Source organism: Actinia tenebrosa, unplaced genomic scaffold, assembly GCF_029948245.1.
Source record: "Actinia tenebrosa isolate PJP-AT-01 unplaced genomic scaffold, QUT_ActTen_1.0 PGA_scaffold7__59_contigs__length_16204524, whole genome shotgun sequence".
Lineage (NCBI taxonomy): Eukaryota > Metazoa > Cnidaria > Anthozoa > Actiniaria > Actiniidae > Actinia > Actinia tenebrosa.
In genome coordinates, this window is record NW_028292584.1 from 10,846,894 (window position 1) to 10,947,907 (window position 101,014).

The following is a 101,014-nucleotide window of genomic DNA, read 5'->3' on the forward strand; positions in this document are numbered from 1 at the left end:
AGTAGTAGTAGTAATATTTGTAAATGTTTCTATGGTTTTTGTTCGGTTATTTTGAGCACATCTCATTAGGCACCGTGCAAGTAGGACGCAGACATCACCTGAGAAGCCACTGTCATAGTACCACACCTTGTCAAAAAAAATCGATTTCTTACAATGTTTAAGCCAAATAATAAAACGTGGGCACCGTGGGCACCGTGGACACCGTGCTAGTAGGACTCAGACATCACCCGGGAATCCAATGTCGTCGTACCACACTGGTCAAAAACACTTAAAACTTGCACTATTATTTTTAAAAATACGCGAAAATGGAGGCTTATTTCATAAAGGTTTCGGGTTGGAAGCAAAATACTCCTATATTAACGTCTACACAGGCGATAATTAGGAAATAATTTTAAAATATATTCAGAGATAGATAGTGCACATTTCATGTAATATTGATGCGCCAAGATAATGAAATTAATGATTTTTATAGAACTGTCTCAACCACCCTTAATCACGAAACCAACCTCTCCTGATGAGAGTCGGCGTTTATCGTATATACGCAAGAAATAATAATAAATAATAGTTTACTCTATGACGAAAACGACCAGAAACTTTTAAGGGAATAGACGACTTGCACTAACTGGTCACGTGACCCTACTTCCCTTAAAACGAGCAGTCAGTGTGTGAAAACGAACTTAAGAAATGAAAAGAGCAGCTCAACATTAGTAAGAGGGCGAAATTTCAGCTCATAATGTTGACTATAGGATAAATGGCATTAAATATAAAATCGAATATTTATAAGGATTTATATGGGGAAATATTCTGGATGGCAAAAATTTAAAAAATGCCATTTTTCCTGTTTCGCTTGTTATGAGCTAAAACTCCGCCACCCTACTAATATCGAGGTACTCTTTTTATTCCTGATGTTCATTTTGACACAGCTGCTCGTTTTAAGGGATGTAGGGTCACGTGACCTGCTAGTGCAAACGTTTAAAATTATATAACCATGATCTGGTAAATACAAATTTGCAATTAGGAGTTCTGATGCTATATTTGGAGATATGAGTTTGGTTTGGCCGTTTTTCTCACATATTCTTCAAACTTATCGCTGGTCTTTCTGACTTTCAGAGGAGATTTAATGAATCTTTCAATCAAACATTTGGGTTATCTGACTTTGATTTAGTTTTGGGATTTTTTGAAGCAAAAGAACTATGAGGTGATTTTCTGGGGGTGGGAGAGGAATTATCGAGAAAATGAGTATTATTATATTACTCTTTCCAAGATATTTTCGCTGCTAAAACTCGGTCTAGCGAAGAACAGAAGACAAAGGAAAGGTAGCCTCCTTTGCAGCCGTTCTTAGGGTCATCACGAACGTAAGAACGTCAACGTTTCCCACGTTGCGTGACGACCCTAAGAACGTCTGCAAAGGAGGCTAAAGGAAAGGTAGATGGAAAAAATTCCCGAATTTTCCAAAATATTTTCGAAAAAGCAATTTATTGTTAAGCACAATCATCACTCTCTGAAGGGCCTTTCCCATCACACGCACTACCTATACCACTACGGAAGGAAGGAAGGAAGGAAGAAAGGAAGGAAGGAAGGAAGGAAGGAAGGAAGGAAGGAAGAAGAAGAAACAGAAGAAAGAAAGAAAGAAAAGAAAAGAAAGAAAGAAGAAAGAAAGAAGAATAAAATAAAGAATAATAAAGATCAAAAAGACGATACTAAGAAAGAAACCGACAAGCCAAACTAATAGTACACCTACAACGAAACTAACGCAAGCATAACCCAACTCCAGACAGAAACCATTGTTCCTGTCACGTCCTCCTCCTCCCCTCACTTCCTTCTTTCCTTCTCCCTTCCTTTATTCCTTCTCTTTTTTCTTTCTCTGATTCTTCTTCTTGTCTTTTTCGTTTCTGCTCTAAGATGATGAAAAAATGAACACTGACAATTTATTTTTTTATCATCGTAGAATCATTGTATACATTCAGATACATTCATTTTTATGAATCGTAGTAAGTTCAGTTTGACCCGCTTTCACATACTACCACTTCACTCACAATTCTATGATTACAACTCGCAACACACGTCAATTTATACAAAGGAAGGAAAACCGGTAAACCTGGTGAAAAAACTCTTCTTGAAATTTTTTATGGTTTGAAAATGTGCTTTCAGAAAAATTTAAATTTCTATACAATTTTGAATAAAGCTTCTAAAACTGTTGCTTAGCAGTTGAGGAACACTCTAGTGATGAAATATTGGAATGAAATCGTGCTTTTCATCTTAAGGGGAAAACAAATTACAACTCTAACAGAACTGTCGCTCTTTGTCGTTCTCGCTTGTCGAGATGAAGCAGAAAATGTCGTTTTTCGGTGCGATATTAAATGTTATTTTAAAAAACTGACTGAGTGTACTCTAGCATTTCTTTAAATATATGAAAGTCATATGCGCAGCTGAATGCGCGCGAACAAACCCCTTAAGTTTTTTGGCTCTCACCTAGCAACGTTTGATCGGCTGTAGCTCCCGTCCCAGAGCTTCCTTCGGCTAGATTTTTTCTACACTCGCCTTGGCATAGAATAAAGAATAAAGAACTTTGTGGTCGAAATCGGTAATATTATAATGGGGACTGATGATGCCGTCTAATTTGCATTTAGCGCTTTTTCGGGGCATATCGAGCTAAAAATCGAAACGACATAGCATACCCTGAAGCAACTAATATGCTAAATGACACAAAAAAGCCCCTTTTTTCGGTCTTGCGCTAATTAATTTTTTTACACGCACAAAGATAACCATGGAGCCTTCTTGATTTTCTTGCAAGTTCAGTTGTTGAGGTTTTCCAACAACTTAATTTAATTCTATTTAATCAGCAACGTGTAAAAGGTTCACACCAACCTACAATTTCACGGAATAAAACACCTGCAAAATTTATCTTATTCAAACAACAGGGTTACATCAGGTACTCTCTTCCAGAGTAGTCTAGCGTGATCCAATGATGTAAATATACTTTTCCACATTTTTATGTAACCATAAAGTGTCTTGACTTTCCCATAGTTCTCAGGCTTCTGTCATTTTTTATTTTTTATTTATCAGCTTTACAACCAGTACTTATTATTCAAAATTGAATACAGAAAAACACTAGTTGAGGGAAAGAACAACTGGACAAGAGTCCCATATAATTAGTTCCTCCAAAATAAACGTTTTACGAACACTAAATACTAATAAGAAAAGAAACACTAACAACAGAAAAATACTGACATATCTATCAAAAACTACGAGACAGCAGCAGAGACTAAGGCCTAGGGCAAACGTCGAACTTTTCATGCACCGAACTTAATTACATCAAAGAATGGCGCCTCATTATCACCTGATATCCATTGTTTTTAATGAGTTCGGTGCATGGAAAGCTCGACGTTTGCCTTAGGCCTAAATTTCCGTTACAAGCTACTTGTACATTAACTCTTTTAATAGTTTCAGCTTCTGTGATTACATTATTTGATGGTTTTTGTTATTTAAAGGACAATATTGCCTGATGTTACACAATTCTTAGAACCTTGTGAGAAGCTTGGAGACTGATACCCTAGCTGGTTTATAGCGGTTGTACAGATCGAGTGCCTATCAGGTCTCCAGTCTCCTCAGGGTCCCTCCAGGGCTGATAACAACTTAATGAGGGGAGGGAAGGCAAGGGTACAGAGTAGCACTAAGATTAACCTCACTCCCCACCCCCATAAACACCCTCAGATACAAAATATGACCCTCTTCTATAACACACGTATTTCAAAACTGTGCATGTAGCTGTGATCCGCGCTTATGGCAATAGTAACGTAATAATTTTGAAGCTAATGTCTTCAAAATAACAATTATATATTTACTCTAAAAAGCTAATTATCCTGGTTAGAGTGAAGTCATTAAACCCGTGAAATAGATATTAGACTAACACACTTTAGTAGACCCTAATTCCATTGTTTTCTTTTGTGTCTATTTGACTATTACACGTTGACTAATGATTTTTATTTCACGGGTAAAATGCCTTCACTCTAACCCATTTTGGTTATTATAACTAGCTGTCACCTATTTCTAATGATTAGTTTGCTTACTTTATCCTTAAAATATTGTAGTAATGCAGATGCAAATAAACCGATAGAGCTATTAAGTGTGACGTAATTCGAACGAAAAACGACTTTCAGGTCCAAATCAATAATCAATTCTACAGAAATCTTTCTTTGTTTATCTCTTTCATAGCAGGAGTTTCTGTTCGTATACACTTATTTCAATAAAGTTAGTCACTAAATAACCTAGAAAGCTGAGATCACCGAGGATCATGGGAAACTTTTAATATCAAACAAGTCAAGCTTTTGATACAATTTGCAGCTTGAGGATGCTCAGAAGAGGTGAGACTGTAACTGGTAAAAGATCTAAAATCCATCAACAGTTATTAAAGCGATGAGAATATGTTATTAAAGCGGTTGAAATATGTAAAATGTAACTGCCCATAATCCTTGTTGGTCTCAGCTTTGTAGCTTTTCAGGCGACAAACTTTATTGAAATAAGTGTATATATCTAATTGCTGAAGGTAAGGCAGAGAATAAATCCTGGGAATAAGTTGTGGCAAGATTTTTTAAAAGCCCTGTTGTCGTTCTCGTAAAGTGCTGCATGAAAAGCCGATCGGAAATAATTGTTCGCTATTCGGGAACTCATTCTTGTCGTGTACATGTGTTGTGATTTCTCATTTCCATTTTCCGTCATTCGTGCTGCGGACCCCCCTGTATACCCCTGTTAGTACCTTAATGATCAAAATGATGATTAGGAATTACATCAATGAAGATTAATTAATGATTCATGCAAAGATACTAATACAAATTACTTATTACTAATAATAGTATAATGTGAAATTTTTAAAGCATTCCTCGAGTAAGGGATGCTTTTGTTGCTCGCTTTGGTAAAAGAAAATGAATATCGTACTTCAGTTAAATCGCAATTAAATAACAAGGCAAAAATCAATGCATGCATCACTATATTGCAAGTCAGCCACAAGTTGGTTTTTATGCAAACACAATGCAAACTTAAATTTCCAATGAAATTTACTACAAAGTTGTTTAAAGGAAAATGTCTACCAGTTTTCCTCTTATCTAGGTAACTAAACCAGCTGAGTTGAGTTTTCTTCATGTAAGAATGGCAGAAGCATACCAGATTCCAATCCCTCTTCCTTCAGAGCATGGTGTACATCGGCTACTGTAACTGATTTATTCCTTGCCAAGTCAATAAGACTGTTAATTGGCTGATCACTCTTACTAATGGAGTCGACTTCATCGGCTGTAAAAATCTTGGTGGCAACTGACACAATACGGGAATGATCTTCACCAATGGCTTGATGAACCGACTGGGAGATGTTTGTGAGCACTTCATTGGGTACAGAAGATAGACTTTGATATTGATAAGAGTGCATAGGAGTTCGGCCTAAAAGATATAAAAAGCATAATATTCTACCTTAAGGATGGCTGGTCATTATTATACTGGGAGATATGTCCAATGGACCAAGTCAAGGTCATTAATAGTATAACTAATAGTAAAACTTTGAGCACAAATCTGCAATGTCAATATGCTGGCCCTCCCCTCCCCCCCCTCCCCTCCTAGGTAATGCACACTTATTGAACACTCATTCATGCTCTTCTCAGGCTGCAAAGTCAACTTCAAATCAACCTGCAGTTCTGAGTGCTTAAGCATTAAGGCACTTCTTTCCAAGGGGCACTCCCATATATTAGGGTCAAGCCGAGGTTCAGGAGTTGCTGCACACAATAAAAATATACTTTATCATGCATGAAAACTCCAGCCTCGACTTTTAGGGACTGCAAAAACTTTTCCAACTGTGCCTACATCATACCGGGGTATAAAATTTCTCTTAGGCCTTATTATGGTTATGATTTACAATGTTGTGTCTCGATCTAAACGAGGTATGTTTTTCAAGATATTCTTGCTTTAGATAAAGGGTCAGGGTATTTGTATCTCAACAGCAAATCCCTAGCACCCCCATCTCCATTTTATAAAAGTATCAAGACTTACTTACTTTCATTGATGCTGATGTGGAGGTCATCTGGTGGTGCATGATGGTCAGTTGGCTGAATTCCAATTGGAATGTGCTGTCGATACAATTAAAAATATTATTGGCTACATGGCTTTGTTGCATGGTTAGTGTGCTGCCTGCTAAGCAAGAGGTCCATAGTTTGATCCTTAGTGACCTCACACACTTGTTTTAAGGAGCAAGTGTGGCTTGGTTGATTTGTGTGCTGCCTGCTAAGCCAGAGGTCCATTAAGTTTGATCCGTAGTGACCTCACACACTTATTTTAAGGAGCAAGTGTGTGGCTTGGTTGGTTGTGTGCTGCCTGCTAAGCCAGAGGTCCATTAAGTTTGATCCTCAGTGACCTCACACACTTGTTTTAAGGAGCAAGTGTGGCTTGTTTGATTTGTGTCCTGCCTGCTAAGCAAGAGGTCCATAGTTTGATCCTTAGTGCACTCGTAATGAGAATTTCGCTTTTTAATCTAAAAAAAATTTGGTTGTTTTTTCCCTTTTTTTGTGTGCGTGTTAAATTCTTTATAATGGCAATACAAAACTAATTACGATTTTGAGACGACAATACCATGAAATATTGACGGCGTTGAAATAAAATATATTTGGTATTGGGTGGAGTCGCGATAAAATTCCTACCTCTGGCTCAGAAAAATGGAAAATTGGAATCTCCACAACATGATCTTTGAATGTCAATTTAAAAGTGCAGCGAAAATCTCTGATTTGAGGATCAATGTGCTTGAAGCTGGCTTTAATGTTAGGGATTGCTTGGTAGGAATCTAACCATTCAGAACACCTAATGACCTAAGGGAAAAGATAAAACAAAAGGCATGGTGTTCAGCATAAAATAAATTTTCTTCATTCTCATTTACTCCTAGAGACCTTGTTATCATGTCTGTACAATTCCCACTGAGGGGAAGTATAGATATTTCATTAAAGTGCACCTAACCCCTGATACAATACTTTCAGTATTAATTCTACATAAAGTGAATAGTTGAATGGTGAAATACTTCTTCATTTGAATGTTGCATCTTTAAGTTATGAAGGTTTATACTTCCATTACGTTGCTGACTGTGACATCACCCCAGGCTTTTGAGTGTATTTGTTTTAATTTTTATTATCAAACTCATGAATAATTCATGAGGAAAACACAACAGAAATCACGACTGTGAAGAGTGTTGTAAATCTGATACAAAACTGTGTTCATTTGCATAAACTTTAAGTTGGATTTTCTTGGCCAAATTCACTTTAATTTTGAAAATTTTAGTGAAACACAAAGGAACTAACCTAGATGTTTGATAAGTCATATACAGTATGAGTGTCCGTGTTGTATCAGATATACAATCACTCGGCTACGCCTCATGGTTGCATATCTGATACAACACGGCCACTCATACTGTATATATTACTTATAAAACTCATGAATAAATAATGAGGAAAACACAATAGAAATCATTGTCCGTGGATGAGGTTATATCTGATACAAAATCGTCCTGATTTGCATAAACTTAACTCCAATTTTCTTAGCCAATTAATTCAATTTTATCTTTAAAATTATAGTAGAACCTGAATGTATATATATCGCCTTTAGCTCATGGTTGTATATCTGATACAACATGGCCACTCATATTGTATATATTACATACTAAACGCTAGTCATTATGAGACATCAGATTCACAATAAACATTGTAGAAACCTTGAGCATAATAATGATTCTTTTTAAAAATTTGTATATTCAATGAAGCCTGGGGTGACGTCACAGTCATTAACATATTGGAAGTATAAACCTTCATAACTTAAAGACACAACATTCAAATGAATCTAAATATTTCACCATTCAACTATTCACTTTATGTAGAATCAATACTGAAAGTATTGTATCTGGGGTTTGGTGCACTTTAAAAAATATATATATATCAGCAATTATTTTGAAAAACATAAGGTAACAAAACTTATGGCAAGAAAACGTTTTATTGAACAGTAAATCTGATTGGAATAAGATATAGGTGGAGGTAATGTTTATAAACATTGCCATGGTGAAGTTAATGTGCCAACTATTTTAACCATTAAGTTTTTGTCACTTTACTTTATTGGACTGTCCGATAGATTTCTGGTTGGCAATTTAAATAACAATCAACCAAAACAAATTTTATCATTGTACACCCACCTATACCCCCCTCAGACCTTCCTCAGACCTTCCTATATCTTCATTGGAGACATAGAAATATTACACAACATATATATACCTCCCTCATGATCTCCCAATGTCTTAAAAAATCCAATACTCACCATGGGCAGAATCAAAGGTATTTAATCCTTGAACTACACAAATAGCCTTCTAAGACCCTCTCCTTCCCTAGGAAATTACAATCCCCCTCGATGGGGCTTACATCATAGCCGCCATGTTGGTTGACAATAACAAAGCACTCCTCATTAGATTCTCTTGTTAGATCAACCAACATGGCGGCTGTTTCATCGTTATTCATATCTCGAGGGATTTTAAGTCGTGTAGTTGCAAACCAAGAATGGATATTTTTTGAAATTATTCTTTTCAGACCCTCCCCACCCCTTCGGAATTCCATTCTCTCTCCATGGGGTTGGTATGGATATTTTCTGGGACTACAAAATACATACTCTCCTCAGACCCTGCCCAACCCTTGGAAATTCCAACCCTTCTTATGGGTCAGGTATCATGTTCAGAAGAATATTATTTAAACCCACCTTCTTAGAAAGGTCTTCCTGCTGCCAGCCTTCCATTACGTTTTTAATGGCCACATCAATCACACTCTCTGCATCCACATCTGGGTACAATGAACAGAACAACTTCTTAAGAAGATGGCGGCCTTCGTTCTTTTCATCTTGTTGTAATTTCTAAAACATAAAAGCATCAGTTATACTCTTTCTTTGTGAAATAAGATTAAGATCGAGAGAAAATAGCAGCTTGGAAATAAAAAAAGAAAGGATTAGTTAAGTATATAGTTACTAAGGTAGAAGAAGGTAGGTAATTAGGTAGGAAAATTTGTAATATCATCAATCCTTCTTTAATGATAGTTTACCTTAAGAGACGATTCTCCATCATCCAAAAGGTATATCATTGTAGAATATGTCTTGCCAGTTTTTGGCACTGCTCCAAACACAGCACACTGCATTCTTTTTTTTGCACGCTGTGGATCCCCTGGATCTCCAACAACTACGTATGCTGCTAGTTCTTTTACTGTGAATGTGACACTGCAAGGGTGGACCTTGATTTCTGGGTCACCACTCAGTTCTGTTAACTCTATTTCAGTTTCAGGTTTAATGGGTAAAGCTAGTTTCAATATTTTAATCTTCCAAGTGTTATTTTCTTCTTGTAGGTAGGCACTGTGAGGGATATCTAATGTTATGGCTGTTTCAATCTCACACTCAGGAGAATGAAACTGTATCAATGGGCTGAGATAAATTTCTTTTCTCTTTGGCAGGTGTTTATGTTCATTCCAACAGATCTTCACAGTCAAATCCCTCAGTAAGATTTCTCCAGTTCCAACATCATGACATTGGACAATGATTCCTGAATGCCGGAACTCTATGTTGTTTGGTGTGCTTTCTGGGCTTGGGGCTTCTTTGTCTAGCACGACAACTGAAAAGAAGTTTATAACACATGTTAATAGACTTATAACCTTGTATACATTACCGCCTGAAATCATTGCAGCATGCGAACAAGTTTGTTGTTTTTAGGGAAGCACGCGAACAAGTTTGTTGTTTTTAGGGAAGCACCGGTGGCGTGCGCTGCTAATGCGCCGCCTCTCACCAATGCAGCCTGAGTTCGAGTCCTGCCGATCTCGATGTTGTATGTGAGTAGAGTTGTTTGTTGGTTCTCTCCTGTGCTTCGAGGGTTTTTCTCTGGGTTCTCCAGTTTTCCTCCCTCCTTAAAAATCAACTCCTAAATTCTAATTCGATCTCTGTGCTTTCAATGAGTTTGGAGCCTAGCTCTGTTGTGATTGTCCCATGCTATGATACAACAGCGAAAAGCTTTGTAGATTTTTAGATTTTTTTGTTTCGTGTCTTTTTTGAGTCTGGTGAACACAAACAGTACGTGGAAAGGATGTGGTCAATATGCTCTTTTGTTCTTTCTGTGGTTTTTAAGAGGGTAGCAATTACTGTATCTACAAAGGATAAAATATAAGATGGCCTTCCAATATATTTTTAACACAAAGAAGAAAAAAGAAATGAAACAACATGAACTGTTATACTAAAAATAATATAATATTATTAAAGTCAGGATTGATAATAATACTTGAAATGTTTGTCTCTGACTAAGAATGTTCGATAACCTTTTTACAGATGTTTCACAGATCTTCTTCAGTGTGCTGTAGGTATTTGGGCAAGCACATTTAAATCTTGGTGTTAGTGGGCACTAGAGTTCTATATATTTATTTATTTTTCATCTGTAAGAAAGTCAGACACAAACATTTCAAGTATTAACATGATGTCATTTGTACGCACCTTGTGCTGAGTCCATTTGACTCTCATCGCTGACTAATTTCCCATACTTGCTCCCTAAGCACTTCACTTTATATGCGTATACCCCAATTATGGCACCAATCAGAATTATTATCAATGCCAATACAATCGCAACAATCTTATACAGACTTTTATGTGCCGGAACACATTTAGTTAGTGCCCTCTTGGTATATGCGCACTGCCTGTTTTTAGGCAGTCCTTGTGCCTTGCACTCAGGAATAATAACATCCTCATCATCACCACAACAGTACGAACAGTGTTGGCAGTTCACCTCCTTGTTGCCTTCAATGCTTTCATTGTAAAACCCACGATCACAAACCCCACAGAGGGTATCATGTGTTGTGTTACAACTTCTTTCGATCTTTTTTCCAACTCCACAGACTTTGCAGGGCTTACAAGAAGAAGAATCTATGGTGTCGGAATAAGTCTTTCCAGGAATACACTGCTGACATTTTGAATCCTTTGTACTGGACAAAACAGATTGACATTTGGGATAAAGACCTTGGCCAACTCCACAATAAGGGCAATCATAGCAAGACTGATTCAGATTGTTGGCTACAATGATATATTGTCGATCAGTACACCTTGGGCTACAACGTATGGATTCGTCAACTGAACAACGTTTATAGATAGGCACACCATCTTTCTTGCACTCGGCTTCATGTTCAGAAGGATCTGAGTCAGGACAACACCAAGAACATTCTTGACAATCTCCAACTACCGAACTCAAGTAGAATCCTACATCACAGTTCTCAGCACATATGGAATTACTAGTCCTGTTGCATTTTTGAAGCACCTTTTGGTGATCAACACAGATACCACATGGTTGGCATGACTCTATGCTGTATGTGCTTGAATAACTCACCCCCGAAACACAAGGTTTGCACTCAATATGGGTACCGTAGGGAATAAATGAACCACACTGGGGTGACAGGCCCTCTCCTACAGAACAGTTTTTGCAGGGAACACACGAGATCTTTCTAACAACATCTTCAACAACGAATTCATCATACTTGCATCGAATTTTTCCAGCAACAACTTCTGACAGTACCTTAAAAATAGAAGAATTGGTTTAAAAAAGTCAGTACCGCATGTTTATTTCAAAATTTTTATATTTTGAAATAACAGCAGAACTGCTTATTACTCTTTTTGGATGTAATAAAACATTTATATTCCAAGCGTGCAGTCTTACTTATGATCCTTACGAGACCACATCTTTAATAGTAAGCTCACTTCAGTGTGCTTATATCTCGAAATATTCTGACTAACATTTTACTCACTCTTAATAATAATGCTACAAACACTGTTCTTCTGACGCTCATTTTCTTGTACAAGACCTTCTAAAAGAGCTTCCTTCTCGACGTCAATTCGCTTTGCTTGAAAATTCCAAAATTTCGAAGATTCTTGCCTCGCGCTCGAAAAAACGTTCGATAAAATCCAAAAATTCAGCGTGAAATTTACGCTGTAGTATGTTTGTGAAGCTTTTCGGAGATTTCAGGACGACTTTTCCGACGAAGATCGCGACTAAAGAATGTGCTGCGTAAATAGATTTCTGAGAAAATGGCCAAAGCTTACTCATCTTGTGTCTGGGGATTCCCCGCCCGATTCCCCGACGTACTTGCGCATGCGTCGACCTATATATAGCTAATAGTATAAAAATAGAAAATAGAATATTCGGGGATCAAAACAGCAAACAACTTCTCCATATTCTAAAGAGCTAGAAAAAAATAACAACCATGTAGGGATTCCTAAGCCTTCGACAGTGATTCTCTCACAATTTTACTAAGCTATAAGAAGAAGAAAAAAGCAAAAAAGCAAGAAAATAGAAAAACGCTGAACAGCACATTCCAGATTTAATACAGACGGTACTACGGTAAGTACTAAGGCCATCGATACATTTTCATTTTTGAACATTAATCTCAATTTATCCTCATTAACTTTCTAAATCTGGGTGAATTATTTTTATCAATTTATTGGTAGTCACCCTGTAAGCTAATTTCGTACCAGATGCAATAAAAGTTTCAGATTCTTAGATTGTTTTATCAACACTTGATAAAAAAAACTTTCAGAATGTCATCTATGCCTTTAAACTCGTTAGATTGGGGATAATAATATGTCATTGCCGGTTAAGCTAAGCCAAGATACCGTCGTTCCTGAATGAAAAGCATGATAAAAATTGATAATAAGCAATAAAAAGTATTAATAATAAGCTATGATTGGATGAGGTTGAGCAAGGATATCATGCATTAGTCAATTCCAAAGGTACCTCAAACCTATGATTGCAAAATTTCTCACCTGGTTTTTCCTTATGTTCATGCTTTGAATTTTAAAAAACGAAAATGCCTAAGTTGTTTAAGATTTGTAATTTATGATATTGGGAAAATTAAAAATTTTTCATTTATTATGATAACCATGAATAAAAAAACTTCAGGTTTACGGGCTCAGTTTAGTACTTTTTAGATCAAATTTGAGATTCATCAGACTGGAGGGGCAGGTATTTGAGGCAATTAGTGGAGTCTGAACGGTGGGGACATTTAATCATTTGGTTGATCCAAATGATGGCTGAGGGCTTTCAACCAATCAGAATTGAGATACTTTGTAAAATGTATAATAGTATTGTCTCATATTTCCAGGTATTTGAATTGCTGTCGTGAACATGTCCTTGTCAAAGCCCCAACCACACCAATCTGCCAAACTGCGTTATCCAGAACAAGAAACTGTCAAATCCCTAAGTCCCATTCGTAAGTAGCCCACTTCACACCCCTCCCCCCTACATGGGGGGATGCTGGCTACAGACCCTTTGTGTGTGACGTCAAAGCACTGCCTCAATTTGGAGGACAAAAGAAAAGAATTTCAATCTCCTGAGAATTTGAATCCTATATGTCCTCCAAATTGAGCTGCATTCTGATGTGCTGTAGGGGCGTCTATTGCTGGGTTTCAATCTTTGAATCTCATTATCTGCTTCAAATGATGATCAAACACTGACCCCCATTTGCTGTCAGCCAAAAAGAATTCTATTCAAACCTTGTTATTCAGCTGATGAAAATTCTACACATAGGCAGGAAATTATGTCAAGTGAAACCCAATAAATAAGTTCGAGTGTGACATCCCTATTACAGAGTGAAAAAGCAGACTTTTATGTGTCTGTCCTCTTATTGACAATAAATTGCATCATCACATTGTCAAAGTAGTGTGGATAAGCATACTTCTGCTCAGTACTTTGACAATGTGATGATGAAATTTATCATCAATAAGAAAGACAGACACATAAAAAACTGATGTAAATTTGTTTTTTACAGTAACAAATGATAAAAACTTCTCGTTTTTAGTGCTCAAAACAGTGTGTGTGCTCGTTGACGTCAGCTAGGTATATCTGTCAGTGTCCGGCTCCTATTGATGATAAAAAATAACCAATTAGAGCACGAATAAGTTGTAAGTTATTGTAAAAATATTGCTTGTAAACTAATTGTACTGGTTACTCAATTCAGCACCTTTCAAAGTTAAAAAACAAAAATATGAGATCAAAATCGTAACATTAGGCTCATAAACTGGGTTGCCTGGAAACTGTGGGTCAGCAAAGTTTTGGGTTTTTGACTGAGTTTTATATGATCCAAGCCCAGTGGAATCACTCTGGTATGCTTCATTTTTCTCATAAGGTAGGCCATTTTTTCTTCAACTGGTTCCTTCAAACATGCTTTTTGTTCTTCAGTAAATAAATTTGCTATAAATTAAGTTCTTTTTCTATCATATAATTGTCTGAAGAAATCATTGTGTATAAAAGCCAGCTGGCTGTAATAAACATCAGCTTGTCGCAATAAATGACATTATAGAATGTTCTCTTTTGGCTCTATCTACTAATTAAAGGAGGATTCATTTAAATGGTAAAATAAGCCCAATCCTTATTCAAGATTACTTCAGAATTGTTATTCTCCTTGTCCTTATTGTACTCGGTGAACTCAGCTGTTTGCTTTACTAACCAAATATTTTCTTCAAGCAAAATCCTTCATGACGAGTTTGAGATTCACCATGTTTGGTTTTGTTTACATAGAACAACTATTTAAATATTAAGAACTTCTTCAGAAACACTCACGTTTGAACATGATCCGAATGACCAAAATAATGTTGAATAAATAGCATTCAATTATACTGTAAGCATGTTACATGTATGTTTTTCATCTTTATTGATAGCAGTATTTGAGGTCTTTGGTTCTTTTTAAAACATTGAATTGAACCAGAGCATGTGAGATTCGCCAAAATAAAACTGGAACGATTTCAAACCCAATAAGATGACTTAAAACTCGATGAAAGTCTACCAACTCACTGAAAGATTTGAAGCTGCATTTTCTTAGTTTAAGTTCGACCTAATAATTCTATACTCTTTCAGCATAGAATACTGCTTTGAGTAGCAAATTACAATTTGAGTAGAGGAATAATTAAAAAAAACTTTTCACAGCATCTTGAACTTTCTTGTTTATTACAACTCGATTACTTCCTAATCCTGCTCAAATGCTTGAATTTCAGCAACTAACATAAAAAGAACCTGTGTAGACATTAATTTACGACACACGATTTGCAGCCCCACCTCCAATCAATCACTCCGATAATTTAGTAACATTTGATTGGCAGCTATCACATGCATAATAGATCAGACTATACATAGAATACATGAGCATATAGGACTCGTGTGTAATGATGTGAAGACCCTTTGGTACTATTGTACAATTTTGCCATTTTCTGATACAGCAGAAAATTAGGCAACCCAGTAAATAGGCAGTAAATTAGTGAGATGTTTCTTGTGATAAGCATGTGGAATGTTCAGTTATAATATTGATTTCTGCTTCTCATACACCGAATCGAAATATGGTGACCAATTTGAATAACTATTGTTCTGTGCTGACAAGCGACTGACTAGCCCCGTGTTCACATGGAAACATAAAAGCATTTTCACATGTATAGGAGGCTAGTCAGTCTCTAGTCGGTGCAGAACAATAGTTATTCAAAATGGTCGCCATATTTCAATTCGGTATATGTTTTTTCTCTTTATTCCAGAGGAAAGAGGACCAGAGAAACTAAGATGTAGAATAAGATTGTATGACATGACAGGTACACCAAGGAGAGGTGGCAGTTACATACTAAAATTTATGCCAATCAAATCAGCTGATATGGTAATTTACTCCTTCTTATATCAACCTTAATCTTATAACCTCATTTAGCTTACAAGTTTATCAAAGGGGTTTACATGAAAAAATTAATTACAATCTTGATACATATCCTTTCATGATGCATAATCAATTGCGACCAGTTCCATAAAATAACTTACAACTACAGAAACTAAATAAAGAAATTTATGCCTCAGGTATGGAGAAGAAATTACTTTGGATTACATTCCATTGGGTGTTTAATGACTCCACTCCCATGGAAAATCCTCAATATCTGGAACAGCTAGATCATGGAAAAAGCTGTTCTGTTTGTTAATGACAATATAATCATAAAAAACTAATAAAAGAGATGATGTGAGAAATAACATGTATCATTTTTTTCTAATACTTTGAAATAGATGACCGAGTCTTTGGCCCATTTTTCCGAGTATAATCACCCCCAAGGTTTCATAGACATCCTTAACGACACCTATGGAGAAGAACAACGCTACAGCTGGGACGTGGAACTCAATAATCAACTTTGCATTGATGTAAAAATGTTGGATACTGTTGATAATAATTGTTTTATCTTTTTTCACACAAAGGTACTGTTTGTATGATTGCATGTGATTCTCAAGGAAAACAAATAAGACTAGCTGATTGCTTGAGCCGGGGGGGGGTACTCTTACCCGTTGACCTCTGAACCCTGACCCTGTTCCAGAGTAAAATCTCTGAAATTCATACCCTGTTCCAGAGCAAGATCGCTGTAAACCATACCCTGTTCTGGTATTGTGAAAATAGATACCCTGTTCCAGAGAGGAGAGAGCATGATTTCATATGCCCTGTTCCAGAGCGAGCGAGATTTTATATACCCTGTTCCACTGAGTAGAATCACTGAAAGCCAAACCCTGTTTGTCGGCATGTACCCATATAGCGAATATAGGGGAGTACCCCTCCCCCCCGGGTTGCTTGATAGCCACAATCTTTCTTATTATGGACTGCTCATAAATCATTTGCTGATTTTCATAGGTCAACTTCAAACTATGAATAAAAGCCTTGCATGGGATGTCAAAGCAGCTCAATTTGGAGGACAAAACAAGAGAATTTCAATTTCCTGAGAATAGGAAACCTATTGTTATGTTGATCCTCCAAATTGAGCTGCATTCCTACAGGCTTCAAGGACCTATCAGGGTCTTGGAGCTAAAGTATTATAAAGAAAAACATTGTATGACAAAAGTTAAAATTGCTAATCTCGTTTTCACTTACTCACTCTCTGACTACGATATTAGCTAATCAATATTTAAACGATTGTCAATAATGTCTTATGCCATTTGCTTACGAACTACATTGCGCGAAATTTAATTTACGGTCAGAATTCCTACAAACATGAAGGTTAATCCAATAGGATTAGTATCCACAAGTTCGCCAAAGGCAGTTTAATTGGAATATAGTTTCTTGTATTTCAGAAAACCCTAACCAGAGAAGAGATTGTGCCAGAGCAAAAGACCCGTCTTCCCAGTGAGAGTGCAAGTGTTGAATTCACTATTCAATTGAAATGTGAAAAAACGTGTGAAGGAAGGTTTAGAGTCATAGTCAAAACTGACGTGGAGGGGTCACATCCACATACACGTGACTATAACATCATGGTAGGTGTAAGCTTACTGTAGTCTCCTTAGCAGCCATTATCAGGGAAATGAAACAAGACTAAAAATGGTTGCTAAGAACAGTATCGTAAAAAGGACTGTGCATGCTCATTTAAGTCACAAGTTTACATTTTCATAATATTGTGACATCCATGACGTTTATGGGAAAAAGATCCCATCGTCAGATTTTTTAAAGATTTGCATGATGAAAGAACATCATACTAGAAGTAAAATAAGCAATTAAAAATGGGGTCCCCGACTTCGTTAAGCTGTCAGAATATGTGGAAGCTTAAGTTCATGCTTTTTATGGTAAAATTACATGAACAATGTCAACATGGAAACCTGTTACAAATAAGTTAAATTTTACTGAAAAAATAAATTGGCCGTCCCCATTTTTCACAGAAGACTATAAAATAACCAAGTAACTAGTTAGAACTTGAAATTTGTGTTAAAAATTAGAAAACTAAAAAATGTCATTGTGCTATGAGTGTGGACTTGAAGCCTTCGCGTTACGTAGTATTCTATTCCAATTATACACAAAATATGTAATTTCCATTTGATACCATTGTCAGATTTTTTGAATTTTTTCCCCTTAAGTTAGGTATTATACCGGGTAATTTCAATAAAAAGGGGGTGCCTGACTTTGTTATCGAGCTATAACAGATGAAACACGTTTTTATAAGATTTTGCTTGCGTGAAACATTGGAATGACGTCATCACGATTTATGCGTAGAAAGGATGCACGCAAACAATGCACATAAACATCTTCATTTGCAAATTTGCATTTTGAATTTGCCTTACAAACGCACTTTACTGCACTACCATAAAATTCTATAGAAAAAACACACTGTGGAAAACTCGGGTTTTTAATATGTTTAATGAAACAACCACATTTATATTTCACGTATGTCTCTATGGTTACATCACACTTAATCAGTTTTATGAAACATTAACTCTAAAATCATGAATTTTAGTATGGTTGGCCTATCTGCAGGTCTGTATAGCTTTATAATGCTGTTTTCCTGTTGTTTGGTATTGCCTCAATACCCCTTATGATAGAGCCACCTTAAATTTCATATTACATACAGGTATCCCAAGTCATAAGTTTTTGATATTAAAAAATAATCTTTTACAAAATGTACATTTTAGGTGAAGTCAGAACAAAAACTAACCTTTAAATTTTTACCTGACTTCTTGGCTATTCTTTAATTATATGTCAAAAGATTTTATGAAACAAGTTAAATGAGCGAAAATATTGCAGTTGGTAAGCCAGAACCTTAGAGAAATGATCAGTTTTGTAGACTCACCTTAGATTCCTGTAAGTCAGAGGTCCTTGGATTAAGTAGTAAGAGAGATTACAATCAGCAGATACTATATCAACTTCAGTGATTTTATATACTCAGTGGCATGTCTTCTTATGTAGCTTTGCAAGTACCGGTGTCGCTTGCTGTGTAGTTTTTGTATGATTACCGCTGAACGGTCTGATTGCGAGACCTGCTCGATCGAGGTCTGGTACTAGTTCGCTCCTTCCTCCTTCCTCCCTTCCCTCCCTCCCTCCCTCCCTTCCTCCCTCCCTCCATATGTACCAAGGGCGCCAGGACAGACGGATTGGGTTTTGAATATGTGTGATTGTTTCAGTTATTCGTAGATTTCTAATTGAATTGATATATGTTTGTTTCTAAATGGATATTAAATAGTGTTCACTCATCTTTAAAATAAACGTCCTTTCCAACCAACGGTCTTTCTGGTTTGAATCAGCTGTACGATATGAATATATTTACCACGTCCACCAACGGTCTTTCTGGTTTGAATATGCTGTACGTACGCTCTGAGTATTTACCGCTGCACTATCCTTGACAAGCAGCGCAGGCGCCGCTTCGTTAGCGATTACTCACCTTTAATAAGTTAATCAAATTTACCTTCAGTACTGTCCTGGCGCCCTTGTATGTACAAGCAAAAAATAGAAATTCAACATAGTGACATAAGCGTATATGAAGCACACAGCTGACTTAAATAAAAAGAACGAGTTACCTTCAATTAAGTCTGAGTTGATTTCGATGCTTAATTAAAGTTTACGTTTTTTTTTTTTTTTTTTTTTTAAGGTAATTTTTTATAAGTTTACGCTTATGTCACTTTGTAATCCAACATTGCATTTGACTCTTTTGACTTTTGATTCTATGGGAAATTCAACTAGATCAGCACAGACTGGTAGCACACGCTGTTCATTAGAAGTACTGGCGGCGTTTTCTGTTTCCTTTTTGCAGTAGTTCCGTCTCGAAATCTTACTCAACAAGAAACTTGTTACTGAAATATCCCAGCCTCGTGAATATATAAAAGAAAACGAGAATGAAATCGACAAGGTTCAGTCACGAATTTCTAAATGCAAATAATTATATGAAGCATTTGAATGGTTTCTTTCAAGCATGTGCTTTTCCGCATGTCTTGTTCTGAGTTTTCATCATTTACAAATGCCAACTGTGTGAACTTTAATTTTCGGAAAAATGAGTCGCCTTTATCAATTTTAAGATAATAGTGTTTGATATTTAGCTGGACGCTCCCCCCGTTACGGGTCAACCACTTTCCATTCGTTCGTTGGGTACAAGTTAGCCTCTCATTTTGATAAACTAACTAATTTTCATTCTCTCTTTTTTCAGTTTACTCGCAAGCCTCAGGCAAGTATATTTTAAGTTTATTTTAAAAGTCATTCATTATTGCTAGGGGGATGGTAAAAAAGGAGGGGCTAGTCACAAGTAGTAGGGGGTCTCTTGGGTTTTCATAAGCACACAGAAACGGGGGGGGGGGGGGGGGGGTCTAAGACGTTTTAGTTTGGGTAAGAGGAGGGATAATACGCTTTGAAATTAGTTTTCATTATTTCCAGCCCTAGATATGAATAATGAATAGTCTCTTATCTGCCATACAGTCTGTATTTGAAATTGATAAACTGCTTCGTCCCTAGGATAGGGAGGGATGAGGGGCGGGAATGTGGCTATGGGAATCGAACCGATGTTGGTACTAATAAGGAAAAACCCGACTGCAGATTCGTTAACCAAAAGTATAATACGTTCCAGCTGTTTTAGGCATTCAAGGCGATACAATAGTACTTTTAGGTTCGATACAACCAAGATGACCTAGTAAAAGGGTTCGGAGTCGTCATTTGAGGGTTTTCGTTTGCGGTTTAGGGGATTCGGAGAGACGAAGACATCCCTAACACCTCCCCCCTCTTCCTGCATCTAGCTAGATCCGCCCCTGGGTAGGGAGTTCCCTAACTTAAGTTACAAGCTATGGCGTTATATTTGATCTAAGGAGGGAAATCTTGTTAACATTCAAGCTTTCAACTGTTTTTGCATGGGAGGAGCGACAGCATTTCACGATATCTTGTGCTACAGTACGTCATGATATTTGTTTGAAATTTTCAGGTCAAGTTTCAACACTTATTACGACATTTCTTGCCTGACGGGAACCAGAGGAGACACACATCGGATCATCCCGCCCATTATTTTAACCTAGGACTACAATACGACGACTGATATAATAAGTGCTCGTTACTCGATATTTTGTCTGTAAGCAAGCATATGTATGGACCCTTTTACTTTGGACGTTTACTGAATTCTTTTCATTTTAGGCCACCTGTATGATTCCCTTGAGTTTTATTCCTTTGTCTGTTGTCCAGACTTCAGAAGCTATAGATACAAGTATGACTTTTTTCTCGCATTTAATAACGATAAAAATCTGATACGACCAGAGTAAAAGGGTCTACTGCCAGAACTGTATAAACACCTGCATAAAGCAAACATCCATGAAAGTTGATATGAATGAACAGTCAGGGGCGGCGGAAGCTGAAGATCTTTGGGGGGGGGGGGGGGGGGGGCGCACTGCAAAAAATCTTTGGGGGGCACTGCAAAAAATCACAACAATAACTTAATAATGGTAATAAAAATCGAATCTATGCATTCTTATTTCATGTGAACCAATAATTTTTGGGGGGCCAGGCCCCCCAAACAATTGGTGGGGGCACGTGGCCCCCCCGGTTCCGCAGCCCCTGACAGTAAACCCCTTGCAGGATATTCCCAATGCAGCCCAATAGACCAGTTTCGAATTCCAAATTACCGCTGTGTTCCTTGATTACAGACTCATTTGCACAGGGTTAGCCTCGAATCAGTGTCTAATATTCACAAATACCAACGGTAAAGTAAAGAATGCACAACTTTAACAATACAAACACTTTGAAACTTGACGGACCTTGACTGGAACACGTGAATATTCTGCACTAACTCGAGGCTAACCCTGTGCAAACGAGTCTGTAATCAAGAAACACAGCGGTAATTTGGAATTCGAAACGGCTCTATTCAGAGGACAAAACTGCAATATAATCTTATTCTCGTGAAAACTGAAGTTTATTGTTTTGTCCTCTGAGTTGAACGGCTCTGAAAGTTGCTGAAACTGGTCTATTTGGACTTCCCTCCAATTACACAATAGATCGTTAGGAATCTTCAGCCACAACTTATTCCCGGATTTATTCTCCACCTTCAGTATATTTTGACATATGAACCTGAGATAATCCTGCTATGAAGAAAAATGACATAACACAAAAATGTCTGCTGAAGTGATTGGACCCGGAAGTCGTTTTTCGTTTCAATTACTTGACGCTTAAAAGCTCTATAGAAAATAATTAGCTCCGGCTCCATGGTTAATGGATACCATGATGAAATCACAAGCAATAGAAACATTAGTTCCAAGGGCGGATCCAGGGGGGGAGGGGGGCAAAGGGGAGCTGAAGCCCCTGCCCCCCCCGACCCCCCTTCAGCAGAAAAAAACCGATGCTTTTTTATATTGTTTTCCGTTTTGTTAAACTCAATTAGCCCCCCCCCCCCCCCTAAAATTTTGGCTGGATCCGCCCTTGAGTTCCCTATATTGTTGGATGACATAAGGGATTTGTATCATACCAAGACGTTGAATAAAAACAAACTGACAACGTAAAATTGGAATCAGTTCTGTTCTTTAATATTTTGCAGTTACTTTGACTATAAACGTCATGACTCTTTAACGCCTGCGTGATAACACTGTTATGGAATACATTTGCGAAAAATGCTTTACAAACACAGGTCCCTCAAATGCAGTTGCTCAAAACGCACCTCGTAAAAAATGGATATCTGCATTTTTCATCGCAAGCTCTAGTCGTACGAAGTATTTCTTCGCAATAGCGGCAGCTTCTGATGGCTTGATTTCCACAATTGCCGATGCAATGGTGATTACTTTGATGTGGACGACGCGCCTGCGCATCCGGGAACGTTAACATCAGGGCGAGGCCAACGAAGAGGGCAATCTTTACAAAGTTGTTCATCTTGGACGATCAAAATCTGTAGAGAGCAAAAAATACTTAGAGAAATTGAAACACTTAATTTAACAAAGTAAAACCTTAACACTGAGTTGCGAATCTGAAATTTGTTGAGATTTTTTTTAAAAGTCTTTATCAGCATGATTATATTACTGTAGTTCTTTCTTGTGAAAGACTGAACCACTTGTTTGTTGCTAGTTCATATATTTAATTCTTAACTTTTGAGCCAGAAAAAAATCGTGTCTAACATAATTTCAATGTCATAAATTCCAACCGAAATATATTTACTTTTTCGTTTCATATTCTGTAGCATTAAGGATAGAAGAAAAAAAACATCTTCATGAGTAGTTTCGTAAACCCTTTCGGAGGAAACATGGCAAGAGCCAACTATATATTGGTCATGAATGATCAGTTATAGCTAAATGATTGTTGGAAAACCTTCAGATCTATGTAATCCCTTTTTTCCTGCGAATAACATTTAGCGCGGGCCTTCAACAATTGAAGCAGGGCGTCACCTCCTACATGATTAGAGATTCGCCGTTTATTCACAACAAGTTCTGGCTCCCTAACTCCTTAAAACTTTCGTCATAGGTTTGATTCTTATTTATTTCTTTGCTTTACAATACGTCCTGCTTAATAGACGACTTGCACTAACAGGTCACGTCACCCTATCCCCGGCCTTAAAACGAGCAAATGGGTCAAAATGAACTCCAGAAATGATCGAAAAGAGCACCTCGAATTTAGAGAGTGAGGTTTTAGCTCGAAAGGTTGAGTATAGGAGAAAAAAATGAAATATAAAATCAAATGATTTACAAGGATTTGTATGGGAAAAGTGTTGGCTGGTAAGCTTTTGCCGTCCAGCGCATTTTCCATACAAATCCTTCAGTATAAACTATTCAATTTCATATCTAATAGCATTTCTCCTGTTTCGCTTATTGTGAGCTGAAACTCTGCCTCCCTACTAAAGCCGAGATGCTCTTTTGATTTCTTTACTTTGACAAAGCTGCTCGTTTTAAGGGAGGTAGGATCACGTGACCTGTATTTCATAACAGTAGTCTGCCCGATATTAGTACTAAGGTGTGACTAAACACGGACGAAAATTAAATTTTGAGCAGTTATTTATTGGAGTAATTGTGTAGACAATAAAGAGACTTAATCTTTGTTTGAATTCATTAAAATACAATATTTTGTCTACGAATTACGAAAAAAAACAATTGCTTGTCACAATCACAAGCTATATAGTTGAGATGATTGAGAAAAATGAACACTTACTCGGCTGTGGGTTTTCTATCGCAAGCAGTTTGAACGGACGACGCGACGTCTAGTGATAGATTGAACACTTGTTCAAACACTTTAGGACAGGCTTTTATACGAGACCGGGGTTAAGATCTTATCAAAAAACAGCTAGAATGATAAGGAAAACGTTGTAGAAGGAAATGAAAATAGTTACATGATAACGATGATAATGCCTGTTCAATTGAATTTTTCTCTCTCGAGTGCTTCAGTAAGTTCGTTTTTTGAATGGAATACATATAGATGTGTGTGTGTGTGTATTTTGAACTGCTCAACCATTCATTAGTGGCTCGTTCGAGGAATATCATAAAAAAAAGGTAGAAAATGACGGATTCCAAAAAGTATTTACGATACAATGTGTCAATTTTTCAGGCATTAAATATTTGACAAGGCCTCTCAGCTGTCGCTCTATAATTAGATCGTTTCAGGGAACGACTCGAGGCAGGTTAGCTTGACGGCTTTTCCGCATCTAATGGAATAAAAGTGTGGTCCATTAAGATAAGCGACAAAGTGACCAACAGGTGAAGTCGCCGAGTCTCATGCCGAGCATTGCAAGTTGAATGAATAAAAGAAAGTTGGATTTTACGGCTTACTTTGTTCTTAACTGCAAGTAAAATTTATTAGAGTTAATACGTGAAATGCTGGTGATCCAGCTCGGCAAGGGTACCGTAGTTTTATAATACAAACGGATGGCTAAGCAGATAATCATAGACGTAAAAAAACCTGTTTTAATTCAGTTTTGAGCATGCGCATGCGTAGAATAGGGTTAACGGGACAGCGAAGCGTAAGGGTCCCACATGTAATGTAATATCAAATATAGTCAAAATCAAATGTTTAATAGCAAGGGATATGTTATCTTGGAAATCTGCCAAAGGAACTGAACGTTTTATAAAAGGACAGAGCGAATACATACTCCAATAAAAGGCAAGTAACTACTAGTAAATACTATTTCTCTTGTAGGAGGCGAAGGTAGAGAAACATCTGCAGCTGGGCACCGTGATGGTGCCGGATCCTGCCGGATCCTTGACTTGTTAATTAGCGTCATATCAATGGATTGATGTCAAATAGCGGATACCCCATGGAAAAAGCTCTTTTTTCTCCTCCTACTTTGACTATCATACTTCCGACGAAATTCTATGCTAATTATGAATTATTGATGTCAAAAAAAGAAGTTTCTAACAAACCAAGCTCTAGTTAAAGATGATTTTCGCGATTGAGAAAGTTTTACTTTCCCGTAATTGTTTTTTTTTTTCAAACAATTCTTACTGACAGATATAGATGTAATATTTTCGTGAATAACTGAGTTTTATGCCCAGGAATATTATGGTTAAGCCGTTAAGTCATGGACTATTAAAATGGTATTAGGTTTAAAAACTAATTCATAAAATCCTGTTGTGCTCTTTATAAACATTTCAAAATCAATGGGATTCAAGAGTTGCATTACTCAGTAGTTATCAATGTAAACTGCTTATTTATTTTGCAATCTCAAAAGGCATAAAGGCGACCATTTGAGATTTCCCGCTTGAGGGGGAAATGGTGAGGAGAGCGCGCGCGTTTTGGCGCGAAAAGGTCTCGCCAAATCCGCCATAGTGCTTGTTTATTACTGATCATGACTGGGGGAAATTTGGATTAAGTTTTTCAACATTTGTCGGTCAAAAAGCTAGAAATAGAAAAAGAAATATAATGCAGGCCTTTAAAATATTCGTCCCCCACCCCCTACGCTAAGAAAAATGGTATACGTTTAACGATCTTCATTCTGCTCTTCTAATTTTCAATATTTCTTTGTCTTTTCTTTGTGTTTAGTTTCCGTGGTTGGCTTCTTTTTACTTGTCATCTTTCTTGTTTTTGAGTTAAAATTTCAGTTAATACCAAAACATAACGTTTTGTATTGAGTACCGTTTTAACCCCATATGCTAGAGGAATATATATCATGGAAATAACATTATTTTGCTTCACAGTATGAGTATTTTTTCGCATTATTACGAGTAGGGCTAATCATCGGTGTAAAATACCTAAGTGAGTTTACACCTGGTAGCTCAATAAAGCATCTCTTGGGTTTAAAGAATAGCAATAAACAGTCAAAAAAACTAATAGTCAGAGACATAGTGCTAGATCCAATATTAAGAAATGTCTTTTCTTTGAATTTCGCCGCATCATTCGTCTTTCCAACAATATGAAATAAAGTTAATGAAAAAGGCAATTTTTTGTATTTAATGAGTAGTGTAGACATTTTTTCCTACCGAGAACTTTATTCCAAATACGACCTATATTTTGTTTATGCGTTCGTTTTACAAAGTAAAAATGTATAACGGAACAATTTTAATTCATTTAACTTGAAATAGTTTTTTTAAACAGATTTTTTTGATTTCTTCCTTAGCTAGGTGAAGTTTTTTTATATAAAATAATCTTAACAAAGATTCCCTCCCTAGCTACCCCAACATGCGTGCGTTTTACACCTATGATAACTTCTATCGGCTCCCCCACCCCAGTAAGACTGCCTTTATATATAATTTTGATAACTTCCTCAACAGCCGAACGGTTTTCTAAAACCTTACTCATCTATTGTGACAGGGTAAACTGATTGGAATTAAGGACTATTAGTGCCTCGTGCTCCCCCCTGATTTCAAGACAATGACAGGGTGTGTCCCATCCATCACTTTTATACTATATAAATCAACCACAAGTCAGCATTAGTTGATTGTGAATGCTTAAGGAGAGCTGTACGAGTGTCAAGTATTGAAGCTGGAAAACAATACATCAAAGAAGGTAAAATATCTCTAGCTCAGTTGCTATCTCTTTCTCTCCAGAGCTCTTTCTCTCTCTCTGTCTAGCTGTTTCTCTTTCTTTCTCTCTCTCTCTCTCTCTCTCTCTCTCTCTCTCTCTTTTTCTCTCTCTCTTAAACAAAAGGGATTATTTGAGTTCTCCTAAGCTCAAAATCTACAGCATCTTCAGTGGATTTGAAAACATATCCAGTGATCGTAATGCGGCTTTAGTCGACGTGGTCAGCTGTAAAACCAAGCTAAGTAAGCTAATATATATATACATACACAATAAAAGTTACAATCGGTTTTTAGCCTGAATATATACGACTTGACTGACATTTTTGACGGTTTTAATTTTCCTTCGGATTGAGTCCAAAACTGGGTGTGTAAAGTTCATTGCTTTTGTACCGCTGGGCATGCATGTCAACTGACAAGGCAACTTGATTGTTTAGGTGCATAGACATTGACAACCAATTAAACATTGCCGTATTTTACTCGTGGTACTCATATTAAAAAAATTTAGATTCGTTCGGGCAGTGGTTTCTTTTATTGTCTTTGAAGGCGAACAGCGTTGGCCTTCCCAGAAATAACCATTATAAAATTGTTCTGGCTTCTCAGTGTAGTTAGCTTCCCATCAGAGAAAATAGGTCTGATAATCATAATAACTATTGTCTAATCATTCTCGCATTATCTTATCTTGGTTTGTGATAGTCGTTATCGCTTGGCGGATGAAAGGCTGACGTGTCATCACGCTCGTTCATTATCACGCGTGTCAGCTGCTAACTTTTATCTGTTCAGTATTCTTATCATGCGAAGCAGTCTGCTACAATAGTCCTACTTTTCATTCGATACCGCTGTTCTTGAAGACCGCAGACGCATTTATGCATTTTTATATATCTTATATTAAAACATTTATATATTTAAGAGTCCGTGCATGGGATTTCAAAACATTGCACATTCTCAGTACATTACAGGTGTACAAATGAGTCCGTAGTTAAGGATCAAAGCGTGACTTACTGAATGTGAAAAAAATTCATTTCTATACTGGGCTACCTATAGTAGCATACACGAGTTTATTTGTTACGGAGACTGGTAACAAAGGATCTGACAAAAATGTGGGAAATTGAATTAAAATTTGGAAAAAGGCGGGAGTTTTGTGCGCGCACCTAACTCAGTCCTACTCTTCCTGAGAAACGAGTTCGTTATCAGTCACCCTGAGAATTACATCCCTGTGCTCTCAGGAGCTTAGACGGCTTCGCCGTTCACCCAGGGATAAACAGATGACCGATTATCCCATCTGATACACTTAAAATTCATAAATAGAAATGACATGGGAAGGGCTAGTTTATTATTGTGAATTGAATACAGGAAATTCTTGCCCGGCTTTTCTCTGATTGGTTGGGATAAATGGTCAAATCAGCTAATCATATTGGTTGGCCAAGAACAGCCATCCAATCATATTGGTTGGCTAAGAACAGTCATTTAATCAAATGTTGGCGATTAGAACATTTATCCTGAATCATATCATTTGTTCAAGAACAGTCAGCCAATTATATTGGTTGGCTAACAATTAACAGTCATCCAATAATATTTTAAGAACGGTCATCCAATTATATTTGGGCTAAGAACGGCCTCAAATCAAATCATTAGTGACTAAAAATTGTTTATTTCTTTATTAATTTTTAGATGAGATTTGCAGTGTTTTGTCTGTTCGCTGCCTTATGTTTGATGGTTGTGCCGAATGAAGTCGTCGGTAGACCGCCTAGCCAATACTGCAAGATAGTGTGTAACAACGTTCTGACCGACTGCCTGACATCTGGAAAGACCTCACCTAGTTCTTGCTATGAAATGGAATATTTCTGCCTTTATTCATGTTAACTGCCCCAGCACGTGATGAAAAAATTATAGAATATAATTATATACAATTGTAAATTAAAATAAAACGATCAACTGAACACTGAAACCAATTTTTTAAATGGGCGGGGGGGGGTGGGAGAAGAAGATATTATTGTGCTTTAAAAAATATTTGAAATATAACGCGCGTGCTGATTGGCTGGCTACTGTTCGATATAAAGCGGTTGGTTATGTCTCTGTACTGTGATATAATATAAACACTCTGGGAGCTGTAGAGCACACAAGTAGTCAAAAGTAAACTGAAAACATGTACAACCGGGCCCTGAACTAGACGTTCTCTAAGCCGACCTCTCTGAGACTCACAGAGTCACGAGCGAAGTTAGTGACAAAAAAAAAAAAGAGCGTTGAAGTTGCAAGAGTGATCCTGGTTAGGCTGCCTATGCTCTATTCAGCTTAACACCGAGAGATGCTGGACTTGCGAAAGTCTGCCTATTAATATGCTCAGCTAAGCGTTATCAGTTTATTTGCACATTGGCTAATCTGTTGAAATTTTAAGGACATACTAACCATCTCTCATGCTTGTAAATTGCATTAAGCAATCTGTCATTCACAACTCCATGTAAAGCGCCTTTGATTATATCCACATATTAAAGGGCGCTATATAAATCATAAATCATAATCATAATCATAATCATACACCGCTTCGATTGATAATTGAAAAAAAAAAAAAAAAAAAAAAAAAAAAAAAAAAAAAAAAAAAAAAAAAAAAAAGAAAAAAAAAAAAGGAAAGGAATTTAATTTCCAAAGATTACATTTTTTTTATTGGAAACCAAGGGTCATTCGGAAAAGATCGTTTAGGTGTCTTTGAAAGACATCTGAACGAGCTATGCCGATTGACCTTTGATTTTCAATAAAAATTATCTTTTTGTTTTCTACAACTGCCTAAATATTTGCCGAAACTGCTTAAACAGTGTTCAGTGGTTTCTTAGTCTTGAGATGCTTATACAGTAACACCATCACATCCTCCCGTCCCAGGCTCTCCAGACACTTTGCAAACTCCCCGACAGTAATACTGGGATGAGTGCTGGATAGATATTCAAACAAAGCTCGACTTGGACTGCCTTCGAGGGTTCTGTACTCCACAGAGAACTGCTCTATTACGTCATCAGTCAGGCCGAAGTGACGTCCCAGCTGACGCCATGTACCTTGTCCCTTGACGGACACATCCAGCATACGACCCGCTACATACTTTGTATCGTAATGAAGGTCTTTGAAGAGAGTTTTCTTCTCTTTTAAGAAAGAAGTGTCTTGATCTATAAAGCATGCAACACGAGGTAATTTATTAAGCTTTGGCTATTTTATCGCAGCATGGGGCAGCCATAACAGTGCCAGGATCTAACTTGGTGAAAACCCAAAGATATTCTCACATCTGGAGTCTTGGGTTCGATTCGGCGGTTCGTTATGTGTTTTCCTTGATTTAATGGTCCTCCCACCCCCCACCCCCCACCCCCCGAGTTTTCCAGTTATATTCCCTCTGCAAAACCTAACACGCTACTAAATTCCAATTTGTCCTGTGAGTTAGCCGTGCCTTTGATTTTGATCAACCCCAAAGCTGTTTCAAGCAGGGTTATAGATACATTTGAAGTCTGATGGATTTAGAGGGGTTCCGTCTAGGTCGTGATCTATATCTTGGGGGTACAGGGCATTCCTCTCCAGCTTCTTACCAGCCCCCCACCCTTCACCGGATAGTCGTACTTTACTTCAACGCGCTTTCGGCAAGTGCAAAATACTAGAAGGTAAACAATTCTGAATGACAAAATATATTTCACATCCAGCCCTTAAATAACTCACCTTGCTCATGAACATCAACAACGACGCACAAATCTTCCTAAAAAATGAATAAAAGAAACACATAAGCATATGAACATCGCGATTCTCCTAAAAGTTACCGCACGTGATTGGCTCATAGCATTTGATTGACTGCGAAATAGCACTTGCTTGGTATCCACGCCTGGCTTGTGAATGCAAAGGTTCAAATAGGAATGTCAACATCTCTGACAGAAAAGTTAATTTTCTCCTCTTTTACAACTTTTATGACCCAAATTATTTCCTGACGATGTGGTACAAGGATAATGGATATTACAAGCTATATATCTTGCACTTTATGCTACAGGTAAGTGAAAAATATTGTACGAATTTGTTTTTCTTTACATGTAAGGCTACGCCGGTGACAAAGCAATCCCTGCTTTTTACTTTATTTTGGCGACTATGGCCAATACGTAATATATTTTCTCCCACTACAAGCCGCCAATATAAACCCGTATTGGTGACTCAAAATCGTAATAAGTTATAAATGAATGACATTAGAATATGAAGAATGACAATACTGACAAGACGAAGTCAAATTCAAAGACATACCACAGGTACAAAAGTGAACGCTGGTATGATGATTTCACTTTCTGCAACGTTGATTTTGAATTTGCAGCTGAATTTTTCAGCACGTCTTTTAACGCGACGAAACGCGGCTTGAAAGCTTGGTATGGAGAAGTACGACTCCTTGCAAACCGAACTGGAAATGGCCTGAAAATACAAACTATAATTGTTAACAAACGGTTGTCAAAGAATATTTAATTTTAACTAAATTCCTTAAGGCCGGTACGATTTTCGCCTAAAACTATCGTATACGACACGCTCGCGCCATCCTACAACTCGAGTCGTAGCGTGTAAATCAAGCCTACAACTCGCCTACGCGGACAGACGTGAGCGTGTTGTATACAATGGTTGTAGGCGAAAATCGTACCGTCTAAATCGGCCTTTAGGCTGATTTTGAAAAACGCAGCCTTTAGAAATAAGATTGCGGTGTTACAGACTAAGAGCATGCGCAGATACGTTCCCATCCCAAGAGCCTTTGTTGCCAAATTTTTTAAAAAGTATTTCAGTAATACATTACCTTTGGGCTTAGGCGATCCAGTTCCCAGCCATCCAACAAACCCTCGACATTTAGGTTGATGTCAACTGAACTGTGACAGTCAACAAATGCAGCGTAGAAAGAACCAAGCATGGAAAAGCCCTTTAGGGAATTTTCTTTCAAAACATTCTGAAAACAGCAATATCAAAATGGCTTAGCTTTTCCTTTTATTGCGTCTTTCATTGCGTCTCTCGCTGTACCTTTCCCTGTGCTTTTAATTGCGACTTTCGTTACCACTATTTGTTGTTATCACTTTCGATGCGGTTTACGTTGCGACTTAAGTTGCCGATGTTGCTGTTTCTCTTTTTGCCTTTGACGTTGCGCACTTTCGTAGCGCTTTACATTGCGCCATTGACGTTGCGCACTATCGTAGCGCTTTACATTGCGCCTTTCATTGGAATTTTCGTAGCGCCTTACATTGCGCCTTTGACGTTGCGCACTTTCGTAGCGCTTTACATTTCGCCTTTCATTAGCACTTTTGTTGCGCCTTTCCTTGGCACTCAGATTGCGCACTGGCATTGACGTCTTGTTGTAAGTTTCATTTCACCTTTTATTACGCCTTTCGTTGTCACTCAGGTTGCGCCCTTTAATTGCGCCTTTTGTTGCGCGGACAAAGTGTATTTTTTTCCGTAGAAATCTCGTGTTTTTTTAATGCAGACACGTGGAAATACATGACCCCACAATAGCAGTCTCAACGAAAAGCACATCGAGCTTGTACACACAAGACAAAAAAGATCCCACATACCTGAAATGAAGTTTCGTCATCATCAAGAAGATGGATACACACTTCAAACAGGTCACTTATCATCTCACTCGTGGTAAACAACACGAACTGCATTCTCTTCTTCGCTCCTTTCAGTGGCTTTCCAACAACAGCATAGGTAAGCAGTGTATCAGTATGAAAGCTTACATCTTTCCAATTTACTTCCAAACCATCAGTTATTCTTTCCCATTTTGCTTCTTTTATCCCCTTTCTTTCATCCATGCAGAGGACATCAATGTCCCAGTTTTTGTGTTCGGAATTCCAGAGAGCGCTGTGAGGCAGGCTTATCTTGACTAATTCTTCGAATTTCTCTCCTTTAGAATAAAACCTATATATTGGACTTAGAAATAATTGCCCTTGCTTGATGCTTTTAAAATTACCGTTCAAATGTTTATCGCTCAAAGGTTCGACTATCAGGTTCTTGTATCGATCTTGTTTGCAGTCTGGATCGTATTTTATGACAACACCGCATGTGAATGAATATTTACCAATATTGACGTCGTTTTTCGACCAATCTTCTAGCTCATCTGATTGGTCACTTTTACACCTATCAGGAATGTCTATTCTTTTCGATAGCCTCATAGGTGGAATTTGAAAGCATTGCGCTCCTGAGTTCTTCCTTGTGCGTTTGATTATAAAACCTAATGTTATGAAGATCATTAAAGTACATAAGGAAATTACTAAGAAAAGATATATATCCAATTCTTTCCACCCATGTTTTCTTGACTGTTTATTTTCATTTCTTGCATGAGTTCTGTTAGAAATGCCAAATATATTACTACCAGTCTTAGTTGCAAATAATTTAGTTGTGGGGAAATCGTAAGGAAGTCGTTTTTCAACGCTTTGAGTTGCATTTTCATTATCGACGTTTTTCAAGCAACGGTGGAAACTATGGACACTGCAGAGTTTTTTGCTTTGGGATCCCTGTGTTGCACATTCATCAATTTTGATATCTTTGCCGTCGTCACAGCAACTAGAACATGGGAGGCATTCTAAGACGATTTCTGAGAAGTAAAAACCTTTTTTGCAGTGAGACATTCTTGGTATGCACTGGGTATCTGTTGTCGGTGAACATTTACGACTTACTACTAATCCTCGTTCGCATCGTTTGCAACGTGTACAGGAAGATCGTGAATAGGAATCAGAGTAGGTCCCATTTGGACAGGGGGAACATCTGCTCTTGAACATATCTTTTATGAAGATTATCGAGCCACATGGAAAATAGGGTCGTTGACCGGCTGGACAAGGCTCACATGGCATACATCCAATAATGTCCCCGTCTCTTCTTTTTACCTTGATGCTTTCTATACCACATTTATCGACCACGATTTCGATTGACTGAAATTTGGAAAAAAAAAAAAGAATGCTGATACTTGCTTCATGTTGCTTGTGATAATATAATATAAAATAAAATAAAAGTATTCGTACCTTACATTTGCAGTCTTGTATTATCAGAAGGAAGCAGAGCATAATAGAGAATTTATGCACCATTATCGCCTAGCTTCAAATACAAATCCTTCAGGGATTTTTTTATGTGTGCAGGTATCGGATTCCTGGCTCTACGGCTATCCTAAAACGAGAGAGAGAGAAAACCTTTATCATGCTCCTATGGGGTCACTCCTATGCAGTCTATGGAGCTAGTGTAGTCTCGCAACGCTTATAACCCAGCTAGAAATGTCATATGAGGTCACGGCAGCCCAAGCAATACATTTGTGGTGTGTATGATAGCATTTGGGTAGCATTTACAGTAAATTTTTATTTTATATTTTTATTTACATAACATTATCCATGACAAGTTACAAAGCTATCATCTAAGGGCTTAGCAGAACAGAGCTTGGCTCCAAATTAAGTGCACCCTAGCAAAACATTATATAATAACAACAAAAAGCAAATAATGATAAACTCTAAGTGAAGAAATCAAGTGAAGATTTACCAATTATCACTTAGATGATAGTAGCTAATTTAAAGGCTAAGAGTATGGCAAAAAGTAGTCCGATCTATTCATTGATGATATAAGTAATTTTTTAGTTTAAGTGGCAGTTTAAGATAAGAATATCAGTAGATCAGTAGATTGAAGATCTAGGATTTATTAATCGAAATTATTAGTAGATCATTAAAGTTCATTGTTCAGTTGATTGTTCTTCGAAGTAGACTGGATACAGACTAATTAAATTAGAAGCAGCAAAGTTTTTGGAGAGGATATCACGTGGTGAACAGCACTTAGGACAGATGGACTTCCATGTGATGACATTATTGACATCAAGATGCTCTGCTAAAGCAGATAAGTAGTGTGACCTGATTCCTGAACTGATTGACTGAAGTAAAGGTGCGGATTGGAATTGGGCAGATTGTTCCACCCGAGGGGGGGGGGGGGGGGGGTACTCCCCTATATTTGCTATACGGGTATGTGCCGCCCTGCTACTTTGACAATGTGATGGCGAAATTTATCGTCAATAAGAGGACAGACACATAAAAATCTGATGTCAATTTGTTAAGTTGACGTCAGCTTTATAGGGCGGCACGTCAGCTTTATCTGTCTGTCTTCCGGCTTATTGATGATAAAAAATAACCAATCAGCACGCGAGAAATTTGTAAGTTATTGTAAAAAATTGAATTGATGTAAGCCCAGGTAAGGCTTGATCTCTTCTAGGGTGCAGCTGTATCTTGTGAAGGCAGAGAAAAAGAATTCGTTGCTCTGCTTTATCATTTGGAGAAGTAAAACTTATCTTCTTGTATTTGATACATTTACATTGGTCAATTTTCAGTTAATGTATTATCAAGAAAATACCCTGAAAAAGACTCTGCCAGCAGGGTTGTAGTCTTAAAAAGATATGTAATACCTTTTCAAAAAATTTTGAACATGCCTTGCTCCTGTGTCGTAGTTAATTGTAATACGAATTCGATGAATACACATTCCTCGACTTCATATCCGATAAAATTAGAGAGATAAAGTGCAATATTCACCACCAAATCACGGGTTTTAGTGGAAAATACGAATCGTCCCCATACATCTCTTCTGATAGTCTCCCTCGCATCCGTTTTTAGTGTCGTTGGTCACGCAACTCTTGTGACGACTTGTTTTGTTTGCCGTCTGGCAATCCCTAGATGCATTGCGCGAAACGCAGGATCAAATTATCCTCAACAAAATAACAAAGAACTGAACAGAGTAGGTTTTAAGGTGGCTGGACCTCCTCACGCTTGACCGCTACCTTCACACAGTTGTGACAAACGTCCCACGTTTGAATAAAAAAAATATTGTGAATATATAGCTCTGAAATATTAAGAGCGGCTGTCCGTAAAAACCAGACATTAGGTGGCAACAGTCAAAAAATCGATTTGGTTCATACTTTGAAGTTAGATACCCTATCTTATAACAATAATCCCTGTGCACTTGGTTTTAAAAAATTCTTTTTTGTTCGGGGGAAATTTGAATTTTTATGCAGATAGGCAAATATACTAATTTGACGACTCTGAAATTGAGATAAATCACCGATCTCGTGTACGAAATACAATCAATGCTTGACCTTTCTAACCTAATAAACTTCAAATATGGTATCTCTATGTGCCTCACAATGATTTTCAGACATGTAGCTGTAACGAAGAATTTCTGGAAGAATTATTTGCAAGACACAGTTTTCTTGAGCTTAAAAGTACCCTCAAAACAAGTGAGAATTTTACCATGGCCGATACAACGGAAAAGCGAGATTTTCACTGTATGTGATGTCACGATGATATTGTTCAAGATTGTGAAAAAAAATTCTTAGGTAAATGTGTTTTTAAGTTTCTACGATCGATCAAATATGCCTAAATACGTTGTTTCAGAAAGGATCGTTTTTGCATAAATTAGCAAGTAAATGACTGCCAAAATTAAAATAATATTTTGCAAACCTTTCATAAGCCGTTTGAGACATCAATACTTAGCAAATTTGAGGGATTTTTCTGAAGAAAGAGCAGCATATACTCCCTACCGCTTCACAAATCATGAATTCTAGGTATAGTGATGGTCATCTACACAAAACCGCGAAAGCGTTGCGTGACCACTACTGGCGGCCATGGCCACTGGGGATAAAGAGTTCTCCTCAAAAATCTTATTTTTTTGCCGGCCCAGCCACTTGAGGACTAAAACTTAAATATCGAAGCTCCTTAAACTATGCTTTCTTTTAAAACAATATCCCCCTCTTGTATGCATAACAAATTTATGTAATATAGGAATGCAAACTTTGCTCTTCTCACGAACGCATCAAAAATAATAGATCGGCTAATGTTATACGCCCTCGTATTGTGTGTGACCCTTGAGGTAGCATTTGTCTAGTTTCAGAGGCAGATCCAGGATATTTTTGAAGGGGGTCCAAAAAGTACATTAAATCAGTGACGTTATTTTTGAGGTCATACATACCGCTATATTTGTACGTTGTAACCTTTCAGAACGCAAACATAACAACTTGATTTGGCTTTCAATTTATAAACCTACATAAGAGTTATGACTTTCAATAGAAAATTATCTGCAATATATCGTATGTTAAAAAAGGGGAAATAACGAGTTGTAAAGGGGGGTCCGCAGCCCTGGACCCCTCCGTTGGATCCGCCCTTGAGTTACGCGAGTGATTTCGGTATCGGTAAGTTATCACATGAATCCCGCTCAATATATACTCGCGACATATATTTTGTATTAATTTAGGAAACAAAAACTAATAATGTCGGTATAAATATTTTTTTCTTATAAAACGGCTTTAGTTGAAATGGTTGTTTTTCTTGTGAAAAGATGTGTGCGGACGAGTGGCGTCAACGTAGGATTATTTTCTTTTCTTATCCTTTTTGCTGGTGTCCACGTGTTGCTTTCATCGTGTTCTGCACAGCAAGCTCACACAGATTATAAACATCCAAGGATATGGGGTGCTGTATTAATATGGCATTCAGTACTTCCTTGTTCATTTTGTCCAGAGCCTTTCCTGGAAGCTTGTCGTCTACTTGTGCATCTATTTCGGCGGAGACGACATTTTTCTTTGGCAATCGTGAAAAAAAACACTTGTTTAGACGTGAGGAACCCATCAGGACTGAAAAAACGGACACCATCAGAATTCTTGGCCTTCCTCAAGGACTTTGAGGAAGGCCAAAAATGCTTTCAGATCGACCCCGTTGAGCTGCGCCGCTCCTGTACTTGCGGTGGTGATAAGCGATGACAGTTTTTTTTTTTTTTTTGATGTCGTTACAGGATCAAGTTTATGCCCGGTCTGCTCACCAATGTTAAACTGGGCCATTAGATAGTCTTTCTGTATTTCTTTAAGACGTTTTCGACCTTCGTTTGATTTCATTCCCCAACCCATTTTGTGATCGAACCGAGCTAGTACCTAGAGCGTCCTGAAGGGGTAAAATGAGTGCTGGTATTATCCTTCTTTGGTGCTGGGAAAATAGGATATCATGCATTGGGATTCATAAACAAAAAATCATCAAAAATGGGCTTGGGCTAAGAATAAAGGGATTTGAACTGGGATTTCAGTAAATGTTGGGCTTGGAAAGGGGATTAGGAACCCCCTTCAGGACCCTCCATTTTTCATAGGAATACGCAGAGTTAATAGAGGGGAGTCCCCTCTATTAACTCTGGAATACGTCGTCAGAGCCTTGCATAGATTTGAACGGCCAGGAGCTGCCGCTAACACGAACGTTATACTTTTAGATACTAAAACATAAGGAGGAAGACGCACAAATGTAGTTAATAACGGGAAATAAAAGTAGTATTTTCGGTATTTATTTGGATACATTTAAAAAAAACTCACATGCACACACATCTATTATCCCGCCGCCGGTGGTCGCGCAACGCTTTCGCTGTTTTGGGTAGATGACAATCACTGCACCTAGAATTCATGATTTGTGAAGCGGTAGGGAGTAAATGTTGCCTTTTCTTCAGAAAAATCCCTCACATTTGCTAAGTATTGATGTCTCAAACGGCTTATAAAAGGTTTGTAAAATATTATTTTAATTTTGGCAGTCATTATTTGCTAATTTATGCAAAAACGATCCTTTCTGAAACAACGTATTTAGGCAAGCATTGATTGTATTTCGTACACGAGATCGGTGATTTATCTCAATTTCAGAGTCGTCAAATTAGTATATTTGCCTATCTGCATAAAAATTCAAATTTCTCCCGAACAAAAAAGAATTTTTCAAAACTAAGTGCACAGGGGTTAATGTTATATGATAGGGTATCTAACTTCAAAGTATGAACCAAATCGATTTTTTGACTGTTGCCACGAAATTTCGAATTGGTCTGGTTTTTACGGACAGCCGCTCTTAATTTCGGCCGTATCAAATCCATTGTTTAGTTTGAAGTAGATTACGCACTATATTTAAATAATCTTTGCAGGACCCTACTGAAAATCGCTTTTGCGAGTAGGTCTCCTGGATAAATTTATTATTATTATTATTATTAATCTCAAATGTCTCATAATTAGCTAGATAGATTTTTTCAAAAATCCCTACAAATGGAGGCATTTAGTATATAATTATGTGGTACGAAGCATTTTAGTGTTGAACGCTCTGCAAGGCTAAAATTATTTTCTAAACGAAAACAAATATTTCATCATAATCACGTGTTATGACGTCCGATCTAACTAAAAATTACATCAAACATTAATTCAATCTTTATGTGACCTATGCACAGGGAGCCCGGCTTTAGAATTTGTACATGAATAAAAAAAATCTATAAGTGCTTTATTGGGTTTCCTGTGTTGAGATTTGAAACAAGACGCCAATGATAAATAAGTCAATAAAGTACTTTGGGTTTCCTGTATTGAGATTTTGGTAGCTTGATAGCAGATTAATGTAAGTAATTCGAGAGCAGCTTATAATTCAAATTTAACGTATTAGTGTAACGCACGCCCTAGTAAATGGTAAGAAAGAGAGAAGGGCTGAAACAAGGCAAGTTTATCGTTACATGTACACCAGCGGTTGATGGGACCAGTGTTAATAGGCTTTAGAGGAACGCAGTCTGAATGTCAACATGACGAGTGCTGGCAATCAGAATCTGGAATCAAAGGAAAACAAATCAAATATTCAAGGAGCACAATACTTTATGTTATGGTGAGTAAGGTATATTTTTCAAAATATTTGACCGTTAATTTCGTCGTCAGGATCTAAAATCTCATGTTTTTTTCTTCAGGCTTTTGAAAAACTTTTCTGTATCTGGAGCGGAATCCCAGGCTCCACTATCAAGGTTAAATGAAATGTTCTGCAAAGTTCTGGGGAAAGAAAATGGAGTTCCCGATAAAGAAAAAGGACGAATAGGACATTTCCCCTCTATGGTACGCCAGAAAGTTCGTTTAGAGCGAGGCGAAAAACGAACCTTTGTATAAAGGGGGACTAGCACGAAAATTGGTCAAATTTTCAAAACTCTTCAAAAAGTCGCTCTTATGATCAATATTACTTACATAAATATTTCCTGAGTATTTTCTTTACATATTCCCGCAAGAAGTCCGTTAAATTTTCGTTTTTCTTCGTGGCCGCCATTAATCAGTTGTCGCTTCTCTGTTCTCTCGGGGGAGTCTGGGTCGAGCGGATATGACGTCACTTACTCAACCCAAACAAACCAACGTGAGAAATTTGCTAAGGAAATACATGTGAAGTACGGGTAGCGCGCCGGTAATTCGGAGCTTTATCTGTATTTATTTCCTCAAAAATTAAAAACTATTAAGAATGCCATCTAATCGTTGTGTGGTTCAGGGATGCAGTAATAAATCTGATCCAAAAAATGGCATTTCAGTGCATTCTTCGCCGATTAACAAGCTGGAACGCGCGAAGTGGAAGCGTTTTGTCACGACGCACCGCATTAACTTCGAGCCTGAAAATCGTTTCACTGTGTGCTCTGAGCATTTTGAGGATAGCTGCTTTGAAAGAGCAGTGCATTTTGAAGGCTCAAAGAGAATACTAAAGCCGGGATCTGTACCAACTCTTTGGAAGCCCGAAATCAACAGTCAGGACGAACTTATCAGTGACAGAAGCCGCCGACAGGTGAGTAGCACAAACTTCTCTACGCTTTAGCCAAAAAAATTATAATACTCTTAAGATTTTAGGTAGGTAGTGGTGAGAATTCAAAATTGCAATTACTATCATAACTTTCTAGGATCAGCAGTACTCTTGCTTGCTTTTTAATAACCTTTATATTCATCTGCGTGAAAATTTCGCGGCGCGCCGACATATTAAAGCGACCAGATTGCGCCAACATCATGCATTGTTTATTGATCAATGAGTCGTAATATTTCAATCAATAGATTACAAACCAAGATTTACACTCTTTAACTTTAATTTCCTGAAATCCGTAAATTATAAAAAATGCTTTAGAACAATTTGGCGTTTATGTTGTGTTTACCGCAACAAAAGTCATTTATTTCAACTCTGTTATGAATATCAGCTGACAGTAATGTGCGAAAATCTATCAAATAAGATATGTTCTGATTTGCTTGAATTACATTGAAATAGTAAGTCATCTCAAAAACACTATATGAACGGGTATGGATAAACAATTATGTAAAGCGAAAAAACCCATCCTACTACCGTAAAATATATAGCCGGCCGATGTCGAATAATCATCATCTAAAAAGGCCATGTATCTTTTCCACAGATAATACGAGACATGGCAATCAACAAGTCGACGAACGATGATTCAAATACGATTGATAATGCGACTGGAGATACGACTGAAAATACGATGATTCAGATAAATGTTTCGGAAAATGACGAGGTTATCGACGAGTCTGGTGACAGTGTTAATATCTTAGTAATGGATACTTTGGAATCATCTGTGAAAGTGGAAATCCCAGGTACTTCCACCTGCAACGAAGATTTCCAAGAACAAACCCTGGAAAAAGTAAGTATAATTGGCGTTAATGTGTAAGGATTTTTCAAAGGGTATTCTAGGGCCAATTATTAGTCAGGGGCCTGCAGAACTAGTGACAGTGTAACCTTATACAACAAACATTTAGTTCAAAGAAACACTTTTTTCATTTGCATTCAAGCAAGTCACAGTTTTTTATTCAAAATTTTCAAATTGTAAATTTATCAGGATCAAGCTGCAAAGTATGGAGAAATCGAAGAAAAGCTAAAACTCTCCAAGAGAAAGGTGAAAAGCTTGCAAACAAAAATCCGCAGGATGGAAAAAAAAGAAGAAGAGCTACTTGGTGCTTTAGGAGAGAAAGTAAAAAAAGGGCAAATGATCACTACAAGTAAGGATGCTGTTATCAAATTAAAAATTAAATAATATCATTCACTGTTTCAGTAATAAAAGTATTTTGATTCTAGGTACTCAGACATATTACTATGACTTCGATAATACTGCCAACGACAATGAAGAAAGGGCCGATGTAGACTGGGAACTCGATCCAGAGCATGAAGACCAAATAAATGGCATGGGAGTCGAGGGAGAAGAGCAGCCCCAATTGGAAGATGAGGAAATGGTCAATCCCGAAGAAAATGAAAAAAAGTATTTAGAATTGGCAGATGATGATGAAACTAAAGAACAAAATGTTAACTTTAGGTATGCTTGTTTTTATTCACAATGTCAAATGAGCTAACAAAATATTATAGTACCTTGTACCATTGACATCTGAAAATACTTATTTTAACCAGGTTGGATATTGATGGCAAGAATCCCCGTGAAGAGCCAAAAGCAATAGTGTTCTTGTCAAGACTTCTAATCCTGTTCCAGGTTTGTCGGTCTTGCTTAAGCTCCAAGCAAAAGGTTGAGATCAACCAGTCTGGGACATATATTGCTGTGACAGCCAAATGTGAAAATTGCAACCAAGTATTTTCATGGGGAAGCCAACCAAAACTACTTGGGAAGTTTCCAGCTGGCAACCTATTACTCAGCCTTGCAGTATTGTGTGCTGGTGCCTCTATAAGGAAAATACTTCTGGTGTTTAAACATATGAATGTGTTGGCATTCCATGAGGCCACTTACTACTACCATCAGCGTCGTTTACTAATACCTACGATTGTTACATTCTGGCGGTCTTACAAGCAAAACATTATAGATAAGCTTGCAGGAAAAGAAGTTGAATTGGCTGGGGATGGAAGACATGACAGCATGGGTCACTCTGCCAAGTTCTGTACTTATTCAATCTTCTGCTGTACTATTGGTCTTATTATTGATGTAATCCTTGTCCAGGTACTATTTAGAATTTTAAATGCACATTAAAGTTTTCTCTTAAATTAATTTGTTTTTAAATTAATTATATATTTTCAGTCCAATGAAGCCGGTAGCAGTACTGCAATGGAATTTCTTGGTCACCAAAGAGCCTTTGCTTACTTGTTAACAACTGGTTTGATAATCAAGTCATTCATTTCTGATCGCCATAAATCGATTGCAAAGTGGATGAGAGAGGAATGCCCAAAAAAGTGTAGAGAGGTTGGGAAACCTGTGATAAACCATTTCTTTGATTTATGGCATGTAGCAAAAAGTAAGTAAATAAATTTATTAAGTAGGTTTTTTCACACACAGAATGGTTGGATAAACCCATATTAAGGCACTGTAATCTGGGAAAGCCAAAATAAATATAAACTGGAATGTTAAAAGTTATCCACATGCAATGCCATGTTTTCAGTTAATATTTTCTTTATTTTATAGAAATTCAGAAGATACTCAACAAGTTAAGCAAGGAAAAAACATGTGAGATAATTGGACGATGGTCAAAAGCATGTGTAAGGCATTTCTACTGGTCAGTTATTTCTACGAAGGAACTACTAGGTGAAGTGAAACTTGCAAAGTTTCAAGCTTTTTTCTGCCATGTGGTTAATAAACACAAGGAACTTCCAAATAAATTATTTAAAGTGCCTATCACCCTTTTTTTTTTACTTTTTCATATCGAAATATAAGCTATTCTAAGAAACCTGTCGAAAGAATTTTTTGATTCTGACGCTTCTTTCTATTTTTTTCGAGCGGTCAAAAGTGCGAAAATAGGAAGATTTCAAAATATGACCGAGCGAGAGGGGAGACTGGGCTAGTGACGTAGAAGGAGCAACACGCTCTTCTTGATTTACAAAGAAATGTATGGGATACTAGGGTGGATACTGAAGACGTCCTTGCGTTTCTTGGGTTTTTTTAGAAGTCCTTGGACTTTTAACTACTTTCTTGGGCTTCTATGAGGAAGTTAATTATCTAAAGATTCCATTTCCAGTTCTCATCAAGATTCGTAGCCTAATTTACTGGTATATTAGTGAAGCGAACACAACCTAGCAAAGCAAGCGAGGTGACTGAAGTGAAGTGATTCCGACCCGATCACAAATATTATCTCATTGGCTGGGAATAAAACTTGTCAAAACCTTAGTAAATACACCAAAAGTACAGCAGCATAGATAGAAATTCCTACCTGGAAATTCCTAGAGTCGTTATAGTGAACCGAAGTTGATAACAGGTAACATTTTACTTGCCATTGCTCGAACTGAGTCGTCTTCGCACCGGATCGGGAATTTATTCCCGGTTTATTAAAGAATAAAACAGTTTTGGTGATTGTGGTAACATTTCAGTGGTTATTAAACTCTTGGGGAGTATTTGGTGCATTGCTAAAAGGGCTGTAATGAATGGTTGAGACAAAATTCCCGTACGATTGACACAATATTTTAATTATTTGCTACCGTAGAATGCTCTTCAGATTTCTTACCTTTATCGAATTTCCCTCAATAGACGATCGTTTTATCTTTAAAGATAGGTATGGCTAGATACTGTGAGACAGGATAGAAAACTGATAGAATAGAAAATATTATATTTGACTATGAAGTGAAACCATGTTGACCTGCAGAGTAACAGTAGACTGATGATGCGAAGTGTCACGCACCCTTACATGTAGTTCCTCGACTGAACTACTACAGTATAAATATATAATGCAATTCATGTTTAGATATTTTGAAAACTGTTAAGCCATCTACATTGAAAAAGATTTTGTGAACTACCTGGAGTTATTTCATTGTTTCTGTTATTTACATTTGATGTTTCTGATTTGGAAACGACCTGGAAGAATTTTGCGTGGCACGGACTCACATATTCATCCATAAATACATCAGATATTAATAAGAATAATGCTAAAAAATTTATGACTTAAAGGGTGTAGGTACATGTAGTGCTCAGAGTTACTGTATGTGAAATCTATAAGTTTTTGAAGCTAATTTATTACACTTGATTCTGAGCGTGACAGCCTAATATGAGGTTTTCCCTAGGTTGCGTTTAACTTCTCGCTGCTTTTCTTTTTCTTAAAATAATTCAAAAGTAATATCATTCTTGAAGTCTGAAGTAATTAACATCCTCTAACCAGAAAAATGAGGTCTTTTGAAAGCGTATAAACGGCAAATTGGTCATAAATACCAGTGAAATCTAGAGAGAATGAGGAAACATCTAAACCCAACTTACTCCTCTTACGTCACAGCCCAGTCCTCTAAGTTTTCATTTTACGCGGCCAGAGTCAAAGAAATGCCTATTTTCGCACTTTTGACCGCTCGAAAAAAATAGAAAGAAGGGTCAGAATCAAAAAATTCTTTCGACACGTTTCTTAGAATAGCTTATATTTGGATATAAAAAAGTAAAAAAAAAAAGGGTGATAGGCACTTTAATGCCTGCCATCATGGTCCAGTCATTCAAGAAAAAGTTTGGATGACCAGAGGTAATGAAAATATTGCTATTCATTGTTATTCTTTAAAAGTTATTTCAAGAAATAATTTTAAGTTTATACCTATTTCAGGTTCAGAGGCATATGAAAAACTAGTAGAGGCATTAAGTAAGACTGCTCTAATTAAAGCGATCAAGAAAACGTCATCAAATGGACAGACAAGTTGCCTAGAAGGCTATCATTCTGTAATAAACCATTTTGCACCAAAAATGCTAGCCTTCTCTTATCTTGGAATGCTTAGCAGGTAGGAACAACAAATATGTGTAATACACGATAGTTAGCTTGTAATGGTGTTTTAACAAAAAAACATCCAACAAGTAAAATAATATAGTACATACATGAAACATACTGAGAAATGATACACAAGCTATAAAACATCACATAGTAAATACTTTAATTAACAAGTAGAGCTCATCCTAGTCTTCATCTGTCATGTCCTTAGAAAAAGAAAAGAAAACATTAATTTAGTTAGTGACAATAATAAGAAAGTAATAACTCATATCATTATCATACCATCATTATTGTACTAACTCAAGCTCTGTTTGCATAACAGAACCATTTTAGCAGCACTTCATTTCAATTATAATTTGAATCGAGAGCCAAAAATTGATGACCATAGGGAACCTCGCCTACGAGTGCATTATGCAAAGCATAAGTATGGGGAAGCCACAGTAAAGGAAGCGAAAACACCACAGAATTATGGTATGTTCAATTCACTCAGACATATTTGAACTATTTCTTATGGAAATAATTGCCTATATATGCTGCACCTTTTTCACTGCTAAGGCTGTATTCATTATGTATGCCAGCGGTGGGAGGTGAATTGTTTCCCAATATAGTGTAAAATCTCATGCTTCACTATATCACTATCAGACAGAGAAGAATGTGAAGTCTATCCAGTGTACAAACAAAACATAATTCAGATCCCCCATACATAATTGATATTTAGCCAAATAAAGCAAATATCACTTGATTTTACAGATTATGTCTGTGACATTTATAAAACGCTAGTGGAAACACCACGAAATGACCTGAAGCAGGTTGAAATAGAGCTTAAAGAAAGTATTCCTGAACCAGTGTGCTCTGCCTTGGATAAAGAGTCACATTCGGATGCTATCACCAAGCATAAGAAGAGAAAGTCAATGGAAATTACAATAGTACCACCTACATGTACAGGTATTTATAGCTACTCTAGGCACTAGTTTCTTATTGAGGGAACAAAATTGATAGAATCACAACAATTTTGTTTTTCTTTAGAACAAGAATTACAGCAAGGATCAGCCAGGGGATCAAATAAAAGAAAAGCGCCTACGTGCCGAACATGTGGAGCCCCCAGAAAGGGACATAAGAGAGGACAGTGCCAAACTGACTAGTAGTTTACTCTCTGAAGTTTATTCTTAGTTTTTACTATGTTGTAAGCAATAGTTATCATACTATACCTCTGAATCGTTCTGTTCCTCTTCATCTTCTTCTTGGAAGCCTTTATATTCTCCATCTTCAGAGGGAAATCGAGCTCTAATAGCGCTGTACGCACAGCATGGTAGGGGAAGCCGCTTTGAATTTCCAAGATATTCCCAAACCAGTCGGGTGAACTGCCGATATGATACGGATCTCAGAAACCTATGTGAATATTATATTTTTTTAAGCATTAAAGAGTAAATCAATCGATTACCGGAGACGTGTACGAAATCATAAATAAATAAACACAAAATTGACTTGATTAGCACTTACTGAGACTTAGTAGCACGTCCTTGTTCATAAAAGGAAGTATAACGCTGATTCTTGCGCGTTCTCAACCCTACAGCAGCGATTTCCAGTACCCACTCATCGAGGCAGCCAGGACTAAAACCAGGGTGAGCGGTGATACACGAAGGAGGCTCTCCAGGACCTTCTTCGACCAACTGATTCAGTTTTTCCTGGCATTGGTCAATATCGGCGCAGCAAAAACACTCCTCTGGCTTTGTGACGAGGTCCAAGGAACAACGATTACACTTGCACCTACAATGGCAATAGAAACTAAGTTAGTAAGTTTTGAGAATGTAGAATACTATAAATTGCTATCTACAATATGGAAACTTTCTGACATACCATGAGCGAACTTCCACCTCTTCTTCAAAGCGTTTGTTCAACATAGTAAGTTGCTCTTCTTCTTCGGCTACTTCACGTTGATATTGCAGGCTTTCTTCTTGAGTAGCCACCGGCTCAAAGTCTTCAGCACCAGTGGAAGTAAATAATTCTTCTAGGTCTGAGCCAGAACTCTCAGAAACGTTGGAAGAACTCGAAGAATAGGTCTCATCCGCCATGTTATCTACTAAATTTTACTAGTTTACGAGACGCTTGTTGAGTAAGTGACGTCACAAGAAGAAACCGCTGACGCAAACTTGCGGGCTCGGCAGGCGACAACGAAGCAATGGCGACCAGCGATTTTTCATGAGTTTTAAGTCGAAAATTTAACCGTTTTCTTTCTAAATCGACGAAATTTCCGTGAAATAAGAAAAATCAGGTTACATATCACCACCTGGGTTGAAGAAATTGGCTTTTAAAATTGACCAATTTTCGTACTAGTCCCCCTATAATATAAAGGACAATAAAAATCGAATGCTGCATTTCAATGAAACTGTCATGAATCTGTCAAAGTCTATTGTTTGAAAGCGGATATTTACCAGAGAGGTCACGGTTGTAGAGCTAACTGGTCCCATCAACCACTGGTCCACATACATTTAAAGTATGGCTTACAAATATCATTCTTTTGTGTGTCACAGATTAATATTCCCTATAAATAAGACATGCTGTCGTTAAGTTTATTTGTCATGTGATCATTTGGTGCTGTATTTGCTGGTAATTAACCCTGGCGAATTATTTTAACGGCGGTTTCAAAATAGGTACTCAAATTAGTTTCAGCCCTTCTCTCTTTCTTATCATTTACTAGGGCGTGCGTTACACTGATACGTTACATTAATCTGCTATCAAGTTACTGGTTAGTACGATTACCGGAAACTCAACGTATCAGCGCCTTGTTTCAAATCTCAACACAGGAAACCCAATAAAGCACTTATTGATTTTTTTTATTCATGTACAAATTCTAAAGCCGGGCTCCCTGTGACCTATGTGCAAAAAAGATTTGCAATCGGATAAAACACGTTTATGCGCCAGCGTTCCAAAAGTGGAAGGTAGCGGTCAAGCGTGAGGGGGTCCAGCCACCTTAAGAGGAAAATAAAAGGACGACTAATCATCTTACCAGCTAAATTGCGTATTTAAAATATGAAATCGAGCGAAATACTTTGAAACCTTCGAATGTCAACAAGCATAAGGACATAGCAACTAGTATCCACGAGTTCGCCAAAGGGCGGTTTGATTGGTTTACTTTTCGGCTAAAACATGATGTCTTTAATGCCAAGTATTGTAAAATAAAATTAAAAACTCACCGAAGTACGTCCTCCGTGCTAAGGCTGCCACAGATCTAGAAAGTGACGGGGGAATAAGCAAAGTAAGGGCTTTTTTATTTTCGGTTCGAAAGCGTCTTATTATCTTGATATTATATGATTGGCTGAAATTCTAGCGAATCCCAATAAAGGATCAGCGAATATAAATATGCGATTGTTTCTTGGAATATTGCTGATATGGCATTTCCAGCTTGTTCAAAAATTGCCAGCAAACACATTTTTAAAGGATTACGATATCTACTCACAGGTAGCCCATGAGCTGGCTATTTAATAGTGTTGATTTATCGTCAAAATACAGTAAAATAATAATAATAATAATAATGATAATAATAATAATAAGATAAAATAAATTCATAAAGGCATTATCTTGCTTAGGTTTTCTTTTGGGTCTCTGTGAAATTTCAAACCATTTGCTTCAATATTGAGCGAGTTTTGTAGTGGCATACTCAAGCTCTCTTGAACCCTGAAAATGTGCACTAATTTGCTTCTAGTTCAGTCAAAATTACACATCACGACGAAATTCGTTCACAGAACCTTAGTCCGATACCTAACACATCCACACCATTGACCTCCGTTCAGCTATTCAACGCTATCCATTTTTAAAGCAACTTTTTACCAAGGCTATCTTCAATTCCCCGTTCTCGCGACCAGCAGCCCTGCAACGGAAACGCCTCCCCGTACCCTCCCCCTCAGGTCAACACACGCCACCGCTATTGTTTCACCGAAGAATAACAATCGACTATGAAACTAATAGCCAGCTTGGGCTACCTGTGGTTAAAAACGCACAATGAAAAATGGCTTGGTCGTTGAAGTGTATTATCGGAAGGGGGTTTTTCCCAAAGATCAAAAACACAACATGGCCAACATGAGGGGATTCCCCCTTCCCAACATGCACTACTTAGTACATGCGCACTGATTGATTTCTGTTCTTGGTCCCGTCTTGGGTTGTCCTTTCTCCATTCTTTTTAACTTGAATCCATTTTTGATTTAAATTCTCCAAGATTTTTATACTTTGTTTACCGTCCATTCGTAAGATTTGCAATGATAGACGCCTTTGAAGTGAATTTTTTAAAGCATTCCTAACGCCAACCAATCTTTAGGTAAGCCTACTGGTGCTGTCCTAAAAGAATATGCTTATGTGTGCAAGTTTTTAAATTTTCACTTTCATTTTGTAAGTCTATAAAGAACAACGTTGAAATGAAAATTCATCATATCTTTTGTTCTCACCAGGCTAATGTCTAGTTTTTAATATATTCGTACGCTGGTTCGTACTGATTCTTCCTCTGCAAGATTAATATTTCCATAGGTAAGTAGTAAAAGCCGCCATGTTTTTGTATTTGGCCAAAAAGGGTAGTAAATAATGAATCTATTTGATCTAATACACATAAGATTTCCCCCCGTATTTCTTATGCGGATTTCCAAGGAGTACCCCCAACATAACCTTATTTTCCTGTAAGATATTTCCAGTTAGAATCGTTGTGACTGCAAGGATGAATGTTACAAAAAATGGGAGCCATTTAAAATTTAAAAAATCGACAGTTTGTAGAGTATATTTTACAGCATACTGGTATAAAGGCAAAGTCAACTGTTGTAACACAGTTTTGTTCTTAATATTAGTAGGGAACCATGATACTTTTATTATCAGTAGGACAATAATATTGCTGGTTTTCAATCATTCCCAAGAAATAATTGACAAGTTTTGGTTTAAATTCAACCAAGATGGCAGCTATGATGTCATTTGAAAACCAAGCTACAATTTTGAACAAAATTAGTTGTTACAAAACCGCAATTTCAAGAGAGATCCCCTTCCCCTATCCAAAGTATTTTAAAGGTCTGCAAGACCAATCAGCCACCAAAGATGAAATTGTTCAGGAGGGGAGGGGGGGGGGGGGTGAAGGAAATGGCTGAAATGTGCCAAGGGCAGTCTGTCATGAAAAGCACAATGTAACAACAATTTTGTTCAAGATTGTAGCTATAAGACCAGCCCTTAGCCTCAGAGTAACAGTCTCAAGCTAGGAAGGGAGGGGGAGGGGAAAAGAGAAAGGAGAAAGCCTTCTTTCTCCCCTTCCCCATGCCCCTCGAAGGTCTGATACTCAGACTATGAGAGTTTAAGTAGTAAAATGATGTCTCATTAATTTCTTTTGTTTAGATATGAATAATAACCATGAACTAGATGATGAGCAGCAGGGATCTAAATGGAGCATCCAAGAAGTGGGTGATTCAGGAGAGTATAACTGTGAAACAGAGAGTGATGATGGTACATACAAAATTTATAGAGCATTTTTACTCATGTGACAGGGCACCCATACTGGTGCACCAAACCATAGAAACTGCTCTGCACAGTTTTTGTATGAAAATGAAGTTTAATTCCCCCGAGGATAGAAAATGATTGTTTTGATACGCAAACATGACCGCTGTGACATCACTTGAAAACGCTCTATCATTAAATTATGAATTAAATGCTAAATCCTGGTTTTGCCATGTTGATCATCCACCTTTTCAATTCCCTGGGTTTGGGGTTTTGATTGACTATAGTGCATTGTGTGTGTGGTATTCTCTCAGCATTTTCACACTGGATAGGTGTTTGTAGGTCCAGTTCAGGTCTCTAAGTACTAAAATATACACATACTGTACGTATAAAGTTTCAAACACAGTCAAACATCAGTAGAAAACTAGCCTTGAAATCCTTGAAAAGTCCTTGAATTGAAAACATGTTTTTAAGGGCGCTTGAAAAGCCCTTGAAAATAGGGGGAAATGCACCAAAACTCCTGGAACACTCCTTGAATTTAATGCAAACTTAATGCTATTTCTAACCTTCCTTTTCAAATAAATAATGATTAAAATTGATTGAAGAGTTTCTGGTTGCTTGTTTATTGGTTGGTTGCATGTCATGATCGTTTCTTATTGGTGGACGTGGCCCCGGCTGAATTAAAGCTGCACTGTAACATTGAATCACATCCTAATACAAAAGCCTTTGTCCTTGAAAATCAAATTTTTGTACTTAAAAAGTGCTTAAAAAGTCCTTGAATTTTGAAACGAAAATGTAGCACGAACTGTGATGACTATATATCAATAATTCTATCTATAAAAACTAAACTAAAATACTGTTTTATGATTGCTGGGTTATGAATCCAATGCCATAAATTCATAAATGTTTTTTCAATTTCGTTTTTAAAGTGCTGTATGGATTTAGAATCCTTAACTATATGCGGTAGATTATTCCACAAGTCATGAGCCCGCTATAACTTGAAATCAACTAAATACAAGTATATTTAATTGATTCTGACTTCATGATATATAATTATGTGACTGTTTACTTTGAGAAACAATGTTTAGTGTGCACATAATCTGAACTGATATGCGATATTAACATAAAGGTTTCTATAAAATAATATGTGAATTTGAAGTTAACAATGTTTTGCTTGAAACAAATAATTCTTGTTGCAGAGAAAAAAGAGAAGCAGTACAACCACTACTTCGTCCTTTTTACGAACACTAAAGAGCTGACAAAGCTCATGCAGAAGTACAGAGGCTACATAATAAAAGCCCACACTGAAGAGGAGTTTGCAAGGGTAATAGAAATTTGATCTGGTTTATTATATAACCAAAAATAAATATATATAATTTTAAAAAATTAGTTGGGAACATAAACTAAGAATTTTATTCCTGCATGTGTGTAATTCTGTTATCCACTTACTCCACATAGGCAGCAGAGCTTGTGGTTTGAAATTTGTGGGGGTTTCTGACCGGGGGGGGGGGGGGGGGGTACTCCGCCAGAATTTTGGTAGGGGTGTTCCGCTGGGATTCTGAAAGGGGTACCCTGTTTATGACAAAAAAACTCAAATTTGTAGACCCTGTTCATGACAAAAGATATAATTTATTGCACTGAGTTCCTTTTTCAATATATCATGTCATCTCGCGTATCGTTTTTTTACGACCATAATAACCAGTTTCGGTCAATACGAAAGTAGAAACCCTGAAAATGACAGGACACTCAGGAAGAACTTGGAACTTGAGTGAAATTGCATACCCTGTTTATGACAAGAAGCTTGAAAAACCATACCCTGTTCAGCGGATCATCCCCATATAGTCCATATATGGGATTACCCCCCCCCCCCCCCCCCGGGGTTTCTGATTACTGAACTTTCCCAGATCCACCTGATAATTGATTCTCTTTCTCTTTTGACTAGTAAACACCCAAGCACTAGTGTAGGGAAGGGTGGTATGGGGGACACATGCCCCAAAAAAGTTTGCTTTCGTCACCAAAATGTAATTGATTCATACGGGTTTTCGGGTTTTCATATGGATTTGGGGGGAAAATTATAGTACCTTTTTACTATGTTTTTCTTCTTTTTTACTGTCCATGATGCATGTCAATCTATAATTACATCACTTTCATTACAAATTTATATATGTATATGAGAATATATATAGACTATATACTTGTACTGCAGTAATAATGTATCTAATTGAGGTGATCTGCACAGTATATCAAGCAACTTATGCAACAAATTTATATGTTAACGAGAAGTGGCCCAGTGGTAATGGCACCCCAAAAATTCAAACAGCTATGTTGATAATACTTGGGGGTATTAAAATTAAACAAATATATTTTCATTTCATATTTTCATTTCAGGTGCTCCATAAGCTGATGCAACAAGAGGAAAGACTTAACCATGGCATACAAGTTAATTTCACCTACGCTTCTGATCATGATAACGATCTTTACAGGATATTAACCAAGTGCAAAAATTGTGCACATTGCAAGTTTGTCATAAGTACTGTTGATGACACTAATTGCTTTTGCGAAATAGATTCCGAAGTAAGCTGGAATAATATTTGATGATTATGCATCATGAAATTCTTAAAGCCTTAAATTAATCAATCTCATTATTATTTGCTCAGGATTTTTTGCCCATTGAAAAACTTCTAGCTTTAGAATGCAAAAACTGTGGTAGCTCACAAGACATGAGACTCAACTCTCAAGATTTCTTCCAGTCCTGCTTTGAATTTCATTTGATTTGCAACAACATTTCATTAAGGACACCAACCATCGCCCAAATAGACATAACAACTTTGGGCAGAAATGGGAGAAAAAATTGGAATGAAGAAAGGTCCTTCGCAGTCTGTGTAAGTATTAGATGAGTATAAAAAATAATTTTTGAACCAAAATCATGATTCAGATCAATCAGTGACCACAGAGATGTGAGGCTACAGCTCTGCCACTATTTACATGATACGAAAATGGATTTTATGCCTCTTAATAACAAAATTATTACTAATAACTTTGTATCATTTTTCTTGTAGTTTCATAACATGGATACATCTTCAACAGGTAAAAATAAGCAAATTGTTAAAACACGTTTTGCACAATTTTCCTAAAAAAATACATGTTAAGAACATGACTGTTTTTTTTTTACATTTTAGAGAACAAGATGCCAAAGAAAGATAGGGAAAACCTTGAGAAAAACCAAGAAAATGTTTTGGCTAAAATGGGGGGCGAACAACAGGTGATAGAATTACTTATCCAACGGGAAGTACTTAGCAGTGATTTTCAAGTGGAAAACCTTACCAGGAATGATTTAATTGGAAAATTGCTTCGTCATCTCTTTATGTCTGGTGATGTTTTACCACAGTTTATCACTTGCCTTCATGATACACAACTGCCTCAAAATTTAGAACTGGCAGATATTTTGTGCAATGACAATTAATCATACACCAAAAATAATCCTCCTTTCGACAGGATGGCACAGGGGTTATGTGTTACGCATTATACGCAAAATATCAAAATGTTGAGCTTGAATTCCAGATTAACTGTGTTTATCATTCCTCTCTTAAAAAGTTAATGATATGTCAATGATTGTTTCGATTTCATGAAAAGTTAAAATTTTCAGTTAAGGTGGCTGGACCCCCTCACGCTTGACCGCTACCTTCCACTTTTGGAACGATGGTACATAAATGTGTTTTATCCGATTGCAAATCTTTTTTGCACACAAGTCACATTAAGATTGAATTAATATTTGATGCAATTTTTAGTGAAATCGGACGTCATAACACGTGATTATGATGAAATATTTGTTTTCGTTTGAAAATAATTTTAGCCTTGCAAGCGTTCAACACTAAAATGCTTCGTACCACATAATTATATACTGGATGCCTCCATTTGTAGGGATTTTTGAAAAAATCTACCTAGCTAATTATGAGACATTTGAGATTATTTAAATAGAGTGCATAATCTACTTCAAAACTAAACAGTGGATTTCAGACGCCCAATCTCATTAAAAACTGCATCAAACATTAATTCAATCTTTATGTGACTTATGTGCAAAAAAGATGTGCAATCGGATAAAACACATTTATGCACTAGCGTTCCAAAAGTGGTAGGTAGCGGTCAAGCGTGAGGGGGTCCAGCTACCTTAAAGTTCTGTTAAAATTAGTGATTTGTTAATATGCCTTAAAACTATATGTGCCCCATAAATTTTAGAAATATCGATGTGTGGAATGTGATGCCCTTCCCCTGTGCAACCCTGTTTCAATATACTTAAAGTGTGTGTTAAAGTGAAATCTCAAGATTTCTTTTGAGCACCTTGCAGGGGAAAAAGATAGTAATAATTATAAACTGAAAAAATCAACCATGAGAATTAGTCCCTTTACAGTGCTTAACTTTTATTTCTTATAATAAAAATATAATCACTTTTATATTAAACTGGAGGTAGTGTTACACAAGATGATTATTTGGCAAACACAACATTGTTCCATTCAAAAGTTGGTCACACCTAACTTGGCGCATGCACAAATTGGTGGCAACAAAGAGAGTGTTTCAACCAATTTCCAAACAGTGAGAAGTAATTTAAAAAAATGATGTGGAGCCAAATTTTTTTTAACCAACTTGGAAGTGTTTGGATAGAGGATGAAAAACTCTTTCATGTGCTTGATATGGCTTCTCAAACTATTAATAATTCTTGGAGAAATTAAATTTAAGCATAAGTTGCCCAAATTTTATGCTAATTAAGATCACATTTCCAAACCCCCTTCTCGCTAGTGAGTTTTTAGTTTTGTCTTCATGAATTATTAATAAGCTTTAGAAGGTCATTCAAAAACCTGCAACGTGTTGCAGCAACAAAATATCATTTAAAAATTGGAACCCTAGGTCATGTTACCCAAGAAAAATTTTTCAAGCAACATTGTGTGAAAAATCATCATTGCAAATCATCGTGTATAACACCTTAGTATCAGTATCATTTTGTTTCTAGTTGAGCTGGCTCATTTTTTATGTGACTTGAAGTTGTGAAAGGCCCAAATATTTGGCCCTCTTCTTCAGTTGTTTCATACAGAGCTCGTAATTTACCTATTATGCATGTTCTTATCTGATTTCTGAGCCCATCCCACACGGCTTACCGCCTCATCTATCAGCATCATGGTTAAGTAATATGTTGTTTTAATGAAACAGTGAAAATGTTAATTAATCAGTACTTTAGTTGTTGTTAGATATTTACATGGGCCTTTTTGCACTATGCAATTTTCTATATTTTCCTTTGCAAAACAAATCTGTCACCAATGGTTAATGTACTATGTGGTGTACTCGCTGACACCTACAAATTCTGTTTTGGAGATATAGATTACTGGAAGTGTGTAAAACCCCTCTTTGAGACTTTTACAACTGGTCCCTAAAAAGAGGATCTAACAGATTAGGTTAGTTCAAAAACCTAGTACAGGCAGATGATTACTTCCACATTATAACAAAGCAAGTTTAGAGCTAGTAAAGTGAGCTGCAAACAAGGCAAGCCAAAAACAGCAACTTCAAGAAATAGAAGGCATGGATTTTAATCTCAACAAGAAGCACATGTCTTCCCGCTTCCTCCTTGCAGACACTACAGCACTCAATCAATGACAACTGGTTGTTGCCAGCCCACAACTACTGTAGTTGATGGAACATTCAAGCTATGCTGTTGATGCTGATCCTCCTTTTGTGCAATTACAAACACATTGGTGAGTGGAGATAAGTGCAAAGCAACAATCACTGCAGTTTGTACTTATGACAAGAAAGGGGAAAAAAATAATTATAAAGAGGTATTTTTTTCAATTTCGTATTGCCTAGCCAATTTAATTCTTTCTGTTTGTGTTTTTAGATGTTGGAAAGGGCAGGAGCTTGGGGTCCGTGGCTCCAGCCCTGTATGCCCAACACATGAGTAGAGTGTGTTTGATGTGTTGTTCTCTCCTGTGCCATGAGGATTTTTCTCCAGGTTCTCTGGTGAGTCGAGAGTTGTATGCATAGAATATTATTATAATGTATAGTGGTAAAGTGTGCCAGTAAAAGTGTTTTTATTGGAAACCAGTATGATATCTAAAAAAGTTGTTTTCCACTTTTAAAAAAAGGGGATTATTTATTTCTTTATTTACTTGGATTTATAGTGCATTTTTTCCACCTGACAACTGGTGAGGCCAGATGATGTTGAGGCCGGGCATGATGGTCAAAATTGCCAGGCTTTGAGATGCCACCAGCTGCCATTCCACAGCTTCCTTACTTACAGCTGCTTCATTAGACATTTTTAGTTGCTTTCTCTTCAGGTAAGAACTTTTTTAGCTGAATTATGGTCTTTTCAATCCACATCCACGTGATATTTGGTGAGAGATCATGGAAAAAATAGATTTTTTGGTTACACAAATCATTTACACATTAAATAAATACTTGGGATTTTCATTTAAGGTATTTCTGGTCCCCGAATGAAAACTAACGAGAATCCAAAGAAGAAAGTACTACTAGCTACAGAGAAAAGTTTTCAATGCTTGAGAGAAATATCAGTCTGGTTAAAAGACCACGGCACAGTTGCCGAGGACGTAATAAGTATCTACTAAAAAAGTAGAGTTTGTATATAATTTTAATACTATGTTTATAGTAACTACACAATAGACCATTTTCAAGTTTCAAATTACCATTTTCCTACTTGATTACAGACTCATTTACACAGGGTTAACCTCAAAACAGTATATTCACAAATACCAACGGTAAAGTAAAGAATGCACAACTTCAACAATACAAACACTTTGAAACTCAACAGACCTTCATTGGAACACGTGAATATTCTGCACAAAATCAAGGCTAACCCTGTGCAACAGAGGACTCGAAACTGGAGTATAGCCCACTTCCAAGATATGTTTCATTTGTAACACATTAATGTTTTAGGACGAGGCTACATGAATCATATTAATTTTCATTTCTACTATATTGTAAATCACTGATATATTCATGTAGCCTCATATTGAAACCTTCGCGTGTGACAAGCGAAGTGGGCTATTGAAGTGACAATACACATCACATGCATGGACCTTTGAACCCAATAAAGCCATCTTCATTATTATGTTTGAAATATGATCTTTATACAAACTAAAGGCAAATGTCTTTATTTAAAGAATACTAATGAGGATGACTTTATCAGAGATAAAGATGCATCTACTGTAAGTTTAAATATGAAAACTTTACTGAAATTTTTTAAAAACATGCAAACTCTGTGTCTGCAAACTTTATGTTGAAATTTTCCACTGCCCTCAATCAAACCTAATCAGTCAGTTCCTTTCATATTTTTGACTGGCGGCAGCTAAAAACCAGATTTGAAGGTGCAGCTCGCAGGCTCAGAGTTCACATGTTTATGACAGTCTCTTAAAATAATTATGGTCACTTGTTGCACACAAACATTAACAAATTTTGTTGACTAGTGACCTTGTTTTGAAATTGGCATGCTGTCTTTAACTTCTAGGAGTCTTTTTAGACTCACTGTGCATGGCAGTGATGAAATAAAATATTGATTGAGTATAAAAGTTCATGTTCGCAAATGTGTATGACTGCTCTAATTCAACCAAGGGTAATGAATATTGTTCATTAACTTTTTAACTGTTCAATATGCTTGAAGATTGTGTTCTATCTGGTCTAAAACCACTCATTTAATCCTTGTGGCTTTAAGCCTGATAACACTTTGATCAACACTGCTTTTAGAGCAAAGCAAGCAAGTTTTGTATCTCTTTCATAAAATTGGATAAAAATGAATAAAATAGAAAACATGGGTAAAAGTATTACTATTATTATTATTTAAATTGTTTCGTGGGGTGAAGTTTAGAAACTTTTAGTTCAAATTAAAGTCGAAGCTAATAAGCATTCTTCTAAGTAGGTTCTGTAATTCTACAATTTATAAATGAGTCAAAGGTCCATCACACCTACTATACAACATACGATATCCATACCTCACTCTATTCAGGTCCACGTAGCGGTCTCTCAACCATACATCACATACACAGTTCTGGGTGACATCATGAATGACGTTGAAGAACTTTTCCTCTGTTGAATCAGGTGTCAGCCAGAAAGAGATGTCGTGAATGTAAATGAGTGGGAATAGGCTGAATGGGATGAAATGGGATAGGAAGGTTAAAAAGTGACATTTTCACTCTACCTTCAGAACTTATCAAACTCATGAATAATTCATGAGGAAAACACAATAGAAATCATTGTCTGTGGCAGGAGGAGGTTGTATATCTGATACCATACGGCCACTCATATTGTATATATTACATATTGAATCAGGTTATAATAATAACAGCTGGTCAGTCACTGGTCATGTTGGCTAAGTCATACCTTGTTTCTGGCTCAAAGTTACCAGTAGTATTAACCAGCATGGCAAAAATTTGACCAGACAAGTTCCAATAGGCCCTTTGCAATTAGCGGTCACGTGTCTGTACTGGAATGCAAAATTTTTGTTTTTATATTAAATTGGTGATTCTTTTTAGCTACTTGTAAAGAACTGAATGAAAACATGTGTATCCAGTGTTACAAAATGTAGTTTTATTACGATCTCTCGAAACAGGTTGTAGAAAGTAAGTTTGCACCCCAGTAAATTTCACCCATGGGAATCAAGATGTTCATTCATTTGCTCTCAATGAATTAATCGTGATTGCTTAGCTGCAAAGGGCCTATTCTGGCTGGACATATTGTTTGATCACTTTTAGGTCTGAGAATGAGAATTGAGTAAAAAGTTTGGTTAAGTTGGATTTGCAGTACATTTTGAGACTGTTTAGGTGACAAAATAGATGCCATCTTGTGAAGATGTCCCCTAAAAAGTTCTTTTATCTTTGCAAACCTGAATAGTCTTTTTCACTTTTATTTGACTTGTGATATTACGAGAAATACGAGAAATACAAGGATTAGAAGGAATAGAGTAATACAAGAACTACAAAATTGAACTGAACCAAACGAGGACACTAGGCCGTAAAAATTGAATAGAAAATTTATTTTCAAAGAACATACGTCAATGATTACAATAGATAATATAATAAAGATAAAATAATACTAATAGAAACAAATAAATTACTATTAAGACATCTATTAATAAAACGTCTTTTAAAATGCTCAGTTCGTAATATGCAGTAAAATGTACGGATGCCCCATGTCTCTAGTTTTCCTAGGCGGTAATAAATCACTCAAACGACTATCTGAAGGAACAACGACTTTCCAGAGCTGCATATCAGAATCATGTAAAAGATTTTGTGGTGGAGTAACATGCTTTATATCATCCAATTTTCACAGCTCTCTTTTGAAGTCTATCAATAAGACTCATAAATTTATGATAACTCGCTGAACCCCATACTGAGATACCATATCTAAAAACAGACATGATCAAAACATAAAAAAGACGATGGAGATGATCTAAAGAATAACCGTAACTTTTGCAAATACGCAAAATGTACATTCGTTTACCAGCCTTGGTTAATAAATGATCAAATTGGAAGAATCCCACCATGGAAATAGGTGGATAGATGGAATAGGCCCAACAACTTAATACATTTAACTTGTTCAATATCATAAATAGCAACAGGCAAAGGTGTTTCTACCTTGCGTTTTAAAAAATTTTTTTAATTCTGTAAGAGGGAAATATTTCAAACAAATGTGATTGATTTTTGCTAATTCCCTCCTACAGGATTTTTTCTTTTTACGTCGAATAGAAGATTAGGATACAAAGTTTAAATATTCTGGTTTTAAAAAAAATTCACTGTTTGGTTACTGAGTTATGATTTTTTAAATGAACATTTATGATAGCATAACAAGGGTTCTGATGTTGTCATAGCAACATCTTACGTCATTTTTTCATGTTCATTGTGATCTTTGGTTTGCAGTCTTGGGCTTTCTGGGTTTACTTGCTTAATTTACTTTATATTATAGCCATATTTATTTTTTTTATCTCATAATTGTGAGTGTATGTGAAGACACAAAACAATTTCCAGCCTCCTTAAACTTACATTTGAGCGAAACCTTTGCCTGAGTACTTGAAATTTGTTGTTTTAAACTCTTCTAACTTCTCATGAAAATTGTCATTTAAATTCTATTGTAATACATTATTAGATATTAATAAAGCATTTTTCACAATACCTCGCCATGTGTCGAGAACTGTTGTATGAAGAGTTTCTGTTGTGACCACAACATCCTTGACATAATATGTCATTAATCCTAAATATTTCCATTACAAGGCGATCGAAATGAACAAGTATGACCCAGCCTTGATTGTTATTACCACCGTCACTAATCACGCTCATTTCATTATTTACGATTCAACCACAGGTAAAGACCAATCAACTTTCAAAACAATCCGAAATCAATCAAATTTAACAAAGAAATTCAGCTAAACAGGCCGAAAACGAGAAATTACCATCTCCTACTATTAGCGCAGGACCGGTATGAGAATTTGAATCAATTAACGCCATTTTATGAAGGGATTGTTAAAGAAAAGCGCAAAGGAATTTTCCACATGTGGAGGCCGCCATCTTGTTTAGCCCGCGAAACAATGAACGCTGACCGATCGTTGTCGTTTCAAAATGTACAGGAACCGCGGAGCATGATGGGAGGGCTGGGGGACTTTAGTCGCCCTAATAATTTTGCCCTCATGTTAAATTACTTGAATCATAACTTTAATGCAATAAATATGTGCAAATGCCCCTCAAAACACCGAGAAACGCATTTCCGAGCAAGATCTCAAATTCAATCAGATTTAACCTATAATGATCTAGTAATAATATTATCATAAAACCAAACAAACCACAGCTCGTGTTCGTTCGGATGCACGCAGTCTATATTCCATCGGATTGAGTCCAAGAGAAAGATAATGTTTGAATTTTTGTAGCTTTTGTACTGGGCATCAACTGCCGCCTTCCAAGTTAACTTGAAACTGATTGGTTAGATATAGTAGACATGCCAGCCAATCATGAAGCGTTGTTTGGTTCAGTCCAATTCAATTCATTGAGACGAGTTCGGTACCAGTCCCCCTGACATTAATATCTACGCAGGGGTGGCCTTTGGACCTTTTTGCCGTCCCTCCCAGTGGCGGTCACGGGTTGCCCGTGCAACCCCCCTTGTGGCTTGGAATAGAGCTCGAATACAGCTAATGCAAAAAATTTAACGTAATGTTTTCCCTTATCAGACCACATGTAGTGCCCTTGAGAACACTGTAAAGATTCCATAATCATGTGTCTTCTCGTGCACAACCGTTAACCACAGAAATTATACGCTATGGAATGACACGTGGTCTTAAATAGAAAAACATTATGCCCCATCTAAAGAGGTCCATTAGTTGGTTCAATGGTTAAACATTATATACTTTAAGGTGCATGTTATCAACTTTGCCCCCCCCCCCACACACACACACTCAGAATCCTAGTTCCACCCATGTGTCCATAAATAGACAGACGGACATGAAATGGGGAAGGGGTGTTTCCTCTAAGAGTAAAGTAATCTTGGGAATTCTTACCTTTACTCTGATTGGTTGAAATATAAATGAATCAGTCAATCATATTGGTTGAATATGAACATGTAGCCAGGTTGATATTTAGCGTTAGATCTTGGACGCGATCGAGTTTTCACAATATCCTCATGTTTACACAGTCCATGTGCACACTACATGTATAGAATAACGTGGGTACTTTGTAACATAAACGGCTGTTTTTCAAGCAAACATACTGGAACTTTCCTCCCCCCCCCACCCCTTTTCAACTTAACTGCACTTGGTCACAAACAGTGTTTATTCGTAGATGAGATTTGCATTTTTTTCAGTCCTGCATGGTAGCCTTTTTGTTTGATGGTTGTGTTGAATACAAATTTGGTGTAAACTACAAATGCGGCCAGCGGTAGTTGTCTGCTCAGTGACGTCTTATCTATTATGTATGAGTCAATGCCAAAGGTTCCCATCCCCCCCCCCCCCCCCCCGGGCATACCCTGGGCATTTGACCATAGTCAAGTTCCGTAGAGTGGGGAATTTGACGCTGAATATATGTCCGAACGGGCGGGCATTTGACTTTTGACTAAAAATAGCGGCACTTTTTATCATATTTGCATAAATTAGCATATTGCAAAATTTTACGCTTGGATCGTGCTTATAGAGGACTCTGTTCGCCTGTGAATCTAAGAAAAAATCCAAATACCTTTGTTTAAAATCTGGGATGGCACAAGAGAAGATAGAAAAGCTTTTTTGGCGGATTCCTTTGTGCACTCTTTTCAAAAGAAAGGTTGAACTTCGAATTGATTTATACGATCTCATTGAAATCGAATCGCCACTGTACAAAAATTTAGTTTCAAAATACAATCTTATCCTTGCTTCTTTGAGAAACAGGGAAAGAAAAGCTTGGAATTAAAAAGAAACTTTTCAAGGTGGATGACAGTACAGAACGAGTAGATGAAGATAAGTTTTTGGAGTCCAAAACAATAAATATGTTTACGCTAATTCCAAAGTCGGCAAAGATTTCAAGTCTAGATTCTTATTTAATTTTTATTTAATTCTTTATATAAGGCTATAAATGATAAAACGATCTCAAAAGGTACTTAGCATGAAACTTGTTGGATGCATACAGGCTCAGTTTTGTAGTTTTTAGGCAAAATTAGAGATTCATCGGACTGGAGGGGGCGGGCATTTGACCACTTCGTGTAGCCTGAACGGTGGAGCATTTGATCATTTTGTTGGCCCGCATGGTGGGGAAGTTGACCAATTTTTTTTCAAAAAGTCAAATGCCCGGGGGGTTGCCCGAGGGGGGGGGGGGGGGATGGGAACCTTTGGAATTGACTCATACATTACTCTCATGTTTTTGCTGAGCTCTTTGCATATTCTCTCTTGCCAATCTCTGTGCTAATTCAAGTGTCTCTACATTTCTCTTCTATGCTTGGAAAGTGACGTAGCTAAATACATATAGGGACAGATGTCAATATTTTAGTATCAATAGGTAATCAGTAATCAATAGTCTCGCAAATACATGTTCTATAACTAAATAAAACAAGAGGAGGTATATATTCATCCCAGTCCTTATGAACTTCAGACACATACATGGATAACGACTAACAAATTGTTGAATTAAATCTTTCAACTAAACCATCAGTTTGGGAGTGATAACTTGACGTATTTACCTTGTTAATTTGAAACATTTTACAAACTTAAGTTAGACCCTCTATCCGATAAAAGTTTTGGGTGCGCCATGTCTAGCTATATTTCATCTATTAAAATTCGTGCATTTTCACTAGCTGCTATATACTTGGCACTGCAAAAGCTTCAGGCCAACGAGTCAAATAATCGCAGAAAACCACTATATATCGATTACCCTAGTATGAGATACTGGAAAAGGCCCTAAGCAGTCTACCACAAGCCTTGGCCTATCAAATGGTCTTTCTACCGGTAATGGAAGCAGTAAAGCTCGTTACTTATTCTGGGCGGTTTCCTCATCGAGCACTGAATCGATCAGTGCATGATTTGCACCAATGTTCAACATCTTTAAACATACCTTCCCACCAATATTTTTGAGATATTCTGTCAAATGTCTTATGTACTCCAAAATGTCCCCCTACCATATGGTCATGAGCATTAGCGAAAATTTCAAAATTCCAAATTTCTTGATGGCCTCTGCATTTACGTCTTCGATTCTGATCTAAATGATACAACAATGTATCATCTCCTAAAAAGAAGGAATCACTACACAATAAAATCTTTAAAGTTTGACATCGTCTAAGTTTATCTATCTATCTATCTATCTATCTATCTATCTATCTATCTATCTATCTATCTATCTATCTATCTATCTATCTATCTATCTATCTATCTATCTATCTATCTATCTATCTATCTATCTATATTAGATAGATATCTATCTATCTATATAGTCTCGAAATTAGCCAGCCTCGTCTTTATGCTGATGACACCCTAATTAGTTACGCTTCAAAGTCAACTACTGAACTCTATGATAAAGTGAATTTAGATTTACTGTGTGTCAGTGACTGGCTATTGGCTAATAAGCTGAGTTTGAATGTAGTAAAATCTGAATATATGTTAATTGGATCAAATTTTCAGCTTTCAAATTTGGGAATTTCTTCGCATATCTTGATTAAGGATCAAGAGGTAAAGAGGGTAACCTCTTCAAAACACCTTGGTGAGCAGCAGTTAGGCGGAGTCGCGGAGCGCCGACAAAGCCAAAAATCGAAAGTCGAAAAACATCAGGGGGGGGGGTGGGTTTTTAGAGGTCGGTAACCCGCCCTACAGGAGGTCTTGCGCGATCGGCCGACACGCGAAAGGTGCCTAACTGCTGCTCGGTTGGGGTCGCAAACAGAGGGAAAGATATCCTTTAGATATACATGGCATCCGTCAACGACATTCAAAACGAAACTGTGCGCAGGCTGGGAAATCAGGTGATGGATAACTCAGATGCGGATTTTGTCTTTGCGACGTTCATGGAGGGCAAGACAGACAAGACTATGAATCACGAAATGGCTGAAAGGATAATCGACAGAATGCCGGACGGCGACTACCGTTTGGAGTTGACGTTCGTGAAGTATTTGGATGGCGAGTGGGTGATAGAAAAGGGCCGTAATCCCATCAGGGCGTCTGGTAAGCAGAGTTTGTTCGTCTTGAATAAGCAAACGAGACCAGGGGCATTAGAGGGGATTGACATGCTATTCTATGAGGTCGCTTACCCGGTTACCGTTGTCATTTACGGCGCGTACGAGATCGAGGAGCCAGACGTTAAGAAGTTGCGACCAATGCGACATCCGGGTAATTGTGTTGCGAAGTTGGTAAGAGAGTTCTTTGAAGATTCCTCTCGTGGCGGTAAGCTTACGCCAAAAAGAAGTGAAGTCATCAGGAAATGGGAAAGAGATACTAATAAAACCGGAGGTACCATCAAAAACATCAAGAAGTTAGAGACGGCTTTAGAACGCCGCATACACGTGAAGGACATCACTGACGGTTGCATTTACGAAGGGACGAAAAAATATGGAGGTAGAGGTGCCCCTATTGTCATCTACCAACACAATGGACACGCTTGGCGAGAACTTAGGTTCCCTAAGAAAAAGGAAACCAAAGTTTATAAGACGTCGCCGTTGGCAGAATTGGTCCACGAGAATTCCGTTTGGTTGATGGACGCGGAAGGAAGTCAGTTCATGACGCAGGATGGTACTCTCTACCGCCCTGAAGTAGAGCATCAACGTATTCAAAGTGCGTGTGCGACATTAGGGGAAGACTTTTCAGACGAGGTCTTAAGCAGCCGTAGTTTGGACTTCCTAGCTGCGAAGAAAAGAAATGGATGGAAGTCCACGCCTAAGGAATTTGGAGACATAGCCAAAGCCTGCGTAGAGCACGGCCATGGAGGTCTGTGGAACATGGAGTATGACGAGAACGAATACGTCTCCTTAGACATGAAACATTGTTACCCTGCCAGTTTTAAAGGCCTCGGGGATTGCAAGGAGTATTACGACCGCTACGGGCATCCGGATTCGCAGTTCTTTCGTGTGTCTTTGCCAGGTAAATATGACGCTCCCAAGTCTACGGGGTTCGTGCGGTTGACCACGTGGAAGTTAGCAAAGGGCTTACATCCGATAATTTACGCGTGGTATGGGAAACATCTGCAGGAGAAAGAATGGATTCCCATACCCCTGCTGAAGTTTCTCGAAGAGCGCGAACTGCTCACGTACACAGCGCATGAAGCCATATTGTGCCGCTCCGCGTTTACGCAATGGTTGCCAGAGCATAATCCCACTGCTAGAATTGTCATAGGCAAATTCACCCAGGGTGCAAAAGAAGGAGAAAAGCACATGCAAAGGCGTTTGATAACTGACGACGGAGAGTTGAGCTTCCTCGTAAAACGTGCACATGAGCAAGGAACGATGGTGTCCGTAGAGAAGTGGAATTATTTCATAGAAGGTAAAGGTGAGCAACGATGGAATGCGTTGTGCTATTATCAAGATCATCGCCCGCAATATTACCATTTGCGCGCCAGCATGCTCGCATATGCGCATATCAATCTATTGTCAATGCTGTTGCGGTTCGACAAGGAGGATATCCCGCGCGTGGCTACGGATTCCCTCTACGTGAAGCCCGAAGTGTTAGAAAAAATGCAAGAGTTTTACACAGCCGATGAACTCGCGGAAAGTGGTCAATGGCGTGTGAAAGATGAAGAGATAAAAGCCTGGAGAGAACGTGTGGAATACCACGGGAAACACGTAAAAGGTGCCACCGTCCCCACCGTGGAGCCATTGCCATCCGTTGTGGACCCCATTTCTTACCAACGCTTTTCGTACCTGTACGGGCCCGGAGGCAGCGGTAAAACCACCAGGGTTTTGGAATTATTCCCCCGCGTGAAGGTGTTAACGCCGACGCACCGTCTGGAGAGGGAATTGACGGAGATGGGTTACGACGCGCAAACGTACCACAGCTTCTTTCGCTGGAACGGTCAAAAGTGGGTGCCGGAAGCAATACGCGACATACCCCCGGTGATATTATGGGATGAGATTTGCACCGTGCCATTAGAGATCTTACAGGAATTTGTAGACTTCCTCCGCGGAAAGTGTCAAGTTATATTTGCCGGAGATCCATGCCAACCTCCTCCCATTTGCGGAGAAATGCCCCACGAATGGTTAAAAGGAATGGTAGACCATGCAGAGGAAATCAACGCCGACTACCGCAGTAAGGACGAAGTGAGAAACTTAAAGGCGGCATTGAGGTGCCTCAGTGATGCCGAGCAAAACAAAACGCTGCGTAAACGCATCCGAGCGAAGTCTTACGAGGACTTCCTTCACGCGTGGCATCCAGAGGATTTGGTGTTGAGCAGCAAGCGCGCAGCACAATCGCGAATACAGAAAGATTTGTTAAGCGTACACCGCGAAAGATTCCCAAGCCATTTGGTGCCCGTTTGCTATAAGCCTCGCGATACCCGCATGCAGAAGCGTGACGTGTGGGTGCCAGGTACCGACGTCAAACTGCGAAACGCGGTAACTCATGATAAAGCCTGGGTGCCTATGGGAAAGGTTGAAAAAATAACCTCCCATCCAGATTGGCGTTTGGGATATTGTATGACAGTCCACAGCGCGCAAGGTCTAACCGTAAAGGAAACCTTATGGATTATAGACCAGCGGTTATGTTGGAGTAATTTGATTTACACTGCTGTGAGCCGTGTGGAGCATGCCAAACAGTTGCGGAGGGCCTGGGGTCCGCAAATGCGTTACGATAAGACGCCAGAAGACATAGCTAAGGAGAACATTGCTAAGAAACTCCTTCGCTATAAGAGACACGACGAAGGAAAAGGCATGGTGTTCGACCTATGCGTGGACGACGTCTATAAGGAAGGGGCACGGTGTGCCAAGTGTAACATACCTCTACTGTGGAGGTTTGACCCGAATGACGATCAGCAGTTCTCCGTGGATCGTATAAATAATAAGCGCGGCCATCGTAGAGGCAATGTAAGGCTGACATGCCTAGAGTGTAATCGGGCGCGTGGAGCTGCGCTACTCTGAGTCTTTGGGGACTATGAGCAGCTCTTCCATGACGAATCCGCGACTTGGGCCATTTAGGTAATACAACACAGGTTGCCCTTCCTTGGTGACGGACTTCGAAATCTCATACGTTTTCAGAGACCAGTTAGGATCCGTTGCTCTCTTACTGCCACCTTCGAGTTCTCCCGGCTGATAGAGGTATCTGACCACTATGTCGCGGGGGAGCTTTTTTTCCTTCAGTCCGACCGCCCTCGAACTTCTGACGTAGGACTTGTGCTCCACGTGTTTCGTTTTTATGGCATCCTTGGGTTTCATCCCCGTAGCCCTGGCCGCCTCGTTGTTCAAAGCCGCGACGACCTGGGGGAGCCGCTGAGTCCATTCCCTGTTGCGCTTGGAGGGATCTTCCAGCTCTTTCCAATACTGGTACCCAAAGAGACGCTCTGCCAGGGTCTTATTGAATCTTTCGACAATGCTCTGACCCCTGTGGTACTCAGCTTCAGCTCTCCTAATCTTGGTGTCGTGGTCTTTCAGGGTCTTAGTAACCACGCCCATGAACTCTGTCCCCGCATCCACTTGCAGCAGCTTGGGCCATTTCAAAACGCGCTTATAAATCCTACCTAGGGCCTCTGCGACTTCCCTAGAATCCTTGCTGGTTATGGGTTCGGCGTCCTTATATCTGCTTGCGATATCAACTACGGTCAAAGCGTACCTATAGGTCTTTCTTCTCACCTTGTCGTGCGGTAAGAAAAGCAAATCCGCCTGATGAACTTCATTAGGGGCATTTACGGTAAAGCTGGGCCTGGGAATGTACTTAGGTACGGGAAGATAAACCTGCCAGAGGGTTTGTTTTCTTAGCCAGTTCTTAGCCGTTTCTTCTGATACCCTGGCCGCGGTCGCGAGTTTCTTGATAGCTGACGCTCCTTTCCAATAGCCTTCGGGCCCATAGTAAATCCTTTTGAGTTTGTCCTCTACGCGGCCCATTATATGAATTCCAAAACGAGATTGATCTTACGTCCGTTAAAATCCACCGTCTTTCCGTCCACCTTAATGGTGATGTTTATGCTTTCTACCAAATTAGACAAGTCATAGCTCAAAGAAATGGGAGTGTATTCTACTGGGTCAAACGGATTACCTTTGGGCAGAAACTTGGACATAAGAGAAGACTTTTCTCCATTGTTGTAACTATTGACCAAGTCGCAATAGACTTCGTAAGAGGATGCGACTTTCCATTTTACGTCATATGTACTGCCGCTATTTATCGTGGTACTAGTAAGGCCCAGGAGTTCTACCAATGAACTGTCCTTTAAATTAGCGCTTCCACTATTTTTCTTGAATGTCATTTCATGGGGTAATCCTGTGGTAAGAGTATATCCATGCTTTGCTAGCTCCTTAGCCAGTGTTATAGGGGTGTAATGGGAATCTGGTATTTTTGGTTTGGTGCCGGAAGTCACGACGACAAAGCCATTAATCAAATTATACCAAGAATTGTACAAAGAGCAACCAACCAGCCGAACCCTTTCCGCGCGGATGGGTGGATTCAGATAAGTAGTAAAGTTATTCTTGTCGCTTTCCAAAAAGACGATCATTATATTAGGGGCATTTTACAATGCCCACGCCAAAGCTACGCCTCCGGCCAGCCCTGCGACTCCTACGAAGACCAACTCACTATCTTTTTGTTTCTTAGAAGGCTGGTAGTAATTCTCGAACTGAGGCCTTTTCAGCCTAAAGTCGGGGTGCGCCTGCGCATAGAGCTTAAAGGCGTAGTCTGTGTTTTCGAAGTTCTTATCCGCCTGCATTTTGTCTTGGTAGTTCTTGTCCAACCAATCCCTGTAAGCTTGTCTTTTTTCATTCCAAGCCTCCACGTCCCTTTGATATTTCTCCAGCGCTAAGTCGTGCCTCTTCCTCTCAGCGTTAGATTCTGCGTTTCTATCACCGCTAACTAATTTATCCAGATATCTACCACCATAATTAGCCCCTGTAAATGCTAAAGCTGCAATGACTCCACCTGCGACTAAGCTAACCATTATATGTTAGGCAGGTACTTTTCCTTCTGTAGGTAATTTCTTAGCAATGATAGCCCCGCATACGACAGCGGTCATCTTAGCAAAGTTACTCAGATTCTTAGTTGGGTCCTCAGTAAGGTCCTCCTTTAGGACTTTCTTACCTACCCAGCCAATACCGGCGATGATGGAGGTTGTGATAGCAGCTTCTTGGACGGCGTCAATTAATTTGGTCGACATTATATTACAAAGCGAGAAGGTTACTCCATTTCAGGGATCTTACTTTTTCTAACCTCCACGGGTGCGCGATATGTTGCGGCCTCCCACTTTACTTTTGGCTTCGTAGCCCGCCATTGTAAGTAAAGGCTGCCTGCTGCTATAGCAATTCCTATCGCGCCAATGACGTAGCCGGGATTCCAAAAGGATTCCTCTTCTTTTTCCTCCACCTTTTCTTCTTTCTTTGCTTTGTTCTTCCTGTTCATCTCCGCGAGCTTCTTCCCCGCGGCAACTCTGCCTGGAGATTTAGCCTTGGTAATCTTCTGCTCGGGCTGCTCTGGTTCACTCATTTATATCTAAGGACTTGAAGGACTTGATAAGTAACTTGACGACGACTTGAGAATGACTTAAGGACGACTTGACTAAGTACTTGAGAATGACTTAAGGACGACTTGACTAAGTACTTGAGAATGACTTAAGGACGACTTGACTAAGTACTTGACAATGACTTAAGGACGACTTGACTAAGTACTTGACAACGACTTGACTAAGTACTTGAGGCGACTTGATCAGGTACCTCAGTAAGTGCTGCCTGGAAGACCTTTTCGACTTCTCTGTCCTTCTTGAAGTCCTTCCAAGATGTTCCGAAGGAACCTAGTACCTCCTTCAAGTCGACATGCTGAGCTACGTGCAAAGCCGCAGAGGCGACTGCCATTAACTTACCGCACTTCAAAGACAACCACCCGCAGGTTATCTTAAGTTCTTGGGCGATAACATAGTCATCTCTTATGTCCTTCTGTAGTTGCTCCACGTCGTCTATAGGCAGCGCAAGTCCAAGCAATTTAGTCGCAAGTCGGATAGCGGAGTCTGCTACGGCGTCCGTGGTCTTACTTGCAAGGGCGGCCTCGTACCTCTTATGGAACTTCTTGACTTCATCTTCTGACAACTTATTAACCTGCTCATGGGTAAGTTCCTTGCCTATCATTTCTTTGCACTTCCCAGAAGACACAAGGATGTTAAGTTGTTCCTTAAGGTTACTTTCATCTAGCTGCGTGGGGACTTCATCTATCAACTGCTCAATGTCCATATATGTTAATGGAATACGGAAACCTCAAAGAGAAGATCATCTTGGAATGTTGGTGCGTTTTTAAATGCCGCATGTATTCATGCAACTGTTCCTTGGATATCTCACCCCCATAGTCGCTTAAGATGGTTTCCAGGTCACTCCGGCTCGGAGTATAAAATACGACAAGTGAACCTATGTTTTCCCTGAAGGGCTTAGAGACGCTGGTAAGCTGCTGGGAAAGCAACCAAACGCTGATATTGTCATGCCTACCGCTGAAAGCGAGTTTAACGAGCTCGGAGGTGCGCTTTTTTACGTCGTCCCCGCAGGCAATGTCATCCAATATGAGGAGTGTCTGCGTATCTTTAGGGAATTGCTTGTGCCAGAACTTCAAATGGCTGGATAACTCGTTAGGGTCTAAGATATCCACAAAGAAGTCGTCATCGTTCACTCCTATGCCCGTCCAGGTGCGGTTATTCACATAGGTGGGACAAAGTAGCACTATGTAGTCGAAGCGGTATCTAAAGGGTCCTAATAGCTGCTCCACGACGAATTGGGTCTTTCCGCAGCCGGTGGGTCCTACTATCAGAGCATTGCAGGGAATATGGTTCGGATCCATTATATATACGATGGACCCAGTGGAAGCAGTAAGAAGGATTGCCGCCGACGCAAAAGATAAAAGAGACACCATAGAAATGCAAAGGGAGGAGATCGATCGGCTGCGGGAGCGCGTGCAGGAATTGTATGATGAAATGTGCAGCCTGAAGCGCGCGGAAAGGTTTGGTGCCTTGTTGACGATGGCCGGTTGGGCAAAAGAAAGCATTAAGGACTTTATGCGGTATCCCATATAAGGCTTAAATAACACTTAGTTATAATGAAGTGTAAGCAATGTGAAAGGGAGTTCAGCAGCAAGCAAAGATTGCAATATCACGTCGAAAGACGGGTATGCAGTAAGAAGGTAAACAACGTTACCGTTTGCGAAGACTGTGATAAGCAGTTTAGCAGCGCGCAGGCTTTGGAGTACCATCGTAATAAAAGGGTTTGTTTAAAGAATGTATGCGTGCGCTGCGACGAGAACGTTACCGACGCCTGGCACCGACATAGATGCTACGGTAATTACGATCTGCTGGGCGTAGCATGTGAGGAGCACGGTGACGTTGCCGCCCGATGTTGTCCGCAGGAAACCCAAAGGAAGTTAACGCAAAGGAAGAAAGAAATAGACGAAACGTTTATGGAGTTTGACCGCGTAGAAGGCGTAAGGTGGGAAGATAGGGAATATTGGGAGGCAACTTGTGAGCGCTGCGGCTGTCAAAGAAGTGACCAACATATTTGGCAGTGCCTCTACGACGGTCAAGGCGGCTTTAAAGAGTACTTAGATCGCTTTGATGCTTGGCATGCCAGTAACGAGGTGGCAAGGAAAGCCCGTAGAAGTTAGAAAGGGACCTAAAATAGTAAGATAGGGTTTGTGCAAAGAGTCTCAAATCCTGATCTTATTTTTTATGTTGTTTTGTTAGGGATCAACAATACCTCAACAAATCAACAAGAATAATAGGAACCCCTTTTAAAGGAGGTTGCAGGATAATGAATAAGAACCCTTTTAAAAGAAGAGCGGATCGTCACTACCTTTTTTTTTTTCGTCAAGAGATGTAGTAAAGTACGACTCGTGCAAAGAGTCTCAAAATACGACTTTATTTTTTATGTTGTTTGTTAAGTATCATCAACGTTTAACAAAACAACAAGAATAATAGGAACCCCTTTTAAAGGAGGTTGCGCACTACCTTTTTTTTTTCGTGTCCCAAAAGACGTCGATTCATATTCCTAGGTAGTAAAGTACGACTTGCGCAAAGAGTCTCAAATCCCATTCTTATTTTTCTTGTGTTTGTTAAGTATCATCAACAAAACAACAAGAAAAAATAAGGACCCCCTTTAAAGGCCTTGCAATATATGCTAGCCTACGCAGCAGCCTTCTTAGGAGGATTCCTAATCACCCTTTCAATATATGGACTGTATTACGTGCGAACTACCAGCCGACTGCATTACGCCCACTCCTCCACCGCGTAAAAAATACACTTGCCTTCATTGCGGCAAGGTATTCCTGGAAGGATCCTTTGTGGGGCATTGGTGCTCCGCGGAGCAGCGGACTTTAGCAGACGTCCTTATGAATGCAGAGGACTCTCAGGCTCCCAATTAACCACGTCAAATACCCACCTGCCATCCTTTTTACCATGACTCATAACATGGGTAACGTCCTGCCCTTCAATGGCGTACCTTATCCTATCGGGCGCCCAAAGGGTGTATGTTCTTTTTTTATTCTTTAAGACCAAGCGCAGGCGGTCTAAATCCTCGAAGACCACGTAATTCTTTATCTCGTAGATTTCCCCCACCTGCAAATCCCTCCAGTGCGTTTGTATAAACTTTAACTCGTTAAATTTATCCTTGTCCATATATTCTATGAAATATCTTTAAGTGTGTTGCCAAAGTCTCCGAGGTTTTAAAGACCTTACAACACCACCTGCAGGGAATTCGTAGGTGTTCAGCATACGCAGTGATCTCCCTGCAGATTTCGTCGTAGTCGCTGCTTATGAGCACCTTATAGCCGTTTTCTTCATACCTCTGTAAGAGTAGTTGCTGATCTTCAGATAACCTGCCGTTGCCTTTTGGGGTCTTTAGCTCTATACAGAAACCACAGTAATGCGTATGCGCATTCAAGATCATTAAGTCGGGTTGACCGCGTTGATATCCTTTCTGCCAGCACTTTATGCGCTTGCCGTCCGAATCCTGCAGTTCACCTAGACCAGGGGCTATGAGCATTTTGGGGTAAAACTTGCGGATGTAGTCCACTACCTTTTTATGTAGGTCGAATTCATTTTCTATTTTGAATACCAACTTGTTTGGACCGTCGAAGCGCTTGTCTATTGCATATTTACCCGTCTTACGCAGCGCGGGTAGGACTTCCTCAAAGACCCAATCACGAAACTCCACAGCTTTGGGTAGTTTGGAGCTAAATATCAGTTCGTACAGGCCAGGTTCGGATATAAACACGGCATTTGGTTGCGTAGTAAAGGAGCGGTGATTCGCAGCCCCTTGTAGATCAACCCATCTTTTCTGGTATTTCTCAGATACGTGTGCTCTAATTGCATCTCTAGGGCGCTCATAGCCCAACGCCAAAGCCACCTCCTTCGCTTTGAAGTACAAAGTTTCGCCTTGCACTATGCATTGCAGTTTCGTACCGTTGTTTTCAAATATTTGCAGCATTGTATATCTAAGAAATATTTTAACCCTAATATGCAACACTTTTAAGTTGGTTCATTTCCACGCTCAGTTGCGCGTCAGACACGACGAAGACGTAGCAGTTTATCTTATCGCCGTCGCCGGCACTGGTGTTCTTGGTGCGCTTGATCTCCAATGTTATGCCATCCTGCGTATTTACTAGACGTAAACCCTGACCATGCAGGTCTTCGTCGTTAATGGTGCGCATGTCAATCCATAACGCATATTTGTCCTTAAAGAATTCCTCGGGGCTAATTTGGTCGCCAAACTTGCGCATGGCCTCTCTGTACACGTCTGCGGGCTTTATCCCCTGGGAGTAGACCTTGTTTGGAACGCCGTTTATGTTGACCCCTACGTTAGTAATGTTGGGGTTGTGAAAGGCCTCGGAGTCGCGCTTACCGGCTTCGTAGGGTTTGGCAAACACCAACATCAACCCCGTGAGACTTCTTCGGGGGATGTTAATACTTTGGTTAATAACCTCATCCGTCTTATCTAGGAAGCTAAATGTCTTATACATTACTACGTGGTCGTATAAGAATGCCTTTCCGGCGCTATATTCCATGCCAGCGCTACGGGCCAGCTCTTCGCTGTACACCGTTTCGTACTGTAGCTCTAAGTTGGTGATAGAATAGGGATCCACGGCTCCGCTAATTGCGCTGTCCATTCCTCCTATGACGTTCGTAGTGTCCGCCAAGGTTACTTCAAACTGTAACTCGGATAACTGCCTGGGGTAGTACACACCATGACTCGTAATTACTTCGAAATCCAAGGGGATAACGTACTTGCTACCATAGGCGGTCTTTACCCTTGTTGCGTCTGCTACTGCGGTTGCTCCACTGGAGTCCGTAGGCGCGGGGTTAGTATCGCTGCGAAGCTTACGAAGAATAACGCTTCCAATTCCCTGCTCTATCTTTTGTGCACGGTCAAAGGCTGTTAGCCACAGATCCTTATACGTGGTGTACAAATCGTACCTATTTAAGTCTAAGAGGGATTCCCCGGCAAACTTGATTCTCATCTTAGAGACGAGGTTCCTACCCACGTTATTGACGGTATAGCGCTTGTCCTTGGTGCTTGGTTGTATTGCTAGGTCAAACCTTAACGCCAGGGTGCCAGGAACCAATACTAGGTTATCCGTTAGGCGGGGAACGCCCACATACAGGGTTTCTCCAGGCTTTGCGCTGCTGGGCGTGAATGTGACCCGATGAAAGGTGCGTTCTGCTTTCAGCCCGCCAACCTGCTTAGGTAATACGTTGGGATTTAACTTTGAGCTTATCATATATAATGGAAGTAGAAGGAACGGATTTTGACCCCCTTACCGAAGAAGGTCAAGTTGATATTAACGATGAAGAATACGAGTCTTTACTTCCTAATGACAACGTAGACGGACGAAGTCTCTTTGAGAAATTAAGTAGTAAGTATGGTAGGAGGGCCCGCGATGCTATGCGTTCCTTGAGAGATAAATTTAGGTCTAAGAACCCCCACACGCCCATTCCAGAATACTTACAAATGGAATCCCTTGGCGTGCGGTCGGACTTAATGGCGGACCTCATCGAGGACCTAAGGGAGCGATACCCAAGCCTAAACCTGGCTCTCTTAGACATCCAAATAGGAGATAAAGGGCAGGTTCAAGTTAGAGAATCGGGTAGGGAAAAATGGCACAACCTGTATCAAAGGAAGAATTCCCACCTGCTTAACAACCAACTTCCAAAAGGAGTCACAAATGCGCTGGGAACGCCCAACTTGACCATGCAGCGAGGCTCGACTAGGGAGGAAATGCGACTGGATTTCAATAAGATCTTTAAGGCGGCAGCTAGATTACCGGCCTTTGCAGGCGGCCATGGAACATACGAAGAATTAAGGGCGCAAGTAGGAACGCTAAGTGAGTCACTCCAAACCAAGACAGAGGAAGTTGCTACGCTGAACTCTCAAAAACGGGAATTGGAGGCCAAGATAAATAAAATACGGACCTTACCAGCACGCCTTGCCGAGCAAGCCTCTTCTGCATATGATTTAGCGGAAGCGCAACGAGAATTGGCCGAGATTACTAGCCGAACGGAGGCAGTTAATAACGACTTAGAACGAATCACCAGGGAGCGCGAGGACCTCTTAAGGGCAAGTGAGGATTTGGCGGCTCTTAAGGTGTCTTTCCAGAATCTAAAGCTGGAAAACGACGTCCTCGAAGAAAGATTTAAGGAAATGGAAGACGAATTCATGAGGGGAAACCAAGCTACTGTTGAAAGTCATGCCGCCGAAGTTGCCGACTTTCGGCAGCGGATATCTAAGTTGTTAGATGAAAAGACCACTGCCGTGAAGGACTTTCAGAATGCCTTTAGCCGCTTGGCTGGTAAGGATGAGCAGCTAGTACGCATAGGAAATGAAATAGTGGAGAGTCACGACAGGGAAAGGCGTATTATAGCACAAATGGCTGAAAAGGATCTGGAAATAAGACAACTTCAGGAGACCATCGAAGACCTGCAGGGTCGAATAGAGCGGCAGCAGGAAGTAGCTGTGGACCAAACTCGCTCCGAAGAGGAAAGGGAGGCTGCTAGGAAGGAAGTAGATACGCTTGAAATACGCCTTGCGGAATTACGGGCGCAAAAGGAGAAGTTGGAAAAAGAGCTGGGGCTTACCACCAAGGAAAAGGTAAAAAGAGCTCTGGTGAAGTATGGTATTCCGCTGGCATTTGCGGTTGCTATTTCGAGCGTAGTAGGAGTTATCCTTAGCACGCTTAAGGCTACGGGCGCGGGCGTAAAGAAATTAGGCAGTGGGCTGACGGACTTGGGAAAAAAGATGGCAGCCGGCATTCCTGGGCTGCTGGGTTCGGTTGTTTCCTTGGCACTTAGGGCCGGCGGAGAACTGCTAAAGTTTGTGGGGAATAACATTTGGATATTAGTCGTAGCTATTGGAGTGGTACTCCTGAAGAAGATGAAGGGTTAATCTTATCCTCGTGTATTACTGGTGGCTTATCGTCGTCGGGCGCCCGAGGTGTTCTCGACTGGGGATAAGTAAAGATAGTATTCGCGCCGCCTTGATAATGCGGAACTAGCGGCAGCACGCTCATGGTGCTAATGGGCTTATGATTCCAAGTAGCATCCGTCGAAGGGGCATCAGTCGGGGCGGCATTTATCCGAACGCGACCCAGCTTCCCGGCATTGGCGCCCGACGTAATCTTATCACTGGGGCGAATCTGTAACTTCGCATATTGACAATTAGCTATCATGTGAAAAGTTACGGGCGTCAAATCTTCTGGGGTATTTCCGTTGGCCTCAAATGAGAAATGAACTGGGTTCCTATTGTTGTCTTTTTTTCTGTAAGGCTGTAATGGTCGGTTACTCTCATCAACGATCCTAAACCCAACATTACACGACCACCCCGTCGAAGTACTAATAGTACACATGATTAATCCCAGGCCTCCAACCTTTACCCACAGCCCGGTATCAAACCATTTATCATTCACGTAGTCCTTCTCCTCCAAGTAATGATGGAACCAATCTTCCTTCGCATGTGGATTCATATACTTCAGCAAACATAGTTTGCTTCTAGAGACTAAGCACCGTAAGAGTGCTGATGCTCTTGTGATTATAAACGTAATCTCTTTGATCCTCTATGCTATTTACCGTGACCTTCCCCGTATCGTCTACGCGTATTTGCAGCTTTACCTTCCCGTGGCAATCGGCAACCATGTGTAAAGTCCAAACGGAATGATTTTCAAGGCTGCTGGGGTTGGGCTCTACGGAAAAATGCGCAGGCTCCCTGTTGTTTGTCTTACTTCTCATAGGCTGCAGTACGCCATTGTCATCGCAGAAACGAAATCCTACGTTAGCATGGCTGCTCGTGCCAATGCAAATACTACAAAGGATCAATTTCTTTCCTGAGTAATTCAAATTCACGGACATACCCGTGACATCAACCCAAGATGCCTGGTTGTATTTTTTCTCGCCTGTGTAAGTCGTATAAACACAATCTACTCCAGCTACGTAGGGGTTGTTCATCGCCATATATAATAGCTCAGACCAACACCCGCGGTGGCTAAGCCGGCTTTTAGTAAGTTATGGTCGTATTCCTCGGTAACCTTCTTTACTGGTTTCTTTGGTGGCTCTTCTACATGCGCCTTCTTTGATGGTTTTTCTACGTGCTCCTTCTTTGGCTTCTCCACGAAATGGGGAATGTTCCTAAGAGTGTCAGAGTTCACGTCATTCACCCCAAACTTCATATCCTTAGTAGCTCGCTGCAGCTTATTGTTGTAACCCACGACGGAATCGGCGTTGATAACCAAATTACTTGGCATCAACCAACAACCAGGACTCAAGGCATAATCCAGTCTAACCTTTGATTGCTGCACCGCAAGTTGATATCTTTGAACTGACTTAGAAATCTCATTCTCGATAACAGCGCTTTCGAAGAGAACGAGGAATACTTGTTGGGTTTCCTGTGACGCACCGGAGGCACTCACGATAGGGCTGCGGGTGCTAACTTGGGCGCCAAGGACGCAATAGACGAAGGCTTCAATACTTCGGTTAATCCTTGCTTGGTTCTTCAGGCCAATACCTTTCGCGGCAAAGAAAGGCGCCCATGGATATTTCTCTTTGCTTTCTATGAAGTAAATCAAGTCACCTTTTGACGCTTTACCACCAAGGTCGGAGAATTCCCATTGACTTGGGTAGCCCATGCCCGGAGTTTCTATGCTGGCTCCGACATACGAAGCATAGGTGTAAGTCTCTCCTAAACCATGGGCGGCACCCTCTTTGTTGCGAAAATCAGGGTTGGTAAGCTTAAACTCATTCCTTAATCGCTCCCATGCGACTTTGTCATATTTGTTATCCTTCGGCTTAAAGATAGTGTCACTAGGAAGCGGTGCTCCTAACTCAAACAATATCCTACGAATAGTAAAAGCAACATGAAATCGCAGGAAAGGAATATGGAACATATCCGCGGCTATACCGCATCCTTTAGTAGCAGCCCAGACGGCAAAGTTTAACTGCTGCGGCCAATACCGCATGTTGGGACCTGATAACCATTCTCTGGATTCTTTCCCTGAGGTATGTTTCATGGCAGTTTCTCTAAAGATGTCTCTGACTTTTATTTTGAAAGTCGTAGAACCCACGGGGATTTCTAAGGAGGTAACCATCTTAGCAAAGTCATTTGCGCCGCCTTTGTTATCGTAAAATGGGTAATCCTCCGTTGCCGGTAATAAATTCTCTGGAAAATTAGGCTGCCTTTCTTTATGCTCGGGTTTTGGGTTCTTTGGCTCCAAGTCCGCATTGCTGTACATCCTGGAGCCTTTATAGTAAATCCCATCGGGTCTTCTTTCAAACTTACTAGGGTCTGCATGCGGAAACATCTTCCTAAATGCTCTCCAGTTGGCATAATCCCAGTTGTCGTGATGTGGCTGCTCCTCTATGTTATTCCCAAAAGCGTCGTACATTAGTATATAATGGATGTTATACCTTCAGCACCTCAGTTGTACCCAGATGTTCCCACCATAGGTCCTACAGAATTAAACGCCGAGAACTTTCGTCTGAATAAAGCGAACTTAATACTGGCTTACTTGGAAGGGCAAGCGAAACACTACGAAGAGGTCAGGAAAAAGTACGCCAGAGCCCGAAGCATACTACATAAAATCGCGATAACTTCCGGCTCCATGTCCGTGGCGTTAACAGGCACTGGCGTTGCTACTTCGCTTACCGGGCCTGGAATAGTCGTTGGCGTTCCTTTGGCTAGCGTTGGAGCGGCCTGCGGCATCGTTTCCGCTGTTACGACAGGCATTGTAAAGCAACTGTCCGGTAAGATATCCAAGCACGACACTCATATAGCCCTAGCAAGAGCAAAGGCTAACACCATCGCCGACTTGGTCTCCAAGGCTCTGCGGGACCGCCGCATAGACGACACGGAGTTTTCTTTGATCCTCGCGGAGGAAAAGAAATACGGGGAGCTAAAGTCGGGTAATAAAAAAACCATCGTGAAAGATCTTTCCGAGGAATCTCGCAAAAAGATCTACCAGGAGGCAAAAGAGGAGCTCCAAAGAAAACTCGCTCAGTAGACATCTGCTTTGAAAAGAACGTAGGGGGATTTCGACTGCACATTTCATCTTCTCGGAATCCATTCTAATAGGGGGTGGTTGGGGTCTATTTTGTAAAATATTTCGTAAATTACGTCGGGGTAATAAGGAATATCCTTATCCAGCCGACAGAATAACCACTCGGCCCTTTGCATATCTGGGACATGAGGAATACGCCTACCGGTAATTTCAGACAAAAGATAGGGAATAGCTTTGTAATATTTCCCTAGCTTTAATTTTTTCAATGTCTTTCGTAGACTTTGTGGGGTTGGCTCTTCTAAGTGGTCTATGATTTTCTGCCTTACTTCATCGTCTAAATATACCGGATGTAAACCTTGGATATGACTCATCCAGTCTCGGAAGTATCTTATTCTCTTATATGGGGTCTTCGTACGACCTCCATTGGCGTAATACTGCTCTTTGGTAGCATTTGGTACGGCATTACGAATATTCTTACCACATTCGTAACACTGCGCTGACGTGTCGTCTTCTATTTGCATTTTCTTACCACAACACCAAAAGGGTTCTGGCTTAGGTACGATAACTTTAGGTCTTAGACAAATCACACAGAAGTCATTGGTGAACTTCTTACATTCATGCATCGTATATCCGACAAATATTTTACCCTCCGTTTGCGACCCCAACCGAGCAGCAGTTAGGCACCTTTCGCGTGTCGGCCGATCGCGCAAGACCCCCTGTAGGGCGGGTTACCGACCTCTAAAAACCCACCCCCCCCTGATGTTTTTCGACTTTCGATTTTTGGCTTTGTCGGCGCTCCGCGACTCCGCCTAACTGCTGCTTGGTGTGTATTTAGATCAAAACCTAACTTGGGATGTTCATATTGAAAACTTATGTAAGAAAACTGGCTCTTCCATTAATGGTTTAAAACAAGCCAGAGATTTTGTCCCTCTTGATACCTTAATACTTATGTATAAGGCTCTTATTCAACCGTTATTTGATTACTGTGATCTTGTTTGGAGTAATTTAAACAAAGGCCAAGCAGACCGACTTCAAAAATTGCAGAACAGAGCTGCCCGAATCATAACCTTTCAGGGCTATGACATAAGGTCAGCAGACATCTTGCAACAATTGAATTGGGACCGCTTGGCTATAAGACGCGAAAAGCGCCTTTCTCTCATGATGTATGATATTTTGCATGACAATACTCCATCTTATTTGCAAACTCCCCGACAGTAATACTGGGATGAGTGCTGGATAGATATTCAAACAAAGCTCGACTTGGACTGCCTTCGAGGGTTCTGTACTCCACAGAGAACTGCTCTATTACGTCATCAGTTAGGCCGATGTGACGTCCCAGCTGACGCCATGTACCTTGTCCCTTGACGGACACATCCAGCATACGACCCGCTACATACTTTGTATCGTAATGAAGGTCTTTGAAGAGAGTTTTCTTCTCTTTTAAGAAAGAAGTATCTTGATCTATAAAGCAACACGAGGTAATTTATTAGGCTTTGGCTACATTATCGCAGCATGGGGCAGCCATAACAGAGCCAGGATCTAACTCGGTGAAAATCCAAAGATATTCTCACCTCTGGAGTCTTGGGTTCGATTCCTGGACTCGGCGGTTCGTTATGTGTTTTCCTTGATTTAATGGTCCTCCCACCCCCCACCCCCCGAGTTTTCCAGTTATATTCCCTCTGCAAAACCCAACACGCTAAGTTCCAATTTGTCCTGTGAGTTAGCCGTGCCTTTGATATTGATCAACTCAGAGGCTGTTTCAAGAAGGGTTATAGATACATTTGAAGTCTGATGAATTTAGTTGGTTCAATGATTAAACATTATATACTTTAAGGTGCATGTTATCAACTTTGCCCCCCCCCCCCCCCCCCCACACACACACACACACTCAGAATCCTAGTTCCACCCATGTGTCCATAAATAGACAGACGGACATGAAATGGGGAAGGGGTGTTTCCTCTAAGAGTAAAGTAATCTTGGGAATTCTTACCTTTACTCTGATTGGTTGAAATATAAATGAATCAGTCAATCATATTGGTTGAATATGAACATGTAGCCAGGTTGATATTTAGCGTTAGATCTTGGACGCGATCGAGTTTTCACAATATCCTCATGTTTACACAGTCCATGTGCACACTACATGTATAGAATAACGTGGGTACTTTGTAACATAACTGCAAAACCCAACACGCTAAGTTCCAATTTGTCCTGTGAGTTAGCCGTGCCTTTGATTTTGATCAACTCAGAGGCTGTTTCAACAAGGGTTATAGATACATTTGAAGTCTGATGAATTTAGAGGGGTTCCGTCTAGGTCGTGATCTATATCCTGGGGGTACAGGGCATTCCTCTCCAGCTTCTTACCAGCCCCCCACCCTTCACCGGATAGTCGTACTTTACTTCAACGCGCCTTCGGCAAGTGCAAAATACTAGAAGGTAAACAATTCTGAATGACAAAATATATTTCACATCCAGCTCTTAAATAACTCACCTTGCTCATGAACATCAACAGCGACGCACAAATCTTCCTAAAAAATGAATAAAAGAAACACATAAGCATATGAACATCGCGATTCTCCTAAAAGTTACCGCACGTGATTGGCTCATAGCATTTGATTGACTGCGAAATAGCACTTGTTTGGTATCCACGCCTGGCTTGTTGAATGCAAAGGTTCAAATAGGAATGTCAACATCTCTGACAGAAAAGTTGATTTTCTCCTCTTTTACAACTTTTTTTTATGACCCAAATTATTTCCTGACGATGTGGTACAAGGATAATGGATATTACAAGCTATATATCTTGCACTTTATGCTACAGGTAAGTGAAAAATATTGTACGAATTGTTTTTCTTTACATGGTAAGGCTACGCCGGTGACTTCGAAGAAAATTTGATTAAATTAAATTGCAAAGAACTTGTATAATCAATTATTATATATTATGGTTTGCGTTAAAATATTCTATACACTAAATAATAACCTTTTTAGGAAAAAATAAGCTGACTTCGGTTTCGTAAACTCGAAAAAATTTACTGAATACTTGAGCGTGGCATATGGTAACTGGAAATGTTTTACAATCCATTATAGGATGTAAGGAATGAAGTATAACAAGAAAGGAAATAAAAATACTGTTAACAGTTCAAGCAATAAGATTCTTTTAAACTTCATGTAATTTTTTATTTATTACTGACATAGTAGAATGTTGATGAAAACAAAGTTTTCAAAAACGTCGGGCGTCCATTTTCTCAAACTTTCCAAATATCGTTGCTAGGGAAACGACTGTTAGGTAGTGAGAATCTCAGAGAAATCAGAATCGCAATCCCTGCTTTTTCCTTTATTTTGGCGACTATGGCCAATACGTAATATATTTTCTCCCACTACAAGCCGCCAATATAAACCCGTATTGGTGGCTCAAAATCGTAATAAGTTATAAATGAATGACATTAGAATATGAAGAATGACAATACTGAAAAGACGAAGTCAAATTCAAAGACATACCACAGGCACAAAAGTGAACGCTGGTATGATGATTTCACTTTCTGCAACGTTGATTTTGAATTTACAGCTGAATTTCTCAGCACGTCTTTTAACGCGACGAAACGCGGCTTGAAAGCTTGGTATGGAGAAGTACGACTCCTTGCAAACCGAACTGGAAATGGCCTGAAAATACAAAACTATAATTCTTAACAAATGTTTATCAAAAAATATTTAATTTTAACTACATTCCTTAGGCTGATTTAGAGAATGCAGCCTTTAGAAATGAGATTGCGGTGTTACAGACTAAGAGCATGCGCAGATACGTTCCCCATCTCTTGACTATCTCTCGAAGATCCCAAGAGCCTTTGTCGCCAAATTGTTTTTAAAGCATGTAAGTAATACATTACCTTTGGGCTTAGGCGATCCAGTTCCCAGCCGTCCAACAAACCCTCGACATTTAGGTTGATGTCAACTACGCTGTGACAGTCAACAAATGCAGCGTAGAAAGAACCAAGCATGGTAAAGCCCTTTATGGAATTTTCCTTCAAAACGTTCTGAAAACAGCAATATCAAAATGGCTTAGATTTTTCCTTTCGTTGTATCTTTCGCTGCGCCTTTCGTTGCCATTGTTGTTGTCACTGTTGTTGTCACTTTCAATGCGCATCTTGTTGCGAATTTCCTTCTGCCTTTCATAATTGCGCCTCCTGTTTCGCCTTTTGTTGCGCACTTATGTTGTGCCTTTTGTTGCCCACTTTTGTTGCGCATTTCGGTGCGCAATTTCCTTGCGTCTTTCCATGCGCCTTTGTTGCGCGGACAAATTGTATGTTTCCGTAGAAATCTCATGTTTTTCTAATGCAGACACGTGGAAATACATGACCCCACAATAGCAGTCGCAATGAAAGGCATATCGAGCTTGTAGTACACACAAGACAAAAAGATCCCACATACCTGAAATGAAGTTTCGTCATCATCAAGAAGATGGATACACACTTCAAACAGGTCACTTATCATCTCACTCGTGGTAAACAACACGAACTGCATTCTCTTCTTCGCTCCTTTCAGTGGCTTTCCAACAACAGCATAGGTAAGCAGTGTATCAGTATGAAAGCTTACATCTTTCCAACTTACTTCCAAACCATCAGTTATTCTTTCCCATTTTGCTTCTTTTATCCCCTTCCTTTCATCCAAGCAGAGGATATCAATATCCCAGTTTTTGTGTTCGGAATTCCAGAGAGCGCTGTGAGGCAGGCTTATCTTGACTAATTCTTCGAATTTCTCTCCTTTAGAATAAAACCTATATATTGGACTTAGAAATATTTGCCCTTGCTTGATGCTTTTAAAATTACTATCCAAATGTTTATCGCTCAAAGGTTCGACTATCAGGTTCTTGTATCGATCTTGTTTGCAGTCTGGATCGTATTTTATGACAGCACCGCATGTGAATGAATATTTACTACTACTGACGTCATTTTTCGACCAATCTTCTAGCTCATCCGATTGGTCACTTTTACACCTATCAAGAATGTCTATTCTTTTCGATAGCCTCGTATGTGGAATTCGAAAGCATTGCGCTCCTGAGTTATTCCTTCTACTTTTGATTGTAAAAACTAATATTATTAGAATAATCAAAGAAATTAAAACAATTACTAACGAAATAAGTACATCCAATTCTTTTAATCCATGTTTTCTTAATTGTTTATTTCTATTTCCTGAATGAGTTCTGTTAGAAATGCCAGATATATTTCTAACGGTCTTCGTTACCAATGATGTAGTTGGAAGGAAATCGTATGGAAGACGTTTTTCAACGCTTTGAGTTGCATTTTCATTATCGACGTTTTTCAAGCAACGGTGAAAACTATGGACACTGCAGAGTTTTTTGCTTTGGGATCCCTGTGTTGCACATTCATCAATTTTGATATCTTTGCCGTCGTCACAGCAACTAGAACATGGGAGGCATTCTAAGACGATTTCTGAGAAGTAAAAACCTTTTTTGCAGTGAGACATTCTTGGTATGCACTGGGTATCTGTTGTCGGTGAACATTTACGACTTACTACTAATCCTCGTTCGCATTGTTTGCAACGTTTACAGGAAGATCGTGAATAGGAATCAGAGTAGGTCCCTTTTGAGCAGGCTATGCATTCGAGCTTTCTTTCACCGTTCTTTATTAATGAACCGCATTGAATGGAGGTTCCGAGGCCTGGTGGACAATAAACGCATTGTTGACATATGATGGTGCCATTTCTCTGCAATATTGTGTAACTATCTCGACCACATGACTTGTGAATTGTAAGAATAGCCTGGAAAAAAATAACACTTTGGTTTTAAAGATGCAATAAGACTGAAAAACTGAATAGCTGTTATTACAGTTAAGCTCGCAATTCGATATTCTTTTGTTTTAAGAATCATACAAGTGAGGCTATAGAGCCAATACAATGCATGTTGTCTCATTTGCATCTCATTTGCATGCATCCATAATATCTGCTATTTACAACCTATCTTCCTACGAATAATGTATTCAGCGTTTACTCGGGTTTACTGTCCCATAGGATCTTAAACTGTGATATATCACCATATTCATATTGTGGAATATTGATGGGAGGCTGGTACTGATAAACATCAAAACAAGGCTATTTACACTTTCAGAAATGTGCATCACATTTATATTAAACGTCCGTTTTCTCTAAAGGTTATTTTGTACATCGAAACCAAACAGAAGCCCATTAAATGATTGACTCATTCAGTTTCTGGTTTCCTCTTTGATCATTCCGCCTTTTCTACTTTTTTCGGTGTGTTTTATTTCCATATATACCTATTTTAAATAAATTTGTTGGACGAAGATCCGAGGTAGACGATTAGAGACTAAAAGGATATTCAATGCTGCTTTTCAGTTATTTTAATAACCGTAAATACTATATCACGAGGCCATACATGCTGACGGCGACAAATGAAAGACAGCAGACGCTCCTCTTCCAACGTCACAGCTAATTTGCATACATTTTCGTCTTACAGCTAAAAAGACATATTTTCGCCAATTTTCATTGCACTTCCAAATCAGTGGACAACACGAGACATTTGGATTTGAAAATCAACAAGTGAAAGGAATCATCTGGCAAAAGGTTGTTTTTTATGATATTTGCACTTTAAATGTTACATTTTGCAACCTGTACTGCACTAACCTTTGACTCGCAAATTCCATCGAAAATTAGAACTTGAAGAAGAAAAAGAAGCAGCTTCATTTTTGCCAATATCCTCTCCATAAAGTCACAGTTTCTATTGATTCCACTGAAAGAGTTAGAAAGTACTTGTTGGAAATACCCAACTTTAACTTATATATTTTTAATTTGCTTTCTAAAAAAAACCAGTGTTGTGTTTTTATTGGTCAAAAGCAATCTGCGCCACAGTTCCTCGCCAATTTCAAGGCTTTATTTCACGTTTCAATGATTTTATTGAAATTTTTGAAGAATCCCCATACATTTCCTTATAACAGGACACCACAGAAACCAAGCTTGGGCTACCTGTGTCTGCGCGAGCATCAAACGGAAAACCTAAAGTCAGCGGCGAGTAGTATAAGGAATGGGGGTTCTAGCGCAGTGACCACACGAGGATTTCCCGTTTAAAGTCACTAACCCGTGTTTGCGTAGCCCTCATTCCCTATGAGACCCCCAGGATTACCCGTGGGGGTAACAGCGCACTCGAAATATGTTAGTTTACGCCAGGATTACCCGTGAGGGCAACAGCGCACTCGAAATATGTTACTTTACGCCAGGATTACCCGTATAGGGAATGGGGGTTCCAGCGCAATCTCAACACGGGCAAGATCCGTATCAAAAATCCGCCTACGGACGACCCCCACTCCAAGTGTGGTTGAGGGCAACAGCGCACTTAAATATGTTAGTCTATATATGGAGTGCGAAGAATGTAAGAGAACTTTTAAGAAAGAAGCGGATTTGAAAAAGCATTTGAAAATGAAGACGAAGTGTATGAGCAGTTATGATTGTGGATGTGGTAAGAAGTTTGAGACTAAGGTTAAATTGTTTTGGCATTGTCAGGACTGTGAGTACGACTACGACGACCTAAAAAGTGCTTGGTATTAGGTATAAAATATTTCCTATTATATAGATGGAATCCCAAAGCAACTTCAGCACGGTGACAATACCCGGTAACGGTGAGATTGACGTTAGACAGTTTTGGCGTCAGTCAGAAAGGAAGTTTAAAAGGACTCTCCGAAAAGGTATAGAAGAATTAGGAGCCCTGAAAGCGAGCATAATGGTAGAAGTAAGTTTGTCAAAAGACGAGGTAATGACGACAGCAATGTTGCGATCAAAGTCGTTAGTGATATTAGAATCCACGAATCTGGATAGGTCACTCAGTGAAGCCTTAGAAGCAATAATGGAGTCGCTGTCTAACTACACGAAAGAAGGATCGGGTTGGACAGTAGAGGAGGTTGAAGGAATAGAGATAAGTATAGCCAGGTACGTACCCATACGAGGGGGGAGTTACGTACCGCTACCAACGTGGGTAGAAAGGAAGAAGGCTATTGTAAACGTGAAGAATGAAGACAATCGATGCTTTATGTGGGCAATCAGGTCTGCACTGTATCCAGCAGAGAAGGATCCCTGTAGGACAAGTAAGTATCCCACAGACGATTTAGAGTGGGATGGTGTGGAATTTCCCATGCAGTTGATAGACATCCCCATATTTGAGGAAATAAACGATCTAGCAATTAACGTTTACGGAGTCAGAGAGCAGACGATAGTACCGTTAGTTCTGTCAAAAAGTAAAGGAGAGCGCGTACATTTATTCTACCACGGCGGACACTACTCATGGGTTAAACACATTAGCAGACTATTCTACAGACATACTAAGCACAAAGGCAAAAAGTACTTCTGCGACTGCTGCTTGCTGTCATTTACATCCTTAAATACCCTAAAGAAACACGATGAGATCTGCCGCGGAGTCGAAGAAGTGGCGCAACGGATCCAGATGCCCACCAACAAAGAGCTTTCATACGCAGACCATCAAAAGCAGATGCAAGTGCCTTACGTGATATATGCAGACTTCGAAGCGTTGATAACTAAGGAAGAGCAGAAACGTGGTGCCACGAATAAGGTAGGATTACACGAGATCTGCTCCTTTGGTTACATAGTAGTCAGATCAGACGGTAAAGCAAACCCTCCTGTGATTTACCGAGGTAAGAACGCAGCTAATGAGTTTCTAGAAGCATTGCGAGAAGAGGAGGGGGAGATTAGAGAACAATTAAGACGTCCAAAGAAGATGGAATTTACCAAAGAGAACCAGGAGGCTTTTAACAAGGCAAAAAAATGCCACATTTGCCAACATACGCTTCTTCAGTTTGGAAGACGAGCCAAGAAAGCGTGGGATGAAGATGGAAAGTATCTAGGAGAAGCTCATTTTAAATGCGGGAAGTATGCTAAGAAAGGTGAGAAGCCGGGAAAGCCCTCCACGCACTGCATTCACTGCCACAAAGCATTTGTTGAGGATTTCTATGTGGATAAGGTTAGGGATCACTGCCACATCACTGGTAAATACAGAGGAGCGGCTCATTGGAAATGCAATATAAACTTCAAAGTAAATCCAGATATGGAGATTCCGGTGTTCTTTCACAACCTCCGCGGGTACGACTCCCATTTGCTACTACAAGGAACAGACGGCTCCGACGTCAAATGCATACCCAACAACAAAGAGCGCTACATGTCCGTAACTGTGGGTAAGCTAAAGTTCTTAGATTCACAGCAGTTTATGGCGGACTCCTTAGCAAACCTCGTAAAGTATAACACCAACTTTCCCATTTCCAGTCAATATGGCGCGGAAAGGAAAGGAGTCTACCCATATGAATACATGGATTCCTGGGATCGATTCAAAGAGTCCCTACCACCCAAAGATCGCTTCTACAGCACCCTAAACGAGTCCGGTATAAAGGATGAGGAGTACCAGCATGCGTTAGACGTGTGGGAAAAGTACTCCTGTGAGAACATGGGGGACTACCACGACATCTACCTAAGGTCTGACGTAGTGCTGCTTGCAGATGTTTTCCAAAGCTTCAGAAAGATGGCTATGGAATATTACGGATTGGATCCCGCTAATTTCTACACGGCTCCTGGGCTCAGCTGGAGTGCTTTGTTAAAGAAGACAAATGCGCAGTTGGATCTCCTAACGGAATACGACATGTATCGGTTTATGGAAGACGGTATTCGTGGCGGCGTATGCGGGCCCAGCCGACGTTACGCCCGCGCAAACAACCCCTTAGTAGAGCACGACCCAGAGAAACCAACCACATACATTTACTACCTGGATGCGAATAACCTTTATGGTTGGGCAATGTCACAGTACCTACCTGTGAGAGACTTCGAATGGGATCCAGTGAAGCCGATAGACTTCTACATGCAGGTAGGAAAGGAGGAAGACAAGGGTTACGTTTTAGAAGTGGATCTGGAGTACCCAGAGCGCCTGCACGACGAACACAATGAGTTCCCCTTAGCACCAGAAGCGATAGAGATACCATTTAAGCAGCTAAGTCCGCTGCAAAAGCAAATGTGCCCTGGTTACAAACCGTACAGGAAACTAACTATGAACCTGATGGATAAGAAGAAGTATGTGGTACATTACCGCAACCTGCAGTTCTACGTGCGACACGGAATGCGCGTAGAGAAGATCCACAGAGTCCTAAAATTCACGCAGGAACCCTGGATGCGCCCCTACATTGACTTTAACACGCAAAAGCGTACCGCAGCGAAAAATGACTTCGAGAAAAACCTCTTCAAACTGATGAACAACAGCGTGTTCGGAAAGACAATGGAGAACATCCGCAAGCGCGTAAGCGTAAAAATAGTCAGCACCAAAGAGGAAGCAGAAGCATACGTGTCACAGCCAGGCTTCGTTAGATACGTAGAAATGCTGAACTTCTACGTGATTCACATGAAAAGGGCAAACCTCTTACTAAACAAGCCCGTTTACACAGGCTTTACGGTGCTGGATCTATCGAAGCTGCTTATGTATGAGTTCTACTACGATAAGCTTAAGCCAAAGTACGGAGACCGCTGTCGCCTCCTGTACACAGACACCGACTCCCTAATTCTAGAAGTGCAAACGGAAGACGTTTACAAAGACTGCCTCCCCGACATAGACGAGTACGACACCAGCGGTTACCCGAAGGAGCACTTCCTTTACTCTGCGAAGAATAAGAAGGTAATTGGGAAGATGAAAGACGAAATGTTAGGAAAACCCATAGTAGAGTACGTGGGTCTGAAACCAAAGATGTACAGCGTGCTAAAGTTAGACGGCGTAGAAAAGAAAGCTAAAGGCGTAAAAAAGTACGTGGTTAAGAAGGACATTACGCACGAGTCCTACCTCAACGTATTACGAACACGCAAGGAACAGCGGCATAAGATGAACAGCCTGCGCAGCTATGGTCATCAGATACATAACGTCACGCAGGAGAAGGTGTCGCTGTCTGCATTTGACGGTAAGCGATGGATGTGTGATGACGGAGTGCATACGATAGCATTCGGACATCACACGATAAGCAGTTCTTCCATGACGAACCCACGTGTGGGGCCATCGTGAAGATAATACAAGATGGGCTGACCCTTCTTAGCTATTACGCTTCGGATCTGGTAAGTTTCCAAAGACCAATTAGGATCCGTAGCTCTTTTGGATCCTCCTTCTAATTCACCCGGTCCGTAGAGATATCGGACTGTGACATTACCTAATTTTTTTTCATGGGGGAAGACCGCCCTCGAACTTCTGACGTAGGACTTGTGTTCCACGTGTTTCTTTTTTATGGCATCCTTGGGTTTTATTCCCGTAGCCCTGGCCGCCTCGTTGTTCAAAGCCACGATGACCTGGGGGAGCCTCTGAGTCCATTCCCTGTTGCGCTTGGAGGGATCTTCCAGCTCTTTCCAATACTGGTACCCAAAGAGACGCTCAGCCAGGGTCTTATTGAATCTTTCGACGATGCTCTGACCCCTGTGGTACTCAGCTTCGGCTCTTCTAATCTTAGTGTCGTGGTCTTTCAGGGTCTTGGTAACCACGCCCATAAACTCCGTCCCCGCATCCACTTGCAGCAGCTTGGGCCATTTCAAGACGCGCTTATAAATCCTACCTAGGGCTTCTGCGACTTCCCCAGAATCCTTGCTGGTTATGGGTTCGGCGTCCTTGTATCTGCTTGCGATATCAACTACGGTCAAAGCGTACCTATAGGTCTTTTTTCTCACCTTGTCGTGCGGTAAGAAAAGCAAATCTGCCTGATGAACTTCATTGGGGGCATTTACGGTGAAGCTGGGCCTGGGAATGTACTTGGGCACGGGAAGATAAACCTGCCAGAGGGTTTGTTTTTTCAACCAGTTCTTAGCCGTTTCTTCTGATACCCTGGCCGCGGTCGCGAGTTTCTTGATGGCCGACGCTCCTTTCCAATAGCCTTCAGGCCCATAGTAAATCCTCTTGAGTTTATCCTCTACGCGGCCCATTATATGAATTCCAGGACGAGATTAATCTTGCGTCCGTTAAAATCCACCGTCTTTCCGTCCACTTTAATGGTGATGTTTATGCTTTCTACCAAATTAGACAAGTCATAGCTCAAAGAAATGGGAGTGTATTCTACCAGGTCAAATGGATTACCCTTAGGTGGAAACTTGGACATAAGAGAAGACTTTTCTCCATTGTTGTAACTATGAACCAAGTCGCAATAGACTTCGTAAGAGGATGCAACTTTCCAACTTACGGGAACTGCCGTGGTGGTAATTGCCTTTTTCGAGACATTTAATAAAGTTCCTAATGGTTCAAACTTTCCTAGGGTTACTGTAAGGTTCGTTATGTTATGTTTGAGGGTCATTTCGTGCGGCAACCCCGTGGTGAGAGTATAACCGTGTTTTGCTAATTCCTTAGCAAGGGTGATTGGTGTGTAATGTCCATCGGGCAGCAATACGCCTTGATAATTGCCGCCGCCTTTATGCTCAGTGACCAAGGCATTGACTAAATTATACCAAGAATTGTACAAAGAGCAACTAACCAGCCTAACCTTATGGGCTTTAATGGGAGGATTCAGATAAGTGGTAAAGTTATTCTTGTCGCTTTCCAAAAAGACGATCATTATATTAGATACGCCAAGGCCACGCCTCCCGCCAGCCCTGCGACTCCAACAAAGACCAATTCGCTATCTTTTTGTTTCTTAGAAGGCTGGTAGTAATCCTCGAATTGAGGCCTTTTCAACCTAAAGTCGGGGTGCGCCTGTGCATAGAGCTTAAAGGCGTAGTCTGTGTTTTCAAAGTTCTTATCCGCCTGCATTTTGTCTTGGTAATTCTTATCCAACCAATCCCTGTAAGCTTGTCTTTTTTCATTCCAAGCTGCCACGTCTCGCTGATATTTCTCCAGCGCTAAGTCGTGTCTCTTCCTTTCGGCGGCCAAATCTCCGCTGCGATCACCACTAACTAATCTATCCAAATATTGACCACCATAATTAGCTCCAGTGAATGCTAAGGCTGCAATAACTCCACCTGCGACCACGCTAGCCATTTATATGTTAGGTAGGTACTTTTCCTTCTGTAGGTAATTCTTTGCCATGATAGCCCCGCCTACGGCAGCGGTCATCTTAGCAAAATTAGCGAAGCTCTTGCTTGGGTCTTCAGTAAAGTCTTCTTTGAGCACTTTCTTACCTACCCAACCAATACCCGCAACGATGGAAGTAATGATAGCTGCTTCTTCAACAGTTTTCAATAACGCGGTTGACATTATATTACAAAGCGAGAAGGAAAATCTAGGTCGCCGCGGGTGATAAATTTACTCCATTTCAGGGATCTTACTTTTTCTAACCTCCACAGGTGCGTGATATGTTGGTGGTTCTACTTTTGGCTTCGTAGCCCGCCATTGTAAGTAAAGGCTGCCTGCTGCTATAGCAACTCCTAACGCGCCAATGACGTATCCCGGATTAATAAAGGATTCCTCTTCTTTTTCCTCCACCTTTTCTTCTTTTTTGGCTTTGTTCTTTTTATTCATCTCCGCGAGCTTCTTTCCGGCAGCGACTCTGCCTGGAGATTTAGCCTTGGTAATCTTGGTATCTTCTACGGGTGGTTGTTCTTCGGTGCCACTCATCTTATATTAAGGGACTTGAAGGACTTGACAAGTAACTTGATGACGACTTGACAATGACTTACGGACGACTTGACAACGACTTGACTAAGTACTTGAGGCGACTTGACAACGACTTGACTAAGTACTTGAGGCGACTTGACAACGACTTGACTAAGTACTTGAGGCGACTTGATCAGGTACCTCAGCAAGTGCTGCCTGGAAGACCTTTTCGACTTCTCTGTCCTTCTTGAAGTCCTTCCAAGATGTTCCGAAGGAACCTAGTACCTCCTTCAAGTCGACGTGCTGAGCTACGTGAAGTGCCGCAGAGGCGACTGCCATTAACTTACCGCACTTCAAAGACAACCACCCGCAGGTTATCTTAAGTTCTTGGGCGATGACATAGTCATCACTAATGTCCTTCCGCAGTTGCTCCACGTCGTCTATGGGCAGCGCAAGTCCAAGCAATTTAGTCGCAAGTCGGATAGCGGAGTCTGCTACGGCGTCCCTGGTCTTACTTGCAAGGGCGGCCTCATACCTCTTATGGAACTTCTTGACTTCCTCTTCCGACAGCTTATTAACCTGCTCATGGGTAAGTTCCTTGCCTATCATTTCTTTACACTTCCCAGAAGACACAAGGATGTTGAGTTGTTCCTTAAGGTTACTTTCGTCTAACTGCGCGGGGACTTCATCTAAGAGCTGCTCAATGTCCATATATGTTAATGGAATACGGAAACCTCAAAGAGAAGATCATCTTGGAATGTTGGTGCGTTTTTAAATGCCGCATGTATTCGTGTAACTGTTCCTTGCTTATCTCACCGCCGTAGTCAGAGAGAATGGTTTCCAGATCACTACGGCTCGGAGTATAAAATACGACAAGTGAACCTATGTTTTCCCTGAAGGGCTTAGAGACGCTGGTAAGCTGCTGGGAAAGCAACCAAACGCTGATATTGTCGTGTCTGCCGCTAAAGGCGAGTTTAACGAGCTCTGACGTGCGCTTTTTTACATCGTCCCCGCAGGCGATGTCGTCCAATATAAGGAGTGTCTGCGTATCTTTAGGGAATTGCTTGTGCCAGAACTTAAGATGGTTGGATAACTCGTTAGGATCCAGTATGTCCACAAAGAAGTCGTCGTCTTTCACTCCTATGCCCGTCCAGGTGCGGTTATTCACGTAGGTGGGGCATAATAGCACGATGTAGTCGAAGCGGTATCTAAAGGGTCCTAATAGCTGCTCTACCACGAACTGGGTCTTTCCGCAGCCGGTGGGTCCTACTATCAGAGCATTGCAGGGAATATGGTTCGGATCCATTATATATACGATGGACCCAGTGGACGCAGTTAGAAGGATTGCCACCGACGCAAAAGATAAAAGAGACACCATAGAAATGCAAAGGGAGGAGATCGATCGGCTGAAAGAGCGCGTGCAGGAATGGTACGATGAAATGTGCGGTCTGAAGCGTGCAGAACGGTTTGGCGCGCTGATAACGATGGCAACGTGGGCTAAGGAGTCCGTTAAGGACTTCATGCGATATCCCCTGTAGAATGTTAACAATAAGGTTAAATCTTTGTTAAGGATGCCTGGAAACTATTTCAAAGAGTGTCTCAGAATGTTGACGTTTAGGTTAAATCTTTGTTAAGGATGCCTGGAAACTATTTCAAAAGTGTCTTAGCTTTACTATTTTGAATCCTGCAAGCGCCCTTTAAAGGGGGTCCTTATTTTTATTTATTATTATTAAATATCCTTAATTATTCTTAATAATAATAAATAAAAATAAGAATGGGATTTGAGACTCTTTGCACCAACCCTACCTTACTATCTTAAGCCGCCTACTAACCATTGCGGGCTTTCCAGGCATCCTTAACAAAGATTTAACCTTATTGTCAACATTCTGAGACACTCTTTGAAATAGTTTCTGGCCGTTAAGGACTTTATGCGGTATCCCATATAAGGGCTATTAAATCCTTATTATATATGGAGTGCGTGCACTGCAACAAGGAGCTCAGCAGCAAGCAAATGTTAAAATACCACCTGGAAAAGAAGGTGTGCGCTAAGAAGGCACGCGAAAGGCGTTGTAAGGAGTGTAATCGCCTCTTTAGCAGCGCGCAAATGTTGGATTATCACGTAGAAAACCGCGTTTGCCTAAAGAACGTATGTGAGCGATGCGAGGAGGACAAGAACGATGAATGGCATCGACATCGGTGTCGCGGCAATTACGACCTGCTGAGCGTGGCTTGCGAGGAACACGGCGACGTTGCTGCACGATGTTGCCCAAAGGAAACCCAAAGGAAGTTAACGCGCCGGAAGAAGGAAATTGACCAGCGCTTTGCGGAGTTTGACTGCGTCGAAGGCGTAAGGTGGGAGGATAGAGAATATTGGGAGGCAACTTGTGAGCGCTGCGGCTGTCAAAGAAGTGACCAACATGTTTGGCAGTGCCTCTACGACGGCCAAGGCGGCTTTAAGGAGTACTTAGATCGCTTTGAGGCCTGGCATGCCGGCAATGAGGCGGCAAGGAAAGCCCGTAGAAGTTAGAAAGGACCTAAGATAGTAAAGTAGGGTTTGTGCAAAGAGTCTCAAATCCCATTCTTATTTTTATTTATTATTATTAAGAATATTCGATAATAATGAATTAAGGATATTTAATAATAATAAATAAAAATAAAGACCCCTTTTAAGGGCGCTTGCATAATCTAATAATAATAAATAAAAATAAGGACCCCTTTTAAAGGTATATGCTAGCGCAGCTGCCTTTCTGGGAGGCATTCTAATCGCCCTTTCAATATATGGACTGTATTACTTGCGAACTACCTGCCGACTGCATTACCCCTTGTAAGCCGCCGCGTAAAAAATACACCTGCCTTCATTGCGACAGGGTATTCTCCGAAGGATCCTTTGTGGGGCATTGGTGCTCCGCGGATCCTAAAGCGCAGCGGGCGCTTAACTACAAAGAGGAGATGGAGTGACTGTTCTTTCAATGTCAAACTTCCATCGGCCATTTACCTTACCATAGCTGCGTAAGTGGGTGAATTCCTCGCCCTGAATTACGTACCGCACGCAATCCGGCGCCCAAAGGGAATATTCCTTGCCTTCTAAGTCTTTGAGGACTAACCGTAAACGGTCGATGTCTTCGAAGACGACGTAATTTTTTATTTCGTATGCTTTACCGTGGGCAAGATCACGCCAATGAGTCAAGCTGAGCTTCATTATACCTATGGAATATCTTTAGGTGCGTTTTCAAAGTGGCGTAGGACTTAAACCGCTTTACGCAGCCCTTACAGGGAATACGAATGCCGTCCGCATAATCCATGAGGGCACGGCAGATAATGTCGTAATCATTGCTAACCATAGTTAGGTAACCATTTACATCAAGCTGCGCAATTTTTTTGGATTGCTTTGCAGACAATACGCCGTTTCCTTTTGGGGTTTTCAACTCAATACACAACCCGCGGTATTTCTTATGCGCATTTAGGATTAAAAGGTCTGGCTGGCCGGCTTGGTAGCCTTTTCGCCAGCAGGTTATTCGCTTGCTGTCAGAATCCTGCAGCTCGCCAAGGCCTGGTGCTATGATGAATTCAGGGTAAAACCTACGCATGTAATCGACTACCTTTGCATGCAGGTCAGCTTCATTTTCTATCTTAAAAACTAATTTATTCGGGCTGTCGAAGCGTTTGTCCATCGCATATTTACCCGTCTTTCTCAACGCGGGTAGGACTTCTTCGAGGACCCAATCTTGGAATTCTTCTGCCTTTGCCATCTTCGAGGAGAATATCAACTGATACAACCCGGATTCGTTCACATACAGGGAATGTGGGTGTGAATTGGAAGGGAGGCGATTCACCTCCATTCTAAGTTCGCTAAGCCTTACCTTGTATTTATCGCGAACGTGCACCTTAATTGCATCTTTTGGGCGTTCGTAGCCCAATGCGGCCGCTACTTCCTTTGCTTTGAAGTACAATTTATCGCCTTGCACGACTTGCAGTTTCGTACCGTTGCTTTCAAATACGCGAAGCATTGTATATTCAAGAAATATTTTAACATTGACGACTTCATTCCTCAGCCGTCCTAGTAGGCAACGCTTTTCAATTGGTTCATTTCTACGCTTAACTGCGCGTCAGACACGACGAAGACGTAGCAGTTTATTTTATCACCGTCGCCCGCGGAGGCATTCTTGGTGCGTTTGATCTCCAATGTTATGCCATCCTGCGTATTTACTAGACGGAGGCCTTGACCATGTAGGTCTTCGTCGTTAATGGTGCGCATGTCAATCCACAGCGCATATTTGTCCTTAAAGAATTCCTCAGGGCTAATTTGGTCGCCAAACTTGCGCATGGCCTCTCTGTACACGTCTGCGGGCTTTATCCCCTGGGAGTAGACCTTGTTTGGAACGCCGTTTATGTTGACCCCCACGTTAGTAATGTTGGGGTTGTGAAAGGCCTCGGAGTTGCGCTTACCGGCTTCGTAGGGTTTGGCAAACACCAGCATCAACCCCGTGAGACTTCTTCGGGGGAGGTTAATGCTTTGGTTGATAACCTCATCCGTCTTATCCAGGAAGCTGAACGTCTTATACATCACTACGTGGTCGTAAAGGAATGCCTTGCCAGAGCTGTACTCCATGCCAGCGCTACGGGCCAGCTCTTCGCTGTACACCGTTTCGTACTGTAATTCTAAGTTGGTAATAGAGTATGGGGTTGTTGTGGTAAGTGCAGTGCTTAGCCCACCAATGATGTTATTAGCATCTGCTAAAGTTACTTCAAACTGTAACTCGGATAACTGTCTTGGGTAATACACACCGTGATTCGTAATCACTTCAAAGTCCAGTGGTATGACATACTTACTACCATAGGCGGTCTTTATTCGCTTTGCGTCTGCCACTGCGGTTTCTCCGCTGCCGTCAGTAGGTTGCGTTTTCGTAGGTGTGCGAACCTTACGTAGAATGACACTACCAATTCCTTGTTCTATCCTTTGCGCGCGGTCAAAGGCCGTCAACCATAAGTCTTTGTACGTGGTATACAGATCGTACCTATTTAAGTCCAGCAAGGATTCCCCGGCGAACTTTACGCGCATCTTAGAAACGATGTTGCGACCCACGTTGTTAACGATAATCCTTTCATCTGTGGGGCTTGACTGCACCGCTAGGTCAAACCTTAGCGCCAGGGTGCCAGGAACCAACACTAGGTTATCTGTTAGGCGGGGCACGCCTACGTACAGCGTTTCCCCTGGCTTTGCGCTACTGGGGGTAAAGGTGACCCGGTGAAAGGTGCGTTCTGCTTTCAGTCCGCCAACCTGCTTAGGTAATACGTTGGGATTTAACTTTGAGCTTATCATATATAATGGAAGTAGAAGGAACGGATTTTGACCCCCTTACCGAAGAAGGCCAAGTCGATATTAACGATGAAGAATTTGATGAATGGACTAAAAACGCGGGGGCAAAGCCTTTGCTTTACGACATGGCCTTGATAAGCAAGTATGGCAATAGGTGGAAAAGCTTCAAGGCAGCCTTGAATCGCATGTGGCAATCAAGGAACCGCGGCAGCCCCGTCCCCGAGTACTTGGAACTTCAAAACACAGACGAAGCAGCCGCGCGGGAAACCGTAGAGTGGGCAATGCAAGAGCTAACGCAGCGCTACGACAACTTTGATGCTGACGACGTAAAGCTTACGGAAAAGGGAAACAAAGTCCTCATAAGCGTCCAAGACTTAAGATTTCCCGACAAAGACCGCTGGACAAAACCGCAACCCCTCTTTGATGAGGAGGGCAACGTTAGGGGTGACGTCTCAAGATTAAGACGCTTTCAGCAGGCTACTAGAAGCATGTTAGAAAGGTTGCAAACCCTGAATGAAAAGGTTGCGCTAGAAAGGCGCGCTATCGAACTGCAAAAGGCGCTGGAAGAAAAAGAGGCGGCGTACGAAAAGCAAAGTCGACTACTTGCTAATGCTGAGAAGAAGTTTAGTCAACGAGACGTAAGAATGGAAGAAATGACGACACACTTAGATCAGGCTTTACGTGATCGGGATAAAGCAGAAAGGGAGTTGGAGGAGGCTAAGAAATCACATGCTCCGACGGCGGCGTTAGAAAAAACGCTAAAGGAAAGGGAGTCAAGCTATAAAAAACAATTGTTGCGGCTGGGTCAAAGTAAAGACGAAAGCATACTGCAAATTAAACGAGAAGCCGAAAAGGCTTTAGATGAAAGGGATACAGCTCGACAGGCTTTTCGCCTTGCTCTGCAGGACCTAAACATGAGTCAGGAGGAAGTTAGGAAATTACAAACCACCATAGAGGGTTCTTTGGTGGAGCGGCGGCAGTTAGTTGCTGAAATCAACATTAAAGAAGAGCAAATCCAGCAAAAAACTCAGGCCATCGAAGACCTGGAAAAAAACATATCCGAAAAGCAGGAAATAATTGCGGACCTAACTCGTACCGAAGAAGAAAGGGAGGCTGCCCAAAGGGAATTAGAAGCCCTTCAGGAAAGAGTCGCGGAATTACAGGCGCAAAAGGACAACCTGGAAAGAGAGCTGGGGCTTACCACCAAGGAAAAGGTAAAAAGAGCCCTTTTGAAGTATGGTCTTCCGCTGGCATTTGCGGTTGCTATTTCGAGCGTAGTAGGCTGTATCTTGTCCGCGCTTAAGGCTACGGGCGCGGGGCGTAAAGAAATTAGGCAATGGGCCTGACGGACTTGGGAAAAAAGATGGTAGCCGGTCTTCCTGGGTGCTGGTAGT

General features: G+C 39.9%; 7 protein-coding genes and 5 long non-coding RNA genes across 14 annotated transcripts; 7 read left to right on the top strand and 5 right to left on the bottom strand.

Annotated features, from left to right (window-relative positions):
• Positions 1 to 3,115: 3,115 nt before the first annotated feature.
• On the bottom strand, positions 3,116 to 12,115 carry LOC116296239 (uncharacterized). The gene is made up of 7 exons (XM_031704233.2): positions 11,820 to 12,115; positions 10,522 to 11,590; positions 9,096 to 9,655; positions 8,761 to 8,910; positions 6,678 to 6,842; positions 6,038 to 6,110; positions 3,116 to 5,430 (listed from the first exon to the last, which is right to left on the bottom strand). The coding sequence occupies exons 1-7, from the start codon at positions 11,859 to 11,861 to the stop codon at positions 5,111 to 5,113; spliced, it is 2,379 nt and encodes a 792-aa protein (XP_031560093.1). The 5' UTR covers positions 11,862 to 12,115; the 3' UTR covers positions 3,116 to 5,110.
• A 71-nt stretch (positions 12,116 to 12,186) lies between these two features.
• On the top strand, positions 12,187 to 21,163 carry LOC116296241 (uncharacterized). The gene is made up of 7 exons (XM_031704235.1): positions 12,187 to 12,412; positions 13,173 to 13,280; positions 15,589 to 15,704; positions 16,097 to 16,282; positions 17,144 to 17,323; positions 19,975 to 19,992; positions 20,737 to 21,163. Exons 2-7 carry the CDS (start codon positions 13,196 to 13,198, stop codon positions 20,845 to 20,847), a joined length of 696 nt encoding a protein of 231 aa, XP_031560095.1. The 5' UTR covers positions 12,187 to 12,412; positions 13,173 to 13,195; the 3' UTR covers positions 20,848 to 21,163.
• A 1,136-nt stretch (positions 21,164 to 22,299) lies between these two features.
• Positions 22,300 to 23,993, bottom strand: LOC116296249 (uncharacterized). Its single transcript, XR_004197109.2, has 2 exons — positions 23,928 to 23,993; positions 22,300 to 22,677 (listed from the first exon to the last, which is right to left on the bottom strand). It is a non-coding gene; the product is annotated as an uncharacterized LOC116296249 (long non-coding RNA).
• Positions 23,994 to 26,525: 2,532 nt separating this feature from the next.
• LOC116296232 (uncharacterized) lies at positions 26,526 to 28,665 on the top strand. The gene is made up of 2 exons (XR_004197106.2): positions 26,526 to 26,714; positions 28,397 to 28,665. It is a non-coding gene; the product is annotated as an uncharacterized LOC116296232 (long non-coding RNA).
• On the bottom strand, positions 28,357 to 48,435 carry LOC116296246 (uncharacterized). 2 transcript variants are annotated; one of them, XM_089040170.1, is made up of 8 exons: positions 48,368 to 48,388; positions 47,679 to 47,715; positions 33,724 to 33,865; positions 32,278 to 33,633; positions 31,515 to 31,661; positions 30,983 to 31,144; positions 30,416 to 30,452; positions 28,357 to 29,877 (listed from the first exon to the last, which is right to left on the bottom strand). In XM_089040170.1, exons 3-8 carry the CDS (start codon positions 33,784 to 33,786, stop codon positions 29,528 to 29,530), a joined length of 2,115 nt encoding a protein of 704 aa, XP_088896296.1. In that variant the 5' UTR covers positions 33,787 to 33,865; positions 47,679 to 47,715; positions 48,368 to 48,388; the 3' UTR covers positions 28,357 to 29,527. The 2 variants fall into 2 exon arrangements, with proteins under 2 accessions (XP_088896296.1, XP_088896294.1); XM_089040168.1 differs by lacking the exon at positions 47,679 to 47,715 and having other exon boundaries at positions 48,368 to 48,435.
• On the top strand, positions 39,005 to 39,723 carry LOC148905585 (uncharacterized). Its single transcript, XR_016121738.1, has 2 exons — positions 39,005 to 39,372; positions 39,452 to 39,723. It is a non-coding gene; the product is annotated as an uncharacterized LOC148905585 (long non-coding RNA).
• Positions 39,735 to 43,797, top strand: LOC148905586 (uncharacterized). Its single transcript, XM_089040171.1, has 7 exons — positions 39,735 to 40,299; positions 40,910 to 41,155; positions 41,351 to 41,510; positions 41,587 to 41,821; positions 41,914 to 42,451; positions 42,530 to 42,743; positions 42,911 to 43,797. The coding sequence occupies exons 1-7, from the start codon at positions 39,985 to 39,987 to the stop codon at positions 43,156 to 43,158; spliced, it is 1,956 nt and encodes a 651-aa protein (XP_088896297.1). The 5' UTR covers positions 39,735 to 39,984; the 3' UTR covers positions 43,159 to 43,797.
• On the top strand, positions 44,860 to 46,618 carry LOC148905587 (uncharacterized). Of its 2 annotated transcripts, XM_089040173.1 has the most exons (5): positions 44,860 to 44,936; positions 45,015 to 45,186; positions 45,496 to 45,644; positions 45,924 to 46,118; positions 46,200 to 46,618. In XM_089040173.1, exons 1-5 carry the CDS (start codon positions 44,927 to 44,929, stop codon positions 46,313 to 46,315), a joined length of 642 nt encoding a protein of 213 aa, XP_088896299.1. In that variant the 5' UTR covers positions 44,860 to 44,926; the 3' UTR covers positions 46,316 to 46,618. The 2 variants fall into 2 exon arrangements, with proteins under 2 accessions (XP_088896299.1, XP_088896298.1); XM_089040172.1 differs by having other exon boundaries at positions 44,891 to 45,186.
• Positions 48,436 to 49,162: 727 nt separating the features above from the next.
• Positions 49,163 to 54,350, top strand: LOC116296247 (uncharacterized). The gene is made up of 8 exons (XM_031704244.2): positions 49,163 to 49,485; positions 49,616 to 49,691; positions 50,535 to 50,642; positions 51,833 to 51,957; positions 53,022 to 53,207; positions 53,291 to 53,515; positions 53,693 to 53,720; positions 53,813 to 54,350. The coding sequence occupies exons 3-8, from the start codon at positions 50,537 to 50,539 to the stop codon at positions 54,094 to 54,096; spliced, it is 954 nt and encodes a 317-aa protein (XP_031560104.2). The 5' UTR covers positions 49,163 to 49,485; positions 49,616 to 49,691; positions 50,535 to 50,536; the 3' UTR covers positions 54,097 to 54,350.
• Positions 54,351 to 54,768: 418 nt separating this feature from the next.
• Positions 54,769 to 59,783, top strand: LOC148905588 (uncharacterized). Its single transcript, XR_016121739.1, has 4 exons — positions 54,769 to 56,374; positions 56,515 to 56,636; positions 56,798 to 56,953; positions 57,093 to 59,783. It is a non-coding gene; the product is annotated as an uncharacterized LOC148905588 (long non-coding RNA).
• Positions 57,247 to 61,181, bottom strand: LOC148905589 (uncharacterized). Its single transcript, XR_016121740.1, has 2 exons — positions 60,798 to 61,181; positions 57,247 to 58,774 (listed from the first exon to the last, which is right to left on the bottom strand). It is a non-coding gene; the product is annotated as an uncharacterized LOC148905589 (long non-coding RNA).
• A 20,720-nt stretch (positions 61,182 to 81,901) lies between these two features.
• Positions 81,902 to 87,495, bottom strand: LOC116296235 (uncharacterized). Its single transcript, XM_089040589.1, has 6 exons — positions 87,394 to 87,495; positions 85,165 to 86,514; positions 84,624 to 84,770; positions 84,238 to 84,399; positions 83,234 to 83,270; positions 81,902 to 82,206 (listed from the first exon to the last, which is right to left on the bottom strand). Exons 1-6 carry the CDS (start codon positions 87,472 to 87,474, stop codon positions 81,902 to 81,904), a joined length of 2,082 nt encoding a protein of 693 aa, XP_088896715.1. The 5' UTR covers positions 87,475 to 87,495.
• Positions 87,496 to 101,014: the final 13,519 nt, after the last annotated feature.

Bases quoted from the DNA above. Each gene is read 5' to 3' on its own strand.
- LOC148905587 (XM_089040172.1), top strand. From the start codon at position 44,927: ATGACCAGAGGTAATGAAAATATTGCTATTCATTGTTATTCTTTAAAA. The intron at 45,187-45,495 runs GTAGGAACAACA...TTTGCATAACAG, and splicing joins TATCTTGGAATGCTTAGCAG to AACCATTTTAGCAGCACTTC. The intron at 46,119-46,199 runs GTATTTATAGCT...GTTTTTCTTTAG, and splicing joins AGTACCACCTACATGTACAG to AACAAGAATTACAGCAAGGA.
- LOC116296241 (XM_031704235.1), top strand. From the start codon at position 13,196: ATGTCCTTGTCAAAGCCCCAACCACACCAATCTGCCAAACTGCGTTAT. The intron at 13,281-15,588 runs GTAAGTAGCCCA...TCTTTATTCCAG, and splicing joins CAAATCCCTAAGTCCCATTC to AGGAAAGAGGACCAGAGAAA. The intron at 15,705-16,096 runs GTAATTTACTCC...ACTTTGAAATAG, and splicing joins CAATCAAATCAGCTGATATG to ATGACCGAGTCTTTGGCCCA.
- LOC116296247 (XM_031704244.2), top strand. From the start codon at position 50,537: ATGAATAATAACCATGAACTAGATGATGAGCAGCAGGGATCTAAATGG. The intron at 51,958-53,021 runs GTAATAGAAATT...TTTTCATTTCAG, and splicing joins CTGAAGAGGAGTTTGCAAGG to GTGCTCCATAAGCTGATGCA. The intron at 53,721-53,812 runs GTAAAAATAAGC...TTTACATTTTAG, and splicing joins CATGGATACATCTTCAACAG to AGAACAAGATGCCAAAGAAA.
- LOC116296235 (XM_089040589.1), bottom strand. From the start codon at position 87,474: ATGGAGAGGATATTGGCAAAAATGAAGCTGCTTCTTTTTCTTCTTCAA. The intron at 84,771-85,164 runs GTATGTGGGATC...TGCTGTTTTCAG, and splicing joins ATGACGAAACTTCATTTCAG to AACGTTTTGAAGGAAAATTC. The intron at 82,207-83,233 runs GTGAGTTATTTA...GTTGCTTTATAG, and splicing joins TGTTGATGTTCATGAGCAAG to ATCAAGATACTTCTTTCTTA.
- LOC116296239 (XM_031704233.2), bottom strand. From the start codon at position 11,861: ATGAGCGTCAGAAGAACAGTGTTTGTAGCATTATTATTAAGA. The intron at 8,911-9,095 runs GTAAACTATCAT...TTTATGTTTTAG, and splicing joins ATGGAGAATCGTCTCTTAAG to AAATTACAACAAGATGAAAA. The intron at 6,111-6,677 runs GTAGGAATTTTA...TTGTATCGACAG, and splicing joins TCCATTTTTCTGAGCCAGAG to CACATTCCAATTGGAATTCA.
- LOC148905586 (XM_089040171.1), top strand. From the start codon at position 39,985: ATGCCATCTAATCGTTGTGTGGTTCAGGGATGCAGTAATAAATCTGAT. The intron at 41,156-41,350 runs GTAAGTATAATT...TAAATTTATCAG, and splicing joins AAGAACAAACCCTGGAAAAA to GATCAAGCTGCAAAGTATGG. The intron at 42,744-42,910 runs GTAAGTAAATAA...TTTATTTTATAG, and splicing joins TTTATGGCATGTAGCAAAAA to AAATTCAGAAGATACTCAAC.
- LOC116296246 (XM_089040168.1), bottom strand. From the start codon at position 33,786: ATGGTGCATAAATTCTCTATTATGCTCTGCTTCCTTCTGATAATACAA. The intron at 30,453-30,982 runs GTATGTCTTTGA...TTCATTTTTTAG, and splicing joins CGTTCACTTTTGTACCTGTG to GAAGATTTGTGCGTCGTTGT. The intron at 29,878-30,415 runs GTGAGTTATTTA...CATGCTTTATAG, and splicing joins TGTTGATGTTCATGAGCAAG to ATCAAGACACTTCTTTCTTA.